General features: G+C 41.4%; 1 protein-coding gene across 4 annotated transcripts; it reads right to left on the bottom strand.

Moving 5' to 3' along the window:
• Positions 1–34,674: 34,674 nt before the first annotated feature.
• Positions 34,675–142,991, bottom strand: VGLL3 (vestigial like family member 3). 4 transcript variants are annotated; one of them, XM_068425484.1, is made up of 5 exons: positions 142,202–142,455; positions 133,295–133,547; positions 127,511–128,011; positions 75,394–75,460; positions 34,675–34,697 (listed from the first exon to the last, which is right to left on the bottom strand). In XM_068425484.1, exons 1-4 carry the CDS (start codon positions 142,430–142,432, stop codon positions 75,435–75,437), a joined length of 1,011 nt encoding a protein of 336 aa, XP_068281585.1. In that variant the 5' UTR covers positions 142,433–142,455; the 3' UTR covers positions 34,675–34,697; positions 75,394–75,434. The 4 variants fall into 4 exon arrangements, with proteins under 4 accessions (XP_068281585.1, XP_068281586.1, XP_068281587.1 ...); XM_068425485.1 differs by lacking the exons at positions 34,675–34,697; positions 75,394–75,460; positions 142,202–142,455 and adding exons at positions 117,133–120,609; positions 142,747–142,991 and having other exon boundaries at positions 133,295–133,550; XM_068425486.1 differs by lacking the exons at positions 34,675–34,697; positions 75,394–75,460; positions 142,202–142,455 and adding exons at positions 117,133–120,609; positions 142,747–142,991.
• Positions 142,992–144,179: the final 1,188 nt, after the last annotated feature.

Below are 144,179 nucleotides of genomic sequence, written 5' to 3'. Positions count from 1 at the left end.
ATGTCCTCCAAAAACCCTACAGATCAGCCCTCGTTTGGAGGAAGGTTGTGTTTCTAGGTCCCAGATGACATGAACTTTGCTATGAGCCATTGAGAAATGGAGTAGTTCTTCATATACCTCCAGGGACATGAGAAAGTTGCACGTTGTGTTTGAGTACCTCCAAAATAAAGATATTAATACGTGGGGTGTTCCAGGGTTGCAGCAGTGGTTTTGGATATGGCTTTGGATCCCATCCCTGAGCCTGCAGGTAGGCAGGAGTTTTGCGACAGAGCTCTCCTCGACATTTCTCACTGCAGGAACCTTCAGCCTTTACCACAGAATCTCAGCTTTCTTCTTTTTTTCTTTTACATGTATCTGAAAGTGTCTTAAAAACATATGCTTTCAATCTCCTTTGAGTCATCAAAGAGCCTAAAACAACACTTATGAAACCTGGGCACAGAATTGATGCTCTCCCACCATGAAATTTGACATCTCGATAAGGTACCACACGAGTCAGTGTTTTACTGCAGATTGAAATATTTTGCTGCTATCAGAAGACTACATGTATTTTAATTTTTGAGGGCTGGTTTCTTAGTGAAACTGGACATAGCTGCATCTTGTTCTGCATTCTTCCTCGCGAAAGAGGAATTCATTGATCGCAGTGGAGGTAGGAGAACCAAAGCTATATCACTTAGTCTAGAAAAAAAGGTGAAAGCATAGAAAAAAAAATGGCTTTCTATTAACCATATTTGCCTGTCAGTGAGAGAGATGATAGCATAAAGTAGGGTGATGAAATTCTTTATATAAGGATACAAAGCCTGACAAGCAGAGGAGAACATACTCCTTAGCATCTGCTATGACTGCAGGAAAGTGAGAACAAAGGAAAAACCTGTATAACCTTTCCCATTACCCTGTATGCCCATATCCATACAACACTTGGGTTCTATTACAGCTCTTTCTTCACTGCACACAGACTTTGTTCCTTTGATCTTGGTGTAGTTCTGTTCTTTGGATGTATTTTTCCTTGGGTGATAAAAGGTCCAGGTGTTTCTGAGAGCAAGATTTCATGCATGCCACCAGGTGCTAAATAATGTTTATTAACCTGAGAAGTGAAGTCGATCATGATAAAGGCATGAATAGGAAAAATGACCTTAAAGATATGCCCAGGAATATATAGGGGTTAGATCTGCAGCCAGTTGAAAACTGTGTGGGTAACATGGACTTCTGTTAAAATGCACTGGTGTTCATCACCTGTGGATCCACAGAATCACAGAATCAATCAGGTTGGAAGAGACCTCTGGGATCATAGAGTCCAGCCATTGCCCTGACACCATCCTGTCAACTAGACCATGACACTAAGTGCCATGTCCAGTCTTTTCTTAAACACATCCAGAGATGGTGACTCCACCACATCCCTGGGCAGCCCATTCCAATGTCTAATAACCCTTTCTGAAAAGAAATTCTTCCTAATGTCCAACCTGAACCTCCCCTGGCGAAGCTTGAGGCTGTGTCCTCTTGTCCTATCGCTAGTTGCCCGGGAGAAGAGGCCGACTCCCACTTCACTACAACCTCCCTTCAGGTAGTTGTAGACTGCAATAAGGTCACCTCTGAGCCTCCTCTTCTCCAGGCTAAACAACCCCAGCTCCCTCAGCCGTTCCTCGTAGGTCAGACCCTCCAGACCTTCCACCAGCTTGGTCGCCCTTCTCTGGACTCGCTCCAACACCTCAACATCTTTCTTGAAGTGCAGGGTCAAGGTCAGGATGGAAGAATCAGGGCAATAATTATACATTCTGTTTTGCAATTAGAAACCACAGATGAAGTAATGAAAAGCTTTCCAGAACATCACTTACTATGTTATTGGGTGGTTTTTTTTTTTTAATTGTTTCTTAAAATTAATTCTGCTTAAGTGACTAACTAGACAGACACTATTGAGCTTGGGAAGTGCAGACAGGCTAGGGTAACCAAAACAAACAGGTCTGAATTGATTTTCCTATTAATAGGAGAGTTCATTCTAGAGAGAAAAGGTTAATTTGCTTTTCAGTGAGTTTATGAAGGGAGTGCTCATGGCTAGGGCGATAATTTATAGCTAAATCATATGTTTAAAGGCAAAAGTGATTACAGAAAAGCTAGGGACAACACTCGCAGTATTATGCAACAGAGCTGTCAACAATATTCTCTGTGCTTTCTTCTTCCCCCAAGCACAAGGATTTGAGAAACAAGCCAGCATGACAGCACTGTCAGCTGTGGTCTTATTTTTTCTCTACACAGCAGATACCTTAACAAATGCAGAACCAGAGACAATGTTGTCCCACTCAGCTTTAATGCGGCTTGTTTTGACAGTCTGAGAGTACTCCTCAAGTACTCATGCCTTTTGCTAGGCTTGGCTTCCTCACAAGTGTGCTGTCTGCAGGTACTGAATTTTCACCTGGCTAGCATATTAATTCTTGAGATTTGTGGCTTTTCAGAGATGCAAGGAAAGTAATTTATGCCTGAGATGATGACTGGACATGGATAAAATCATTGTGAATATAGGTTGATTTTCTTTATTTGTATTTTATTTTAACCAAGAAGAAAATGTGATATTTGTGCAACAGAATATGAGATGGGCTAACTTGTTTCTTTGATACATGTAGGTTTAGTAGTTAAAATTTTGGCTAGCAACCTGCGAGCTTATGTTGCAAGAACAGTGGCAACTGTGCTATGGAGTTAAGAAGTGCTGTGATAAATGTGACTTGATGCAGATCTGTGAATGGCATAGTGACTTAAAAGGAGATGCTAATATAATAAGGAAATATTTGTGATGGCTTTGTACTGTTGTGGGTGAGGAGCACTGACAGCAGCTTGCCCATCCTACCTTTAATGTTATATTAAAGGCTTAAGCAAACATGCAAACCTAGACAAGATCAACAAACAAATACCTAGCAAGGTTTGCCCTTTGGAATATTTTGAAATAAAAAATGCTAACACGTCACCTTTAGAATTGTGATTTTTGCTACACCTGACATAGTTTGGTTGGTGGTGAAGTGAGAAACCCAAATCAGATTGACATCTGAAAGGCCACACTTTAAAATCCTACCCCTTTTTGCGTGAGTGTCTGAACTTGCAGATTTCTAAGGGAAAATCCTCAAGAAAGTAAGAGATTCACTCAAAATGTATCATTTAGCAGTACCTGAAATAATTAACCAAGCACTAATATTAACACTGGCTTTCTTGTTCCACTAAATACTATTAAATAACTCAAAAATCCAATTTGTTTTTTTAAGTTAGATGGAAACTTTCTTCACTGTGAAAAGTGTTATGGTCACAAAGCAGTGGTGTACGTCAATTGATATCAATGATATCATTTCATGGTCAAATGAAGCCTATTTGAATTTAAAGTAACTGCTCAGGTTCCATGTGGTTTTTATTGTTTCACGTTGTATTAGCTGTCACTTTAATCAGAAACATCTTCAATATTCATTCTTTCAACGTACTGCTGTTTTCCCTTTGTCCATAGTTGCCCAAAGGATTTAGATAAATGACTGCAATCACTGTCAATGAAAGTTACCCGTGCACTTCAAGGCCTCAGTCCTACCAACACGAGCAGTCCCATTGCAGTGAACGAGCCTTTTTACATGCAGGAAGTTTTGCAGGCAGAGAGGTGCTGGAAAGATCAAACCCTAATATACCACGTTCATTCAGAGGAGAGTGCATACCTACATTGCCTAGCTTATGCAAAAGGAAAATGATGTGCAACGCACCTATTTAATCAGTGGGGTTTATTTGGTTAGTTGTCATCAGAGGGCATTTTTTGCAAGACAGAAGTGGATCAGTAGGACAGGAGTTTGCAACACTGACCATCACAGTCTTAACCAAGATGATGATATATAGGAAAAGCAATAGGCAGTACAACAATGACATGCTGGATTTGTCCAGCTCTAGTAGGATACGTTTGGCATTCAACCAGAAGGGAAACCATGGAAGATGGATAACACGTGTTTGAACATCGTTTCGCTCACAGCTCAGAGCTGAATCAAATTGCTGGCAACTTGCATGATTGTTGCGTCGTTTTGTCCAAATAGAGAGACCCTGGTACCTCTTTTGTTCCTGCCAAATTATCACTATTTTCACTGTGAAGACGGTAAAACTCTATGCCTGATATAACAAAAGAATAGGAGACAGCTTATAGCTAAAAAGAAAACCAGCAACCTCTTTTTAGCATTGTGGCAGGACTGGAAGGTATTTGAGGAAGCAGAAATAATTGAGCCAGCGTACAACACTGCAGAGGCAGGTTTTTCAAAGGATTTTTTTTATACCTGTTATTAGCTTAGTTTTAGTGCAGTAGTGTCCATGAGCTTCAGTCATGGACCAGGATAACACAGAACAAAAACAACACAAAGCCTACTTCCAAGTAGTTTGAAATTGCACCAGTTAACCCTCTTTCTGTGCAGAACAACAGATCTGCACAAAAGGGGCATCCGTTTTTAACACTGAGAGCAAATTCTTAAGGAAAAGGAACAGGTGGTATACCTGTAGGGGCTTTTGCAAAACCTGATAGTAAAAACTAACTGGCTTTTGAGTAGTCGGTGCTATTCCCCAAAAGAACCTTCACTTTTCTTTATGCCAATAGCCCAGTTTTGCAGTTCAAGGCTGAACCTTGCAAAATATCACAGCTTGTCTCCAGGATAATGTCTGAACTTCACAAAACTGGAGAAGACAACTAAACCGTTCTCAATCCTAATCGGCTCTTGACACCTCTGAGAAGGAAAGGCATGTATCAGGAGGTGATCTGAGGCAGGTTTATACAGGGATGCTTCAGACGAGAACTGTTTTAGACTCATCTTCTAGTACAGAAAGGTCCCTGATGCTCCTGAAGCAATGGGGCAAAAAAAAAAGTAGTGCACATTATAAACACCCTTGGCTGACATGTACAGAACTACATATAGGTATTTTCACAGGCTATAAACTAGGAGTTCAAATTGACCAAGAAATAGATAAAACCTGTAATCTTCAGGATACTATCTGCAGTAAAGATTATGTATTGCAGATCACAAACTGTTTAAAAAAGTATCTTCTTTGCTATGGCAAAGAACAGTTGCACCTTCCACATTTCGAAGCTCACATGTGGGCATGATAAAATCTTAACAACATGCCATTAAATATGCCTTTACAACATCCCTTCATCTGCAGCTAGATATATCCGTGAATCCTCCCTTTGCAGTGGAGATTAAATAAACTCCCTGGACAGCTGAGAAGAATTAAAGTGTGATCTGATAGTTCCTCTGCTTGACAATAATATTGTCTGTTGGTTTGTGCTGTATCCAAGATACTGGTCTCTGATCCATGCTCAGAAAACAGATATTGATGGTTTTAGCTGATTAGCATCTGTATACCGTTTGGCATTTCAGTCTCAAAACATATTTTACAAAATGTTGCAGCAGGTGGTTTCTAGACTGTGCACATTGGTGCTCAATGCAAATATTTCCCTGAATCACCTAGCTAATGTCTTGAAACTTTTTTTTCCGCCTTAAACAAACAGAAGTGCTGTTGAGTTTGGCCAGTGCAGTCCAACCTTTTGACTGAGACACGGTTTGCACCTCATATGAAGGTATGGGAAAGTTGTCTGACCATTCCCATCCTCCATTATAGGGTCATTAGACATTGGAATGGGCTGCCTAGGGAGGTGGTGGAGTCACCATCTCTGGATGTGTTTAAGAAAAGACTGGACATGGCACTTAGTGCCATGATCTTGTTGACATGGTGGTGTCAGAGCAATGGTTGGACTTGATGATCCCAGAGGTCTCTTCCAACCTGATTGATTCTGTGATTCTGTGACAGGACACCAGCTGCTAGCTGGTCAAAATGCAGGTACTCCTACACCACAAATGCATCCAGTAATTTTGGGTAAGGCATCTGGACAGGTGACAACACAGGGAAAGAACTCGCTGTTACATGCTGTGAAGTATGTGACCACATTCTCACCTGTCATGCAACTGAAATATCCAAATTTTAGTCAAGCAGCAGATGCACATCAGGTTACATGAGAAGGGAGAGGTTGTGAGGGTGCCTCAGGGAAAGGGCAGTAGAGAACAGGACACAAGGTTACTCATATGGGCTGCAGCCTGATCCCTGCCCTGAGATGCTTGTAAGAAAATGTTTGTAAATTTAGTGTTTATTTAGTATCCCTGCCCTGAGATGCCTTTAAGAAAATGTTTTCTTGCCCACTTCAGACCTTTCATTCATTTAAGCTTTCCATCAAAATTCCCTGGAATTCCTTTAAACACGGAGTATTTTGGCAGTAAGTGACAAGAGCAGATAACTGTGATGTAATTCACAGAAACCATCACTCATATTCAAGGCTTGTGTGGAGAGAGGGTGGACCAAAGCAGAGGAAACAAAGCAGCTTCCAAGAAAAGATCCCAGTTTACTTGTCTTTAACTTCCATTACCTTTCTTGTTATAAACAGATGTCCCAGTCCCAAAAATTAGGAAGTGCAGCAGTTTTCAGAATCAGGAATAGAATCTTTGTGCAAAAAGGAAAATTTACTCTTCTCGTGAAAAGCTGTGGAGAAGAAAACTAATGAGACCATCCTCAGAGACTTTCCCTCCTCAACCAGTCCATGGAAAATAAAAAGAAATTTCTGGAAAAACCTCTCAGTCAACAGCAATGGTTCAACTCCCTCCAGACCCCCGGATGTAATGGAGCTGAAGCTGCGACTCATCCACTGATATGTTTTCAGACTGGCTCTGTGGAGGTGAGCACCATCAAGCCAGGGATGGGTGGCACCAACATGAGCTGCCCGGGTCCCGTACTGACTGCAGGGCAGCTGGGGAGAGATTTAGGCACCACTGAGCCCCCACACCCTGCCACCCCTTGGCTCCAGGCCTCACAGAATCAATCAGGTTGGAAGAGACCTCTGGGATCATCGAGTCCAACCATTGCCCTGACACCACCATGGCAACTAGACCATGGCACTAAGTGCCATGTCCAGGCTTTTCTTAAACACATCCAGAGATGGTGACTCCACCACGTCTCTGGGCAGCCCATTCCAATGTCTAATAACCCTTTCTGAAAAGAAGTTCTTCTTAATGTCCAACCTGAACCTCCCCTGGCGAAGCTTGAGGCTATGTCCTCTTGTCCTATCACTAGTTGCCTGGGAGAAGAGGCCAATTCCCACTTCACTACAACCTCCCTTCAGATAGTTGTAGACTGCAATAAGGTCATCTCTGAGACTCCTCCAGGCTAAACACCCCCAGCTCCCTCAGCCTCATAGGTCAGACCCTCCAGACCCTTCACCAGCTTGGTCACCCTCCTCTGGACTCGCTCCAACACCTCAACATCTTTCTTGAAGTGCGGGGCCCACAACTGGACACAGGATTCAAGGTGTGGCCTCACCAGTGCCGAGTACAGAGGGACGATCCCTTCCCCAGACCGGCTGGCTACACTATTCCTAATAGAGGCCAGGATGCCATTGGCCTTCTTGGCCACCTGGGCACACTGCCGGCTCATGTTTAGCTGGCTGTCGATCAGCACCCCCAGGTCTCTTTCCGCCGGGCCGCTTTCTAACCACTCTTCCCCCAGCCTGTAGTGCTGCATGGGGTTGTTGTGGCCAAAGTGTAAGACCCGGCACTTGTTCTTGTTGAACCTCATGCCGTTGGTCTCGGCCCATCTATCTAACCTGTCCAGATCCCTCTGTAGGGCCTTCCTACCCTCCAGCAGATCGACACTCCCACCCAGCTTGGTGTCATCTGCAAATTTGCTGAGGGTGCACTCAATCCCTGCATCTAGATCATCTATAAAGATATTGAACAGCATTGGCCCCAAAACTGAGCCCTGGGGAACACCGCTAGTGACTGGCCACCAGTTCCTCTTAGCAGGGAGTCACCTATAACAATTACTTTTCTTTTCTCCTTTTTGGAGCTGGTTGCAACCCTCCTACTTGGTTGCTTCTCTTTACGTAGCCCCTTAGAAGGTCCTTCACCTAGGTTCGTGTCTTCCTGACGCTCAGGAAGACACTCAGGCTCCAGCACCTCATACCTATTCTGCACGGGGACGCAGGGAGGGGAGGAGGGTCGGGATGGGATTCGCCTACTACCCCGAGCAGGGACCTGTCTCCATTCCCCCCCATCCCCTAGGTCTCCTCCTGCTCCTTATGGAGGAAGAATAGGATCCTCCACTACCTGGGGAGCATTAGGCCGGTCTGTTTTCCTCAGGGCAGGCAGGGAACAGCACTGCCCGCCAACCTCTTCCTGAGATGCTCTTGTGCTCCTTAACCTTTCCACCTCCTCCCTGAGTCATGCCACTAAGGAGATCAGGTCATCAACCTGTTCACACCTCACACAGGCGAGGTCTCCGTTACCCTCGAGTGCCAGGGCCAGGCTCTGGCACTCCCTGCAGCTGCCGCCTGCACCTCCACAGGCTTCCGTGGCAGGTCCGTTTGGGTTGCCATGTCCTTTCTGGCACCCGCAGAGGACTTAGTGCCCCGCCAAGTGGAAACCATACCTACCTTCCTGCCCGCCTACCCTGCTCGCCCGTCCAACGCAAACTGCCGCGCTCCGGGCCACTCGTGCTCCCCAGGGGCCCTTCAAACCTCCCGCGGTGCCTCCGGCTCCGCCCCCTCCTCTCCTGATTCATTGCGGGGAACTTCTGGGTCCAGACGGAACCCGCCCGGTACAGCCCGATCTCGCCCTCGCCTCGGACTCACCTCAGTCGCTGCTGCCGCTGCTGCCGCCTGACTGTTTGTTATGGTTTTACCACGTTTAAATCTCCCGCGGTGCCTCCGGCTCCGCCCCCTCCTCTCCTGATTCGCTGCCGGGAACTTCCGGGTCCAGACGGGTCCGAGGCTGCTGCTTGGGTGGGCCTGGGTACAGACCGATCTCACCCTCGCCCCGCACTCACCTCAGTCGCTGCCGCTGCTGCTGCTGCTGCTGCCAACAAGAGAGACCCAGGGCAAAGGGTGAGAGAGGAGACAGCTGTGATGTTTTGGCTCCTGCTTGTTTTCAGTTTATGACCAAGATGTCCTGTTCCAGCTTCAGGTCACAGAGCACGAGCCTGCCATGCCATGGAGATGGCATCTGTGTGGAAAGCAGTGAAAAGAGGATAAATTAGTCAGAAAGTGTATGGTGGCATAACAAGGATGATAAAGTACAATCATGGTTGCATAAGAATAGTGTATGTTCCAGTAGGTATAACAATGAATTAAGGCATCAGGAAAATACATAAACTCTCCTTTTTCTTTTTCTTTTTTTATTTTTTTTCATTTTCATTAACTTCTGCTGGCTTGGGACCCATTCCTGTGCACACTTCCAAATTCCATAAAGTGATTTATGGACCACTGGAAACGATTTTAGATATTCAGGCCCATGTTGCAACAAACTTCAAGCTGATGGCTGAACTATAGCTTTGGAATCCAATTTAAATTGGCCATTTTAGCACAAAGCTGCATACATTTTTTTTATTGCAAATTGATAGAGGAGACATTCTCCATTGTAAAACAAATTGTATTTTGTTTATCTAGCATTTAAATGTCCAGTGCTAAAGCAATAAAAAAAAAGAGCTGAAGTAATGACTAAGACAAATTCCAACTCAGTTTGACACTTTCCTCCAGCATGGTGATTTTCAACCTTTTTTTCTCCATTTTCAGACACCTGCTAGCCTTTCATTGCAAACTGCTCCCATTTGAATTCATCTTTCTTAGATATGGCTGATTAAAACTGGAGACAGTATTGCAGATGAGGTCTCAGCAGTACCTTGTAAAATGGCATGAACTCTCCCTCATCTCTACTGAAAAAATCCTGTCAGAGGCATTTTTGGATTGCCATTGCCTTTTCACAGCGCTGGTGGCTCTCAGTTGTCCCATGGCCAATACACCCGGATCCTTCTCAGCGTCAGTCATCCCTAGCTAATGAGCTCCCAGTATAAAGCAAAAAAGTCATAATAATCCCCAAGTCCATTTACACTCTGTACTATAAAATTTAATTCCACTTCTATTACTTTTTCCCCTGGGGTCATCTAGTTCTCCCTCCGTGACAGCCTGATGCTCTTTACACTGGTGCCTCCTCATGGTGTCATCAGCAAATTTCATTTGTGCCCTTTGTGTTACATTGCATCATTCTCATGCCAACATCACTAAAATAAATATTAACTAAAACCAGTCATGTTCTCTATCTCATTGCTCTGAAAACACTCGTGAAACTAAAGTGAGCCCATTCCTTTAACAAGGGCACAGATGTACAGCTATAAAAGTGCTCAGCCAAGTACAGGCATCCCCATAAGGGCTCCCCCCACGCCGTTACAGCTCCATCCACATTAAGGACCTCATCATAGAGCTGCTTTGGAGGCACACTCCAGGAGGGTTACACACTGTGCAGCCAAATGTATGGATGTGCCAGGCAGGAGCCAAAGCATTCAGAAGAGCCATAGGACATGGATATGTGCCGTTGGGGTGAGCGTGGGCCTCCTTGCTGCACCAGGGCTGCTGAGTCCCCCCCAGCCTGGGGGCCATGACGGACCCTCGCGTGCAGCAGCCACCAGGGCAACATCACCACTGCTGGGGACCCCGGCAGCATCGGCCTCACCAGGCTGCCAAGAGCAGGGCCAAACCACAGCAGCCACAGGGCATATGAGAGCAATAAGAGAAAGAAATAGAGACGGGGCGTAGGCCCTCCAGGTGGTGAATACAGCAGATAGCTCAAAATTTCATTTTGATAATCTTCAACTCGTCTTGCCACTGGCTTTAAGTGCCCGTGTGCAGGTGTCACATCTTTGTCCTCCAGCTCTCTCCCTGGCCATGTAATACACACACTTTTATTTGAAGGAAGCCGAAGTAAGTGAAACTCTGCGGCCTTGACTTTTATTCTCAGCACCCCGTGCGGGTTTTCTGAAAAGCACTGTTATAAAGATTTTTCAAAGAAATTGGGGTCACCTGCTGCAGTGAACTGAACATAATTGGGAAGTTCTGTAGATATCCTCTGTTTGGAAATGCATTGCGTGTGGATGATGGCTAGTTCAGTTTTGTATGAGTTTCTGGCTTCACATGCTTTTTTTACGAGCTGTAAATGGAGCAGGTCCTGCCCCCCTCTCCTTCCACCCTCTCCTCCTACTCACTGTTTTCTCATCTTATATTAAATTGGGTACAAATACTGTAACAAATAATTTTCTCTCTACGCTATAAGAAGATAGGCATAGACAGAAGTTCAGACACATACAGCATGCAGCATCTTTACAAGATAAGAACAACAGAGTGGCTTTCTGTCACAGGGTTTGCCTTTAAAAATTGCAATCATCAGCTTAGCATGTTTATCATTCTGTAAGAGGGGTACCCCTACCACTGCCTATGAAGAGAGATGGCTGTGATAAAAGATTGCCTTTGTGTTTATCAGAACCTTTTAATTGCCCACAGCATGCGTCCCTTGAGGATCTAAACTGCGGTCCTTACAAGCATTTGCATTAAGAAAGAACAGTGTCACTATCATTTGAAAAGATGTTCTCAGAGCCGTGTCTTAAAATGGATTCATCTCCTTCAGCCCAAATTTAAAAGGGGAATGGAGAGGTTGCTGGTTCCCCCAGCTTCCTTTGCCCTCATAGGAGAGAGGAGCTAGAAAGCAAACATCCCTTCCCTGCTGGCTGTTGCTGTTTTCTGCTGTTTGCACTACCGAGGTGAGTGGAGCAGCCTTTGCTGCTTCATTTGTTTTGCTTGAATCAGGAGACCGACAACAGTAAAAGAAGACTGCCCTCCTGTCTCCCCCAGCCTTTCCATGACTGCCGGCCCCAGAACTGTTCGTAGAAGCAGATAGTTACAACTTGCTGATTCAGTCCAAGTTCAAGCTTTTTTAACTTGCTCCAGGTATTGACTGTTTTATAGAGTCAGATGCCAGCTGGAAATGGGATGCCCCAAACCCCACAAGTAACTGTTCTCCTTGTGCTGTTTCAAACAGCAAAAAGCACAGCACAAGAGATCCACCTTTGAAGTGAAGAGAGTAGCTCAGGGTGTCTTCAGAGCACCAGTTCAACACACAGGTTGAGATGATTGAGTATTATTGCTGCAAATCAGACCTTCCAAACAGCTGTCATTTTTTTATAGCTCTTCCCTGAATTCTTGCCACTTTATCTTTCTTCTGTCACAGGTCTCAGAACCGTTTCCCCACTTGGCCCAAGCAGTCAAGCAAAAGATGCAGAGTCTTACTGTTTGTTTCGTCAAGGAGGAGAACTTGATGAGGACACCAGGTAACTTGTACATAATTGTGCTCCTCAAGAAGGCAAAGTCTCCCTTTTCACCACTTCACGAGGAATTGAAAAACATACACTTGTTCCATTGCTGTCAGAATCAAATCTTTCTGAAAGGGCATCCCAGGGCCTTTCCTTGGGCTAGACTTACCTTACATACTTGGGTTCTGCTGGAACAATCATCACTGTCTGCCTAGAGTGTGTATTTGTGTGTCACCTAGATACTCCAGCTCAACACGGTATTGAAGTGAAAGTCCATTGTTCTGACCAGTGGGGTTCCAATTGCACACATCTTTGGATTGAACAGACAGAAGGACTATTTTCTGGGGTTTGGAGATGACTATTAATTCAGCTGTCTGCTTTCAGGAGCTCTAGAACTTCTTGCAGCCAACCTGAAGGACTATGATTTTTCCCCAAAGTCTGACCCAATCTGCAACAGCATCTTTGGTGCATCGACCCAAAGCCACGTGGCAAGGGAATAGTAATCCCTGGCTCTGTAACATGACTCTTTTCCATACCGCAGCCAGCTTGCAACCCACGCTTTTAGCAATTTTGCTGCCTACTGTGCTTCTTCTAAAACGTAGACTGATTCTAGGCAACAAGGAGATAATTCTGGATCTAACCCATTTATTTGCTCTTTTCCTGAGCAATAATTGAACAATTCAACACAAAGGCTCTTGCTGAAATCCCATGCCAATCACTGCAAAAGTGCTCTTAGGAAAAAGCTAATCCTTTGCTGCTTCTCACACGTACTGTGTATGTACTCATCATCTATTGGCCTTCAGTGGTTGGCATCAGTTACTATATCAGCCCAGCAAAATACAGGTGGAACTACAGCAGATGGTGGCATATCCCTGCATGGTTAATCTAACAGAAGTAACATTACGGGCACCTTCTTCAGGAAAAGCAGGTTTTTGCTCAAGGAGTAGAATATTAAAATGTCCAGATACCCAATGTTAGGAATCCAGCAACTACATAGCTCCCCTGATAATGACAATGGTTTCAATATTTTTTATTTGAATAGATCTGCCTGCATTATCAGTATCTACAGTGTTGTTTGGTAACTATTTTCTGATACCAGGAGACTGAAAAACACTTTTTCAAAACTAAATTCCAATTCTGATATTGTCTTGCATTTTAGTGGTTTCAGTCTGTCCTCTGTATTGCTGTCCAGATACAGCCATATCCTGGGTAACATTCTTATGTGGCACATACATTTTTTTACTTTCTTTCCTTTCCTGGAGGATGACAAGTGAGTTTACAAGTAAATATTTTATACTCTTTCCTTGGAAATATGTTGTTGTTGTAAGAAGAGTCAGTGAAATTGTGAAGTGAGAATGCAAGTGATCTCAGACACCAGTTGCATAATTCAGGATGAGTTTAATGACGTAAGTAGAAAGCAATTCTAAATTATCAGTGGACAGAAATAAAATTACCACGTAAGTCAAAAAGAAAATTATATTAAAGTGTGGCATGGAACAGAAGTGAATATGTTTAAATATTAGTCACGCTTACGTGTATATATATTGCTGGTGGTGCAGTGCCAGCATTCACTTATTTTCCAGAAACTGCGTTGTGTGGTCATGAAGATAAAGGAACAGGATAATAGTAACAACAACAATAATAAATATAACACTGTTGATAGGATCATAATTCAGTAATGAATAAAGTACCACAATGCTCTACTAAATTACTTGTTAAAATTTAACTCAGACAATAAAAAGGATAATTAAAAAGAGAAAGGAACAAAACCCCACTGCGCTGTAGTTTTAAAAGTGTATCTGCTTATTTCCTCACGCTTTGCAGATTTCTGTTACAAAGCCATTTCTTTCCAATTTTATGATGATTAACAAGTTCACTTCTGCCTTCTATGCTAACATCAACAGCTCTACAGAAGGTGGTAGGATGCTTGTAAATGCCATGGTTTTGTTGATTTGTGGATACTTCTATGACTAAAGAAATGTAGCAGTTGTGTGAGACAGCCCCTAAAATCTTCTTGCTCTCTGACTATGCCACATTGTGCAGGAAGCTGCCTAGGGAGATGTGTTCAAAGATGGAATTCCCACCTCCCCAAATATATGGGCAGTGACTTTCTGAAACATGACTGGTTTTCACAACAAGTATCTACTGTTTGTTGATTTGCTTTCTAAATGCCCTCTTTTGACTGAAGGCATGAAACTGGCAGTTCAGAACTGTGAGAGCAGAAGAAGATCAGAAGAAAGCATATAACATTTATTTAACACCTATCGGTGGTAGCAAAATTTTAGCTGATAAGTGGGTAAGTGATTACGTCGCTTCTATTCCGTAACTCTTACAAAAGAAGACAGAGCCTTAAAAATTATTTTAGAACACCCTTTCCCTGGCTTTGAAGGAACAGAAAAGTCTGCACGGTAGATAATGGAGAAGTTTTGATTCCCACAAAAGTCCACAGTCACTGAACGCATTTCCTAAAAAAAATCCTTCTCAAAGTACGTCCAACCAGACAATTTGGTGGAGCCTGGGAGTTTCAACAGTGGCAAGGCTGTAAAATGTAGAAATGGACAACATCTGTAGTAAAAGCAGCCGTCTAAAACTTCCCACAGCTCACCAGGTGAAAACTGTCTTCTCATGTTTTAAAAAAAGAAATGGAAGGATTGCTTTGTAGCACTGGCCTTAATATGTTCTCCTGGGCCCAACTGTGTTCTAGGTGCTACCTTTCTAGGGAGGCTCTGGAGCCTCCAGCACTGGAAGTCTTTAAAACACAGGTTAGACAGAGCTATCTGGAGTGACATAGGCACTAAGTGACTAGGTAGCTAAGCTTGCTGTAGGTCAAGTGAACAGCCCAGAGGTCACTCACCTCAGGAGGTCTCACTCCCATCATTTTATTTCTAATATTATTAATAGCATTCAGTAATAATTGCACTAACAGACTTGTCCTTTTTCTGCAATCACTGGAAGTACTTCAGTCAAGACCAGATATCTTTCAGAAGGAATGCTGTGCTTCAGATATGCTGGGCTCCAAGAAGAGATGAATGGGGAGATTTTTGCTCTGTGCTACGGAAAATGTCAAGCCTGATGGCTGCAATGATCCCCAAAAAGTCTAAATTCACAGAATATAGCACAGCATTTTTTTCTTCACTGTTTTAGTACAGAAGTACTTAATATTGCCTAAAACCATACTTAAGGGGGAGGGGCATATTCTTCACTCCACCTCCCTCTAACCCAGAAATACAACATTTGTGATTCTTCAAATTGCTGTGGTGGGTGGTTCATTCAACCACATGGAAAATTACTGAGACAATAAGGGCAGAATGTGGTCTTCATGGCACTACCATCCCCAAATACTCAGAATCATGAACTCCATGCCAAGAAACAATGGTTGATAAATTGTTGGTTCTCTTTATTTGTTTTTTGCGGGGGTTGAACTTCTAGGAGTCGCATCAACTTTTTTGTCAAAACCATGAAGCTCTCCTGAGATCGTATGACTCAGCCTGGTGGAGCTTTTCAAATAGCAGTATCCTAGATTGGGCAATGCTGCTGACAAATTAAAAAATAAAAATAGATTATCTTCTTGCTGAGAGGAAAAAGGATATGTTGTTGGGTGGTTTGGCATTTCATCGGTGTGATATGCTAAGAATTCAAAACTCCTCCCGAGCTCTGGGAATTTAACATCTCAAGGCATCAAGCCATGCAGAAGCAGAAATTACTGTTGCTATTACTTTGGTGATCTTTTACTCTTAGACATTTTCCTCATGTGTTTTGATGCTTTTGATCACTAATATTACACTGTTTATTTCTCTCCTTTTATTACTGTCAAGGCTAAAATAATATGTGGGGGAGAAATGCACTCAGAAAAGACAGATCCTAGCTTTATTCCCACACCTACACTGCAAAATACATTATGCAATAATTCTGCAAGTGAATCTGGATTCGTGACTTATGTAGGCCATTAATATTTAATATATGCAGTACCTACTCTTTTGCAGGTTTGTCCATATCCTATTCTAATGTCTTGTAAACAGGCTCCAGATAATTTCTGACACCTCTGGAACAGGAAATTGCTATGTATACAAAACTTAAACTATGCTGAAGATGAGAAATGATGGCAGAAATAAGTGTTAGAGCCCTTTGATCCCCCCTTCCTCTCTGCAGAAGTAAATATATTCAGAAAGGCAGAGCTGTAGATTTATAAATGTTAGCACTCTGAATGAAGTCAAACTAATTTACTCTATAAACTTGTCTGACATTATGAAAACTTTACAAAGAGATCATTGCATGTGAAGTATTAAAATACCATAATTTTAACTTTAAAACCCCACTCAGCAGACATTTAAGTGCCTTCCTGTATATCTTCTGTGTTTAGAAGTGTTTTAAGAATAAGTGGGAACACCATAAAGATGGCAAAATAAATTATGCCCCTTGAAGTTTAGGAATAACACCAACATAAAATAAAATGGCATGAATCCATTTTTCATAGATCCAGACTCAAGCTGCCCAAGCAGCTAGGGAGAAGAAGTACAGAAGGAGCTTGTTCTGAATGAATCAATCGTGACAAGGGAGATAACAGTGCCACTGGAAATGTCTAAAACACGGTTACAGACGGGTTGAGCACAGATACCTTGTGGGGCTGGCCTTGCCTCTCAGGTGATAAGCTAATGCACCATTTGTCCTGAGGGAAAACTATTTGATTGGTGTAAATTCAGGACTCAACTAGTTGCAAAGCTGAGAGTGGCTGTATGAGGTGTATGGACATCTCATCGTGAGCACTGGACCAGACCGTTTGGAAGACAGATGGCTTGAAGCTGTAAGTTACAGCACTTTGCCACACTGCTCCAGTCTGGAAGGCGTGCACTCAGCACCTCTGCCTGCAGAGGCAGAGCAGCCTATACAGCAGTATAAACTGCAGTTGCGTTTTCAGACCTTTTCCTCTGCTTATACTCCATGTTGAGGGCTGGAACAAAGGAAAAAATCCCAAAAGGAAACAAAGCCTGGAGGCTGGATAAGTTCTTCATTGCATCTGAGCAGATGATCGCGTCTGTCAAGAAAGAGGATAAATACCAGATGGAGGAGTACTTTTCCTCCTGCTGTGAAGCTCTCTCTTAGCAGCAATTGTAGGTACCACTTTCATAGCATCTTTAACAGGCTAGGAAAACCTTGACACCTAAATTAGTTCAGAACAGTGCTCTATATCTCTTTGGCTGCAACAGACCCTTAAGACTTTTGTTCCACTCTCTACACTGATTTTCCATAGATTTTAAAATACTGTCCTACCTTTTCATTCTCACCTGAGCGCATGCCTCAGCAGCCCACTGTGACTCTGAGGTAAAGGTCATACATGATACATTATTCTGGCATTTAGCTGGGGGACCTAACCTCTCCTGGGTACTGGTCAGATGGTGGTTCTCACCACTTTCCAATCCTAAAGGAAGTAATCTAGTGCAATCCTAAACAGCAACGTATATCTGCTTTATATAGCTCACAAAAGTGGCTATCCAAATTTCAGCACCCAAGTTAGACTGCTGAGAGCTAGCTTAGATAGTTTTCTTCACAGCACCATCTAGTGCTACTTACGCAAGCCACAATTTTCTTTGATCTTGCCTTCTTTCACATAAACACATAATCACATATACATTTTAAAATAAATACAGAATTAACCCAAGTCCTTTACAAAAACAGTAGTTGAATAAATACTGGGTGTTTTCCTGTGGAAATAATGAGAGGAAAAAAAATCACAAATAAAATAAAATAGAATGTTGATTGTTTAAAACTATGTGATTTGTCTGGACTAAGAAAGTGCTTGTGATTAGGTGGGTTTGCTAAGATGGACTCCCTTGCCTTTAATACGCCTTGCCCGCTTTTTCTAACTTCAGACAAAGCCTTTTGCCTGACATTGTTAAAACATGTTTAACTTCACTGACTAATGAATGCTGAAGATAAAGACTGTACTTGCCAATATCTCAACAACCACCGTCAATTACAGTGTGAGTTCTTACAGTAAACATTCCCTGATCCTCCATGATGGTTATTGCCACGAGAGTCAAAGACCCTACATGACCTCTACCCCAAAACTTGATTTGTCCTGTGGTAAGGGCAAAAAAAAAAAAAAAAAGGAACAGAGCCAAAAAAAAAAAAAGGAAAGGGAAAGGGGAAAAGGGAAAAAATGAAAGGAAAGAGGGAAAAAGTAAAGGAAAAAGGAAAAGATAACAAGGGAAAGAGGGAAGAGGGAAAAGAATAAAGGGAAAGAGGGAAAAAGGGGAAAAAGAAAAAAGGAGGAAAGAAAGGGAAATGGAAGGAGAAGGGGAAGTGAAGAGGAAAGGGAAAGAGAAGAAAGGTAAACACAACCTAGCAAGTAAAATGCTTCTTTTATTTTATTTTTTAAAATCCTAATTATAAATAAATAATAAAACTTTTCCAGTCATCCTGAAAATTGCCAACATATGGAGGAGGAAGCTGTGACAGCAGCCAGAGGTTTGCCCAGGGATTTTTCATATGATCTTTTTGTACTGTTGCAATAAATTCTTACAGAGTTTTCTGGAGATCACAGTGGGAACCAACTGCCATGTAGACAAAGCAGAGACACGGAGAGCTGTAGTGAATACCAGAACACCATATATTGATACGATTTAGATGTACAAGTATTCACCCTCCACAAAATAATGTCTAGTCTAGTCTCATATTCATTGATTGTAACTTTGTAATTTGACTTTGACAGCTTGTAACTTTTCAGGACACTATTCTTAAAAGGAATTCTGGCAGGTTATGCTTTCAAATTACTGGTTTCATGGTTGGACTTTACAGGGAAAGGTACATATTTTAAATAGCTTTTGTGTAAAATCCCACAGGGTATGCCAACGGCAAACTAATGACCACTGGTGAAGCCACAAATGGAATTGGGTAATATATTGATATGAGCAGTAAACAGTATTCGATTTTAACAGCAACTAGTATGGAATAACATGTCTAATTTAATTTATGAATCTAATTTCAATGTTGGAGAGACTTGACACAGAAAAACTAGTTGCTATGTTGTTTCTGTATTTTTATTTGTCGCCCATCAGAAAATGGGAAGGACATTATAGCGCTTGATGTTAATTTGTTCATCTGCTTATGCTGTTGGCATTTCTTGCCTTCTCGTGGCATTTTTGCAAGTAATTCTAGCTGTTCTTAATCCTGATTCAAACAAGCAATTGATTTTCTTGTTATGATTTATTATCATTGATCAGTCTATGAATAACACATTTTTGCTTTTGGCACATTGTACTGCCACAGCTAAGGTTACCAACCTTTTTCTGTTTCTCTCTGCAGGGAAGAAGTAACTATGGCTCCAGACATGCAAATGCTCTTTCTTTGTGAGCAGCTCTGCCCATATGAGTAAATATCAGTGAAGTCACTGGGATAATTCACGTGCACAAGACTGTGCCACCCGGGATCGTGACACTTGTGTACAGCTCAGCTGGGAAGACTCTTACTCTTCTTTTCTTAATGGCATACATTTTTAAAGACTTCCAAACCGTTTATATCAACAATTGTGAAAGCTGAGGATTTGAGCCTGCCTGAATTGTAGTTCTAGTATAACCCTGAGAGACAGCAAGGGTTCTTTATGAAGAAACAAAAAAATCCAGCTTTGTTTTTTGGGTATTTGAATGCTGATCTTATGAAGTATATTGAAATGAAAGAAAGAAGCTTGCTGCTAAGCTTTTTGTACAAAATAAAATAAGCATTACTAATTTCTATCTTTGTCTCATTTTCAGGACGAATAGGCCTGTCTTGTTTCACTTGTACCTTCACTAAATAAAAAATTACCGTTATATTGTTGTAAAACATCATAACTAAAAGGGGAAGATTTCACTCTGGCAACCTCTGAAAGACAAAATGAACCACGAAACATATATATATGCTCTAGAAGATATCTTTTACTAACTAATAAGAAAAAACTTTTTGACCTTCACAAGGAGAATTATATTTATGCTTTTTAATATTCCCTTGTACTGGTGAATAGCATGGCTTTCACTTGACTTTTGGCATCAAACTTTTGCAAGAACTCTCCATCCTCTACAAGAGCAGATTTCCCCCAGTCACTGAAGGTGAAAGGGAGGAACAGTCTGACCTTCTGTGAACCCCCAAACAGGGGATTAGTCAGGTTTTCTACTTTTCAAGAGTGGCCCCTTCCTCCAGGTGATTTGTTGAAATCATGGGTGTGGGTCAAGACGATGTTAATAAAGAAAGCAGCACTGCAACACAATCTCAGCACTGCATCACCTACACCTGTTACATCTTTGGTGTGAAACATTTTTCTCAATGGGGCTCTTTTTGTGTATGGCTGGATATCTGCAAAGCAAGGCATAGCAGTGCGTTGCAAAGCAATGACACGGTGTTTCTGACCTTTAGCAAGGTTGCTTTTAATAAGACATTTTCAGCAAAAGGTAGGTTTGCTGAAATCAGAAATGGATGACCAACATCTTGATGACTGACTGGTTTTAGTCATAGCAGGATCTGGCACAGCAATAGGAATTCTCCTGCAAGGGTTATTTTGCAGGATCAGAGCTTCCTGACAAAAAAAACCCCACAACTTAGATTGGGGAAATTATTTTATAGCTCACCTGGTTTTGTTTTCCAAACTGTGCTCAACAAGAAAAGAAAGATGTCCATTATTCCCATTCTGAAAACAGGAACTTGTGACACTAAGAGTCTTTTACCTTCACGAATTTACACTCTGTGAATAAGTATCCAACTAATGTTTCAAGTACACTGTCTGAGAAAAAACTTCAAACCACAGGTACTGCAGGCTTAGTAGGAGTAAAAAAAAAAAATAATCCATTTTTCTTATTTTTACTCTAAATCATCAATAGCTAAATAGCTGAAAGTAGAAATTCTTTATGTACGTGCAAATGAAAAATAAATATGGAGTGGAAACTTTTTTGGCAAGTATGAGTCTAACAGTATTTGAAGTTGATGAGATATTGATCCCTAAAATAAATAAATAAATACAAATGCCCAAACCTTTTAAACTTCAAATACCTGCAAAGTCAACAACCTCACATTCAGAAAACAAACAAACAAAAAAATCCCTTTCTATAAAATTGCCAATAAACAGGACTTCTCTCACCTTTCCTTTCTGAGGACAACAGCATGCCCTTATTTGCACATGGCATGAGGAAAAGTGCACTACTTCAGGAGTGGTTCCTGGACTTTGTGGTCCAGGCCAATCCAAATTGATACACAAAGATGTCAATAAAATACAGTCAGTGTCCAGACTGGCTATTAAAATAGCAACCACAGCAAAAAATCCCAACCCTCCAGCAAACTTCATTCAGGTTTGGAGCTCCATCTTTTTCCCTGGCCTGTTCTTGGAAAATGAATACTCTTACTCTGATAGCATGCACTTAACCAGAGCCACAAGGAGATGTCTTCAGACTAATAGCAGGTCTAAACAGTGCTGCACAGTCCCAGTTCTCCAGGTGTGAATCAGCTCCAGTCTACAAACCACATGAATATTGCTCCAAGCCCTAAGCCAGTGTACCTTGCCTTTCAGTCGCACTTTGTATCTTATATGAAGTTCTACATTCTCCGGTTGTGAGGCTCAAAAGGAGCTGTTACCATCCAGCTGCCCTGGCTTGTGGCAGCAGTATTTTTATTAGCTTTTTTATTATTCCCCAGTAAGGTCCTACTGTTCATGTGGAGGCCACCCCTTTTGCGTCCAATAGCTCTGCTTGCAGCTGAGCAGTGATTTGAAATCAGGAGCAGCACTGATTTGCAACTCATGAGCCAACAGTCCTGTAGGTCATAGCTGGCCCCAGCTCTGCAAGGTAGAGTATTGCTTCCTACCTCCTCTGAAGGGCTTGGGCAAACTCTGAGCACATCTGCAGAAAGGTCTCCAGATATGTGCCAGTTTTCAGATAAGAGTTGAGAGCTGGGATGAAAAAAGAAAGTGAAAGAAACAGCACATAATGCTCAGTAATGTGAGCGGGACATATCACGTAGCTGAGTCAAAAGGGTAAACCAATTCTCCCAAGTTTATTTCATTAAAAGGCTGCAGGAGTATTTCAGCAACAGCAAGAGCAAGCACTGGATGGGAACTCATCTCTTCTTACATTGGCTCCTGCAAAGGTCTCTGCTGCCCAGCACTAGCGATGCAACAGCACAAAATGTTCAACCTGCCTTTCTGGGGCAGAGGTGGCTCCTGCTACAGCCTTGGGTCTCAGCTATTTTTCAGTGGTGTCAAGCAAAGCACCTCCTAACTCATGACTCACATATGCTGTCTGTCCAGCTCTCCTCAGGCTGGATCAGAAGTTCAGGTCCTGCTTGCTTGCTTTTTCATTTGTGAATATCAGGAGTCTCACACATTTTTCAAGCTTGCCTCCCAAATGGTCACAAATTTCCTTTTAAAAAAAAAAAAAGTCTGAGAAAATGTTATCTTTATAAGTGGGTTGAATACAAACACAAAGCATCTCAAAACAGAAGATAAAATTTCAGAGTTGGAAGCATAGGAATATTATTTTGGTCCATATTTTGAATAAAATAGAGTATGTCACTAATTTATCTCCCAACGAGGAAGCAGCTCACTTTGGGGTCATAAGTCTTCCTTATATGTTGACACTGAAAATGGTTGTGGAAAGAAAACTTAGACTTACAATCAAGATCCACTGAATCAGAATTTTTTTGTTGTTATTTTTTAACTTTAATCCTATGTTATAAAAGTAAATTTGGTATTGATGGAATTAGTTTATCTGTAACACGTAAGTTTTATAGAGATTAGGCTGTCCAGTTCATTTAGTTAGTGAACCTGAACATGATATACAATGAAAGAGAAAGCAGTCCTGTAACTACATGCAAGTACAAGATGTCACAGAAAGACAAGCAGTTATTATGAAGAGGTATATCTGCATGCAAATACAGTGCAGGTTTTATGAAAGACAAGAATATATCAAATAAAATCCCCTTTAAAGATAAACTGTCACTGCATTCCAGCTGGGAAGGTGGGTGGAGGAGGGTGGGTGGAGGAGGGTGGGGGGGAGGGGGAAGAGAGTTAAAATCTGAACAACCTCTAAATTCTTCCTTGCAGCCTGCAGCCCACTCCTCCACCTCTTACTGGTACCTGGTATTGATTTCCCAATCGTAATAGACCATTATGGTTGAAGCACTGCTGCACTCTGACATGCTTATTGGTAGGAATGTGCAGTGGCTTGTGAACAGTTATTTGAAATTTTGCTACCAGATGGCTGAAGCTTTGCAAACCACCTGCCGCAAGACTGAACCGTTCTGGCCCTGGTTTGAGCAGTAACTGCTGCAGCCCCAGCTTCGCCTTCTGACTGCACCAAGAGAGCGTGAGATTGCAGATAAAGGTGGAAGGGTGGAGGACATGAAGTAGCATCTCCAGCAGGGACATGTCTTGGAATATCTGCATTCTCTGCAACCAGCATCTTACTGGGCTTGGGCAGCGGGGGGAGGAACACACCATCAGCAGGGGGGTACAGATGAAGTTATAGCATGACAAGTCTCAAAGTAACAGATAGCATACACCTCTAAAATCTGATTTGTTTATAAGAAACCCCTCTCAAGTACAAAAATCAGTATAAAATCACTGACCTCACTGCACTCTATTCTCTACATTTAGTGTATTCTTTACTGACCATGTCTGTCTAATCTAGATTTCATCTGTCTTATCTGTAGAATAGATACAATAGATGAAATTATTTACCTCAACATTCTGACTACTTATAATTTACATTTCTCTATAATAATCCAGAAGTAATCAAAACATTTTACTCTCTACCACTTCCCCCCTTAAATTCCGTGTTAGTGACTTTTGGATATAGCTTATCAATGGAATAGCAGTGTTTCGCCATATCCAGAGACTTCTTTAAATTGTGTATAATGAATGTGTAAAAAATTGAATTTACATTTACAAATTTGGGTAGAACAAATTTAATAAGTGGAGGCTCAAAAGGTGCTACAGAGCCCTGTGAGGGTTCTCTGGCCAAGGTGAAAAGTTCAGAGTCCACAATTACATGCTTAATGATCAGCAAAGTCAAGCAAATGGTAAGGTACCTGATGAATCATGCCCTTAGGATATAAAAGCTTTCTGTTGACATTTTTTTCTTCATCTTCAAAAATTGAAATCCTTGTATCTCAATTTCTGAAATGTGGTCTTCCCAGAAATACATTTTCCCAAAAAGAGAATTAAAGCAGGCAGGCATTTCAGCTATTCTTATTCAACAGTCTCTTCTGAAATACTACAATTTTTCTGTCATCAACTCACTCTAAAGCAACCTGGAATGTCAACTCCAGACTTATTGTAGCCAGTAAGCCTCAAGGATACATTCATATTGAATAGTGAAAAATGAAATGGAAATTAAAAAGGAAAAATATCCATTCAAAACACATCAGAAGCTCCTCTTCACCATATGAGTGCTGCTGTGTGACAGATTGTGATTTACACCGAGTGGGCTGCTAAATGGTATGTGTATGTAGATTAAAATGTAGATTATATGAATGTAAAATAGGTGATCCAAAATGTGCAGCAAGTAGTATGGGGTTTTTTTTTACATGTGAATTAGAGGGACTGAAAAAAGAGAAATGTGACATATTTAGATTTGCTAAAGTTTCAGTTTTCTTGAAGAGTTAGATTCTATCTCCCTGGCTTGTTACCTACTTGTTGCTACAGTGTATAATTTTTTAATTACACGGTTGCTTTGCCAGCACTCTTATTTCAAAAGGTTTTTACCTTTGAGATGTTGGTATTCAGCATCAAATCCACTAGATGTCACTCAATAGTCATAATAATTTCCAGCATTGACAAACACAAAAAAAAACCCCACCATAAAAAAGGCAACATATGGTTTTTTCTTCAGACTCAGAATTATGTTCTTTCAAAAATTTGGATAGTCACTGTTTAAAGTTAAGATGCAATGTCTGAAAGGTTGTCATCATCACCTTAAAAATTATAACTTTAAGCTTGCATGCTGATCACATTTAGAAGCCCTTGTTGCCATCTGGAAGTTATGTGTTTCTTTAATAATTCTGGTTCTTTAAAAGAAACAAAAAAGAGCATTTGGAGGGTGATGGACTTGGTGCTAACGGGTAATTGTGCCTCTGGATCGGGAACATGCTGTTCGACGTTTTGATCTGCATGATGCCTAATGACATTGACCTTCAGTGAAGATGTTTTCTAGCTTATATGTTCATGCCCTCTGGGTTTTTGCCATTAAGAGATGTTTTGAATCCACAATCCTCCAAAACCATCCATTCACCAGGATGGCTGGAGTCTCTGTTATGCTGCTTGCCATGGTGTGTTCCTACCTGGATATTCTCTATCTCCCACTTCCAGGCACTTGTTCTTATATGGCTTTCAGGTGCTGTAACCACATCACAATGTAGTTGGCTTTTCTTGGGAAAGTAAACAAAGAAATTTTTCTCTAGCCTTCAAATTATTTTGTGGCTTCTTCCCTATTCCCTCTGCCTTCCAAACAGCCTCTTCAAAACATGGGTACTAAAACTGTTCCCAGTACTGTAACACTGGAAACATTGTATATGGGGAGAAAACAGCTTCACACACCTTCTTCTTACTGGTTTCTATTATTTTCATTCAGAAAAAGGCCTATAACATTGCTATGATATATTTGGTTCTTAAATTATTTCAGGGATACCTTGCTGTAATTTTGTATTTTCCCTGATGTGGCTAGCCTCCCTCATGAATTCATATATTCATATATTGACAGTTCACTTATTCCCCCAAATCCCGAAGGAATCCTCTGTCTCTGAGGAAGCCATAAACCTTTATCATCTTTTACTCTAATCACCAGCTACAGTGACATTTTTAAATATGTATTGCAAAGACATGCAACAAATTCTGCTGCTTCGTATTCAACCCTAGTGCTCAGAACAAGGAATGCTAAAAATATTTATTTACTATTCTGTGCAAATTACTCCTCACATGCAAATTAAACTTGCTATATAATTTGCATAACGAGCCTTTGTGAAAGGATGAGCTCACTGTCACTCTGAAATGAGCTGACAGGTTCATAAGAAAACAAGCTCTCTCAGCTTCTGAAGAAAGCCTCTTCCTACATTTGATAAGACAGTCATAGCCTAACAACCTGTTCCCTGGACAGCTGCGCCTCAAAGACAGGCGTTGTTGCTGTAGCTAGAGACACAGGTCACACCTAAAGGTCACAGCCAGGTGGGCTCCACCCTGCCAGGCCCCTTCAAGCATACAACGAATGGTACTTCTGGGTCAATTCACCTCATCTTTTAGCAACGGACATTGGCTTACTCACAAACATCAAAACTGGGTTGATCTTGGTTCATCACAAAACTTGCAGTGGTTATAAAGCCCACAGTCTCCCTTTTATTTCCTTCCCACAGGCTTAGAAGATAACATTTTAATCTCAATAGGCTTCTCTTTTCAAATGCATTTAGAAGCCTTGATGGATCTAGACCCATACCATGAGATGGAGTCTAGAAGTTATGAAATGCTCTTCCTGATTTAAAAGGGCCCCAAAATTACCTGTCCTTTCTCAAACTCTTTTCCAATGGCCAAATAGAGCTATATTTTTTATTTTATTTGCAATGAGAATCCTGCTGAGGGGAGGTAGGCCATATTTCTGTAGTAAAAAAATAACCCTATTATATACGGAGATTTTAATTTTAAAGCTTATTTTCTACCATTTGTCTAGTGCTGTGTTGGAGAAACTTTTTTATGCGACCTGCATCTAACCTCTGCTTTGCTATGTTCGGCTATAGAGATGGGCCAAAGGAGTCAAAGGTGTTTGTGTGATCTTGGTTTTGGACAACCTTTAATTCTTGCATTGATCTGGGGTTCCAAGAGCAAAGACTTTAGCCTCCTAAACCACATGGAAAACAATCACAGAAGAATAGTTTTCATAACGGATTATTACAAGGGCAGGACAAAAAAACAAACAAAAGAAGGGAAAGCACATGGAAGTTACAGAATTAAATAAAATTTTCTTTTTTTTTCAGCCTCTGTTATTCCCTTTCTCTTTTGCCACCAGCGTTTTAACACACAAAGCATGCTGTTTGGCAAATCTATCAGAGGGTGCTAACAGGGTAAATAATGGGCCTTTTGATGGCAAAGAAAAACAGAGGCTGAAGTGAGCTGGAATTATTGTTGCCACTGCTGTTTCTGTTGTAGCTTGATCCTCTTTCCTCAAAGACAAAGCAAACTTGAAAAAGGCAAAAAATAAAAAGAACTACGGAGATTAAAAAAATTCAGCTTCTGTTTCTAAGGCTGCCTCCCACTTGCTATCAGAGAGTGGCAAGTCCTCAACACAACGTCTTACCTATTGTGCTTAGATCTGACAAACCTCTACAAGACAGGTTATTTAAAACTTTGCTTGAGCAGCCTTTGTGATCACAGGCTCTCTGGCATGCTACAAAACAATCCTAGCTACCAAAGCCCAACTCTTGAACAAAAGTAAAAGGAGAGGAATGGAAGAAATACACAATACACTGAGAAATTGGGGGGGGGGGGGGAGGGGGGGGGAAGTGGGGGGGAAGTGAGAGCAGGACTTCAGGTCTCGTAGTCTGGCACTGACTAGGATTTTGCTGAAGCCAATGGAAATGGTGATGACACATGGGTCCCTTTCAGCTACCCAGTGTGACAAGGACATAGTTCAAGAGGAGGATGTTGTCCCCAGTGATGCTGTATTTCTGATGTAAGCGCTCTCTGTCCCCTGGCACTCTCCAGAAGCACTGTTGCTTTCTGGACATGAAGAAGGCATGATGGACAGAATAGCTTAAACTTTCATTATTCTGGTTACTATTTAAGTGAATGCCCAGCACAGCAAAATTACTCCATTGACTTTTATCCACGTGCCAGTTACTTACCCACCTTGATATCACCACATTTGGTTAGCCAATTTTGACTAGATTAATTCACATTCACCTTTGTTGACTTGCAGCCCGTAGGCTGAACTGAAGCATTTATTGCTTTAGAAGGCTTAGAGTAGTAGTTTCCAAGGAAACACCTCCTGAGGCCACATGATATGACTACTGGAATCACGCATCATTTTAATCCAGACTACAGGACTGCACTTGCTATCAGACGAAGCTATTCACGCCTGTGGAAATCGGAAGGAAACAGGTGGGAGCTGCATTGCTTCACAGCTTTGTTTTTAAAAGAGACATATTTTAAGTTACCTGGAGATTCCAAGCAAAACAGAGGTTGTACAAACAAGTACAGAAATTACTTCTCCTCCACAGAGTTGATACAGTACAGAAGTAGGCACACAGTCAAGAAGCACAAGGAGAAAGAATCCAAGTTGTCCAAGGTCAACGAGCCATTTGATAGATTTCTGACTTCCACTTCAACGCTTTATCCATCCCATACCGATAGGAAATTAGTATTGCGGGCAATCTTACCACTCTTTGAAATAATGGAGATGTGCTTTTCTAGCAGTCCATTCAATGCAAAATCTGTTTTCTGAACAGCAGTAGATGTGTCATCTGGCTTACCTGGATGATGTGTTTGATCAGATACTTACATTGTCCTAAGAAAGATACAGTACACATCTCAGCATGGCAGGGGAAATTACTGCACTTACAAGAAAAGCATGTGTATAGCAAGGAAAGAGTAAAAAACAATGACTTGACGTTACTATAATTCCTTTGTCACTACTGTGCAAGGTTGGGAAGAACAGTCGATGATGTGAAAGTCGGCATGTAAAAATAAGTATCAAATGAGTCCAAGTTCTGAGATGAAGGAAATAACAGTGAAAACTCTTTCCAGTTAAGCAGCTGTTAATTGTGCTCATCAGTCTAGTGAATGTAGAGGAAAATGAAATGAACTCCCAAACGACTGCTCTTTGGAGAATTTTTTTCTTCCACTCTCATTCACCGTGCCAGTTCCAGGTGCTTGCACTGAAATGGCACGCTTGTTGCAGGCTCTCAGCCATTAATACTATCACTACCTTTTGGACCTGTATAAACTTTTCAACATTTCTTCTCCGCAGGATTTGGGATAAAGGAAAAAAATCCAGCACCAAGACATAAGCGCCCTGTGTCTTAAAAGTAATGCCTCATGCCTTCCCTAAGAGCACAGAGAACACTCCAGGGGCTGAGACCAACACAACTCAGAGAGTCTCCGGGCTTGTGCTGAAGGAAATAACTCAGTTTCCTACTCTTGCCTGTCTCTATTCAAAGTGAAGACAGTACAAAAGAGACACACAGCTAGTTTAAGAAGTGTTCAGAAGGAGTTATGTTTTGTGGTAAACCCCATGCCCCAGATGCTATTATCCTTTTCTTCAAAAAAATATTTCCCCTCAGCAATATTCCTCTATTGCTGTTTCTGGTGTGTTGTTCCTTTGCAAAAGTTTTCTTTCTTTCCTTCTTTTTCTTGTTTTTTTTTTTCCTACTCTTTTTTATTTCTCTTTAATCTTCCTAGTATAAGGACTTTATAATCTTTTCCTAATCATATCAAGATTGGCCCTGTTTCCCTTATAAACAGCACCGATGTGAAGATATCCATTTTGAGAATAAGAAAATCTGAAACCAAGTTATATCTTCATTTTTAACAGTCTTCATGATTGCTAAAAGCCTTCCCTCAAGACCAGACCCAACTACCATCACCAGGGGACCCTAAAAGCTCACACCTGAATTCAACCAGGGTGCTCCCTATGCAGTGTGTGAGGCCCATACATCCCAACTCTCCTGACCAGGTAACACCACCAGGCACACTCAAGAAAGCTCTCCACAGGCAGTTATAAACTGTCCAAGGACACCAAAGGGCGAAGGCATTGCATGAAATACTTGCAGATGCAGTTGCTAGGGTCACTTTTTTTCCCCACCCCCACCTCCAGAGCAGTGTGGCACAACCACTCTGTGTGAAATAAGCGTTTGACAATAGAAAGTATCTCAGACCAGAGAGACAGCTTAAACTGTGATTAGTTTAGGTAGCTAATCTTAAAGGCTATACAAGCAAAGCATCAAAACTCCATTTGTTTTCACTGAAGTCAGAGAGGAAAAAAATAAAAAAAACACAAGACCCTTAAACATACAACTGATCTTAAAAAGTTTACATAAGAGAAAGGCAGTCAGCCTCTAAATAAACTCAAAGCCCTACAACAGTTATGTGAAAGAGACTAGAGTGTTTTGAACTGTCTTCTTAAGAATTGCAAAATTAACTATAAAGGAGATGCTGTCAAAAGGACAAGTGTATTAAAGGTAAGTCTTTCTTTTGAAAGGCAAGAGGTTGGCAACTACAAAGACAAAGGAGCTTTTGAGGAGCGCTCTGAAACTCTTACACCACTGAGCTTTGTACAAAGACAACAGAGGTTCACGCAATAGGGCGCACTTGGTGCTAACTGAAGTATTCAAATGACAGTTTCAGAATTTAGATTTGCAGATGATTTCATTAGTTGCTCACTGGGCAAGGTATACAGTAGATTTTAAAAGGCTCTTTGTACTAGAACTACAAAAGAAAATCTCTTCATGGTTCTTTAGGTTAGGCAAATGTGTATCTTTTCTGTACTCTGCATCTCTGCAGCAGTAAGTGGTAAGGGTAATTAAGTAGTAGTTAGGAATCTGCTGAGTGTTGCATGTCCTTAATGTGCTTTAAGGAAATTCTAGCATTACAGATGCATGGCATTCCTATTACTTGATAATTGCATTTTAAAGTTTGGCATTTTAATTATGCTAATATGCATGGGGTTACACTTTAAATTTAGTACCTTATTTTATGGACCGAGTGCTATAAGTTCTTGCTCCTCGATTAGTAAAATTTTATGGAAATCTGGACTGTAATAGTCCATCACTTTATCCTCATATTCTAATTAAATGCTGACATTTTTTAAATGAGTTAAATCGAGTATGTTGTTTTTGTGTGTGTATTGCCAATTCAAAACAAATTTAAATTAAGAGCCTTTATGAGAGTTTCATGCTCCTTCTGGCATGTTGCATTATTATATCATAATAGACTTAATTTAGAAGATTATGTCACTTCCTAATTCATTCTCCCAGTTGTTTAGGAGATAAGTTTGGGCTCATGAATTTGGGTTGAATAGTTTGTCACCTGCCTTAGCTGTGTAAGTAACCAAGTAACTCTTAGTGAGTCACTTCTGAAATTTGAACAGGACAACTGCAGGATGCTGTGGTTGGGCCTGTATTTTTAAAAGGGACTGGTGATCCAAACACAAATTCAATTTTTGCGACACTTGCCTTAAGACACACGTAAACAAGCCCCATTTTCAGCATAGAGGTGCTTCACATTTTCTAGAAAATCACAGTCCTTAGGTTTCTCAAGTCTGGCAGCCAAAATAATTAGCTGTTTTGAAAGCTTAGGCTAAAAAGTAATTAAAACAGAAATTCTCAGAACTGATTATCCTTCTTAAAATGGCTTACATACTTAAAAGCACTGGCTCTACGCTGAACTCTATTACCTATATTTAAAGTCTGTCTATAACCTACAGCTGAATAAATAAGTAGGAACAATTGGTTGTGTCCTGTCTATTTTAATTTTGCAACTGCATCAAAACAGCTGAATGGATGTGCATTAAACATGATTTGGCTACAAGACTATGGCACCACTCCAGTGTATCAGAATCTTCAAAAGAGAGAGGAAGTGCAAGAGAAGGGGAGCTTACTCTCTTATATTAATGTAAGAAAAGCAAAATACTATAAATCTGAGGTAGTTTTAATAACACCAAAAAAAATGATTAGGCCATCTGGGCAGGAAGGAGTTGAGAGAAATTAAATGAAAGTACAAGGGAAAAGTGACTAGAAAGGGGGGATAGTGAAAATCAGAAAATATTCTGAATAGCAAAAATACCATCCATCAAAGTGACAGATGAAATGGAATATGATACCAAGTAGAAGAAAAAATACAGTAAAGCTATCCTGAGCTGAAGTAGATTTTGAAGTCTCAGGTACATTTTTACAAACTCATCATCAGCTCTCAAGACCATTTAGCATCTGAAAGACTGTACTGTATATGAGATTCAATTAGGATGATTAAGATACACTGTTGCTTAAAACAGTTTGTATATATTTACTTGTAACTTTTGTTTCTCCAAACGTTTACTCTTGCCTTTGTTTCACTATAAGGTTACCTAGCATTAGGGGAACGCAGTGAAAAGATGTAAAACTAAGAGGGTGCACTACCAGCAGGTAGACTTCAAATGAACATGCAGTCCAGCACAGCCGTAGCTTCCAGTCCCACACATATCTTAGAAGGTGGGAAACCAAACTGGCAGACTACAAAGTGTTGCTGTGGGGACTACAGTCTTGTTCCTTGGTTGGGGGTGAGGTGGCAGGTGGGACAGCAAAGGATAGTAAAGGAGAAGACAGGAGGGAGACACCTGATGGCTATGAGTAAATCAAAGCAAAGTCCCTAAGGGGAGATGCTGACTTGTATACAAATAGGCTAGAAAACACCTGCTTCATGAATAAGCTTGAAAGGTATTGCACCTGATAACCCACTGTGCTTCCCCTCCGGTAATCAAAAGGTAATCACTATGCTTCCAGCGTGATTAGGATTATTTTTAAATTCTATTTGCAGTTGCTTGTCTACAAGATGAATGTTTAAGCAAATTAAGGCAAATCAACTGCTGGCATCAAGTCAATGTCTGCATTCCAAGATCATCTCCTGATTTCTCATCCTTTTTACTGACCTGATCCCTATTACTGGAATTAGAGGAACCAGGGGGAAAAAATGAAAATTTCAAAATGTTCAGTACTAAGACACTTTTAATTCCCACATGCACAGGATCTCAGCTATGCCTCAGGAATTTTCCTTCTGTCCAGCAAAAGAGTTGAAAAGAGGAACCCATAGTCTTCCTCAAACCTGAAAAAGTAGAGGAACAATGATTTCTGAACCAGTTTCTTGGTTTTTAGAAGTATCTGACTCAAATTTTTGAATTATTATATATTTACCTTTGTGTTTAGGGCATATTTCCTGTTCTCCACACTGCCAGTGCCTCCAAGCATGGCTCTCTAAGAGGCTTCCTCCTGCCATCTCAGATTTAATACTGGTGGGGAGAATGCAGAACCAGGAATGTTTGTGCATCTTCATCACAGAATTTCTCACCAAGAACCTTAAGAAGGAGAACTGAGAATAGGAACATTTAGGAGCATAAAGTCATATTACTTTTCCTCATCACAATGAAGGAACTGCAACCAAAGTTATGATGCTTTTATAGAAACAGAGCTGAGCTTTTTCCTCCACCTGACCACCTGGTAAGCCAGGGGATGGTCAGCACAGCACAGAACAGAGCCATTCACCTCCTTCCTGCTCTGAATAAGGAGATGCCGGCATCTGATTTCCTGAAAGAGCTGATACCTCTGCTCCCATTACAGCAAATCAGTCTGGACAGTCAAGAGAGACTTGCACTACCTGGATTCGAAAGCAATTAATCCTAGTGACCAGTTTTTACCTGTTAGTCTTCTCCCACTAGGCAACAACCCGTTCAAACCCAGACCATCCTATGTGCCTGTGAAAAAGATTGCATATACTCATATAATTAATGCATGCCAGGCAGGACAAAGTGTAACAAATTAAAATGCCCAAAGCACACTTAATTCTAGCATTTCCTACTTTTTGAATATTTGACAAACATCAACCAGTATGTGATGGTAAACATTACAAATGGTATGTTAGAAATACCTGCCTCCTAAGCTCCTGGGAAAATGTGGTCTGGACTCCACTGATGGCTGCCATTTGTGCAGGAGGTCTAAGCTCCCAGTCACTTTTGTGGTCATTTTGTCCCTGCGGATACAAAGAGCATGCCTCCACACATTAATGATGTCAAGAGATGCATTACTTGTCACATGGCCCTACTGGGGATAGAAAAAACCTTCTACACTTTCCTTCTCTTACATAGCCACACCAAGGCCAGCTGTGCTGTGGCCTTCTGTGAGTCAAGTTGAAATTGTATTCTATTTCAGACTCCATAAGCAGTGAAACTGTCTAGTTTTCTATGTCTGTGCATACCAACATGTATCCATCTTGCCTAATGCAGCTACTAAATTAAAAGATCCTACTGGTTCTAATTGGTCTTCCTGAGTTAAAATGTTTTATCTATTCCACTTTAGGTAAAGCTCCATAGAGAGTCTATTTATAAATTTTGCCAACATGTGGTTAATGCTTTTGACCTTTGATGGTAAGCAATTCTAATGGTTGTGTAACACAGCAGCAACATTTTTCGTTACCATTCTGGATGTTCTTGTTTGGGAACAGTCTGATGGACTCTATTACCTGCTCTCTGTCTTTCTCTCTCTGTTTTTCAGTCTGCCAAATAAAAGGAATTATTTGCTCAGAGTGCAGATCAACTGAGTTTTACAGCAGCTCATGAGCAACAGTCCACAGAACAGTGCACACGTCAGCTTCTGAGAAAGATATTGACATCAACCCCATCAAAACGCACAGTCCTTGTGCCATATTTTTGCCGTATCAGAGCCAAAATGAACATGAGGGGAGGAGGTACCTGCACTTGTGTTCACAGGATAAAGTATCTTCAGTTGCATCTTCCTCATATGAACAATTCCTCATATGCAATTACGTCCTGGATTCTGAGTTAGGGCAGCTGAGGGGAAATTAAGGAGGGCCAACTTAAAATACTAAAATTAAGCAATTGCTTAAATTATAGAGGAGAGCTGGGTCTACTTTAAAGAAATCACAAATCAAACTTTGAAAAAGTTATGAAATTGTTACTTTTTGTTTTCATCAGCCCTTGTATTTATTTTAATTCACTGCTTTAGATGTGTCCTACAACTCTACCCTAGTTATGTTTATTTAATGTGTGATGGACAGACTGGTACATACATGATTTCAGAGTGATAGGAAGTAATAGTGACAGGTCCTAAATCTGACTGTTTGGAGATGTTTCCTTAAATGTCAGCTGTTGCTGTTATGGGAGGTATTTGTCTTCAAGCACTTACCTTCACAGCCCAGCTGCATGCTTCCACCCAGACAGTTCCTGGGTAGCTAACTATGGGGAGGCTACTTGAACCATAGTGTCAGCATCTCCAGACAAATGGAGATATCGTACCACATATGTTTGTGTATAGCTGAGTTGCTTGTACTCCAGGTTTTTCTAGTAAACAATAAACTAGAGGAAGCTAGCCAATGTTGACCCCACACTTCCTAATCCAGACATAGGATAAGGAGCAAAGGAGCACAGGGCTGGTAAACAACAGCTGCTGCAGGTGAAGGAGGCAGATGGGGCATGATACTGGAGCTTGCATATGTATCTGGGTAGGGAAGCCTTGGACTGTGGAGGTGAAGAGTTTGGCTTGATAAAGTCAGAGAGTTTTAATCCCACTCAGGTAGGTAAGCACAGGAGGGATGTGTTGCAGGAGAGCTGTGGACAAGGGGATAGAGGATTCCTCCTCCTACATTTATAGACAGTACAGCACAGAGTAATTGCCTTCAGTGCCCTCTGCAGTAACAAGAAAACTGAGTTCCTGGTCTCCTACTTTCCTGAATTGCTGGTTTAAGATTTTTCTGGTTTAGCTGTGTAAGAATTAGATTTAAACCTTTGGTTTGCAATGCAGGAGAGGGAATCTGCAATGGAAGAAATATTGGCAGTGTTCCTTCATCATTTTTTGAGCTGTTGGAGTGAAGCAGGATATGCCTTCCTAATTGTTGAGTTCTCAGCAAAGAAACAGGATTCCCAGCATGCATTCAGGTCTGGGAAAAGGCCAGAGCCAGTAGTACCACACCAACCCAATGTCATCACTTACTGGCAACCTGCCACAACAGAAACTGCACAGTTGAAAACCATTTGGTTACACCAGTGGTTCAGTTTTTCTTGCTGGAAGGATGCTTGTCTCCTATATTGAACTTTAAGAAAAGCATAACTAACTCTAGCATAACTAATTCTATTTCTATATTTCTCCCACACAGCTCCTGGGATCCTGGAAAGGAGAACACGAGAATACCGTTGTGTGTACACTTTATAGACAAGTGAACCAAAGCACGAAGAAAGTAAGGACTACATCCCAGAGAGGCACTGCAAATGCCATTTATGGCAAGAAATGCCAGTGTGAAATCCAGACATGCAGTTTAAATGCTCAAGGACCTAGGATACTATAAGAACCTTCAAGCACTACTGTAGTCATGCAGCCATCTTATCTCCTACCCAGGGAATACTGTCTGATGGGCACACTTTGCTTCTTTTGAAATGATTCCCACTTCTGGTACTTTAGTTCACATTCTGGACTGGTCACAGCACATGTGTGCACACACACACACACGATGGCCTTCAGGTGAATCTGTCCCAAAAGATGAGGACCAGGTGTGCACCTGATGCTATCCAACCGCTAATGAGCTCTCTGCAGACAGGCCCAGACTAGTGCTAGTCCAGAGGAAAACCCCTCGAACACCTGCACTGTGACTGCTGGCTCCTCTGCACCAACGGTTTTGCTCTGCAAATCTGCTCCTCCTGAGCTATAACTTGCTGAGAGCCCCTAAAACATGACGACACAGCAGCTACAGGCATCTGCCTGTTAAAAAGAAATGCTCAGAAGCAGTGCAGGCCCCACCTCTTGCGATCCTGAATTCTCTGCCATCCTCAGCCCGAGGCATCTTCACAGCTGTGCCAGCTGCCTAAGGGCTTAGCCACAAGTTCTCCTGAAGTGCTGGTCCTTTAAGGAGCTGAAATATTCACCGAGTGGATAGCCAGGAGTATATGTGGTAGCCAAGTGACAAAGGCACTTCCCTGAGGAGAGGCTCTGCTCTCTGCCTGGAGGTAACTTTTCATATGGATCACACAGCAGGAGATATCAACCTCCTTGGTGTTAGAAACCAAACCCAGGATTCCCCAGCACTGGCACCCACAGGCCACCAGCCTGAGATGCTGTTTGGGCTGCACATCCTGGGACTCTAATGAAAATAAATCCATAAGCAGACACTGCACAAGGGCCGTGTTTTCTGCAGCCACAGACTACACAGCTGGACCCTCCTGCATCTCCCGTGGGCTGTCTGAAGTGTGTCCTCCAGTTAGCTTTTGGGGCACGTACCTCCCTTCATGCACTGTGCAGACAGTTTCAGCACCCTACAAGTTTGTGAATTCCACTCCTGGAAGCAGCTGCCTAAAAATTAAGTGTAGCAATGCTCAGTACAACTACTGTCACACTCACTGGTGGATCTGGGTCAACATGACAGGTCTGGGGCCAGAGCCAAAACTAGGAGTGGAGAACTTGGGCATTTCTTTTGCAGATTTTGTCTGTCTAAATTACATTCTCAGATACACAAGTCACAGACCAAGATGAGTGCAATAGACACACACTATCTCCCTTTCATTGGCATAAAAAAGGTATTTTTAGACTATAATTTGATTGCTCTTATTGTTTTTCGTCACCACAATGACAGCCTTTAATTCAGTGCTAATTTGAGTCAACAAGAGATTTCCTATGCCAGCAAAGGAGTACAGATTGTGATAGTTATTCTTGACACACTGCTTGTAATATATAGCCTCCAAGGACTCTTCTATCCAATGTCTTTTAACCTTCTTCAGTTGTGAATTACAGTCTAGGAATTTCATTACATATTTATCTGTAAGGTCACATACGGCAGAGTGACTTACTCCACATGCCCCAGAAATAGGACTGGGAGAGTAATTAGGTTAATGTGTTAACGTATGGCCCTTGGAGGACTCGCCTGACAAAAAAAAAAAAAATGAAAGGGGGGGAAAAAAAGAAGAGAGACTCATGGAAAAAGAAGTAATTGACAACATTTCTTCACACCCCTAGCCAGACAACATCTGTTCAAATTAGACTTTGTGAATTTGACACTATCTGAACAGCAGGCCTAGTCCAAAAGCCACCAATAACTCTTTTTCCCTCCTTCTCCCTTTTCGACAGAAATAATCAGATCTAAAACAGATTCCTTGGAAAGGGATATGTGCAAATGGATTTTTTTATGCCGAACAGAACCTTATTAACATCAGTGAAATCAACATGGGTGTAAGAGATTGCTCATTAAAAGGTGGAATCTCCATATTCTGCTTTTCCAAGAACTGAGATATTTTAAAGACAAACATATTTCTTATTCATCTTTTCTCCCTGGTGACAAGTTGCTATTGGACACCTTATTTAATAGCTTTGCAGACACTCTGTGCAAAGAAGAGTGAGAAAATTTGTCTCATCTGAAAATGGATTTTCTTTGAGTGGGAAAATCCACAGATCCAGCTCACTTGGCATGAGGATTACCATTCTGAGATAAGCTTAAAATGTCACATCCGTCCAAACACTTTTTTTTTTTGTTGTTTTTGGCCAGAATGTTTAGAAATAGAAGGGGAAGGGGTATGCTATATTTAAAGCCTCCTTAAGAACTGTAATTCTTCTGCTAGGTGTATTGGATCTATGGAGATGGCTACTAAAAGAAAGGAAATTGAAAGCAAGAAAAATCTCTATATTTAATTTTACTACTAGAATTCACTAAATGCAACTTTCAATGTCCCATGCAGAAGAATTCCTGCAGACAAAACTGTAAAATCTTATGCATGAGTATTTGAATCAGAAATGCTGGCACATTTATCTGACCACTGTATAATGCACAGCGTTCACAGCCGTACAAGAATCGTAGAACAGTCATACCAGGCCAGATCAAAGATCCATCCACTCAGCATGCAGTTTCTGATAGCCACAAGTAGTGGATAGCTACAGATAACATGGAGAGAGACCCTTCCCCTGAATTGTCTTTAGAAAAATCAGTTAACTAAAGGCAGCTAAAATAATTCATGAACTTCATCAGATGTGGCTGAAAGCAAAACTAAATTAAGCTGTGATCTGGCTATTTGCATTCTACAAGCAGAAAAATAAAATCCAAAATTAGCCATTACTCATCCTAAATTATTTGGTCACATCTAAAACTATTTCAACATATGAAATTATTCACAGATTTTTTTTTTTCTTTAGCTAATAATTACACTTCACACAAAGGAAATTGTTTAATGTTTAGCTACAAGTTAGAACACTTCTAGGACATCTGTAATATTAGATCAACCTTTAAAGACAAGGATGGATGAATTTCAACAACAGGAATTATTTTCTCTTTTAGTCTGATCCAAAACAGCAAATCAATACCACAAAGGTTATGTTATGCCTCCTTTTGCTCCAGAACAGCAAGCTGTTGATGTTTTGCTTTTTGTAAATGGCTCATTATATTAGTAGAGAAGTTGTGCATTGTCTGTCTCTGAAATCACTATGCCTTTAGGATTTTTCTCCCTTAATAAGTAAAGTGGCTCTTGAAGCTAGCAGCACTTAGAAGAAAGTTTGCTTTATGGAAAAAAAAACCTGAAAATTTACACATGATTTCATATACATGGCATCTTTGTCATGTTAGGATTGAAAACACTCCCTCACAGCTACCGATGAGAGTTCTCAGCTTTTTTAATGCTGTTCAGTTTTTCATTTTTTATGCTAAGTAAGGAATGTCATATAACAATAAAATTTAGCTGCTTACAGGAAATGTTCAATAATCCATCCTCACTCAAGATAGCTAATGAAAACTGAGATTCATCAAATTCTGCTGATATAAGAGACTAACTGCAGCCAGAACACATTTATCTAACATTCTGGCAACAGAGAAATATATAGTCTCTCTTTTAACTAGAAAATCTGTCTCCCTCAGTTTGATTCTACGAGGCATAAGCACGAATAAAATGAAGCTGCATGCTGCATGTACTGACTTACAAGTTCACTAAACAGAAAGGACACTTCCAAAATCATTTTAGTTGGCAAACAAGGCATCTGTGCTACAACCCATGCAAATGGGGGATCCCTAACCAAGTGTATACTTAAAAGGGCAAAGCAGTGTGACTTCTCTCTCTGCTGGTCACTATACAAACAACGCCCCAGAAAGAGGCATGCACTTCAAGGGGATTTCAGAAATGTAGGTGTAAAGTCAACCTGTTGCAAAAGAAGGCGGCAACAGTGAGGATAACAGCTGCACTGCAGGTGAAAGGCTTGAAAAGGAGAGGTAGAGTCGTCATTAGAAGGGCCAAAGCCCAACTAGAACTTAATCTGGCCACTGCCATAAAAAGCAATAAAAAATGTTTCTATAAATACCTTAGCCACAAGACGAGGGCCAAGGAGAAGCTCCATCCTTTATTTGATGCCAGGACAAACATAGTAACAAAGGATGAGGAAAAGGCTGAGGTGCTTAATGCCTTCTTTGCCTCAGTCTTTAGTAGTAAGGCGAGTTGTTCTCCAGGTACCCAGCCCCCTGAGCTGGAAGACAGGGACGGGGAGCAGAATGAAGCCCCCATAATCCAAGGGGAAATGGTTAGCGACCTGCTATGCCACTTAGACACACACACGTCTATGGGGCCAGATGGTATCCACCCAAGAGTACTGAGGGAGCTGGCGGAAGTGCTCACCAAGCCAGTTTACATCATTTATCAGCAGTCCTGGCTAACTGGGGAAGTCCCAGGTGACTGGAAATTAGCAAATGTGACACCCATGTACAAGAAAGGCTGGAAGGAGGATTCGGGGAACTACAGGGTTGTCAGTCTGAACTCAGTGCCAGGGAAGATTATGGAGCAGATCATCTTGAGTGCTATCATGTGGCACATACAGGACAACCAGGTGATCAGGCCCAGTCAGCATGGGTTTATGAAAGGCAGATCCTGCTTGACTAACCTGTTCTCCTTCTATGACAAGATGACCCACTTACTAGATGAGGGAAAGGCTATGGATGTTGTCTACCTAGACTTTAGTAAAGCCTTTAACACCATCTCCCACGGCACTCTCCTGGAGAAACTGGCTGCTCGTGGCTTGGATGGGCATACACTTCTCTGGGTAAAAAACTGTCTGTATGTCCGGGCCTAAAGAGTTGAGGTGAATGGAGTTAAATCCAGTTGGTGGCCGGTCACAAGTCGTGTTCCCCAGGGCCCAATATGGGGGCCAGTTCTCTTTAATATCTTTATCAATGATCTCGAGGAGGGGATCGAATGCACCCTCAGCAAGTTTGCAGAAAACACCAAGTTGGGTGAGTGTCTGCAGAAGGATCTAGACAGGCTGGATTGATGGGCTGAAGACAATGTATGAGGTTCAACAAGGCCAAGGTCCTGCACTTGAGTCACAACAACCCTGTGCACTGGTACAGGCTTGGGGAAGAGTGGCTGGAAAGCTGCCTGGTGGAAAAGGACGTGGGGGTGTTGATCAATGACTGGATGAATAAGAGCCAGCAGTGTGCCCAGGTGGCCAACAAGGCCAACAGCATCCTGGCTTGTATCAGAAATAGTGTGGCCAGCAGAATAAGGGAAGCGATCATCTCCCTGTGCTTGGCACTGGTAGGCTGCACCTTAAATACTGTGTTCAGTTTTGGGCCCCTCACTACAAGAAGACTCTGAGGTGCTGGAGTGTGTCCAAAGAAGGGTAACGAAGCTGGTGAAGGGTCTGGAGAACAAGTCTTATGAGGAGCAGCTGAGGGAACTGGGGTTGTTTAGTTTGGAGAAAAGGAGGCTGAGGGGAGACCTTATTGCTCTCTACAAGTATCTGAAAGGAGGTTGTAGCGAGGCAGGTGTTGGTCTCTTCTCCCAAGTAAGAAATGACAGAATGAGAGGAAACGGCCTCAGGTTGCACCAGGGGAGATTTAGATTAGATGTCAGGGAAAATTTCTTCACTGAAAGAATTATCAAACATTGGAACAGGCTGCCCAGGGAAGTGGTGGAGTCACCATCCGTGGAGGTATTTAAAAGATGTGTAGATGTGGTGCTTAGGGCCATGGTCTAGTGGTGGACTTGGCAGTGTTAGGTTAACGGTTGGACTCAATGATCTTAAAGATCCTTTCCAACGAAAACAATTCTGTGATTCTCTCATTTAGAAACGCACAGAGATGGGAAAGGGTTTCCTGCTACTATGGCCTGCAATGGAGTCAGCAATGAAAGAGAAAGTGACAGCTGGATCACCCTGTAGCCCAAAAATGAAGCACAGGGTCTATGCAAGAGCATTTGGCTATTTAACCTGCAACTGCTAAGGGGGCACGGTGTTGCTGCCCCTCCACTTCTGCTTGCTGCATTGCTTTGTCTGGCTGTCAGGGAAAAATATGGGAGTTGGATGTAGGTAGGCTCTTATCCTCTGACTCTTCTCTCCCTTTTCCTGTCTCTCTGCATTTATCTCTCCTTCCCTCCCTCTTCTGCACCTGTAAGTTTTATTTCTTGGCTCTATCCATAATACACTGAGAATATTTTTCATTAAACTCTACTGAAAAGGCAGGATATTTGTATTGCTCAGGCTCAGGTGGGGATGAAAGAATAAATGAAGCTGGAGGCCATCTGCTCGACAACTTGATAGTTTCTATTATAGAACTTATTGTTAGGAACAATAAAGAGAAACTCTTTTTGTCCTTAATGAAAAAAAAAAAAAAAAAGGAAGTTGGAAGCATATTATACTTTAAATTTGCAGCAAGCAGACTAGGAAAAATAAACATTCAAGCAAATGATGAAAAACAAACAAAATTTGGTTTTGCTCTTCCACCATCCATGGCAAACCAAGCCCAAGTCTTTTTTATGTTTACAGACCTCAGAAAAAACATACTTCAATTAAAAGACAAGTTATTATACAAAAAGAATTGACCAAATTACCATCAGAACACAGGCAGAACTGCAGTGACAAGCCAGGCTGGGTCAGGGCTGGTCACCAGGGTCAGCCACAGCCCAGCCATTCCCTGGCACCACTGCAGGCCCTGGGCCCAGCCGGGAAGACAGTCCCTGGGCCGGGCCAGGGCCTAGGGATCCATCTTAAAAGCAGTTAACCTCTTCTTGCCATCTCCTCCCACCCCTCTGAACATGCTTTGGTTTTCACAGTGCCTGCCTGGAAGAACCATGGACCAGGTTTTTAGTTCTCCACTTGCACTGCTGAGTCTGCAGGACACAGAGTACGTGGCAGCCCCTCATGGCTGCAGCCCCCGAGGGCCGGCCAGTACACCTTAGGAGAGCAGACATGGGCCTGACGGCTGAAGAACAACATTTTAGCGCACACCATGCTAGACCAGCGTTTCAAAACCAAATCTAACTCTCTTTACCGCCTTTCATTCAACACTGTTCTTTTTTGTTTCCCTCAGAAACACCCACTGGAGGCACATGTTTATAGCTAGGTTTTGAAGCTACCTTTGCCAGTTTCTGCCAGGATGAGGGCTGTTGCTTTAGCATGGCTGACAAGGGCAGGGAGATGAACCCGATGGCAGGGGAGGGAAAAGTAGAAACAGTCTTGTCTCACATGCCTGGCTGAGGCTGAGACTAAGCCAATGCTGGGGCTGCAGCAGGTACCTGAACCACTTTGGTGGTGCCCAGATAAATTGTGTTTGACAACACCTGATCTAGACAACTTCCGGAAAAGAAGCAGTAAAATGTAGCCAGTATATTAAGAGCAATAGAAATAAACTTAATATTTTTGGCTTTCACGAGTCTCTTCCTTCTATTCATGTCAGAGGAGTTTTTTGAATGGGGAGTTTTTGTGCACCCATACGTGCACTTCCCCAAAAGCTTCCTCCAGCAAAAGGGCCTCTTTTCAAGCTGTCTCCTCAACAGGAGCTTGTACACTTACTAATATAGAGGGAGGAAAAGTGTAGCGTGGTTTGAGCTTGTACTCATCTTTCCTTTCAGGTGGGATGCTTTTTCTCTTTCCCGTCCATTGATCCTCTTTGTGAAGAAAACATTCAGCTTCATTGTAGCTACTCTTCTAATGATCTTTAGGCAAAGGTGTAAGAGATTTGTGTATGTCCCTTGCATCCAGTGGGGTCTGACGGCCAAGATATTCTAGACCTTATTCTCACATAAAATTTATACTATTTTAACTACACTAAAGCAATACAGACCCTATAATGTTGTTAGCCTGATATGAATGCATTTATCAGTACATCTCTGTCCCCTACAGGAAAGCAGTAACAACAATGATAAAAGGCATTTCTAGAATGGTATAATTAAAAAGCCCTTTGACATTGCACAGGTTTAGCTGTATTAGTAAAAACAAAAAAAAAACACAAACAACCCTGTAACTGACTGACAGCACTAATCCACACACAAACTCCTTTGAAATTCTTCTAAACAAAGCTGTACGCTTTGGTAACAAATACAACATACCGTATTAGCACAGGAAATGTGCAAATATACTGTTTGCTGACCTATGGAAAGATTTATTTCCATATATTTTCTTGCCGGTGACGCACACAGAACGTTACAAATATATTCGTACAACAGAAGAGGGAAGCAGATGTAGACAATACTAGTCAAGGTATATTTAAATGGAAATCTGCAGTAATTTTTTTCTTTTTTTTTTTTAAATTGCTTTAAGCAACTGTAGATAGCAATCTAGTATTCACAAAGTAAGCCCTAATTTGGACTGCTGTCTCATTTGAACTTTAAGCGGGGTTTTTTTTGATTCACATGGCAGAGTGTTTTAAAAGAAACACATCTTGGTTTCTACGTTTTCAACATCAATGAAGAGTTGCAAATCTCACTTCACATATTATAACACTCATTTCAAGTGGCTCTTGCTAGGAGACAATGCTTCTAAACCTGTCCAATAAAATATCTGAAATACTTGACTAATATAACATTTTCCCTATTTGCCTCTTTAATGACTAATACATATTTTGTGTAGTGACAGAATAATGCCACGAACACCACGGAGTTATGCCACATGCTAAAAGAGTGCACGTGCTCTCTCACTACACTTGAGCACTGCACCTGTAGGGTTTTGAGATGTAAACCACCAAATCAATAAATTTCATCTGAGCTGAGAAAACTTAAATTCTGGAAGATGGAAGTGAGTAAGGATGTCAGCCTCAGCAGAAACGGGAATCAGTTTTCAAATCCAGATTCCTTAAACGCAGCTCAATAACTTAAGTTTTAAGCATGAAGCTTGCAGATACTCAGACTGCAGACTCAGAGGAAGAGCCAGGCACAGTGGTGGTGTGTGCCATTTTCATATCACGTCTGTGTAGACTGGCAGGGAGCCAGCAAAAATTATTTTTACCAAAGAGAAAAGCAACTTTCACTTGATAAAAATTTTAACAACCTTCAAGCTGAGAACTCTTCAGTTTATTTCCTTCTTGCTCCAAGTTTTTGTCACTCAAAAATGTCCAGTAACCTAGCATGTTTCAAATATCTGGTCTATTTATTTATGTATTACTGCTACAAAAGGCTTAACATAATCACAGAATCAACCAGGTTGGAAGAGACCTCTGGGATCATCAAGTCTAACCGTTGCCCTGACACCACCATGTCAACTAGACCATGGCACTAAGTGCCATGTCCAGTCTTTTCTTAAACACATCCAGAGATGGTGACTCCACCACCTTCCTGGGCAGCCTATTCCAATGTCTAATGACCCTTTCTGAAAAGAAATTCTTCCTAATGTAAACAGAACATAAAACAAGACAAACTCTTGTGCACAATGTAAAACCAGTTTCTTACAGAAATACAATTATTATATCTTACAGAGGGGAAAAAAAAAAAGCATCTTTAAAACGAACTGCAAAGAATTCAAGGTGTCTCTCAGCCCCTCAGGTGCATTTCTGGCCCCGTAACTCCACAGTCTGACAAGGGCTCCTAAGAACATGCTCGATTCCAAAATACTGTTAAGTCCTCACGTTCATTTGGCATTAATCCCTTACAATGATATTACAACTCAACCTCAGCGTATTCATGTAGGGAGAATTATAGATTTCAAATCTACAATTCAAATCTTGAATTACAGAATTGAAGATTTCTCAGCAGTGTGCTTGCGAGCTAAAAGCCCTATCAAAGCCAGAAAAGGACCTTTTCTCTTGTCTATGTCAAGGTTGGGTTCACACAAATGCTAATCTTAGAAAGAAGAAAAGCTCATTAAAGAATGTTGTGGCAAGGTACGTGCTATAACACTGTATTTAAGGTTTCTCATGACAGATAGGAAGGTCCTGATGCTGAACCATGAGGCCAGAAATCAAGATCTGATATTGGTTTTCAGCTCGGTCAGACTCCTTTCTGATTTTGTGACAGCTAGTAGTTTTTCTATGCCTTTGTTCTGCCACACTACCCATCTCTCTCTCTTGATGAGAAAAACAGACTCGATACTTCCGTTTTGTGTTTCCAAATTGTTTTTCTTTTAGAAGTGCTTTATAAAGAGGGTAGTTTCTGTTCAGCACATCTCCTCACATGTGTTCCCCCAAGTACATTTTCATTAAGTGAGCTATAAAACTATGGGCCAAACTCTCTCTTTTAAGAGAGTCTTTGACACCAAAGCTTGTTAACCAATCCATTGAGGCATAAGAAGTGGAATGTTACATGAAGTAGTATTTCTGAAACTGCAAAATACCTCCCAGTTGGCTGATCATGCAGGTGACTGTTGTTCCACATGTACAACTGTTACATGCTACAGAAACTGGAAAAATGTGAAGTCACATCCCTAAAGAGGAATATATGAAAAACAGGTTATTTCCCTCCTCTGCTTACTGAAAGAGAAATTAAAATTTTAGGTTAATTCAAAACCAGACACAGTTTAGTTCTAGCTCTTTAAAAATCTTTGAGAAGAGTTGTAACATTTCATTTTGGCAATATCACATAAAGATAATTTCTGCCTTTTCTTTAGCATTGAACTGTTTACCAAGTTTAGTCTGAGTAGACATAGTACTTAATTCCTCCAAGAGCAGCAATTTTAGGAGGCAAATCTACCATTTCTATGTACTTCAGTTTCTACATTGAACTAAAAGTGAGTTAACTGCTCTATCAGTAACTCCGAAGCAAAGCTAATCTATCACTGGGACACAGGACCAAGGAAAGCTACATACTCATTTCTGGCTATTTTTCTTCTAGATAGAGTACAGTTCAAATATAAATTACAAGCTTGAGGAAGGAATTACAAGATAAGATGTTATGGCCCGAGTTATACAGGAGATAAAACACAATTATATTGGTTTCTTTGAGTGCTTCCATTTCAAAGTTTCTGTTAATTGAGTCTTTCACAAAAGAGAATGCCATAAACAATGAAAATGAAGAATACCCAAGCCAGGGAAATATTCCAAAAGATAAGAAAGCCACTGTTATCTTTTCACTAGCTAGCAGAAGGCAAGTACTAGAAAGTATGATTTTTAAACTACATGGCAAAGTACTGGCAAATATGAAACTTCTTTGGCAGGTATGAAACAATACGTTGTCTTTCTGGAATATAGTAGCACTAGAGATACACGCCAAGAGAATTCAATCGAACTAAACCATCATAATTTTAACATATATTATATATATATAGTAATCCAAGGAGATAAATTCATTAGAGTAGATTCAAAACAACAATAAGATCAATGCACTCAGAAGGTATGTGGTATAGTGCTTACTTATTTACTGTTGTGACTTCAGAATAGAGAGCATCTCTGATGATGTTAGTTGCAAATAATGTCAGCAGAAGTGTTTACAGCCACTCAGGATGCTTAGGAGGGAAATTAAGTTGCTTTTTACCACTGGCAGAGTACTACAAACATTATTCTTGAATGCTGCTTCAGGAGTCAGCATTTAAACATGGTGATCAGATTTAGAACAGAAAGCATCTCTGCATCTGAGTGCATGCAAGTGCCACAAAACGCAAGGCTAGGTCTGTAATGACTGCCATTAAATCCACACCACCATTTACTCCTCTGCAGCATTTTCTGTTTACTTTAGGGCAATTTACCGTAAAACTTAGCCATTAAAAACAGCTATGCCTAGTGTCAGGACAAGGATGCCCCATGATGTGCTCCAAAATCTAAGCATCCACACATTTAAGATTTTTATTACAAAGGCTGTTCAAAATCTATGTTACTGTTCTCTTACTCTGGCATCAGTGAAAGGTAGCGCTATCTCAGCTAGATAATTTGCTACTTAGGATTTGAAAGCTTTGTGCTGAGGGATTCTACTTTCACTTGAATTAAAATATTTAATTTTATTCTTTGGTGTTTAACTCTGGGGTTTGAGAGAAGCTTCCTGGGGAAAAATTTAACTTAAGACATCCTACTTATAGGTATATATTGAAAAGTTGCTAGCAGGGAGGCTAAGATATTTCACAAGTCATTTACTAGAGTGGGAAAAGCTATTTCTGAAGTTGTCCACGAGGTGTCAGGAAAAGCTAAGTAAAGCTTCAGTGGTCCCTTCGCGTCAAGTTGTAAAGCAGGAGCAGGAACTGCTTCCACTAATTAATAAACCCATGATGAGCTAGGGAGCACAAGAGCTACCAGAAATAGAGGTGATGAAGTCTGGACCACACATGGGTTACTGAAAAATAGAAAAACCTCTCCCTGAACACTTGTTTTTTGGAACTAATGTCTGTGTTTGTAATACATGCAGTATTTAATACACTCCATTTTTAAGGAAATCCAATCTGCAACAGCATTCCAGCATTGTAATTAATATCTAGAGTCCAATTTCATTTTTATTCCAACTTCATTTCAGCTTCCTTTTATAGAAAGTAGTTTTGCAATACTCAATTTATCCAAAAGGCAACAATTTAAAGGAATCCAGTGACAAAAAAAAAAAGAAATAAAATAAAAACCAGTGACCCAACTGAAAACCACCCACCACTGATGTTCACACTTTGTAACTAGAACATTGGAATACCAAGTATTTTTACTGAGAAATCTCATTAGTACTTTCATATTTATCCATATTGCAACAACAAGAGAGCCTAGGCCACAATACTAGATTTTTTACAGAAAAAGTCAGTGCCTAATTTGAGTTAAAAATAAAAAGAATGAGTAATGAAAAAATCAGCCTCTGCCCATAGTTCCTAGAATTGGCGCTTTGTTCATCCTCTTTTAATTATCTCAAACTCTATTTGTCACTCTACATTTTCCTTTTCTTTCACAACCGCTGTACACTGGAAAAAGGATCAGTCTCTCGGGAGTTACGTACTGGTTAGGCAACAGTCATTAATTAAAATGAATCAAAACTCTCTGGCTTTGTAAAAATTATTAAATGGTATTCACTTAATTTTTCTTCAGTAGAACATGAAATAAGTTTTGAGAAATTATTCAAATTTGGCCAAAATATGAGCCTCGAGAAAAAATATCCAGAAAATTGTTTTGCATAAGTTGGTAATTCATGTAAATGGACAGCCTGGGGAGAGAATGCCTCATACCGTTCCTTATTCAGATGTTTAAGTGATAATTTTTTGTTTCTAGAAGCACAAGTACCACAGTATGCAAGTTACATCTGGAGAAAAGGTATGAAGTAAACATGTTCTCTTTTGTTATACTCAGGACAGAAAATAGCTACTCCAAACATGCAGTGAGCAGTTTAGAAAGCCAAAGAACTTAGCAAGTATCAAGCTTCTACAACAGCAGATCAAACCATGCTACAGGCAACCTGTGACAGAGCTCTGCTGCAGATTCATGTGTGCTCTGCTAATAGGAAACTTCTAAACTTGCAGTCTACAACTACCTGAAGGGAGGTTGTAGTGAAGCGGGAGTCAGCCTCTTTTCCCAGACAACTAGTGATAGGACAAGAGGACACAGCCTCAAGCTTCGCCAGGGGAGGTTCAGGTTGGACATTAGGAAGAATTTCTTCTCAGAAAGGGTCATTAGACATTGGAAGGGGCTGCCCAGGGAGGTGGTGGAGTCACCATCTCTGGAGGTGTTTAAGAAAAGCCTGGACATGGCACTTAGTGCCATGGTCTAGTTGACATGGTGGTGTCAGGGCAATGGTTGGACTCGATGATCCCAGAGATCTCTTCCAACCTGATTGATTCTGTGTGATTCTTAGATAATGGTGTCTTAGTAATTAGGAACCTTCACCCAAGTTAAACAACAGTGCTAAGTACAATGGAGAATTAGTCTGCACTGCATTTTCTCAAATTTTTCCCTCGCTTTTTCCATTTGCGGGAGGTGTGGGGGGAAAGGCATTTTCAGTAGAAATGTAAGATTTTGTAGGGAAGACCTCAGGACTTTTCTGGCTGATCTGGGTTCTCTTTAGTGTAGTTTCCCAAACTTGCTGAATCCTCCATTACCCTGTTAAATGAACAGTCATATTTGTCATTGCAGAATGACTGTAAGATGGCATGCAATGTTACAGACCATATCAATATAAGTGGCTGCACAAAGTCAGTTTTCTCCATAAAACAACAGAAAGCCAGTAGGCAAAATGCAGCTTCAACAACATCAAGGCAGCAGTGGACACAACAGCCCTGAGATCAGACTTTATCTCATTCAATATTGACACTTCATATTGGGATTAGGAGAAAAGACCTGCTGGGTCAAGATCATCATATATGCATACATGGGCAGAGGCATTGAGTGTGACAAGGTCATGAGGGCAGGAGGCACAAGTCCAATGAAAGCAGAGCACCCAGACATCTTCCCCATTCCTCAACTCTGTGAATGTTTCACAGCCAGGGAGAAAACTCAGTGCTGAGCATGTGTGAGAGCAAAAAAACAGCAGAGGTAGGGAAGCCAGAGATGGTGGCAAGTCTCACACCCAGAGCACAAGACGTGACTGTTTCCTTCCCTAGCCCACCCCCATCTTCAGATCATCAGATGCTGACCAGCATTTTATTACATCATTTGTGCTTTGCTTCTAATCACATGGATTTAATTCTCTCATTAGCACTACTGCAACGAGCGCTGCTACAAAGCATTGGAAGTGCCGGATTCGCAGTTACGGAGCAATGCACAAAGATGTGTTTGCCATTTACTGATTGCTCACAGCGTGGGCCTTTGATCCTAACCAAAGACAAACCCATCCGTTCTGTAAATGTAAGGATCTTGAGTTTTTCCCTTTCATGGATTTACTGAAGATCCTTAGGAAGGCCAGAGCTCAGCCTTACTTTGTTCACCTAAGGACACCAATAGGCTAAATTCAGTTCCAAAGAGAAGGAAGGTCATGAAATATTAACATTTTAATTCTGTTTTTGAAAAATAAGTTTGTCTTTTCAAGATTTTCTTCACTTGCGTCAGAATTGAATAAAGGCTAAACTGTTTTGCTTTGCCATTAACTTTAAGAGCATGCAACTTTAGTATTCCACCACAGCAGAGAGGCTATAAATTAGCCTGTCTTCAGCAGAGGAGTGATGGCCTCATCTGAAGTTCTCCTGGCTCCTGTGTTTATTAGTGATGTCTCTGCAGGTGCTCCTTGGATGAGTACAGAACAAACTGTATCAACCCCATCTAATTTCCCTCTCAGAAAGGGTAACAAGCCTTGGGACTAAGAGAGAAGTAAACTTTGTATCTTGATGTTAGTAAGACATGGTGCTGTCCTGAATCACATTCTTATTAGGAAGGAGGGCTGTGTGGCAGGTTCAAAATTGTATATTTAAAAAAAAAAAAAAAACAAACCCACACTTAAAAGAGTTATCAGTGATTTGTTTTCTAACTGGAAAGGAAAGGGGGAGGGTTGTGCAGGGCACTGGTTTGGATTTGGTACTGTTACAAGTTTTCTACAGAGACCTGAATGAGGTGGGACAGTGTCCTTAGCTTAGAAATGGGACCACCTTGGCAAGGACTATGCAAAAAGATACAAGTAACACTAAGAAGCAGTCTGGAAAAAAATAAGCTTCAAGATACAGTGCAAAAATTCCGTCAAATGACAAGCACAGGGCTTTGTGTTTGGGCAAGGACAAGCAAGTGCACAAAACAGGATGGGAAACTGGTCAGGAAGTAACTGCTGAAGATGTCCTGGGATTAGAGCAGATTACCTAATAAAACTAAACAATACCAAAACCAAAACAAACCAAACAAACCCTGGGATATGTAAACAGGAAGCCTAGTAGTCTCATACAGTAACCCTTCCAATTTCATTCTGAACTGGTAAAGCCTGTGTTGGAATATGTAGTTTTCAGCATCCCACTTTAAAAATAATGGAGGTATCATAAAGAAGAGGTCTGACAATTATTACAGGTACAGAATACATGAGTTATGAAGAAAGATTGTCACTTTTCCTTACTTCTCCCCTTATGAGCAGCTAATTAAATCTTCAGATACAGAAGGGTTTTAGCAATGTTATTTTGCCACACTGAGGCATTCTGGGAACAAGGAATCAGAAAAGTATGGATCCCTTATGCTAGGTCAGAAATGCATTAGACGTCTAAGACAACATAGGTAAGGGTCTATTACAGACTTCCCCCATAATTAGGTGAACTTCAGAGACAGTAATTAAAATTCCATTATTAAAAGACATTAGCTTCATCTATGCAGAATGGAGAGTGAAGGTAAGTAATAAAATGCTCAGAAGCACTTGAATGTAATCGAAAGTTATCTTTGGATATTCACTAAGGCCACAGTGGTTTAGGTTAAGATAATGCTATTTTAGACACAATTTTGAAAGGTAGCATGGACCTTAGAGATAAACATCACAAAAATGATCGTGAACAGAGCTAACACAAGTTTATAACATAAGAGATCTGCAGATCAAGCTTATGATTTCAAAAAGGCAAATCTAGAAAGTCAGGGAGTTCACCTGGACTGAAAACTCAAACATCTGAATTGGAATTTAACCAAGGCAGAGATAGTACACCCTGAGGCAGGAGATAAGTAATGTTGCCATGTCCTCATATGAAGATAATACAGGATCAAACATACCTCCAAAAAGAGAAAAGGATTAAGACAGTAGAAATAAGGACATAGCTACAAAGACTGGCAAAGGGACTAATGACTAGGGAGAGCTTCATATTATTGGTCATCAAGCGTGGGAACAAACAAGCGTTGCAAGATGCGGAGTCAGAACTTATGGAGTAAATTAATAGAAATAACAAACTTTTCAGTAGGCATACACTGGGGAAAAAACCCAACATAAAAAGAATAGAAGTTAGTTTATCATATAGAAGGGGTGTATTTAAGATAAAAATTAATCCATTCAAATTCTAAGGCTAGATTAATGTTCTGCCTCGGTTTTCAAGAAAGTAATTTTGAATGCAGAATGAAGGATAAGTAGCTAACGAGATGAGGAGTCATTACATGTAGTATAGAAGCACTTTGCCAAAAATTTACACCCAATAACTTCAAATCAGAAGAGTTGGGTCTTTTCTTTCCCAGAATGATGACAAACTTTATACTTGAAATCACAGGTCCTATAAAAAGGGTTAGATGTGTTGGTGGTGGTTTATTTTTTTTCTTTAAAAGATGTCAAACTAAGGTAACTGAAGAATGGCCGGGACCTATAATACCTGTACATAAAAAGGAGAGAAGAGATACTCATTAATTAGCATTCAGTAATATCCAAGAGCTATGAACAAGTTTTGGAGGAGGTAATTAGAAACAGACATAAACAGGAAAAATTAAGAAAATGCAGCATGCTTTCACTGAAGATATCTTAGATAAAGCCACTTCTTTTTTATTAAGATAGCAGCTTCCCCAGGAAAGGGGTTGCTTTAATCCAGAATATGCTTAGCACATTTGATCTGGTCTAACATGCACAAGATGTATTTATTATCCCTACCATTTATTAAAACGGAAAGGCTAGAAACGAGTAGAAAAATTGTAAAGCAGGTTAAGAACTGGCTAAGGGAAAAATGAGAATGGCATTTGCTGGCAGGGAAATTACTGGCGTGGAGGAAAGTTATGAGTGAAACTCCACGAACATGGGTGCTAAATATTTAATTAAAGCTGGTGACATAAAAATGCAACAATATACTGAATAAATGCTATGGATGAAGGCTCACAAATCAAAATAGGCCGAGAAGAAGGAAGATATGGTTGCCCTACAGAATGGTGAATCCACCAGTGATGTATCACTGTGAAAGGACAAATGTGATATATCAGGCTACGTTTTCCACAGAAAAGTACAAAACACTGGTGAGCTCTTCACTGGAGATACACACTTGAACCATGAGTAAATGCATCCAAAAACAACCACAGCTGTAAACCACACAGACCACTAGTATGACAATCAGAAAATCTGTAGAAAAGAGTGATTCACAGGCCTACTAAGATGAAATTATTGCTGTCTATCCTGATGAAGTAAAAACACCAGGGAAGCAGACACTGATTTAAGCTAAGGGACAACATCACCCAATGAACTTAAGCAGATCATCAATAAATTTTGACTAGAAATTTGAAAATGGTCAAACACAAGAAAAGTGATGTTCTGGAGTAGGTAGTTATCAAAAGCAGCCGGGATGAGAAATCTCAGTAGTATAGTTCAGAAAAGAGATAAACAACATGAATACTCACGGCAGCAAAAACTAGACCTCTTCACCTAGGTGGTCATTTGGGGTACACACTCCAGACTGGAATAAGAACCTGTGCACTTTTGTACTAAGAGCAGCCAGCATAGTTGTGAAAGATTGTCTGGATGAATCCAAGTTTTATAGGTTAATTTCGATTTGGGAGTTGGGTCAGTCTTCTGGTCAGAGTTGTTTTTCTTCTCCATCTTAAATATGATTCACTTATTGCTAACATGTGCTGTGTCTGAGTAGCAGGAGGAAACAGTTCTGCCTCTGAAGCACAGGATAAAAAAAAAGTGCAGCTGGCTTGTGTATACACTTGAAAAAAAATAGTCTTGCCGTTTTTACTCCTTTAGAAGTGTTGGGCAGCTTGTACTATTAATGCCATATCATTCTTTGAAGGCAGATTCTGATATCTGTGCCAGGAGAAGAAATAACTTTCATCTTTTAAAAGAATTAGTTGCTGGTGCAAGAGGTCATTACAACATTTTCCTGTGAATCACGGCCTGGATAATAAAGCCAATAGTCTAACAAGACTTTGCATCCCACTATTGCCCTGGGACTCTGAAGAATGCACATTGAAAAAATCAAATGCAAATTATCTGTGACTGCACGCCACACAATTGCTATTGTTAAAATAAAACAATCAATCAGTAAAATTCCAGAGATAGATAGAAATCCTTATCACATTAGTGAGTCATGCACAAAAAGAAACTGACAGGATAGTAGAATTACGTTTTTTTAAATTAATTTTTTTTTTATAACTGGATATGATCAGAAGTATTTATATCACATTATCTTGATAGCCTGCAAAGTCACAATGGAGCTGTCTTGGACCCTAGGAACTGTATGTTAGAAGGTTTACCTATTCATGCAAACGCTCAACTACACATCATCATATTCACCACATGGTCTGCCCTCTAGTCAAAAATTCTGAGCTATCTCCACATGATTCAAATGATAGGCCCCAGCAGAAGAGGGAGTCCAGCTCAGGGCTGAAGCTGAAGCTGTAGTAAAGCATATTTGTGAGGCACAAGGTCAATTGTTAATTAGTCCATATTTTGGAGATGGCATAACTAAGATGTAAAAATCAAGAAGTCATCAAAATAGTAAGTAACGAACCTGAATTTTTTAAAAAAGCAAGTGTACAAACAACACCCCTTCACACCCTATCTTCATGTTTCTTTGTGTTCTGCACATACAGACCTAGACTGTGTTGAAGTCAACAAGGTTGATTAAACACAGGAATAGGTTACCCACAGATATGGAGGGATTTCCAGCACTGAAGATATTCACAGCCCACCTGGTCAAGACACTGAGTGATCTGAACTCACCTTAAAGTTAGATGCAGACAAATCAGCATAAAGCCTGGAGCCATGCTCAAGGTTTTACTAGGGTCACTCAGCATTGCCATTTGAGGAACATCCCTGCCATGGGGCATGCCAGGAATGCACCCAGCTCTGCTACACAGTAGAACACAACTGCCTGTCTCAGCAAGTACAAGGACTGCTTTCCTAGATTTCTCCAGAAGCTCTCACTTCCCTTTCCTACACCCCTGCAAATTAACCTTTGTTTGTGACTTTATCACAGGTGCCTAGAATCCCTTAATCCAAAGTGTTAAGCAGCTGACTAAAACCACAAAGTCTGCCTTGCAAAAAACTCAGAAATGTGGCCACGTATACACTGTAGAAGAATTCTGGATAGGAGTCAGAGGTGAGGTCAGCCCGTCCTTCTCTCTTCTGATTATGACCAGTTGTATCAAGAGTCAACCTACGCTACATCACTCAGCATTTTTTTCTAAGAGTAAAAATACTTGGAAAAATTCTTTGCATGTGAGCCATTAGAAACTGGATCACCATAGAGGAAAATAGGAACATCAGTTGATCTTCCTCTGTGGTTAAAAAATGATTTTTTAATTTAAATTCGACCTCTGCTTCTCCTTTCTAAATGACTTTTTAATGTTGAAAATATTTCCATCATTTCAGCCATTTTTTCAGTCATTTTCTTTACTTACAGGAAAAGTTATCAAATTACTAAATATCCTACCATAACATGGCAAACCCTCTTAAAAATTCTTAGCAATTAATTGGGAATTTTTAAAAAGCCTACATCCCAGGCAGCAGCAATTTCCAAAGTCAAGGCCCAAGCTGATATATTTGGAGTTTCCATACATTATTACTAAATTCTTACACAAAGGTTACTGGTTTAATGATGCATACACTGTATCACAGGCAAAGAGATATCTCCATACTGTGTTTGAACATAGCCATGAAAATCAATTTTCAGTTAAATATGGCCTGATATACCTAAATGGGTGAAAGTCAATTTAGAGAGGTCCAACAGTAAAATCATTATTAACTTATAGAGAGAGATATATATGTAAATATACACATTAAAGAAGCCACACATATATAAAGCAGGATATCTCTTCACGCGTGAGACTCCAATCTGCCACCAGTGAGAGAGGGTTTTCTCATGGTGCACGTCTGAGGTTACCCAGAAAGATTTGCAATATCTCCATTTGCCATAGGCTGAGTCCTCACAGACAGTGCCAACAGAGCTTTATCCCCATGTAGAACTGTAATTTTAGCCACCATTTTTTTGCAGTTATTCCATTTCCATAAATCCTGTCTTTCCCCTCTTAGTTCACAACAGCTTTGTGAGAGGTGCCTCACTATTGCTTCAAAAACACAGGAATAGCAGAAAAAGGGCCATCTCTTCTCAAAGCAAAGAGAGAGAGCAAGAGTGCATGTTTCTGTTAACTTAGAATAACTGCCCTGAAGGATAAAGGAGTCCTCTCCTATTCAAGATCAGAAGATAAGCCAGCACATCTAGCTCTCAGGGCATTTTCCTACTGTTACAGTCCAAATGAGTACTGAGCACTGTGGCACACTGTCACCACAGAGAAGACAGTGCCCCAGATTTGCAAGTTTTTTTTTTTCTCTCATAACAGTAAACTTTGTTTTAGTGGATTTGATAAGATCTCGAAAGAAATAATTTTTTTAAAGCTAGTGCTTAAATTATGAATTATTGATCTTTCTTTCTGTATGTTCCTGCTCAGGTAGCCAAGTAGATGAGAAAACAGTGATTCTAGCCCAAACCACGCTTTATCTTGAGGAAAACGAAATCTGAAAAATGGAATTCTTCCTTATATGGAATTATGAATCCAGGGCCAGCTCTCATAGTTTCATCCTCTTTGCAAGCACCATACTTGTAACGGTGCAAAGTACTGAGACGCAGCTCCTTCTAGGCAGAACATCACAACATCACAAGCTTTGCTGACTGATATTTCCATCACTTCTGCCTTTGATACAGATGCCTCGCTGAATAACATTTTCATTTTGTCTAGAACTATGGCAACCTGGGCAGCTGCCAGAAGGCAGCTTTGGTTGACAACTCAAAAGAGTGATTCTCAGGCAAAACAATTAGTGGTAACTGCTCTTTTCCAGGGAGGCAGACTTTTTGGCAAATTGCACAACTAAGTCAGAAAATTCAGACAAGGAGAAATCCAGCCTGCTTTGCCCAAAGGAAGGAATGCAGGTTTTTACAGCGTGGAAGGAGGAATTCTTTTGGTCTCTCACTGTAGCTCCAAATACCAAAGCTGTCTGTGGCAAGGGCCTGCCCTGAAGGGTGCTCCACAGTGGCACGGTAGGCACCATCCCGCCTGGGCTATTCGGGGTGTCACACCATCACAAGCTACCCACAGAAGCAGCAGCACTGGAGCTTTCCTGCGGATGCATTAGCCTTGCAGCAACAGACTTGTCACTTCCCCAGCCCCGTGCTGCCCACCCAAGCACACCGGCTCACTGGGTTGGGTGATGCACCCCTCCACTACGCTGCAGACAAACACCAGCAGTACCCTGCACAGCATCCCCTGCCACAAAGGTCAAGTTCATCCTTCAGGCTTCTGTTTTTGGGGCAGAGCCCATCACAAATCCCACCCAGCAGGGGGCTCAGAGCAAGCACTGCCGTTAACAAGCTCTAACCTCCCTTAGACTTCTACACAGAGTCTTTCCAACAATCTCACTCTCACTCCTTAGTCTGTATTATTAAACAGCCTCTCTAGGCACCGGCCTCTCATTCCCCCAGTGCTGCCAGGCAGCACTGCCCACACCTAGGAAAACTGCTTTACTCATTAGCAGCATAGTGGCAATTGCAAGGTGAAATCCTTCCAAAGAATTTGCTTAAATCATGCCTGGAGAGTGGCTAAAATTAGTTGTGAATTGCTGAGCTTAAGCCCAGGCTTTCCTTACTTCCCTGTGCTTGATTTGCAGCTTGCTTTTTGGTCTTACTTTCCCCTCCTCACATGTCCTCTGTATGTTCATGAGAAATTTGCAGCTTTTTCCATTAACAAGCACTGAGAGTCAGTGACCATTTGTAAGCACCTCCCTGTTCGATATGTAATCCAACAGACTTGCTGAAGATACCTACGTGTCAAATTAAATTTTTTTAATCTGATTGTTGCCTTTTGAAATATTTCAAACCTATAGTTTTTTTTATTGATATATTTTATTAGATACCTGTTAGTTAGATGTTCTGTACCCACTCTCTCTACCAACAGTTTACAAGTACAGTCCAAAATTACAGGCCAGTTTAAACAAGCTGTAAGGCAAAACAATTAAGAAGATTCTGTCCCCGAGGAGTCTGCAGTCTAATTCATATACAAACAGTGTTGGTTTCTTCCTAGCTAAGAGTCAGAAATCTAATGCTCTTTAATAAGACATGCACACGCAGAGAAACTTGTTGCTGACAAAATGCTCATTCAAATTACCCTTTTTAGACACGGGAGAATGTTATTTCCCTTCCTATATTTTTAATTTAACGGTTTGCATAATTTTGCTTCCATAATACCCAGTGACAGCTAATACTATTATTTGCTTTCCATTTGTTTTTGCTTCCTGCTGTTGAATGAACAACCAGTGTTTACAGATCAGCAGCAGTTGTAAAGTGCCCTGACTTTCTCTTCCATTTCAAAGTTATGAGCGAGAAGCACATTATATTGGTTGCTCTGGCATTTCTGGAGTAGCTTAGGCATTCCCAGTGCAAACCACTGTTATTCATACTGTTATAATTCCTCTGCAGTTAAGTCATTACTAGCAATCAGAGCAGGCTTGTAGTACAATTCCTTATTTGGGAATGTCATGTGAGATGCCCAGAGCAGTATGAAAAAATAAAGGCCAACTTGTCTGGCTGTGGAGGGATTTATAGCAGGGCCACTGGCAGAGATCTGCTGGGAAGTATTAAGAGCTCCTGCTTAGCTGATCGTATAAACACCCAGGCCAGCAGGTGCATTACATTTGTACACTATCTTTTTCCTTCAGGTGCAGTATTAAAACTCCTGTCATCACAGCATGTTTACAGAAACTTGAATTATAATGGCCTTTTCCTGCAGATGGTTGAGCTGAAGGTTTTCTTTAGGTAAATGTGAGATTCGTGTAAAATCACTAAATATTTTTGTTCTGTTTCTGAACAAATGGCAATATTGCTAAGAAAAACTCTACTTCAGACAACATTTTTCTTTTAGTAAGAAAGAAGCCTCTCTTATAGCAGAACTATCTGATTATTAGTCACTAAAAATAACATCTGAGGGTGTTTACTTCCAAACAGCTGGACTCAAACCAGACTCCCTCCTTCCCAAAATACAGATATCTCACCCAAATGTGAAACTTTGGATAAGCAGCTTTAAACTTGACTCAAACCCATAACTTTTATTATTTGTAGATGTCAATTTTTTTAATGTACAGAACATTTGATTAGATTAAAAATTTATCTACTTACTAATAACCATACCCTAGGGAAAACCAAGACTGAAGTTAATGAATGAAATCGTATCTGATTAAGGGCACAGTAATAATTAAATTATTAGGAACAACTTGCAATTTTCTATTTTACATGAGAAAAACCCACCCACTCTGTGTTAATGCAATCATCTGCTTGGATGGTCAAAGAATTACAGTCAGGAAACGGATAAATTAATGTTTTATATGTAATTTTAGCTTAGCTCTCCATCTCAAGTGCTTTAATACACAGACTAATTGCACAATCACATTCTTTCCTGCTTTCCATAGCAGCCCTGTGTGATACATAACTATTTTCTACTGTAACGCTTGATGAGTCATTACTGTAGAAGAAACGGAGCATGTTTGCGAGCGTGTGTATTTAATGGCACTATAATCGAGTCAAGAAAATTCTCTCTTCCTGTAGTCTCCTTTTATGGAATTCAGGACAATAAAAACAGAACAAAAGTTTAGGAGAGGGTGCAAGGATGATCCCATATGTCTGGTGTCATTCTCATCCCTGAAGACTTGAATTCTGTCTAAAATCCAGTCTATTCAGCCACTGGTGCCCTGCTGTACACCTGAGCTAAGGCACTTCAGGTGAAGTTTTACCACATGGATGCTTTCTTTTTACTTTTCAATGAGTGGCAGTATTACTAAGAAAAGGTCAGCTTCAGAAAATAAGTATCTCTTATTAAGTAAAGAACCTCCTTTTGTAATAGAAATAGCCCCACTTCATGAATGTTTTTTTGCTTCAAGATGCAGCCACCTCTCTTGCCCTCATCCTGGCTATTTTTTGAACCCTCTAGATTGGCAGAAAATTAATCAGCAAGCAAGAAGAATAGGTTCCTATCAGTTTAGAGAGCAGAACCTCCTGCTCTCATCAGGGTGTGAGATGAATGCCAGTGCTAACCCAAAGGAAGTGGGGAGATGATCTTTTGGCAGCAGCAAGTTACCAGATGACCAGATGTTGTACCCCATTTTGACTCTCTATGCCTCATGTCACCCCCTGTCAATATAAGTATGACAGCATTCATTACTTCATGGGGATGCTATGAGGGCAAACATGCCAAGGGTTACAAGGCACTCATTACAAATACAAGGGTCTTATATAAGCAATGGGCAAATCTGTTTACTGCAGCAATAACCTCTTATTCTACAGAGGGAGAATTTGTACATAAGTGTCTTAAAATGGAAACTCACTTCTTTGGTAAAATACCTTATTGTGACATAGCTGGTGTTCTGTCTCCGTGCAGTTTTGCTAGGAAGATCCAGAAGAGTTACCATTCATAACAAGGGAGAGGTTTGCATGTGCAGTGCTGCTTTGGGTTTAATTTTCAGAGATGATGAGCACCTCTGACTAAAGAATTTAGTGCAAAGCAAGTCTGTGTCAAATAGTATGCATTGTGCTGGAGACCTCCTCACCTAGCACCACCTTAAGTATACCCTCCCTCCTTCCCACAAAAGTCATCCTGGCATTTAGCATTTGCAGTACAGCAAAACAGACACTTTCCTGCTCTGTAACCTCATATGTTACGCTGATTGCTCTCATCTGTGATCTGCTCACCAGCTGCTCCTGGTGCAGGAGGGCCCTAGGGAGGAGGTACAGGGCTCTGCAGCATGTCTATGGCATGGGCTGTGCCAAGGCCTGGCCTTCTTCATATCGAGTGAGATCCCGCACTCCAATGCAGCTGGAAGCACCCCCAGCATGCTCTAGTACCCGGGGTATCAATTGCAGAGGGGCAAAATAGCTAACAGCTCTGCACAGACCATGACAAACCAGACAGAAATAACTCAATACATGCCAGTGTGAGTCCCGGTGTCAGTGCCAGGCTGAGCAGTGATTTTGATGACAGTAGGAGCCCTGCACATGGTGATTACTAGCTGCCAACAGGACCTTGTATCTGCAAATGCTCTAATACTCCAACCTAAGGGATTTGAAATGTGTAGAGGAATTGAGTGGGAATACAGGACTGGTGAGTGTTTATGAGTTTGAGAAGTTTCTCTGTAAGAGCTGATTCCCCTTACCCAAGCCATTTGCTGGTGTGAGGATAGTGTTGTGTGACCCCAGCCTGTTCCTCTCTCACAGACCTCGTATGACAAGTCAGGCCAACAGGGTTTAGTGACCTGGTAGGCATGCTGGACCTTTAATCAGCTGTCTCTATATCACATCTGCTAGAAATTGTCAAACGTGATCTATATTGTCAGACCTGATCTTTTCCTGGCAGAAAAGGCCTGGGAGGTGGTGGTTGAGAGCTGACTGAATAAGAGCCAGTAGTGTGCCCAGGTGGCCAACAAGGCCAATAGCATCTGGCATCAGAAATAGTGTGACCAGCAGGACTAGGGAAGCGATCGTCCCCCTGTACTCGGCACTGATGAGACCGCACCTTGAATACTGTGTCCAGTTCTGGGCCCCTCACTACGAGAAAGACATTGAGGTGCTGGAGAGAGTCCAGAGAAGGGCAACAAAGCTGGTGAAGGGTCTAGATCAGAAGTCTTACAAGGGGCAGCTGAAGGAACTGGGGTTGTTTAGTCTGGAGAAAAGGAGGCTGAGGGGAGACCTTATTGCTCTCTATAAGTATCTGAAAGGAGGTTGTAGCCAGGTGGGTGTGGGTCTCATCTCCCAAGTAACAAATGATAGGATAAGAGGAAATGGCCTCAAATTGCACCAGCGGATGTTTAGATTGGATATTAGGAACAATTTCTTCACTGAAAGGGTTATCAAGCATTGGAAGAAGCTGCCCAGGGAAGTGGTGGAGTCACCATCCCTGGAGGTATTTAAAAGATGTGTAGATGTGGTGCTTAGGGATATTGTTTAGTGGTGGACTTGGCAGTGCTAGGTTTACAATTGAACTCGATGACCTTAAGGGTCTTTTCCAACCTAAATGATTCTATGATTCTATAATTCTATATTATTGGCAAGAGAATAGATATGTGGGAGAGCAGAAGAAGGATATGAGGGATATAATGGCAAAATCTGCACAGGAAGGGTATGTTTGCAAGGTTAGGATGAACTGAATTCAAGTTGGCCTAGAAGATAAAGGAGGAACTGAGCATGGCTTTCCTCATGGCAAAGGGAATATAGAATAAGACAGTAAAGCTTTCCTTGACAGCAAAAGAGAAGACCAAAAGTTTTTTCCTCTCTAGGATAAATTGACGACTGTTTGACTCCAGCCAACAGGAGTGATTCCTAGGTCTTGTTGTTGGGAAGCAAGAACTAAGACTGGATGAATCAGGGACAGTTCCTTTCCTACTAGTCAGTGGCTAGAATTGCCATCCTTTTTTGGACTATTTTGCTTATTGTGCTGGTTCAGGAAAGTCTTTCTCCTATTTTCCAATTACTTTAAATCAGCATCACCTCACCCTGTGCCTGAAGTATGTACTATACTTGTCCTAAGTGTTAGATTACAGAAATTTCTTTATTTGAAAGGGATTCCATTTTTTTCCTTTCATTCAATATATGAAATTTATGTCATGAAGTGACAACTGATAACATTTTGGCCACATAAGACTTTTAAATATTTTAAAAGAATTTTTACTCTTCAGCAAAAACTCTGATTATACCCTGGAGAGTTTAAAGTATACTGATCATGTTGAAATAATCTTAAAAAAAAAACAACTAACCAACCTAAAGAATAAGGATATTTAAACTATTTTTAGTCTGAAAAAAAACTTGCTTTCTCCCCATAGATAAAATATGCAAAATTAATTCTGTGAATTGGAATGTTCTGCACTTCACTCTGTAGTGCCTTTACTGGCACTTATGGAGAGCTTTACAAATGCATAGTCTCTCTGCTCTGCTTGTTGTACTATCATTACCAATTAGCAGTCGTTAGGACTCCAGCAACCTTTTAGTTACAGAGCAAATGGTTGGTGTGGGAACAGCCATACCCTGGAAGATTTTCACAGTTTGTTTGGAGTTCAGCCTCCACAAGGCACCACAAATTTTGCATACTGCATTCTGTTTCACTGAAGTTAAACTGCAGGCTCTAGGCTTTCGTTAGTTATTTTTCAGTTTAATGATGAAAATATGGGACTGATGATGGTGGCTGAGCGTGGATGGAGTCTCTGTAAACTTCCCTTTGGAGCTCAGCTGAGGTTCCTCTCCCGACCCATATTAGCCTCAGCGTTGCACAACTTGGGGTCTCCTGAGGAAAAATTGCAGATTGTGCCAAACTGCAGAGAGTATAATGGCAAGGTGGGGAAATACTAATTAGGTGTCAGGTTGAGACCACCAATCTTATTTAACTGTGAGGTCAAGCGGACTGAAACCTTGTCTCCAAGCTAGATATGGACAAACTGTTTTGTGAGCAACATTTCTGATAGTCGTCTTTTTCTTCTGTTTATACACAGGAAGCGGACTAAAACTCCGAGAAATGTGTTCTTCGGTTGTTCATTGAACCATTTTTGTTTGTGACCACAGAGGCATGAGTAAGGCCTGGACTGTCTCTTTTGCTTTGTACTGTCAGCCCTCAAAACGTGATCAGATCCAAAAGTTAATGCATGCTTTCTCTGTCGTTTTAGACTCACTTAAAAAAAAAAAAAAAAAAAGAGGCATTTAGAGAGCATTTGTATCCATCCAGACATTACAGGGCATTTTGATCTTAACTCTTTGGCAGGAGTAAATTGCAGTATGGGCTTACAAACACACTGTACCAACCTCTACGGCCCAGGAAAAAGCCTGTCAAGGCCTGCCAGTTCCTGGTGGCATATTTTTTGCTTCTTGGGCATAGCCCTGAAGGGTCTAATACTGTGCTCCTCCACTCTGACTGCAGCCTTTGAAGAACAAAAATTTGTTCTGAGGGAGTTTGTTTCCCCCCCGTGACAGAACCTCTCCTGCAGCTACTGTGGGGATGGGTTTCTCGTTAAACACAGCTACCTCATGTAATGTAGCCCACAAAGACCACTAGAGACGACATCCAATTAGAAGCCCTATATGCCCAAAGAAACATACTTCTTTGCATAATGGAAGTGCCAGGGGGAATGCACAAGGCCATAAATTTGAAAAGTCAAAGAAGAAGAATATTGTTTTATTATGCTCTCTCTTTTTTAAAGACTTTCTCTCAAGGGGATGGGAAACCAGTTTAATTCCAATGATATAATACTGCCTAAACTGGCTGTGGTTCAGCTCCTAGTAGTGACAGCACTGTAATGTTATGCCTTTTTTCTGAGCTAAGCTTGTCTGACTTAAGCTTTCACTTCAAAGATAGGGAATGTTTAAAAGGGAATCAAATGATGTCGTTTTCATTTGACAAGTGCACTAATGTTCTAATCAGAGAAAGAACATTCATGTTAACCTCTGAGAAGGTAATGGATTACTTGTCTTTCATAATGTGTGAAACCTTGATACAAGAAGGAAGAGAGACTGCACCTATTAGTAACTTGTGACACCACAGAGGCCTTGAAAGATTCCTTCCTTCCAGAAGAATGAAGAAATCCTTAAGCAGTTATTTTTCTGTCTTAAGTCCAAATGTTAACTCAATTCAAAATTTAAAAAGTTACCAAATAGTCTGACTTAGAGTGTGTATGTCTGCCATTTGAGAAATGGGACTATCTCATAACAGAGATGAGCAGTTGTTTTCCTCATGAAATAGCCACAGGAGGAAAACTTAAGGCTATTTTGCAGATCTTGTCAACAAATTAATTTTCATTAAAAATAAAAATGTATTCAAACTCAATTATTGTTTTTTCTGAGCACGTCACAGGGAATAAACAAAGATTGCTTGATTAGCTTTGTCATATACAGGTAGAAGGGATCTCAACCTTGGTGCATTTTCCCTGACTTTGCTTCTTTTCAGTTTCAACCAATGAGTGTCAATTGCATCTGTGAAGTAGAACCAATTTTACTAAAGCAACAAAAGGCAAGGAAACGTGGGGTTTTTTTTTCGTTTTCATCTAGTTATATGTTTACCATATATTTGTCAGCATGTATTAGAAAACTGTTACAGGACAATTAGTAAAAGCTAGTTGGATGGCGCTCTCCTTAGATTTCCATGCAAATAAGCTGTCCAAACTTATAAAACAAAATTAATTGAAAAGCCCATGCCCATAGAGAAAGGTAAATTATTCTATGAAGCGTCACCTACGTAGATGTCTACTTATAGTGCACTGTAAGCTTCTATCACCATCATTTATATGCCCTTTAGACTAGATTGTCTGATCCAGTAGCATAACTGCTGGTTTATGGCCATAAAACGATGCTTTGTGTTTTCGTTGTCTCTCTCTCAGGCTCACTTTCTACATATGTATTTAACGGTGGTGATGTTTCCTGCTTCCATTTGGAAATCCTGAGTGGTTAGGTGTTTTTTTTTTATTTTTAGCTTTGGTAGAAAAGTCCAATGTTTAAAATGAATGATCTAGCATATGATTGTTTGAAAAAGGAATAAAAAACACTTTCCAAAATACAGACATTATAGTTTTCATTTTATTTTATTTTCTACTCTGCTCAGTCATATTTTCTTTACTAGAATGATTCTGCTTCTCAAAAGAGGAAGAAAAATTACTCTGTTGACACCTAAACAAAGGTGTGCTATCTATTTGTCATTTTAGAGTCGTAATAAAAAAATCTTGAAGTTTATGGGTTTAGAATTGCAAACAGATTATGAAATATGCCCTGCCCTCTGCTAAGATAATTCACGTCAAATTCAACACTGAAAAGAACACATTAAAAAAAGAGAGAACCCTAATTTATTCTTGTGTTTGCAGCTTGTAGAGGAGCAATATTATTCCCCAGACTATGTACCTTGCTTTCTAAAACAGCTGTACTCGTGATCACAAAACCAGAGAAACTAGTTAGAATTTCTTCCCCAGATAAAAAGAGATCAGGAAAAAATATGTAAATTTCTGCTTTTTTATTTCTTTCACTTTTTGGCTGGAAAAGATATGGACCTCTGGTTTTTCACTAAACGCTAGTATTTTTCTATGGTAAGCAAGTGGAAGCTTTCTGTGAATGCTTGTTGAATGAAAAATGGAGAAATCATTTTCACTGGAAATCTGAAAATTTATGACCAGTTATGTACCAACTTTTACCATGACACATGCATCCTCTTTGACTTAGAAACTCCCTCCTGACAGAATGGTAACTCAGCATCTTTTTAGCTACGCTGTATCCTCCCAGCTACTGTACACCATATTTTACATTGCTTAGGTTCACCAGGTCTCCATACACCACTACCCTTAGTCAATGAAGAAGGATTCTTGGGATTGGTCTTAGGACAGTGGCATTTGGGGGAATCTCAGTTATGCAGGGCATTCACAAATGTATGTAGTGCCACTCACTGACTGCTACAAAGGGCCTATTTTTTAAACTGTCAAAGAAACACTTGTGGCATTGCGGAAACCAGAGAAAAGCTGTCAATTCTATTACTAAATTGACATTCCACACATGCTACTTTCTGATGACAGTCCATAATAAAGTTGCCCTATTTCTTTGCCCTCTATTCATGTCACCACCTAAAGTTTTCCCTTGCATCTCCCTCAGACACTGACTGATAGAGCATCAGACAAGTAAGCTCAACAAGAGGTCATCATTGTGGTGCAGTGACAGACATTTACAACACCTGAAAAAAAAAAAGAGGGGATGAAGGTTCTAAAGCACCCTTGGTACCCTAGGCTATTACAATGCATGGAGCAAGGACAGTGACATCTCCCAGGGTATTGTCAATCAAGGAGTACCGAGACAAAGACAGACAACAGGGACCATTGTAATCCCATTGAAGGGAAAAGGAAAAAAAAAGAGCATAACAAGGCTTTGTCTTGATTTTCAGAACACAGACAGATCTGTGTGTTTCTCTAACTACTGCAGGCTAATAGGATAACATGGGTTGATCTGAGCCTAACGGGAATTGATACAAATTGGATGCTAATTCCATTGTGTCTAGTTCTCCAGTAAGGCCATCCATGTCAAGTGGCCTTCCCAGGAAAAGGAGCTCTCACTTTCCATGCTTGTTTGTTTTTAGACTTATCTAAAAGATAGGGGTTGCAGAAGCCTGGATTTCCCAGGTAAACTGTCCCACCATGCTTCCTGCTGGGAAGTTTCTGTGAAGACAAGATGACAACAGAGTAGCTAGTGGTCTCCCTCAGGGGTGTCTTGTTTAGTAAGAGCCTGTGATTGACAGCTGTTAAGAAGAATGACAAGATATTTTACATCTGTTTAGTGCCTTGACTGTCACCCATTCCTTCCCACACTGGCTATTGTCATTCTTCCTGTATCCAGGAATCCTACTGCTGCCAATGCAAATGTCAGACTACTGTGGAGCTATAGTGCCATGCAGCATACATTATACAAGAAAGGAAAAGTGGATCAGCGTCATCGCATAGGGGAATGCAATGATTCCAAAGTATGTTCATTATTCCAGAACTAAGATTTTGGACCAATAATCGGACCACCATATCAAATCTGAGAGTAAATAGAACACACGTGGAGGGTTTTTTATATTTTTTTTCTTTTCCTTGCAATTTACTTATTATTTACCTTGCAGCAAATCTCAAGCCTTCCTCCAGTGATGTTGCATGAATAATGCAGCACATCTACAGCACTTACCATGCATGGAAAACTCATATTTCTCCATTCTTATAGCATTCACAGAAGAATCATTAGGGGCTTTGGATTTTCATGGTTTCTTCATTCACATCAAATTTCTAACTGTTAAGCAGTGCTTTTTGTAGCCTGAGAGAAACAGCGTATAAAATAAGGTATAAAGAAAATCATACACTCATTTTGGAGAAACCAGATAATTTTATCATATGACTTCAAATACCAGTTACGACAGATGAAACTGAAGTACATACTGCAAAGAGAACGTTTTATCCAATTCATAAGGGCAATGTTTTTTGCTCTAAGTCTAGCCCAACAACCGCCAATAAAGAAAAGGAATAAAGCTTACAATGCAAAACCATAAATGACCTGCCCAATGAAGACTATCCAAACTAGAAGAGATGTATAACTGCTTAAAATAAACAACAATTATAATGAACCCATTCAATCTTCATCACTCTTCAACCCACTCCAAGTCAAAAGACTGTGTAAATTATGAGGTCTGCAGCATGCCTGGAATGTTAACAAATCTGGGCTCTGGAGCAGTGGTGGCAAGTGAACTTCAGAGTGAAGGATCCTTCACAGGATTTTAGTCAGCCTCAGAAGTATCATCATCCTTCAGCTAAAAACATCTCAAGCCATTTTAAGCAATCTAAATTCAGCACACCATTTTTCCACAGGCAGAGCAAACTACAGAGCACTAGTGTGCTACATTCTTGGTGCAAAACTCTAATGCATAAGAGGAGCACAGCACTTCCAAATTGTCCTTGGGTCACATACATCCTCTAAGCTCAAGCTAGAAATGGTCTGGATAACACCTCCAAGATGTTCCTGGTATCTTTTTAAACCCAGGGAGATATGTCAATATTGTTTATTTCAGGAGCTAATAACAGAATTACACATGACAAAGCCACTAGAATTCTGCATCCATGTTAGTCCACTATGGGAGACTAATATGGACTAATCAAACGAGACACAGTGTAGTTTCCTAGACTGAAGAACCGAAAAGTGTGTACCTGGCAATTAAAAGGGATGTAAAAGTCTTATAAGCGTAACTGAAATACAGCATCTTCAAAGAAGGAATTCAACTCAGGTCATGAATCTTGTATATCAGATACTATGTGTATCTGTGTATACCAGTCAGCAGAGAAAGGGACTTTTCTACTCATTTCAATCTCTTTTATTCTTTGTAAAGGGAAGAAAAATATGTAAATTTGTACACTTTCTTTTTCCTGTGGCTTGTAGTACTTGCTCTTCTATGTTTTCTTACTTTACTAACACCACTGGGACAGCTGGTGAAAACAAAGCCCTCAAGCACATGTGCAATGGGCACTCAATAGGTCGCTTGGTCCACATATTCTTAGAACTGCTACTGAAGACCCATTTCAGATAAGCCACTAAAAACCAATAATCCAGGCTCCAATTACTGGTTGGAGCTCCATTCCATAATGAAAATCTGCAATAACCAAATCTACTTATTTGATACGAAAAATTCAGTGTAACTGCTACAACAGCTGCAGCCTAGTCATTTCTCAACATAAACAGTACTGTACAGACTAACAGTCCTAATATATTCTCATTGCTGTACCTCTTAAGTAAGTTGAAGGAGAAGACAAGTTCTTCCAAATATACTTCTACAATATAATGTTGGAAAAGTAGTGAAAGGAGGCAGGTTTTGCATTTTGCTCTCTAACCCCTGAGGTCCACAGAGAAAACTTTGGCTCTGGTTTTATTTCTCCGCCAGACAGCTTTATTATTCCTGTAGAACATAGCTGTTGGCATAACAGAGGAACAGGAGGCTGGCAAAATGGCATGAAACAAATAGCCTAGATCTTTTCCAAGCTGTTCCTGCTGCCACTACATAACTAAGAGCTTAATAAAATGTGCTACCAAGATGCAAACATCTTGCACGCCTTCAAGCATTTTCTTTATTAACTTAAGTGATAAACCTGCCCATTCAATGCACATGTTCAAGTACTAGCAATCTTGACCATCTGAGCCAAAATCTAATATAAAAAAAACAAGGTGATTTTCAGATGATGATGATAACGTCCAACATATTCTTTCCCTAGTTCAAAAATAAGAAGATGGAACAAGATTCCTACAATCTGCTGGTTCACAAGAGAGAAGAAACTATTGTGTGGGTTTGAACTCTGGTGTGTTGCCTTTAAGCATTTGGTGGTACTCACTACTGCTTAAGAAGATATTTAGAATTCCAACATGAAAGGTCTGTTTCATATTTTAAGCCCAATAAATCTCGATCACAGCTCTAAATTGAGACAGCAGTCTGGCAAAACTACATGGACAGCAGACACTTTACTGTGGCTCTTTCTCCCCACTCAGCCTCTCCCTCCCCCACCTCCCCCAAACTTAAGTTTATTGTTGCCAGAAAAAACAAGAAACAGCATATCTGAAATTTAATCTTCCTTAAATTTGCAGAGCAAGCCTACAGAGATGATTAACCATATAAGCTGGGCATATTTTATTATTCCTCTCAGGACACGCGTCATGCTTTTCCCCCACACAGTGTTTTCTGTTGTTATTGATTATTGAGTTTCACCCCTCAGAAAATCCAGTCTTGGCAAAGGTAGGACTGCTTTTTGGTGTGTGGTTTTTTTTTTTTCTTTCTCCTTTTCAATACACCTTTGCCATGAAAATAATATCAGTTTGATGCAGCTGCTGCTGGGGAGATATTGTTGACAGATGAATACACTGGGACCAAACAGCAACCTATTTGATGCCTAATTAAAACGTATTAGTCACAGTGCAGTCAACAGGGGGTGTTAAGAAGCACATCTTTTCAGTATACTTTAGAAAATTATCTTACTATGGTGCTTTCAATTGGTCTAAGAAGCCCTAAGAGAAGGGCAATGTCCCTCTCCTTGCCCACCAGTACTCACCTGACAAGGGTATTGCTATAGCTAGCTGAAGAATAGCTGGGTGTTGCAGTACAGTTTTTACTGGTATTAATCTTTTTGAGACCAAAGCCTACTTAGGCATGATCTAGAGCCTGACGAAGCCTGTGGAAACCCTCTGGTAGCCTCAGAGGGTTTTGGGTAAGGGGTAGATCTATGGGCTATGTTTAATGTTATTACTTATCAGTACTTGATTATCTTCCTGGTGATTATCACTTAGGACTTAAACAGAGAGGATGTGAGTATACTCTGTGAGGTATTGATGTTCTCTTGTTCTCACTGGAGGAGTCTTCCTCAGCAGAGCTGTCAGTGTGATTACAAGCAAAATGTGACAGCAGAGTATGCCAGCAGATGGATGAAGATGTTTCATTTCTAACAACAGAATGTTAGCATTTAGTTATGCAGATGTCTACAGCTCTTAGGCAGGGAAAATGCAAAGACTGACACATCTAAAACATAAGTGTAAATGAGTTTGCTTGCAGACAAAGTTGAAACCAGAATTGAAGCCAGACTGAATACTCAATAATATTACTGTTCATAGATTCACTGCTGCTGAATTGAGAAAGAACAACAGTGATCATCATATACTTTGAATAACAAGTTTGCATCACCTAATTCCTAAATCAACCCTATAACCACCTCTGTAGGCAAGCCTTAGTTTCAGTACCCTCAAGGACTAATTATCTAACAGAGATAAGGTATTACTACAATGGGGGCCCTAAACTAAAAGCAGTAACATCTTGTATAAGCATGCGTATGACTGAACAGTTTTAATTTTGGCAGAAAAAATGGCACAATTATTACCACTTTAATTTTTGGCTCTGCTTCACTGTACTCATGGCATATGTGAGAACACATGTAAGTCCAAAAGAATAGGAAGAAAAGAAAACCTAAATCCAAGCAAGCAAGCTTGATCCAGTTTGTGGTCCAAACTTCCTACAGATCTGGATGTAGGACTTCAGTTTTACTTGCACAACTGGTTTAACAGTATAGTATGTGACAAAAACTCATGACACCCATAATTTTGGCAATTTTATAAGGCAATCTATTTGTGCTTAGAGAATAATTACAGAGGCTGTTTAGAAAGTCTGTTCTGAATGTTAAAGGAAGGCCCTTTTTCTGGAAAAAGGCCCTATTCATAACAGCTCTTTAGTTCATGCTTATGTCACACTGAAGCTAATGCACTGAAGAGCAATTCTCATAGTAAAAGAGACTTGAGCATTAGACTTCACCCAGAAATTATACCTGGAATATTAATAGAGATGTAGAAACAGGAACACTGGAAGTATTTTGAAGAAAGAGGAACTAGTTGATACCAAGATCTTGGCCCCTACACAGCTCCATCTGGACGGTTCCAGTGCCATGAAGGGGTTATAGAGACAGCTCAGCTCACCACCTGAAGGTTAATTTTGTAACACACAAAGGAGTTACACAAAGGAGTAATTCTGTATGCAAAGTATGAAGAAGTGATCTGTCTTCCTCCTGGCCTGATTCTTCATGTTCTTCAAGTATTCCGAGAAGAGAAACTTGGGAGGAGGTGAAGAGAGGAGAAATTACACATAAATTGGGTAAAATCCCAAAACAGATTATGATGTTCAGCTTTCTTCCCATCAATGACTAAAAGAACCCTTTTGTCTTATTTGGGATTGGGTTTTTTTGTTCTGATTTGTTTTTACTTGAATATGTTGTTCTCCGTTTTGTAGTACCACACACAAGAACTTCCAGCCCTTTCACTTTATGGCAAATGTCACTACAGGCCAATGCAAGGGTGAAATCTTCCAAATTCACTGTCTCTCCTCCATCCCTGCCATGACTCCGTGCAATTTTATATTAAAAGTAATGCAAGGCCACATTTCATGCAGAATCCTTTTTCTTCATGGAGAATTGCTTTAATCACGTTGTGTTAGTGGGATTTTCCTTTTCAGGCAGAAGAGAAGGGGGGAAGAATATGGAAATGGTAGTTTTTCCATTAGTAGTTTTAATGGAAATAGTCTACTCCTACATACCTTGGTTTGCAACACAATTTTTCTTTTAAACGATCTGATAAAAAGAAGGGGGGCACTCCACAAGAAAAAAAACCCCAAACAACTTTATTTTCTAAGCAGCAGCATTCAGAAGTCTCTCAAATGACATTCTTTATAAAGCTGTTACTGTATCACAGGCCAGATTAAAGTGAATGTACTAAGTCCTAGTTCTCCTTAGATCTAAATCTGTCTTTGGATGACCTTCCTGATTTAATCCAGATCGTGAGCATGCTCGACATCTTTTCCTATATATTTTGGTAGAAGTGACTGAAATGGAATGCAGTATCAGAGCTGCCCTTATTAGTAATTTCTCTGGGAGGTGTTCCTATAAATGATAAGCACAGTTCTCCCTTTTTTTCTTATGCTTTTATGAAAGGATCATCTAACCCATTGATATCCTGAATAGGTGTTCCATTATAAAGGACATGGTTTTTTGTTATTGTAATACTGTGGATTTTTTTCTGCAAAGGGTAATAAGTTTTTGAACTTAAAACTACTAAGTGAAAAAAAAGAGAAAACTCAAAGAACTAAAAATAAAGAGAAAGAGCTCTTTTCCTGGGTTTGTTTTTCTTTTTTAATGGAAACATCTATGTTTAGATGCCATTAGTCAAAATACACTCTTTATTTCTAGACCTCACCTAGCTTAAATTTTAATGCCATTAGTGCCTTGTCCTCCAAATCTGAGGGTCAAGCAAGCAAGACCTGGAGAAATATAGTGTTAAGACATGACAAACAGTATTGTTATGCTACTGCACTATTTCCACTATCTGAAAGAGATTTGCTAGGTCTTCTTCCAGTATCTAGACCTTGCAGGCTGAAAATTCTTCAGAAAACAAAAGTTTCTTTGTATCCTTTAATTCAGTATTCCATCACATTTAAGACTCCATGGCAACAAAGTGGGGATTTCAAAAGATATAGAAGAAACAAGACTTAAAAAGAACAGGATCAACTCAAAGCAGACATTGCTAAGAACAGAATCCTGCATGTGATGTCCTTAAAGTTCAGCCTTTAAGAAATATGCTGTTTACAGATTTGTTACCAGTACTATTGCTAAGTTTTTTCCACAACCTGACATCATAGAATTAAGCCTTCCCAAATGAAGACCAATAATGATCCACATCCCAGAAGATGATGAAAAGTTGTGTAGCAAGTACAACCCAACTTAGAAACGACCTATAACAACAGACAGAAGGATATGACTTCGCAGACCAGTTTGAATGCTTAATGCCCACTAATGCATTTAAACATATGTTCTAATCAAGGACAATCATAACGATTTTTCCCAGACTGCACGTCATTTTCTGTCGTTATAATAATGGTCTGGATGTCTTTGTATTGGATTAAAAGAATATCTCCACTTAAGCTTGTGTTTAAATGTCTGTTGGAAGAGTAATTCTCAGGTGGCAGACTACAACACCAAAGCTAACATTTGTTGAGCACTGTATTTGAACTCTGCTATGAACTAGTTGAGCAAGAGTTTCTAACATACAGTTTAGCTCAGGTAGTTTTCAGAAAGACAGTCCTTGTCCTTGCTGAATATGAAAGGCAAAGCCAAATTTTCCTACCAAGACCCATTCTGCAACTGGAGAGCTGCAGCATCTTCTTGATTCTGAGTGTCTAGAAACCCCTGGGAATGGCTTATAGAAAAAGATTTATTGCTTTCAGCTGGGAAAACCAAGCAAGGAGTTATTCCTTATATAATTTTCTATATTGTGTGCAGCTGAGATATTAAGTATATCCATGATAGACAGACAACACCAAATATAAGTGTCCCCACTTACAATGAGATATAATATTTCCACTTACATCCAATGATTATTCATGAAGAAGAATAAGGTGCACGTTGTACAAGAGAAAAACAAGTGTATTACTGATGGCAGGAGCTCTGTGACCCGACCTTCAGATCTGAACATACAGCTTACCTTGACACCATAAGCATGCTTGGAGCAGGCAGCAGCTGTGCCTAAATAACTGCAATTTGCTGCAACACTGGAAGACAGAAAATATGAAAAGCTCTTCAGAAAACATCCCTAGTACTATGTCATTAAAATTGTTTATCTGTTAGTGAGTCAAGAAATTAGGGCACTAAAAAGATGGCTGTGGTGGAGGACCGGAGAACACAAGTCTATTACTGAAGCCCAGGAACACATTTTCCTTTAAGCATGTGACCTTGTTTTATCCCTCTCCTTTCTAGCTGTAGTTTACTTCCTAGCTGAAGAATAACCTTCTTTCTCAGCAGATCTAACCTTGTCCCAGTGTCTGCCCTCATTTTTTCTGATCCTTACACACCAGTTTCATCTCCTTCTCTTCAGCTTGTATCTGCCTCTGGCTGTGTGGCACACCAAAAGCTACGTTCACTTGGTGGTTTTGTTCCAAAGTGAGGGACAGAGAGAGCCCGTTCACTAGGAGGGCTCACAACAGAGCTGCAATGTCCTGTATTAACTTTCTATACTTAGCACAATTGTGTAGATGGTCACATTTTTTTAATCAAAATATTTTTCAGCAAAAGAAGGAAAAGGCCTCTTCTGAAATGGATACTTTTGGAGACATTGTGTTTTGTTCAGGTTTTTCTTTTTTGTCTATAGCTAAGTGAGCCCAAAATATTTCATCTGTGTTTCTAAAAGCCAAGATTTTATCAAAACATTTCAAAAAATTGGAAAATAAAGCTGGACTTCTGGGTGCTCAGCTGTTTTAGTTGTATCTTTCCGTTAATATTTTTAAACAAAACATTTCTTGAGTTTTTCTGTTACGTGGAAAATGCTTACCACTTTCTAATCAACCCCAGTTATAATAGCTATGGCTTTGGGCTGAGTCGTTGAGGTATCTTCTGGAGGAAGAGAGCTAGAAAAGGCCTAGTTGTCTCAGAGGCTGGTCAAAGACCTTTGCTTTCTCATAGATACCTCATCACCTCAGCCTACTGTTCCTCCAAACCCAGCATTTACTACTTCTCCTTCATAGCAAGCATGCAGACAACATAAAAAGAGGCTTTCAGCAGGCTGGTTTTAAATTTGGTTTCCATGTAGACAGGAAGAAGACATATAGCTCTTTATTTTACAACACTGAGAGCCTCAGAGGGGATTTTCTTAAAGAACCACTTCAAGTACTGAGAGTTGTTGAAATTATCCAAGGCTTTCTAGCTGCTAAAATATTCCCTCCCATATGCTGAGTGTCCACTTTGAAAACCTTGCTCATTCTTTCCTGCATCTGGCATAGATTTCCAGGGGGGTGGGGCAGGCTCTGCGGTCGGCATGAGAGGAGCCCGACTTCACAGCTGCCGTTTCCTTCCTCTGACAACACAAAAAATATCTTCAAGGAGGGAAATCCCATTTAACATGCAAGTGGTAATGCCGAAGATGCTTTAGCTTCTCATCCTCTTTGTGACAGTGTCCTGAAACAAAACAGTGCAGCTAATAATAGCCTGTAGGCTCCCCCCCACCTCAAGTCTTCATCCCTTTTCTTATCCCCTGTCGTGACTGAGCTCAACGTAAATACCATAAAATCAAAACGTAGTTTAGTTGTTTACAGCGAACAATTTCTTTGATGAGCTTCATCCCCTTTCAGTTATTTTTTCCAGCCAGCTTTCATTTTTACACATCAGTTCGCATTCAGTTGTTATGTGCCAAGTAGAATACCAGTCACAGACTATTTTTTCCCTATTTTTAATAGCATTTCTGCGTCCTGGCAAAACTGGGTACGTAGGATGTTTTGCAATAAAGAAATCATACCATGGCAGGGTATTGTCCATACATATAATGGAAATACTAAGTGTAATGATCTAAACAGAAAAGGCAGAGGCACCACAGATGTTAAAGTTTAATCAGAATCCCATAGTGAGCTTATGCAGCCAAAACTGAAATACAGTATGAGGACATTTAGCTGTAGCAGTTGGAACCAGCAGAGACCTCAGCCTTGTCTCATTCTATATAGAAAGGGATTTGCTTATTTAATTAAAATATAATCAACATACAGCTTGCGTTTAGCTGCAGGTAGGCAAGCATTTTTGTGAACTTTAACCACAACCATATTATGCCTAAAGAGGGATTTTTCCTACCCCTTGGCCTACCTCTTGCTTCCACAGTCACATTACTGGGTAGTAACAACAAGTCACAACTCTCCAGCACATCTGTGGAAACTGGTGGTGTGGGCTCTCTCGCTCTGTAGGCAGAGGTCATTTTAGGTAGCCGTGGATCAACAACATGGTTACTAGCACCCTACATGTATCGGGGTGCCCTGTTCTTAGAGGCAACCCCATGTGCGGGCCATGTTGGAGCAGGGTAGCCCAGAGTCCCTACTAGGGGCTGGGAGTTGCAGTGATAAAACCTGGTGCTCAGCCTGCTGAAGGGGGTTGTCGGCTATACAGTGTTGATTACCACCAGAAGTGCTATAATCACATCCCAGAGCAGGGTAAATACAATTTGACTTTGATCCTCTTAAAAATTTCACTGAGATGTTGCTGAGATTAGGTAGAATAAGCTAGTGAGCCAAAAAAAAAGAAAAAAACACCCAAATAAAAAGAGGAGGAAAAAAAAGGAGGAAAAGAGAAAGAGAAAAAAGAGAAAAAGAGAGAGAAAAAAGAAAAAATTAAGCGAATTTTAGACATGGGCTAAGAGATGGCAGTTCAGTTTCTCCAGTCCACACATAACATGGCTTATCCTGACTTTAATGGAGAAAAAGCTGCTGAAATTGGTCACTTTTAGCTGGTGGGTGTGAACTCTGCTCAGCCTAACTTCAGTTAGATCTCCCTGACAAGATTAGTCCTTGAGCCGAGACACTTCTCTGGACATGTCAACAGAACCACAAAGTGGCAGCCACAGCAAATCTGGGCACTTCAGGAGGGGGCTTAGGGCAGGCTCAGGGATCAGCAAGAAGTGGTGGGCACTGCGGCTCAGCAGGTAAGTAGAAGCTGCGTAGCAGTGTCCTTAGCTCCTGCCTGACCCACTTTCTTCCCTGCCCATTCCTCTGCATGGCCCTGGGCAGTGGGGAAAGCACATGCCACAGCCAGGTCTGACATCTGTCCCAGGACACAGGAGGGAGCAGTGTAGCTTTTCCCTGCTCGCACACCCACAGCCCAGCTGGGCCCAGCTGGCCCTACACCCTCACAGGGCTGGGAAAACACATGAGTTACAGTCACTTAGACTACCTGAATTAAGCACTGAAGCTTTAAGTGCTTTAGAAGAGTTTTGCCTATAGAGGGGTTTTCTCTGCATGCTTTATTTCTCAGTAAGAATACAGAAATGTTTTTGATCCAACTGCTGGTCCAGCTTATTTAACATGAGGCTATAATTTTCAGTGCCTTTCCGTCAGCGCCGTGCTTGTTATCTATTTAGATGGGAATGCCCATTCTTCTTTTTCAAACGATGCAAACCATACAAGCAAGTGGATCTTAGGTCACAACCAAAAAGCTAGTACAAATGATGCATAAAACCTTAAGCTACCCTTGTGCATCAAGTAGTCAACATTCATCAGATATAATGCTTTTGTGTTCTCTGCATCTGAATTCTGGCCAGTGGAAGTATTGCCATGGCTGACTGTTGTTTAAGTGATGAGTGACCGTCTCCAGAAAAAAAAGAAATCTTTATACGGCAATGATCAAACCCATTCAGTGCAAGGAATTATTATCTGCCTGTAAATTGTTCAGCCTGGAGGGATCTCAATGAGTCCTGGGTGACTCAAGATAAACGTATTAATATCTCTGTTTGTCTCCACTGCAATAGATTATCCATGGATAATTTTTACAAAGGTTTTCCCTCTTTGCCCCTTCCCAAGTTGTTTGTTCTTAGTTCTATGGGAATCTACCTCCTGCTATTATGAACCTGGAGTACTTTGATTTCAAATCTGCTAATTAGTGTGTGCAATTTCCTTATGCCTGTGCTTAAGCAAAATTAAAATACTATATCTTCATTAATCTCTGTGATAGGGTTCATATGGTCAGCAGAGTTTCACTCAAAACACCATGCAGCTGAAGCAAAAATGAGTCTTCACACAGTGAAATAAATACATTAAGAGGAGGATTAAGGATGACTGAAGTTTTGTGGTTTTGTTTTGTTGTTTTCGGGGTTTTTTGGTTAGGGGTTTTTTGGGTTTTTTTTAGGTTATTGGGTATTGAAATCCAAAGCGAAACACATATATTCCTCCCTTTTACGCTCTTCTTCCTAACAACAGTCAGACCATTTCAAGGGGGAGAAAAAGTAGTAAACAAAGAATATTGCTTGTTGATGGGTCAGTCGCAATTTTATGTAGGCTGAAAAGTAGATTGTAATCCTGTGAAATGGCAGCATACTTTTGTTCCTCCCTCCCTGCCCCCATCCTGAAAACACACATGGCTTGACAAAATGCCACTAGAACGTGCTTGAAAACAGTGATCTCATTGTGAAGGCTGAAAACTTAGGGCTCAGTATAGTTGGATGATTGAGAAGCACAACATGCTCAACAGATGTAAAAACTGTATAATTCATGACTTTCTCAAGTGGGGAATGAGCTTCCACAGCCAGTTACTAAACCGCTGCAAGAGGTGTAAAATATCCAGCGATTTCCTATGCGAGTGTACCAACTATTTCAGATATGCACATACTACTTGTGAGTTTTGGCTAGTGGTCACTGGGGTTATTTCTCTCCACTCTGTTCTGTACTTGTTTTGGGGTATTTTAATAAGAGAGGAGAGACTTAACATTTTATCCTTGGTTTTCATATTAAATGGCTGGGAGGTGGGGGGAAGGGAACAAGCAAACAAACTCTAAGCAACTTAAGTCCAGAGAAAACTTAAAAGGAGATTCCAAACCTTGGACTTCCCACTTGTCTTAGTGAGCTGGCAGCAAAGCCAGTTTAAGCCAACTGGGTTTGCTGCTCCCTTGGGTCTGCAATCTCGCATAGACCTCCCTGGCAGACTCTGAAATTTTGGAAAGCTAAACCGAGGCTTGCATGATCCCTTTTCCTTTTTTACAAAGGGTTTCCAGCTCTTGCTTTCTTCTGAACCTCAAAACCCAAAGCAATTCATTTCTGAAACTTTTCTAAAAATTCCCAGATTTTATTCCTTTAAAGTTAAGCAGCGCTCTCTGCTACTGCACATAGTTTCTGCAGAGCCTCATAGGGAAAGGCTGTTGATGTTTCTTGCTTCCAGATCCAGCAGGCAGCTGGAAGACATTTTACCTTCCCATACTACAGGTTAGAAGAGTGTCAAGGCTGTTCTGATTTGTTCCCAGAGGGCTTCTTGCTCACTGAGGACTGTCATTCCCATCCTGGCTGCACCTTCTCTGGTTCCATACATATTCTCCAAAATGAGAGCAGCTATCCTTGCCTTTGTAAAACTTCTTCAAACCAATACTGTTAATAATGTACCAGAAAAATAAATAAAATAAAATCAGTGCATGGGTACAATTGTGCTGGGTGTCATATTGCCAGCATCTGATCAGAGAATAGAGAGCTAACCTGCGGAACAGAAAAATCAGCCTTGGCCTGTTAGGTGTGTCTCAATAGTGGCTGACACACCGGAAGGCTGCGCAGCCATTCAGAGAGATCTGGACAGGCTGGAGAGTTGGGCAGGGAGAAATTTAATGAAATATAACAAGGGCAAGTGTAGAGTCCTGCATCTGGGCAAGAACAACCCCATGTACCAGTACAAGTTGGGGGCAGACCTGTTGGAGAGCAGCACAGGGGAAAGGGACCTGGGGGTCCTAGTGGACAGCAGGATGACCATGAGCCAGCAGTGTGCCCTTGTGGCCAAGAAGGCCAATGGCATCCTGGGGTGTATTAGAAGGGGTGTGGTCAGCAGGTCAAGAGAGGTTCTCCTCCCCCTCTACTCTGCCCTGGTGAGGCCGCATCTGGAATATTGTGTCCAGTTCTGGGCCCCTCAGTTCAAGAAGGGCAGGGAACTGCTAGAGAGAGTCCAGCGCAGAGCCACGAAGATGATTAAGGGAGTGGAACATCTCCCTTATGAGGAGAGGCTGAGGGAGCTGGGTCTCTTTAGCTTGGAGAAGAGGAGACTGAGGGGTGACCTCATTAATGTTTATAAATATGTAAAGGGCAAGTGTCAAGAGGATGGAGCCAGGCTCTTCTCAGTGACATCCCTTGACAGGACAAGGGGCAATGGGTGCAAGCTGGAACACAGGAGGTTCCACATAAATTTGAGGAAAAACTTCTTTACGGTGAGGGTGACTGAACACTGGAACAGGCTGCCCAGAGAGGTTGTGGAGTCTCCTTCTCTGGAGACATTCAAAACCCGCCTGGACGCATTCCTGTGTGATATGGTCTAGGTAATCCTGCCCCGGCAGGGGGATTGGACTAGATGATCTTTCGAGGTCCCTTCCAATCCCTAACATTCTGTGAATATACGTATGTTTTGAAAGTGGATCTCTTCACAAGAGCACGAATGAGGCAGAATTGTGACATATCCACCACCTACTAGAGGTTTGAAGAAGTCTTCCCAAATTAACATGTCTCTTTAATTTAGACTGCACTGAGCCTTCTAGGCAGCTCGCCAGCCTTCACAGCTGTTGGCAGGTAAAAGAAGATGGAGCAGGAGATAAGAGCAGAAGAGGGAATATTCCTTTCAGGAATATGAAGTCTCTGAAGGCAGATGTTGATTTAGAGATTTCATTTGGCACCTGTCAGAGGTTACTGTGATGTTCATAATTGCTGTCCATTAGCAGTAGTTTATCACTGCTGCCATGCAGTAGTTATTTGTGACAGTATTTTCATGCAAAGCCTCATTTAAAAAGACTTGTAGCTTCGCCTCCCTCTTTACTGTTTTGAGTAAAAATTTCTCATACTCATTGAATGTCCAAGCTGCATTATTATTTCTGGACACTTTTGAGGCTGTCCATGTGTAAAAACTAATCGGTTGTCCAGCTGTTACATACGGTCAAATTCTTTATTGAGCTGGAATAAATCAGCTCCCATTCTTTCCTCCTCTCTCTCTCTTTAAGGCTTCATATTTGGCAGGTACCTGCTCCTGAATGCTGAACTCATGCCTTGCCCCAGCTGAAAAATTTTGATTTCACAGAGCACAGGAATAGCGAAAATTAAGTATGCAATTAGTTTTTCTTTTTTCCTGGACCTTATGGAAACAGAGCAAGGTGCATATCTCCAAGTGGATACAGGCTTACGACAGACAAATGATCTCACTAGCTGGCAAAGAAAATCTTTCTATCCCTGTCCCAGGAGAGTGAGGTTTTTTCCCCCTCCTCCAACTCATCTTCCCGATGCAGTTAAAAACACCCTTGCCTTTCCCCTGTTTTGGTCTCCTTCCTCCACCTCAAGAAAGAGTCCCACATTCATGGACATAATGAACCAAGAAAAAAAAAAAAGAAAGCTAGGTGAAGATGCTCATGTCTAGGTTTATATTACATAGCTATAAAAATAGACTACCTCCCCTGCCAACTTCGCATGCATGAACATGCCACATTGCTATAGGTGATGGTAGGGTGAAAAAGTTTTAGTAGTATGTAACAAGGTTGCAGAGCCTTGGCTTTACAGAATCACAGAATGTTAGGGATTGGAAGGGACCTCGAAAGATCATCCAGTCCAAACCCCCTGCCGGAGCAGGATTTCCTAGATCATAGATCAGACTTCACAAGTCAAACTGGCTGCTTTGGCATTTGGAGAAATTTTGGCAAAAACTAAGTGCGCATTTTGTCCCAAGTTTGCTTTAGTTGTACTTCAGTTTATAAACAACGAAATTTCATTTTGCATTAGCTTTTTTACCTCAATTCAGCCTCTTAATCCATTTTCTGAGTGTCTAATTCTTATATTCCAAGACCAGGAATACACATCAGAAAACCACCGTTTTTATCAAAGCTTCTCAGCTTCGTCAGGGCATTGAGAAAACCCAGGAGCATGAATGCTTCCACTTCTGCAAAATCCAGTAGACTTGTGGTAATTGAGTACCAGATTTTAGAGAAACAGCAAAAGAGTCCAAAAAAATGTATCTAAAACTCTGAGCTTAATAAACCCGTTTCGATTGTCACAAGTGACACAAAAGACTGTCTCACTGGCAATGGTATGAGATGACTTATACTATGCACCCATTGCTGTCCAAAATGATGCCCACTCCACATGCAATGATAAAAACTCTTCATGACTTATCTGGTTCAGAAAGGTAGAGGACACTTCCTAAGAATCACAGAATCAATCAGGTTGGAAGAGCCCTCTGAGATCATCGAGTCCAACCATTGCCCTGACACCACCATGTCAACTAGACCATGGCACTAAGTGCCATGTCCAGGCTTTTCTTAAACACATCCAGAGATGGTGACTCCACCACCTCCCTGGGCAGCCCCTTCCAATGTCTAATAACCCTTTCTGAAAATAAATTCTTCCTAATGCCCAACCTGAACCTCCCCTGGCAAAGCTTGAGGCTGTGTCCTCTTGTCCTATCGCTAGTTGCCTGGGAGAAGAGGCCGACTCCCACTTCACTACAACCTCCCTTCAGGTAGTTGTAGACTGCAATAAGGTCACCTCTGAGCCTCCTCTTCTCCAGGCTAAACAACCCCAGCTCCCTCAACAACCAACATTGCTCCCTACACACTCCAAGAGACCCAGAATCAAAAGACTAACTATAATGCACAACTTCATTTCATTCAGCTGACAGTCAGCAAGGATATTTTTGCTATGCATTATTACTGAATAGCAACAATAAGTGTACTAATACGTAGCAAGTCAACTACTGAGGAAGTGAGTGTAACACTATGATTTCAGTGCTGCTACAACTGAGAGGGCTTTCACAGCCCAGTCACAGCTTATCCAGCTTAACTCAAATAGGTTTTATTATTGTTTGCTTGAGGTCTAAGACACACTAGGGCAACATTTATTTTTGTCCTCTGGTTCATTGTAAGAAATCCCCTCGGTTGCAGTTTGGGCAAAACCTGGCTGCTCTGATGCCAGTAGAGTTTGCCCACTCTGATTAAGTCAATGCCATTGACTTCATCAGAGCCAAACATTGTAAATTTCACGAAAAGACAGACATACAAAGTTAGTCCTTAGCTGTAACTTCAGAATTATGGAAAACAAACTTTGTCAGAATTGGATTATCACCAATGTGATCTCTTGACTTTGTCTCAAGCGCAGGGCATCTCTCTTTTATTAAGTAAAAAATACGTTGATCAAAGTTACTGTGCATTTTCATTTGTGTTCCTCCCTCTCCAGAAGAGTTGTAGTTAAAAAAAAAAAAGAGAAGCCAGATCATACATCTCCATGGAAACTGGGAGAAAAAGTCAGTGCTGAAGGATATATTTCATATGGCTTACATCAAGTAGTTCACACTGAGGGTGGTGCTTCATACTGAAGGCTGTTGCACCTTCTAACTTTGTTACCTGAGCATTGGCTCTCTCCTATTACAAAAGGAAGATGTAACCTCCCAGTACAGATGCTTCAAGTCACATCTGCAGGAGTCTTCTCTCCTAAACACACAGGAAGGCAGGGTTGACGCAGACAGGAATTCTAGGGGACAAAGGCATACTCTGAACATTCTATTTGCCAGTTCTGCTTTCCATGACCTGTGTGGTCTGAAACTTAGTAGCCTCTGAAATTATCTTTGAGTTACTGCTACAGTTCAAACCGGCAGGACTACTAATGCTATCAGGCTCACAGCTGCAGAGGGGGGGCTGGTGAGGGTGATGTTTCCATTCAGGGTCACCCACTACTCATCCCCTTCACAGACATCTCAGGCCCACACCAAAAACTTTCAAGGAACCCTGTAAAACAACTTTACCTGCTGAAAGTCCTGGTAAGGAGAAAACCGTATGGAACAACTACTGGAAGACATTTGTCTTGCTAGTTGCTTATGTTTTTGAAGCTGGCTTAATCTGAAAGGCTTTGTCATTATTTATATTTTTCCTGTATTTATAATCATCTGTGTAAGTATCTGGTGTTTGGGGACAGGCACTTTTAAAGTATAAAGTAAACATTGGCTCAATCTGTATTCAAAAATATTCTAAATAGCAAAGTCCTTCTGAAAGCATATTGGTGACCTTGCTTGGCATTGCTGCAGCATGATTACCCTCTGTTCTCTCACAAGGAGAGGGGAAAGTTGGATACTTCAATCAAAATAAGCAGATTGGCTTGCCTAAAGGCCTACTTACTTACTAAAGTAAACCCAAAATAATGAACTAACTTTGATTCTTAAATAAACATCTTTGAGATTGTTATTTTAACACATCTGGTAACATGAAATGACCTATTCTGAGTCGCACAAGCATGCATGTATACGAGTCCCAGCTCCTCACTGGCACAAAAGAAGCCATTCCAAATTCTAATTTTCCTGTTCGTCTTCTGGTTTGAATCATTTTAACCAAAATTGTCACTGAACCTACCATACTTTTTAAGTAGGTGATGGAAGAGAATATAAGTATAAAGGAGAAACATAAAATCAAGCTCTGTAGATTATGAATGAGAGAATAATTGCTGGAGTCTGCAAGATACTTCCATTTCATGGGCAAAATCAACAATAAATCAATTATTTATATTCCAAGAGCCATTCCAATCCACAGCACCCACTTCCTGCACTGGGCTGCTGGCAAGTTTCACTACTGACACCCAGGTCTGGCAAGCAGATAAGAACTGTTATCAAGGAACTCTTGTACTCAGGGAAACTCTTGCAAGTACTGAAGAAACAGTCCAAGAGCAATATCAGTGCATGATGTGGTCCTACTGGTTGAAGGAAAAAGAAGGAGGGGAAAAGAAAAAAAAAAAAAATATTTCGAACACTATGAGGGTACCTAATACAAATTTCTTATAACACTTCAATTGACTGAATAAATATGGTATTCTAATAGTTCTTCTGATCTGAGACTAACATATATATATATGAATGTTTATCTTAAAACTTTCTAAAGGTTAAATTTGTTTTAAGTAAGATAATTAAAGAATATTGTGTAGAAATCTTGGGTGAATAAAAACTACAGAGCTCCCATTTGTCAAGAAACAATATATCAAATTATGGAGAATTATGTTCTTCTAAGAAGGTCCTTGTATACAGTAATACTATATACTATACTATTGTTCTACCTCTAAGCTTCCTGTATATGTAATTTGGTGGCATTACAGAACTATGAATTCCTCATATGTCTTTAGCTGTCTTCCAGAGAAGTTTCTACAGCTTCTGGCTTCTGTAACTCTCAGCAATGATGTAATCAAAACTAATCCTGAGGTCAGAAAATCAGTTGTTAATATATCGATGTGATTCAAAAATGCCTTTTAGGATAATAATTTTTAAAAGGACATATCAAAATATATATATACACACATATATACCCGTCCCACATTAATCCTAAACATGCATTCACTGACAAAAATCTCCAAGCATCACTTTCTCAATTTTCTTTATACATATCTGCAGGCACTTTATAAACAAAAGCAATATTTAATCTTGATGTTACTTTCACAGAATATTAAAGTGATAGTAAAATCTTTATAATTCCATGAAGTAAGCCTTTTTTTCCTGAAAAACCCAAAATTTCACATGATCTTATAAATCCTATATTAAATCAGTAGATTTGTGGTCTGGAATAATATGAATGGTTTCTAGGTAAAACCTTTGTTTCGTTGAACTGTTGTAATGAGCTTTACTAGCCTCAAAACTTAGAATCGCTTTTTTAGTCAATACTATTTCTATGCAGCTGAGGAAGGACCTGTTATCAAAGTGCAAGTGTATACTATATCCTGAAGACTTTCAGACACTCTTTCCATTATTACTAAATATTCCCCAGAGGGTATTTATCTTAGTTATCTTAAATCACTCAAAAAAGGGGAAGTCATTGCAAAAGTCTTTTTCACTTATCCAGTGGAGCTGATATACAGATAAATTCTGCAGTTCATTCAGACAGATGTCTGGTTTGCCAAAATGTATCAGACTTTGGATCTAGTCAAAGCAGTTTTTGGTCTGTGTGGTGTATCACTAATACCACTGTGGTCTTTTCTTACGCCGTAGATGAAAGATGGGTAATTTGTTCAAGATGGCACTATCAGAACCTCGAACCATCTTTCTGCCTGTGTGGTTACAGTGAATCAGAGAAGAAAAAAAAGAAGTTCTTCTTTGATGAACCTACCAAGGACTGGCTGCTAGTAAAACAAGTTGTTTCTATTAAGCAGGATTTGTGAGTTGTACCAGGTGGTTCAGCCTAGAAATATCAAGATTTACAAGGGATTCATTATCATTGAAATATGAATATTTTACTGTAATTTATGAATATTTAACATATCCCTGAATAAGAAGCAATGTCATCCAAGAATATCAGTATAAAAATCAGCATCCAGGAGCTAACACAGTAAAGGCAGAACCACCTCCTGCCTGTTGCTTCCTGCTCTGTGGATATAATTTCCATAATTCCCATCAAACCAGTCCAGGGAAAGCTGCTAGTCCTCTGTAATCCCAGGGAAAGTTAATGGCTTGCTTTAAACTGCAGTCATTGATAAACATGCTTTTCGTTTTAATGAAAGCAAGTATTTTCTACACTTTTCTGGGATACAGAGAACACCAGAAGCCAAATCTCTTATGTAGATTACTGTGAATATACAGCCAGGCCTGTTTTTCATGAATTTCCTCGTCCTGAGTAGTTCCTATGTATTAGAAAGTATGAGTCAACATGAGCGAAGGTGGCAGAGACTGGCTCCTAGGGCTGGCTTAATCTCTGCAGCAGCAGGGTTGCCATCTAAATTTAGACTAGAATTTGGGCAGCCAACTGAGTAATTAATCACTGGAACAAACTACCAAGGGTGATGATAGTGACTGCCACCAAAATGTTTAAACCAAGCGGCAGTTTTGAGCTGTTCTGGTGTCCCTACACTACACCACACCTGCACCACTGAGGATGGCAGAGTATTGCATAGACAATGTTGCTCCCTTGGCAGAAGGAGAAGACAGATGGTTGTACATCTACCCTACTCTGGTTCAGCTTCACAAAAGAGCAATGCAATGAAACCTCCAGCCCTTCTTGGTTTCCTCAGCTACTTTACTGCGCTCTCAGGGGAAATGGGAGAAAAGGTTGAATGGTGATTCAAGGATATTACTGGAATTCTTTGGTAACTTGGGTCAGAGTTTAATCACCATTACCCATGGGTGCCAGGTTGAGCTCATCACACAGCACAGAAACTGTTGGCCAGAATTAAACCCAGACTAGAAGAGTTATGATTGCAAGCAAAAGAAAGTATCATTTCTGGGAGGCAGTTGCTGCAGAGCTGTCTCCAATGGTTAAGGGCGTTCACCAAGAGATCCTCAAGGAGAAACCACAAGTTCGAGACCTTTGTTCCTCACTGACTCGCAGGCAGCACTGCCTGTAACAGACCACGGCAGGTCAGAGACTCCATCAGCTCCTCACTGCCAATGTTCTGATTCTAATTACACCAGTTCTTGTCCTTTCCATACAAGATTACAGATCTGGAATTAATCTGAATTAGAAATAGGCAAATTCAATAAAAAATGCAAAACTTGAGATTCTCTCAAGTTGCTTCTCCAGGAATCCTGAAGTTTAAGTCTGCCCCTCAGTAACAGACTTCAAGGTTGAATGCATAGGTAAACCCAAGCTTAAGTCTTGCACTGTGTTCTCGTTTGTTATCATTAGCTCTATTCAGCACTGATATCTATCTCTTGAATATAGTTGCTTGACCTTTCTGAGTTTCAGGCCAAAACCCATGCGATTTGATATCAGGTGAACCCAGATTGAGAACAACCCTAAGGCACTCAAACTTTCGGTGTTCTGTACAGATGCACACTTAGAACTTAAAAACCAAGCGATCAGTTAAATAACTACCTCAGTAACTTTTCTCTGGAAAGAAAGGTAACAAAATTTATTGACTATATTGACTAACAGAATTCTTCTGGTTCATTTCTAGCTATGGAGAGCACTCAGATGATACCACAATAAAGACAAGACACTGCACAGAACAGGATTTTTAACAGCTTCAGGTGCTTGACTGTCAGGTTGAATTACATTTTTTGTTAAACACCAAATAGTTGTTCTGAGGAAGTTAAAGCCCATAATAAGTGGAGGAAGGAATCTAGGACTTCCATGCTTAACTTGATGCATACTCTCTTTCTGAGATTTAAGAGCACAAAGGAACCGCCAAGGAAAGCCAGACTTGCCAGACAAAGTGATGAATGTTGTATGCAGTAAAGGTGTATGTAGTCTTTTATAATGTGTGTGAAATAAGAAAATAATATATAGTGTTAACATAGGTTTTGCTCCTACCCTAAAGCGCAGGCCTCAGGAAGATAAGAATACATGTTAACTATGTACTCTGGATGCTTCCAGGAAAGAGTTTCCTTGTCACCCTAAGTGTTTCTGTTTGTAAATTTGAAAGATGAATATCCCATTCCCAATGGACTGCTTTTGTAAATATGACTGCTAAGGAAACAACAACAAAAAGCAATGAGCTCCAAGTCTACACTTCAAGAAACTTAACTGTGAATGGCTAAATTCAGTATGAAAATTAAATCCAAAATTAATTACAAACAATGAATTATGCACTACTTTTTCCTGTAAAAGCTGAGCTAATGAGAATGCGTATAGATAGACCAAGTAAGGGAGTGACTGACCTAAGAGTAAACCAGTCCCGCTATAACCAAATACCATTTTGAGGTGCCTGTGTAGTTGTATTATAGCACAGCTCATTTCTGAGCTGGCACTTCAGAGGGGGCATTTTCTTATGTGTTTTTTTTCTATATTGCTCTCTGGAAGCAGTGGGACACCAGAAAGGCCTGTTTGTGAGGTTTCTGGGTGGACGTGGAATCTGCCACAGAGCAAGTAGTACAGTGGCTTCCTGGTAGTGTGCAGATGAACTCCTCCTGCTCCAAAGAAATCTCAGTGTGATGCCTTTCCTCAATACATGACCCCTCAGAGGAAGAAGCATTTTGGACATTTAGTTCTTGCCTCTGTTCCCTGCAATCCTCGCATGTTTGCAGAGAAAGGAGGACAGGAGGAGGAGATGGGCTGCAGAGCTTGTTTCTAATTCACAGAGCAGCATGAGGGCCGGCAAGTTATTTACACTGTTAGTGATAACCCTCACTTCAAATGTGATTTTAAAGTGCATGGGAAAGGGCGTGGTTACTTTTAAACCCTTTTCCTGGATATAAAGGCCACTGCCACCACATATGCTCTTCCCCAGGGGAATATGTTTGGAGTCAGTTTAAAGTAGAGATAAATTTACCTTCTTTACTCATTTTTGAGTCTCATCCTACTCCTCAAATAGAGCCATGAAGGGCAAAACACAGAGGGAGTAATGGAGGCAGACCCAGGGTCAAACCAGAAATGCTGATACTCAGACATCACACGGGAGCCAGGGCCACAGTCACTGGGCTACAGCCCAGGACAGGATAGCTCCATTTTTTGCTGTAATCTGCTATTGCTCTGAGGAAACTGTGTCCTAGTCGTAGCTTTACCACAGGACACCACATGGTTTTTGTTGCTCGGTCTTGCACTTCATTGACAATGCAGTTTTGCAGCACAGCCTTCCCAAGAAACAAGATGCAGGAGATCAGAAAGCAGTATAGCAGTTGTAGGATGGCCTGAAACACCACCTTTCCAGGACCATGTCCATCCCTAAGTTCACCTGTGCTCCAGGCTGGACAGGAGTGCATCTTTTGAGTGCTCCTCGTCAAAGCTGCGGGAGCCAAATATTGTCATGGCAACACCTGCATGTGGAGGGTACCATTTACCTCAAACGTTGGGCTCTGCATAATCTCAGCTAGACTGTTGCCTCGGTTAAAGTTAGATCACCATGGCACCAGACAAATGACTTTCAGAGAAAAGTGTCTAGAAGCTGCCATGCATGTCAGTTCAACAGTTTTGACATTGGCCATTTGTGTGGATTTAGACTGTAAGAAATCTGATTTCTCATAAAAGGAAATTCTGACAATAATTCATCTGGCCTCAGCTTAAATACCTGGTTGGCCAAAACAAGGTCCACTTTTACCTGAACTGTGACTATTTTTTCAAGTAGAGACAGATTTATAAAAGATAAGAGGAAAGAAGAAACCATGAAAATGTATTTTGGGAAGAGTATTTTAGTTTAAAAATACTATTAAAAAACAATGCCTCAAACTCATCTTCACTAAATGCTTTTATTTTGACAAATGACCGTTTTCTAGGGGAAGTTCAGCCATCAGCTTTGCCAGCATAAGGCAGAACACCATGTTCATGGGACCCACTGCTCAAAAACAATAGTTACATCAGTAGCTAGCACTGAAGTGAGCAAAAACCAGGAAATCAAAGGCGGCAAACTACTAAAGAGGAAACACTAGGTCAAGTAAAACTGCTGCAAACACACAGGTTCAAGTAGTCTGTGTCTTAGATCAGACAAACAGTAGTTTAAACTTCCAACTCACAAAAGTAGAGAGAGATTCACATAAGTAAGCCTTTATGCCTATGCAAAGTGCCATTGATTTCCGACTAGGGTAATGATTTTCTTTTGCACTGGAAGGGTTTAAAACAGAAAATCAGATTATGGAAGAAAAATAGCGCACCAGCAACAGTATCAGATACTTGTTTCCACTGGGACACAACAAGGAAGGACATTTCTAAAGGCACACACAAGCAACACAAAAAAACTGAATATAGGCGAGCTCCACAGATGCCTTTCAAAAATCTACAAGACTGGTAGAGGATGGTTTTACTTCTCAAGGAGAGCCAGAAGTTGTGCCCATCTTCATTAATCAGTCTCAGAATTGTTGCCGTCGCCATGCGCTATACATCCAACAGTCAGGCACGCTCTCGCCAACACAGACCCACTGACTCTAGAATTTAATGCAAAGCGTGCTTTCAACAGCAAGAGGCATGTTTTTGTGATCTTGAACAAAAGTTGCCTTCCTTCTGTTCTTAAAACAAATAGGATTGTTCCATATTTGCAGAATATCAGATATTTATTTCATAACAATGGTGTATTACAGTGATGTATGTTTACAATAAAAAAAAATGCCGAAGTGATGTATTTCCTAATTACATTCTCAAAGAATTCGCATCCAATACCAGAGTCCGAGCCACCTCCCAAAAGCAATAATAGGGGTCCTCTCCACTAGCCTGGGAGGTTAAATAAGCCCACAAGTCATAGAAAATCATATTTAAAATTCTTTCTAGAGGCTAAAGTGCCCTCTTAGGTGGCTTTTGAATAAATGGAAAGCAGCCCACTGGAACCCTGCTGTTAATTTTGACAGTCTTTGGATCTGTCCTTATTGTTTCGTTAAAAACTGGAAATAAGTCTTGTCTGCTCACATAATTTGAAACATACTGTAGCTATGCAAGTATAATTCACTGCAGTCCAATCCTCCTATTGGGAGAGAGGCATAAATTCATATTATGTGAAAGGGACATAATCCATAAGTGCATCCACAAGATGGCTCTGACCAGTATAATATTATTGATCAGAAAACCACCTGCCTTCCCCCTCCCCAACACGATCATGCACATGGCACAACAGCTGTTCGTCAGGGGGCTTCTTTCCCACAGCCTTTCTAATTTGTGCCTATCACCCACGAGCATGCACACAGAGCTCTTTGGCTTGCATTTGCTAGGTCTCTCTGCTAATCCAGAAAGCCAGGACATTAAGAGAGCTATTAAATACATGAGCAAAAAAATGGCAAGTGGCCAAAATATTTCACATAGACTTGAACTGCTGCTGATGCTTCTGGATACGCACTGCATACTTTGCAATGGGCATCTCAGACAGATTCCCTAGAAGTAAGCAAGTGTTTGAGTGCACAACAGAAGGACACATTTTAAAAAACGAAAACAACCAATGAAAAAAACCTTGGCCAGCTGACTTCTGATCAAAGTTTGATTCCCAGCTGCTTGCCACCTCCAACCCCATTCTGACACTAAGAGCATTTCACCCTTTTTAGTTGCGCAGAGACTTAAAGCAGGTATAAATGTAAAGTTACCCACTCTTACAGGTGTTCCCTTTGCTTTGAAACAGTGGATGTATTTTCACAGAATCAACTAGATTGGAAGAGACCTCTGGGATCATCGAGTCCAACCTTTGACCTAACACCACTCTGTCAACTAGACCATGGCACTAAGTGCCACGTCTAGTCTTCTCTTAAACACCTCCAGGGACGGTGACTCCACCACCTCCCTGGGTAGCCCATTCCAATGCCTAATAACCCTTTCTGTGAAGAATTTTTTCCTAATGTCTAACCTGAACCTCCCCTGGTGCAGCTTGAGGCTATGTCCTCTAGTCCTGTTGCTAGTTGCCTGGGAGAAGAGGCCAACCCCCACCTCACTACAACCTCCTTTCAGGTAGTTGTAGAGAGCAACAAGGTCTCCCCTCAGCCTCCGTTTCTCCAGGCTAAACAATCCTAGTTCCCCCAGCCGCTCCTCATAGGACATACCCTCCAGACCCTTCACCACCTTTGTTGCCCTCCCTTTAATAAGGTTTAAGCCCTCCATCTAAGTACTTATACCCATGAAACTAGAGTATAAATCGCTTCCCCCCACCCCCCGCTTTTCTGGACAGAGAGAAATGCATGCACTGAGTACAAGAAGAGACACTCATTACCCCTGTTCTCTACCTGCCAAGGCAGTCAAACACACACACCATCCCTCTCACATCACATGATTTATGTCAAATTTGTTTTCAAACTAAGGGAAGTTTTGGAAATGGGTAATAACTGCTCGATATACACTATGATTAGGTGAGATGGATAATCATATCCATGTGCAGAAGTGTCAGCATTGTTTCCTAGTAACAGGAGAGGAAGACAGGCTGCGAAAGAGCATGGAGCCAGGATTGCCAAGACAGCCTTGCTCATCGAGAAGGTCACTTCTGTCTCTCAGTCCATGCAGCAGCCTAAGGAAAAGGGTAAGCAATTCCAGGTGTTGAGCACTCATCCTCAGCAGCCTTGGGCTACAAGGGCTTGACTGCCTCCCTCCTACTGTCCACCCAATAGATGACACTAAATCAAAATTTTTACTGATGCCTCATGGAATAATTACAAGCCAAAAAGGATGTGAATCAGAAAACACTTTTTTACTGTGAGGGTGACTGAGCACTGGCACAGGTTACCCAGAGAGGTTGTGGAGTCTCCCACATTGGAGATATTCAAAAGCTGTCTGGACATAGTCCTGGGCAACCAGGTCTAGGTGCTACTGTTTGAGCAGGGGGGTTGGACCAGGTGACCTCCAGAGGTCCGTTCCAACCTCAACTATTCTGTGAAAAAGTGAAGTAGCGATGCTTCACACACACACCCCCCAAGTCTATATGGGTCTTCAGAGCTGAACTTAGGCATCCCTAATATTTTGAACAGAAATGTTAACTGGGCATGTACCATCATTATTTCCAAGTAAAGTCATTGTCTCCTCCTCTTTTCCCCACTAAAATTCATTCGCGTTCTATAAGCTTTAAAGGTTGTTTTGAAATAGCTAGCCAAAAATATACACGTTGTGCATAGTCCTAGAGGGCTTGCAGCAAAGCAAATTATAGTCTGGGGTGGATGAAGGAAGCCGAATCAAAACGTATCTCTGTACAAAATGCTTGTGGCTTAGCAGAAGTGGTCTTTTTCTTTCCTCTCATTGTTAAAATACATTGCGTTATAAGCCAGCCTCATGCTAAGAGGTACAGAGAAGAAACCATACTGGTCTTCTAAATAGGCAGTTGTGGGACCAAAGCTAATCCACAGAAAATTCCAGATACCTTTGGAATGGAAGAGTTGCCTCTCTTCAGAAGTCTGACAATGGCCTCATATTAGATTTTATCATCAAGATCATAACAGCATTTCAACAGCATTCAGAGACAGAGAGATGAGAAAATATCTCTGAATTCTGACTGGAGCACATACCAAGCAAAATTATAAGTTCAGGTTTTACTCCCAAACCAACTGTTACCCACCAATAAACAGGTGCAACTGCAGGTTGCACTGGGGCTAAACCTAACCAGATTACTTCCGGTACAAATATTTAAACAGCACAGAGCTCAACACAGGCCAAAACCCGCTTGTATTTTCCACCTGGCCCCAGTAATGCTAACCTGTGTGTTGGGTTCTCCAGTGCCCTGGCTACATTGTGATCAGCCTCCAGACAGGGACATTTTAATGCCTCAGGTGCATCTTCATGATCTAAACTCAATCTGTCTGGTTTCTCATCCAGACATAAAAGCAACTATCTTCCAGTAATATAAATGCTAAACAATTCATGTTGGTAAACAGCAAGTTCTATTACGAAAATGGCCCGGATATTATTAAGTTTCCAGGTGTCTTCCATAAGATAACGTGCCATCTAAACACAGCTAAGCACTCAGCAAGTTTAAATAACTTTTGTATCATTCACCAAGCTGGAAACAACTAGTTTCCCCTGAGGGTCAGGTATGCCACAAGCCACTTGCTTTATCACTCTCATATGTACAGGTCCTGTTTTGTAAGCTTCCTCACAAGGAGTCATTGAGCAGCTTAATTAAAGTAGTTGAGCAAATCACACGGCCTTATGCTTCTGTCTTGGCTTCTCACCTCCTTGCATTCAATTCATAGTGTCGGATAGCTGGTTATGATTTTCACTCCACTTCACACTAAAAGGTGCCAGAATACAACTCTAGAAGGAAGTGCTAGGGAGAACATACAGTCTGCTTATTTATAATAGGCAGATATTACACACTCCAAGTACTGTCCATCATGGACTTGTGCGGTACTGCATTTTCATGTCCTCAGAGTAAGGATTTTTTTTTTCTTTAAGAAATAAATAAAGTCTTGAATATCAAATCTTGTACTTCCCTGGTACCAACATCCTTCTAGTCCACTTGGAGAAACACCAGCTTCTCTCAGCAATCTACATGTTTTGCTTTAGATTTTTAATCCTTAATAACAAAACTCCATGCACAATGTATCTTCCGGCACAATTAAAAGAAGCCAAACCAAAATGACCACAGCTCAGCTTAAAGACTGATGTCAAAATAATTTAAGTGCTTCAATATTCAATGTGGCTTTCTCAAGATAAACACGGTTGAGGAGGGGGAGGCGCATTTGTTTTTGTTTGCTTTCTTTTTAATGGGTGTAATAGTAGAGCAGATAGATGAGAAAAAGCATTCTCGGAACATCTTATGTCTTGTGCTACACTGTATAGTGTGCTCACTTCAGAGTCAGCCAGCTGGTTTCAATCATCCCAGTAGGAGACCATCTTATTCCTAGCAGGGAAGCTTCAGCACAAAAAAAAAGTATTAAAAATGAGAGAAACATTGAGCTGGCAAAAGCACCATTATTCAGATAAAGTTCTACAGTGAGGTCCATCTATTTATCCATTGCCGAACACTGTCCTGCGGGAATCAAAGTTTACACAGAGAGACAACAAGGGTCACCTCAGCGTCCTTCCCAGCATCTCAGGAGAATGTTTTTGCTTGCTTAGGGCTGTGCATGAGCAATTGCTAAGCATAAAGTGACAGCTGTGTTTGTCTATATGGTCTCACTGCAGTACCACCATTAAGGAGATTGCTTTCGGCCAAACTACAGGTTAAAGGCATTCAGTTCACAGCTAAAATCCAGTAGCACATATATATATAAATATATATATATAAAAAAATATATATTTTCAGAGAGTTACCTTCATCTCCTAGGGCTCACGTGTCCAGTGTATTGGGAGAGTCTGTACTGCCCTGGCTCTGGCCACAGTCAGCCCCGCCATCTTCCCTCACTTCTGTCTCAGTGCAGTAAGAGTCAGACTTCTGATCCTGAAATGGTACCAAGATCACTGCATCACCCTCTTCTGGGGGTGAGGGAGGGTCAGGCCACAGCAAAGGAGTGCCATTGGGATAGCGGTGACCTGCAATACTAACTCGAGCACTCGTTAAGCTCCTCTGATTTATGCCAAAGGCTTGGTTGGCCTTGCAAAAGGAAGAGGATGACTTTAAAGTTCCCTTCAGCCTTCCCTTCATCAACTAAACCACACTTTCTGTTCTCTAATTCTGTTGGGTTTTTTTAAGTAGATTTTTTTCTCCAACACCGTTCACTGAAGGTGAAACAATTTCCCATCCTGGAAAGTATTATCTCCCTAGCATATCTATACAAGCTGCAGTGTAAATTTCTACACCTCATGCCTGCAGTAATCTTGTCTCTGTTGAAACATCTGAGGCCCAAATTTAGGCTTGAACATGTGCAATAGAGACAAAATTTGGCTCCTCAAGTGTGAAATAGCTCAGTTGTCCACTGACTCAACATCAAAAAAAAAAAAAGATCAGCCTGTTGGAAAGGATTCTTTTTCAAAACTTAAAGTAGTAAGAAGGTGAGGAGAGAGAAAAAAGGAGCAAAAAAAAAAAAAGGAAAAAGCACTTAATCTTCTATGCAGCTGAGTATCCATTCATAATGGTCTGTTAAAAACACTGACACACACGATAAACTTATTTTTCCCAAAAAATTAACCAGAATATTTTTCTGCTATCTTAAATTCCTCTTTCCTTTCAGCTTTGTTGCTAATATTTATAAAGCATTTGTTTATACAATCATCCTTAATTAGAATTTACAGGAAGTAATCCCCATCATACAATCTGAATTCAGGTACCTCTGAGAACAAGCAGGCACTACCTTCTGCAGTTGGCTAGGGCAGCAGAAGTTTTTATGCTTATTTTCATTACATATTTAAAAGGAGACTGGCCATAGCCTCACAATCCTTTAAAGCAAACCAAAACACAGAGCTCATTCAATGAGATTTTAATCTGCAGTTCAAGCAAAACCATAAACCGTTCAGGAGACCCTGCAGGACGCCCGGCTGACAGGGAGCAGCTGCACCTGCTGCATGTTTTCAGTATTTAAAGAGAATAAATCACCAAGACCCACAATCTTCTTATGCAGTAGAAAATGTATTGCTATGAACGATGGGAGTAGCAGGATTTGTACCCGACAAGCACTAAGTACACCCTTTTGTTACACTACCATGAGACACCGAGATGCCCCAGTGGCGGGCACAGCACGGGAACCTGATGATATACTGCAATACCAAGTCTGCTATTACCCTTGGCTTCACTCCTCCTTCAAGCGTCCCGCTGCACATTCCTCCCACCCATCATAAACACGGAAAGCAAAGCCCAGGGATTTCACTGAACAGAGGTCTGAGTGGAGGGGATAAAGCTATAGGACCTGATTCCCGGTTACATGAAAGCAAAAGATGCCAAAGTCTTAAAGTACTTTGGCAGAAAGCTAGCTCTGCATAACCAAGAATGCAAGCTCTGTGGTTAGTTTAATCCCTGGAATAGCTCTGCAGATTTCTGAGTAATATTGCACAGGGTGAGTTTGGCTGTAATTTTTTGATATCTTTAAATTACTTACTGCTGTATTTTCCTTTCTTGTCTTTTTTTTGGTCTCTTATATAAGCTTTCCTTTTGAAACGTACAGGAGAAGTGAGAAAAATAAGGATCTGTCTGAAAACAGACGGCAACTTCCACTGTAGAAAATCTGAATCCTGGGAGAGAAATTAGTTCCAGTAGCCGCCCAGGCAGTGATGTAGCCCCATCTAGAAAGGATACATCTGCTGCCTCAAGGAGTTTTGCAAGGAAAAGAGCATTCCAAAAATCTTTATTACTGTTATTACTCTTTTTATTGCCGCTAATTGAGTCTTAGGCTGCTGAAGCTGCACCAACCTATTTCTGTATTATTGTCGCTCATCTGTGCCCTGAGAAATAATGTCAGTAAAGAGATACAGGGGAATTGGAGTTGCATGAATGAGACAGAGGAGTTGGAGTTATTACAGAGTATTTCAGAAATATTATTTCTTTTCCCCCTTTCTTCAAACACAGGCTTAGCATCTGAATACAAAAGTCTAGCTTAGAAGAGAAAGGAGAGAGAAATGGCTTATGAGTCCCATATGTTTCGGTACATTTAAAATAAAGGCATGGTAATACTTAAATAGTATTAAGCTTCAAACAGCTGGTGCTGTGTTTGTTACTACAATCATCTGTCTAATTATATTGGAATGTGACAAAAAAGTAAAAAAGGGGCTTGCTTTGACAGCTCTGCACTCAGGGCTCCCAACAGGCCACCAATTAGAACCTGGAAAAAGGAAGGAACTTGTAAAAACTAATGACTGCTCAGCAATGGGATATAGACCTATTTTTGTTGTAAAAGTACTTTTTTTTTTTCCACAAGAAATCCAGCCTCCTTTGGCTAGAGAAGCTTTCTTCAGGTCACATTCATGATATATAAACAAAATTAAAGATCTTTTTGTCAGTCACCATTTCTTTTCTTTTTTTTTTCAATTATATCCCTTGGTTTCTACAAACATGTAAAACCTGTCACGAATCTCAACGTGAATTCCTGATGATGAATGAGGATATTCTGATTTCTAGAAGCTCATGATTAGTCTGAAGGATTTAAGTCAGTGGCTCTATGTACATTTGCACGAAAGGATCTCATTCCCACAGCATTCAGAGAACAGGTTTTCAGTGCACTGATCCAAGCTCTATCCACTGGTGATGGATTTCTCCTTTCTCAGACTCAGTGACATCTCCCATGCTTATAAAAAAAAAAAACAACTAGACGAAATGCTGAGTACTACCAATGTTATTTAAAGCAGCATGCAGCTGAAAAAGCTTAACAACATACAGGATGAGATGTAGAATATGATCCCCTGAGCAAGTCAGTTATACAAGTTGAAGGCTTAATCCAGCTGCACAGAGGTTAATGGGGATCTTTCCCCTCACTCCAGTGCAATTGGATTTGGCCTAAACTATTTTCTCTGTAATGAAAAGAACTGAGCTTTTTGCCTCTGCTACATTTCTTTTACCACTGCACTGTAGCATCCATATCTTGTCTTTTCCACCACACTCTTGTTCACATTTTAAAACAGAACTACATTTCTACCGTTTAAACGTAAAAGTATGTGAATTCACATCTCATTTGGGTGAGTGCAAATAAAGTTTTTCAAATGTTTTTAGATTTCAGTTTTGGTGCTTGCCTGAGTCTATTCCACAATACTTAGCAATTCAATTTTCTGTTTTGAAATTGCACAGAATGTTTTTCCACAGACAAGACTTGCCTAGGCAGTTCAGTTCAAAGTCAAAGAAAGCCAAGTTGGCACAGGCATTTTTTATTTTTAGATCCCTGCATTGAGGTTATTTGTACCCAGAAGCTCTGCTCAATGACAGCTGCACAATCGGAGCCTCAGCTGGAGGAAGGGTTGTGCTTGGTATTACAAGTCTTTCATTTCAAAGTGAGATGGTTCAAGCAAGAACCATTTATCTGTGTTCACACATGGCATACAAGTCATTTTGGCTTCATATCCAAAGGATTCCTTTTAATTTAGCATTTACAAACATGACTATCAATAGAGGAGGTTCCTTTTCTTGGTTGGGCGGGTGGCTGTTTGTTGGTTCAGTAGCTTAACCCTACCTTAGTTAAGAGCAAAGATCCTGATTCAGCCAAGGACTTGTGCCTAAATACAACCACTTACATTAACTCTACACTTCCCCCAATGGGAAAGATGGGCTGAAGTTTAGATGATGGGCTGAAAAGATGTGAACTTGAAAAATAAGAATACTCTTATAGTTTATACTTAAATGCTTTTTGAAAAATATGGCTTATAGGAGTAACTGAATTGATCTTTCAATAAGATTTTTCTATTAACTTTTTCTGCTCATTGATTCTTTAGTGCTCTCACTTTCCACAGAATTTCCTTCTCCATTTTGTCTAGATATAACAACCACACATCTTTGAATGCCTTGTAATAAAAATTGAAAGTAATGTTCTTTTAAAGGTATACAAAGTCATTGTCAGTACTTTCATTACAAGCATTAAAAGAGAGAAAGTATACAAGAGATGAGAATGTCATCTTAAATACCTGCTACAATTTCTAATGTGCTGTAAAAGTTACATCAGTTGTATTATCAGTTGGATTGTCTCATTGGCCCATCAGTTATTAGCATGAAACTGATGTTCAGTTGCTCCATTTCTCCTCATGGCATTCCTTTGGTCACCAAAACTCCTGTATTTATTTCTGGTACTATAGTGATGGAACACATTTACTGAGAGAAGTCACAGAAATGTAAAACAGGTGTATGATATTCATTTTTAATGATTCAGAATATTTTCTTAACACCCTAGAAATAGGCATTTGGAGGATGCATCCTTGAAAACGCTCTAATTGGTATTTTCTATTATTTCCAATTTTGTAGCAGGAATTCAGAAGTCTTTTCAAGGATGTTAAAGCTTATCAAGATGCGTTCCTATACTATAACATTCTTCACGGTTCCTGATGTGAAGTCTAAGACTATCTTGTTTTGCAAGCCTAGTTTGTGAATGTAGTTAATTAGTTATTGTAGTTTTTCCATTAATGATTTCACCGGAACAGACTGAAATTGCTCTCAGAAACTAAACCTGTATTCTTCCATACTCTTCAGCTTCTTTTCTGCTCTCGTGTAGCACTGCAACAGTGATTCACATGATACAGTTTGCAGGGCACAAGTGTAAAACCCTTTTCTTCGCTAAAAGATATCTTGGTCTTATTAAGGACTTGATTGCAAAGGAAGCTGCACTGGGCTAGCTTCTAAAGTTTATATCCAAAATACATATCATTTCAATTTAAAAGTGACAGAGTGTAAACAGAAAAAGGTAAACCCACAACAGCTGCAAGGCAAGCTTACATAAAGCCACTGGGAGCCCCAGGGTGGAGCCCCATGGCCACCTAGATTTACAAGTTGCCACTTGCCGCTGCCTGCTTGGCCGTCACCAGATACGTGCTATGCGCCTCAGCCTGGTGTACCCACCGAGCCATACACATCAGCGTAACCGTGGTTACTTACTAACAAGTATTAATCTAGAACAATACACTTTTCTAATGACATACAACCTTTTTTAAGCTTCAGATCCAGCCCTTGTGTAAGAGGTTACTCTCTAACACGAACAAAACACAAGGGACAAAAAGAGACAGATATGCAAAAGGTACTTTTTCCTCTTTTCATACACATACATAAGACTATCTTTCCACTACACCTCCTGGAGATGGACTGATGCATCAGAGATTTCCATGAAACTGATTAAATCATGTTTTCTATCTGTTTCATACAGATGGAGCTCCACAAAAAAAAATAAAATGTCAGTGTCAGAGAGTGAATCTGGTCTCCTGACTTTTTCTAATAGTGCTGCAGCCATTCAAAAGAATCACAGAATCAATCAGATTGGAAGAGACCTCTGGGATCATCGAGTCCAACCATTGCCCTGACACCACCATGTCAACTAGACCATGACACTAAGTGCCATGTCCAGTCTTTTATTAAACACATCCAGAGATGGTGACTCCACCAGCTTCAAATAGGATCTTTCCAGCACAATAGAAGTTTTATACAGAAAAACCCAACAGCGACAAACAATGCTGCTTGCAGTAATTACAGTTTAGGAAGGGTTTGAATGCATTCAGTGAAACCTTCACCAGAAAAGGTTAACATCTCAGTGAACATTAGTGGGAGGAGATGGTGTCTGTGACCCACAGGCCCAAAATGATAGTACTGATGGCAACATCAGGCTGTGCTTTAGCCTTTGTCCTCAGCCCTGCCTCTGCTAGGAACCTTCCCCCAACAGCAGAGCTGGGAGGCTTTTGGTGGACAGCTGTGGACAGGTTGCTTACAGACATAACCCTTCCTCGTGCTTTAGGTCTAGCTTAGAGAAACTCTCCCATAGAGTAAGCCCTTTTCTTGCTTCAAAAGCTGTACAACTCCCATTCTTTTTCCTGTTCCATTCCCCTTCCTGCAAATGCATTCAATTTTTAACCAATGTAAAAACTTTCCTTTAAGGCCACATCTGAGACCACACTGTGTGCCTCTCTTGGCATATCAAGATGGTTATAATAGCACAAATTTATTCTGCAGTGGTAAAATGATCATGTTAAAAAAATAAAAATGAAAAGCAAACCAAACAGTACTGTAAAAGCAGGTACAGGTAAGGCACACAGTTTGCTTGAATGACCAATTTCATACTAAGTTACATCATTACCCATTTCACTTCCTGCTCAACAACTTTCCCCCCCACCTTGTTTCCCAGCTTGACTTCTTTAGATGAGATCAGCTGTTCATATCCAGTCCATAAACAGCTGGAGAAATTTACCCTGCTGTGAATGAGACTTTGTTTGTATAACTGGGGAAAATTAGCTTCTTAACGTCTCTGTTAAGGACAGAAAAGCAGCTTGCTGTAACAGTGCACCATGAAAGCTAAATACATATACAGGTGTCCTCAGAGTGGTTTATAAATATGAGAGCCTGTACACAGTCTCTTTAAGGGTAGATTTACAGTTTGAATCTCTCTTTAAAAAATGAGGACAAAACCTCTACAGGTGTATTCAGTCCAAAACATTTGCTTTCAGTGTGGTTCATACAGCTACTTTTCACATTAACAGTTCAGTGCCACTGAAAAAGCTACTGCCTCCAATACTAATTAGAGAGGTGCCGGTAGTGGTTTTCTAATTAAAGTTGATTTAACTTTTGTATGTTAATTAGTCTCAGTTAATATCAGTTAAATGAAGGAATAATGGGGTCATTTCACATTTAAATCACAGAAGCTTCAAGCATAAGCTGCCTTAGAGGAAATTAGCTTGCAATTAAACAGTGTTATTAATAATTGCTTGTAAATGGTAACAGCCAAGCTGTTGCACAGGCCATGCCTAGTGGTTACAATTATAACCAACCACACAAAAATTAACAGAGGTAAGTTTTGAATAATCCTTTTTCAGGATTTCAATCTGCTTGTTTTGTTTAAATCTCCTGCCTTCATAATTAATGTCATCCATCACTGTCTGTCAACAAGACACTTGTTTCACAGGGTACTATAATCTGCTGTTCCACAATACCCTCCCTGTCTGTATTCACCTGCCTCCTGACAGCAAGGGGACCTCCCTGTTCTCCCAGCTTCTCTCAGCTACACTTAGAGGCAGAAGGCAATTTTTCCAACATAAAGAACTGTATTTATAAGCAGCAGTTAACACAGAATGAGCCTCTGGTCATATTAGAACCCTTAATGTAAAACTACAATGTGAGAACATTAATAATATTGTCCACTGACATAGTTAAACCTCCTTTTGCCTGCACACTCTCTATATTAACAGTCTAAACACACAACAAAGCAACTAATACACGCTGTCCTCAGAAAATAGATATTTATCCTCATAACAAGCTTAAAGTCTTAAGTTATGTGTTTTTTTCCTGAAGGGGTGGACAGAATGCCCATGATTCTCACAATTAGATACAAGCAGTTGGGAAAGCAGACAAGAAAAAAAAAAAAGGAGGACCTTATCAAAGTCAATATCAAAGCACCCTCTACCTTCTGCTAGGCTATAATTCTACTCAAAGACTCCGACAACAGGAGATTTTGTGCTGTCATACCCATTCCCAGAAACACATCTATTATTGTGCATCCAGCACAATAAGGCTTAAAGAGTTCAATTTAAATGCAAGCTTCTCTAAAAATTCAACAGAGAAAAAAAATTTAAAAAAAAGGAGGGAAGAGAACCTCAAATCTAGAAGACTGCACGATTCCCTCAGTAAAGAAGTTAAATACATAAGTAATAACCATACCTCAAAACACAGGTAACACACCAATAGTAGCATTAAGCTATACCTCTAAGCTTCCTCCTTAAAACTCTTAGTCAGCTTAAGGTTTATTAAGTGAACAGTTGTAGGATAGTTATTGAGAAACCAAGTAGCTTCCTTGAATTCAGGAACAGAATCACAGAAAATACAAGAACCACTCAGATCAGCACCATTTGTGTAGCTCATTTCAGTGCTCCTGACCAATCTCTAAAAAAAAAAAAAAAAAAACAGAGAAGATAATTTTACTGGTGAAAAACAGATGACAACCTACCTGAGTTTTCATCTTTGTCAGCAATGGTCTGATGAAACACAACAAAATCTCTTGTCTCTTCCTTCAGCTTGGTCAGTAGTGTGCTCAGCGGAGCTGTGAATTTCTATGCTATTACCCTGACCTTTAATTAGTTAATCAAGCTACTTGCTTTATATTGGAATATACTGATCACAAAGTATAATGTTCATTACCATCCTGGAGGTGAAGTCTCCTTCCATGATGCCCATTCAGTGAACCACACCTATAAAAACAGAGCAGCATCCATCACACTGTGTTTTCTAATCAGTGTTTCCCCCCCACCCTCAAGACATTATATCACTGCTGCTACGAAGTCAGACCATATTCAGCTGTGTACTGAGAAAGGCAACACCTGCTATAGGACTCTGATGTGCACAAAGCAGCCAGAATCAATGGTGGTACTGCTTTTGGAAATCTTGGTATTAAAACGCTTCCATAATAGGACAGAAAGGACAAAGTGGAGGAATAGTTTTGCTGAACTTTTGGGCAATTGTCATAGACTGCTTCACCCTAGTAAGGCAGCTTGTAGGCAGAGGGGAAAAAAACATAATCTGAAAACCGTTTTCTTACTCCCATTTGAACTTCTAGAGACCATGGCTAGGGTAGCAGTATGGAGGTAAACATATATCACTAAGGAGCAAAGCTGCACCATTGAGAGAACTGCACACCTCTACGTCTGGCTATTTGCGGGGTGCATAAATCTGTGTCTTTTTCCTAAGAGGCAGAGCACTGTTTGTAGCAGCTACAAGTTGCCTTTGTATCCCACAACGCTTTCTCTACTACCTGCTTTTGGATGGCCTCGGGTTTTTCTCTCCTTAAAATGTCCCACAGATCAGTTCTGAGCTCAGTAAGTTAGCATCTCTTATGCTTTCTTTTTTAGTTTATCTCAGGAGCTCTTGTTAGCTGAGCCTGTTATCCTCCTTCTCTCAAGGAGGCATAGGGTTTGCTACAGATGCACCTGCTCAGAGGTCACAGTGAGGCACTTGCAACTGGACCTGCCATATGGGAATTAATCTTTTAAACCTGCAGACAGCAGAAAACCGTGTGAAACCATGTGAAAATGAATGGCTCTGAGAGACCAGGACAGCCTCATCTCCTTAAGACCATTTTGTATTCTCTCTTTTCCATTTACAAAGATAGCAATGGGCAGCAAAGGAATAAACATACATGTGAATATTAGCTTCTTTTTCCAGACTTTCAAAGAAAACAACGTAGAAACCAGACCTCCTGCAGCAGCAGGGCTACCAGGGGAGCAGAGGTGGGTTGGCTGGATGCAGCTCCTTCGCCTCACTCTCACACTGCTGGCTGCCGGAGATCCGACCCGCAGCAATGGCACGGCTTGTCCTGAGGAGTCTGGCTGAGCCAGGGACAGCAGGATGCTGGGGATGGTTTTCTGGCCACTTACATGCTCCTTGACAGCAGCGTTAAGTAGGTGCGAACGAGCATAACCAGTGCTGAAGGGGAACATTTCACACCCACTTTGTGCAGGTGTAAATAACTATGCAAAGTACAGAGCAGGGAACATGGCCCCTTACATCCTCCTGCTAAGGCTGTAAATAGTACATGTCCAAGCACTGTATGTCAAGCACAGAGGCAGGAGAAAATATTCCCTTCGTGAAAGTCAGTTTTGATGCACTTAATGATAAATCTCGTGACTCTTTCCAACAGGTTTATACTTGCTGGATTAATGAGAGTGACATGAATGGGATTGGGCCTCTAGTCTATGTGATCTACCTTTTCTGGGCTCCCTGTGGTGATATTGCCAAAAGATCTCTGATTTCTTGGTTTTCTTGTTAAAGTTAGGATTCTGGTTCCCTGAACAGGTGAAATAAAGGAACTGAAACATCTTCAGGGCTTTCCCTTCCTCAACAGACTAGCCAAATTATAACAACTGCAGCAGCATGGTCCCATCTTACCTTGATCCAAGATCGGTGTGGAGCTGGGTCTTCTGGGATATTTCAGAAGACCAGCTATCTGATGAACTATTTCCAAAATTGCTTTCAGTTTGAGCTGTTGCACAACACATTCAGTAACCACAGAATAACAAGAGTGCAACTCAAAACTAGTGCACTGAAAGGGTTCAGATGACTTAATGATAGATAATAGCCCACAGTTTATGAATGTCTTTTTCTCTTAGTTTTAGCTTAGCTCAAGCACATTCTGTCTACAGATGTATATGGACAAATTATTTGGGGGCAAAAATACAACATGAATAAATACCAACACGACAGTGTCAGCCCTGGGAGATGGAAATGATACAATTGTCACTTTACAGCAGAAAAATACACCTCCCAATGTCTTCATAGGATTACCACTCTCAAAACTCATGATGAAAAGGACAAAAATTTTATTGTTAACTGTCTTAGCACACATTGCTGATGTTAATACTGAAGTAGTTAAAAAAAAACAAACCAAAACACACAAAACCACAGTAAAAGTCTGCCACTAAATGGAAAAAAAATTACATCAGGCCTTGCAGTTATAAACTTCACATTGCCAATGAAAAAAATCACACTTCTACAGGCAAAGCCACCTGCAAGTGCATAAGAAGATTTGAGTTTTACTCCATTTTGGAAACTCATTTTTGTTTCTTGAAGATGCCTAGCTTGGTGCAAGCAGAAGAAACAGTTACTCTTACAAACCCTAACAACAAGAACACCAGCGGCAAGATGCATGAGCTCCCAGTGGTGGATCTGGCTTTCACACAGACCAAGCTCCAGTGGAAAGGCCTGCTTTGAAAAGACATGGTGTTGGTATCACCAAGGAGCCACTAGTGCTTGGACAAGAAGCAGTGAAGTAATCTTCTAGTCCTCATTGGGAGGGTTTGAGTCATAGCTCCTGGTGTCCCTCCTCGAAAGCTCTGCTTTAAGGCCTTTTTCATTGGCTGCAGTTGTTAACGATGGGCCCATAAATTAAACTGAATTATAAAAGCAATACATCATGACAGGTACTGGAAGCGATGGCTGCAGCCTCTGCATGTGGTAGCTCAGTCACTAAGCAGTGGTCTATATGATATATTGTGATTATCACTTAGAGAGTCACCCCTCTTGCGCTGAAATCAACGGGGTCTCACTGAGGCCCAGGAAAAGCAGTACATAATTCAGCAAAGAATTCTCTCTGAAAAGCCCTTGAGTATGGCTAAGTAATGACCTTGTTTACCTCATTTAGCCCCAAGTTGTCCAAGTAAGAGCTGGCCATGAAGAGTTTTTATGCTCTCTGATATCCAGCCGGGACAATGTGTCCTGTCTTTGTTTTCAGCCATCAGGCTTGTGTCAAACACACCCTGACAGCTGCAAATTTTTTGGTGAAAACAATAATTCCACTTTTCCTTTCCATCTGCCTGCAGATGGTTTAAATTTGATCCATCAAAAGGAGAAGAAAAAAAAAAAAAGGGGGAAAATAATATTCCAGCTGAGATGAAATTATAATGATTGCTGATTTCATATAAAGAAAATAGCAGGTTTGAGATTTGCAGAAGAGTCCTTGCAATGATGAATTAAACGTGCATGGGAGAACTGGAGGTTTTACCAGTTGATCTGGGTTCCCTATTCTTCTTCTCAGACCTTTTCAAATCAGCAGCCACATGAAAAATAATCAGCAATGTCTGTCATTGATGGCAGCTACTTTTTCTCCTGTACTAAGGAGAACCTTTGTTAAGAATCACTGAAATACAGTCCAAAAAACTAGAAGGGAATAATTTCTGAAGGGGTAGATTTGAAGCTTGAGGATCCTACTTAGTTTCAGTGTTCCTCTAAGCTTCTTTAAGTTTCAAATCCAAATAAAAAAAATTATGTCATTCCCTGTTTGTTAGCCACCCCCTGCATTGCAAATGCTGCTTTGCAATGAAGAATGAAATGGCATCTCTTGTGCTGGTCTCTTCAGGACAACACACAGACATTGCAGTGAGGGGGAAAGTGGGAAGTTCAGTGCCCTGTTCTTGAGTTGTTTCTGCCTCTGAGTCTCCGCTTGGCTCACCCATGTTTGGGGCTCTCTGCACAAGTAGGGTGCTCTGGTCTTTTGGTGCCTATTTTCATACAAAAAGCAACTATTTCTCCATCACAGAAAACAACAGAAAATTAACCAAGCTATATATGAGCCACAAAACAGTAATTTTTTTTCAAGTCATGGGCTTTGGCAGTGGCCTCAAAGACTTTAATGCATCATCCAGGCTGGTAGCAATTTCCAGTTACTGCAAGGGGAAACTGGTGGTAGAATATACGCCATCACTGGAAGATGTCACCTGGAACGAGAGCTGAGGAAATGAGAGTTAAGGAACCTGTCACTTTTTAAACTAGGAGAATACAGCATTAAGGCATTGTAAAATGCTATAGATTGCCAGAGTGTCCTGTCCTCATGGTGGTGTTTTTTTGCATTAGGACACAGGTAAGGTGGGGATGAGGTTCCTAACAGTACTAGATCTCATAAAGATCCCCTCAGGCCTGTTCATTCACACAGAAATGTCATTGATAGCATGGCAAAAAGGCCAGCTAGGCTAACTGGGAGCAAGGAGAAAAAGCAGCAGCAGGTCTCTGTAGGATGCACTTAAGCCATTTCACTTGCCAGAGTAAGTGCGGCTTTTTCTGAGGGAGCCAGAATGTCTCCTGGGATCCTGCTGAACGACGCTCCACTTCCCCTTTGCCCTTTACCCAGGGCTGTTGCTCCTGCCAAGCACTTCCATTTGCTGTGACTGAAACCACCAAACAAACAAATGGAGCTCGTACTTGTATCGCACCTTCTGACTTCCACAAGTCCAAGCATCACGGCTTATGGACAGGTCAAACTTGCCATGCACTGTGTGACACAGTCGCTGTGCTGTGTCCCTGGACAGCTGTATTGCCAGACAGCTAGGAGTTTGGAAGACTGCCCTTAAAGCAGTGGAACTGGAAAACAAGAGCAAGGATAAGGGTGGAAAAAAAATCATTAAAAAAAAACAGGTGGCTAAGTCACACAAAATATCCTGTAGAATTCAGAAGCAATGCAGAGACTTCTTGTGCATAGAGGATGAATTATCCTCTCTGAAAGGATGTCTAAAAAGCAGCATGCTGTTTAATTTAAAAAAAAAAAATATGTGAAGAGCCCAGTAGTGCTATGGACTGAGCTTGTTCTGGGTAACTTTTCTTCTTACTGCAGTTCTCCCAAAGTCGTCAGTAGGATCACATGCGTACGTAGGCTTCAGCTCTCCCTGGCTAAATAAAGGACTTGAGGCTGCAAAACTGTCACCCTTTCCTAAGCAACAGATTCAGTTCGGGAAATTAAGACTCATACACCAGTGACTAATGCTTTTGTCAGGCTAGTTACGAAGCACCCGAGGATGGGCGCAAATGCTGTGTGCTACCATGTTGTGTCTTGCATTACTGTTCTTGAAAGGCCAAGCTCAATCAGACCTAGGCACCATCCCACCTCTAATGGACAGCAATTGCTGTGTGCTGCCCTCAGGGTATGTGCTCCTGTGCTCTCTGGAAAGCAGGTTTCACCATACAGTAGGAGGTCCTTCATAGAAGTTCAGGCAGACTTTAGGACATCACATAGGCCCATTCAGCCTCCTCCCTCTTTGTCCAGTGGGAATCACAGAGAAGTGATTATCTTGGAACAGACACAGATGCTTAAAAAAAGAGATGATGGAAAAAAACCATTACACAAAGCCTCCTCACGTGAGCAATGAGTACACCCCACAGCTGTTAGCTTTGTTTTGCATATTTTACATATTTACATACACAAAATATTTCCAAACATCCCTGTGTTTATTTAAAACTCCATCAGTAACATGTCTGGCAGAACAGATCCAGTGCAAATATATTCACTGGATGACACTTCCCTGCATTGTTTTTAAAATGCATCAGGGGTCCAAGGCTGCTTCTACTGAAGTCAACAAAAAAACATCCCAGGTTTCGAAAGGAGGAAGAACTAACTCTATAATCCTGAAGTATTCACCTTACAGCAAAGGCCTTCAGCCAAGCACTCTGAAAATGAATGAGGCAACACTTCTGAAACAAGGACAGCCGGTACATTAAAGAAAGGGATTTTTTTTCTCACATATCACAGATACCAGTTGCTTATGAGTGGGTGGTGGGGGTGGGTTGGAATGGGAATAAATCCTTCTAAGGAAAGGCTAAATAGCCTTCCTCAGATGGTGTAGAGCAGTCAAAGAAACTGCTCAAGATGAGAAAGAGGTGGAGGGGCAGGGGGATGTTGCCTCCAGCTTAAAAACAGCTGTTCATATTCCAGCTTAAAAACAGGTAGAGTGACACCCATGGACATGCTCATCTTCAAATGGCATTAGCTCCAATTCAGAAAAGGTCAAATGATTACCTGAGAAAGCATTTGGCCACAAACATTTCTGGTTTTTATTTGTGAAACAACCCTTTTCTTCCAGCCCAACCAGCCAGGCAGGGAACTAGGCAGCCCCACTGTCCCTGGTCACCCTCTGTGGGCACTGCACAACTCGAAAGTCTGGCCCTGGGAAAGAGCAAAGGGCTGGCTTCCCGTGTACTCCCCTGGTGAGAAAATCAAGGAGGAAGGGAGTGTGGGGCAATGCTGCTGCTCCACACCGCCTCATCGAGCTTACTTGCTGGGTGGAGCAGGGGTCTGTCCATCAGGGCCAAGGAATTAACTTCACAAAAGCAAACCAGAAAGAAAAGGGTGAAGAAAAAGCAGGGGTAATTGTGCCACTCATGGAGTTCCCATTCAGCATTGGCTCTGTTGCTCAGAAGACAGACAAAGCAGGGCAGAAAAGGCACACCAGTGAGTGGGGAAGATTTATCCAGACTGCCACCCCAAGTGCTTTACTGATGGCGCTCTACAGAAGTGCCCCCATTGGCTTCTACATAGAGGCCAAAAAATAAGTGCATACCTTTTATGCTGGGCATTCAGGAGAGACTAGGGAGTTTCCCACTGAGAAACTGGCTTCCTTAAGGTTGAATTCTCTCTTTATCCATCTCCATCAGAAAAGAATAGAGTGTTATTTCTTAAAAGGAAACAGATTTTTTGGTTTTGGCCAGATATAGAAATCTTTGTTGCTATATTTGGCTTCCAATGTAGGACTCTCTGCTTGCTGGTGGGAGGAGGAAATTAGAGCTGGTGTTATTCATAACTAAATGGGCATGAAAAACAAACCACCTCCCTTTGAACCTTGGTGCTACTATGGGCATTCACATAACAAATCATTTTCAAAGCCTGTGATACCTCTGTACATGCAACAGCCAACATCAAAACTTTATTACCCGCTCATTTTCCCATAGTGATAAATTGTTGCAGATGTACATTTATTGTCAAGGCAAAGACATTGGTGTAGTTCCTGGTGTTGGTTTGTTGTTTTGGTTTTTTTAAATATCATTTCTCACTTGTCTTCAAAGAAAGCAAAAGTGATACTCTGAAGGAGAGACAATTACTGGAAGGCTGTGGCATCCAGTCTCCCTCCTCCTCCCCACAACCCCAAAAAAGAAATCAGCTAAATTAATCGGCATCCCAGCCCAACGCACAGCTCAGCCGTGAGGAATTCTCACCAGATGTCTTGGTCCCCACCCGGCCTCCCACGTCATGCAGGCAGCATAACCCCTTGGAGTCTGAGGTCCTGCCGGGATGACTGGCCTCACCACGCCTGGGGTCTCCATGAAGGACTGATGGTAACCCTGTCCCACTGGGGCCAGCCAGCCCCAGCCCCAGCAGCTGGCCCCCAGCCATGCTCGCCCCCCTCACCAGCACGGAGGGTGCCAGCCCCACTCGTCACATTTTCTGTGGCATTTCCCCCACGTCAGGTGGGCTGAGCACTGCTGAGGTCACCCGGCTGGATCCTGGCTCTGAGGGAAGCACACCCCCCAGGCACCAGGCTGGACCCAGTTTCCAGCTGATAACACCCAAAATGAGACTTATCCAGATGTAACTGATGAGATTCTTGATGGGCGTTAAGGGCACTAAAGTCAACTGACACATTAAACGGAGGACATGGATCATCACGAATAAAATCAGCCACAAAACCATGCTTACTCTTGAGCATCACTTCCCCTGCTCTCATTTCTTGACACAGAGAGAGCACATAAAAATAATCCCCATGAGCACCTGGAAACTCAGGTGTGGGACAACACAGCTGGAGCCCTACTCTGGTGAGAGCAGTAGAAGTTACAGGGAGAAGAAAAATCACTTCAGCTAGCTCATCCCCTGGCTTAACCCACTCTTGCTTCCTAAAATACAATTGCTTCAGTGGGGATAATTGTGATTGTCTCAAAAAAACAGGCTCCCACATCTTTTCTCACAGGCTAAACCACAGTGTACACAGCTCACTTCAAAGAAAGAAATTTCCTGTAGTGTTTACCCTACGTTTTCCTTGACACTTAGTTTACACCAAATTTCTGAGTCCTCACATTATTCTGGTATTTTTTGATGGCTGTCACATCCCCCTCTATGTCTTTCATGTAATAGCCAAGCAACCGTTAGGCATTATTTGCTCATTTTTCAGTGGTCTGCATCCCATCTTCATCTCCACTGTCCATGGAGACTGCTTCTCTCCCAGTAGCTCCCAACCCCATTTTCTCCTACAGGAAGCTTTTGAACCCAGTCTCCTCCTTTCCTGGCCTTCCTCTCCTTGAGTTTCTGTCTGGCAGGTCTCTCCATCTCTACTTCACAGCCTAGGAAAGAAGAACAAGGTGATTCCTTGCAGAGAAAAAGCACCCTGCTTGCTGTCTGGTCCTGGAAACAGGGCCTGGAGCAGGACGTATGGGGAAAATCCTGCTCATCTCCTGATGTGCTGAAACAGAGTACATCCCATATGGTCAGGATCTTCACAGGATTTTGCAACTAAACTCTTTAACAGCTCCCTGCTGATTGCATGCAAGTGGCAATTTTTCAAAAGCTCAGTGCTTGGCCAAAGTTTGGAGGTTTTTTTTCCCTCTCTATTGGAACAGCAAATGATGTATCTGTGACCAAAACACTAAACCATCAGCCCTTGAGCCAGAACATAGACATGCAAACATTTCTTAATTAAACAATTTAAAATAATTTTAGCAAGGGCAAATTTACCTCCTTAGTGGGAATCACTGAACTTTGCCAAAAAAAGTCAATTGGAGATAATAACCTGCATGGGAAGTCTCTACTTGATGACTCTCAAAACTGCCAGAAAATTACAAAATCAACAAGGGTCTTACACTAAGAAGTGGCAGGTAGTCATTCTACTAGGTCTGATGGTAAAAGAGCCTCTAGTGTTAATGGAACTTAAAAGAAGACATTGTAGCAGAAGCAATTGACAGTATCTGAAATGGAAATCTAGTGCCTTCATGAGAGCCCTGTTTGAAATCCCTTTGATCTAGGCTTCCACTCCATCCAATTTTAGCAGAGAACTGGTTTAGAACACTTGTTTTACAACGTTTTCAAGAGAAGACAAACCCTTGGCTCTAAAAATTAATCTCATGAAAAAAATAGAAACTCAGGATGTTGTAATTTACAAAGAGATTTATGAGTTCTTCAGTTGCATAAGAATGAAAAGAAAGCATTAGCTAATTGTTGAGAAATACAGACCAAACCAAAAATGCTACATAAAAAATATAACAAAATTCACATTAAATTATTTATTCAGTAATTAAAACAGTGACACTTTTCTTTATACAAAGCCCCCTCATCAGTTTTGATGAGAGGGGCAAAAAATTCAATGGACTTTTGAGGGAAATAGGGTTGGAAAACAGGTGGGGGGAGGAGAGGGACCCTGATTTGACTGACAGTTTTAAACAACAGCTACAAACAGCTAGCAGGGAAAGTGCAGCATAGTTCTGCAGATACTTTACTAGATTACTGTAAACCTCAACTGCTATAAATACCAGTTGTCTATAGGTACTAGTCACCTGAGCCCAAGCTCACCAGAACCAATGCTGATTCCAAGTGATGTCCACCAATGTTGGAGCAAACCCTAGGCCACCACGCTCTGCCAGCCAGTGCTGGACTGCAATTTAGGCATTCAAGGCTGGTCCCAATGATCTCAATGCCATTGAAGATTTCCAAAGACACCAAGCGAAGGAAGCAGTATTCGGGCTCCTGTACACAAACGGCCATCATCAATGATGCACAGCTGATCCATCTAGAAGGCTTGAGCCTTTGAGCAGGTGTATGAGATAACTGTGATGTTTTAATTACCCCCATCCCTAAACTATCTTTATTGGGAGGTAAAAACATCCTGCATTTCACAGATAACTCCAGCCCAGCTTTCACAGGTCCCATCGTGGAAAACTGCAGAGCAAGAACAGGGAGAGGCTCATGGGCACTGTGCAGACCAAGGGCAGCTAAAACACAGGTTTCCAGGGACATCTCTAATTCCCCTTGGCAACCAGTTCACCCCATAAGACAGGACAAGTGTAAACCTGCCACCACCACCACCTAATTTTAATATGCTGAGCAGTGGCTGCCCAACCACGTACATACAATGCTGGAGAGGATCATCTCTGCTCACAGCTCTACCAGCTCAACCTTTACAAGAAGATTGCTCCTGCCTCTCCCGTTACAGGGACTGGATTTTGACCTTGCTCAGGCAAGAGTCTCTTTGTCTTTAAGTGGACATCTTCCTGCATCACAACTGTCAGATTGTGCCCATAGGGCTAACATGTAAAAGCAGTATTTATTTTTAAATACCTTCCTACTTTACATGAGATTTCAGTTGCAAACAACATGCATCAACTTTTTTTAAAAATCCACACACAAACAATATTTATCATCCAAATACCCTTTAAAAGCTCAAAGGCTGACATATTAAAGCCAAGAAGTCAATTTTAAAAATATATATTTTTCTAAATCATTTATAAGAAATATACGTTGCTGGTCCATTGATATGGAGAAAAACTTGTACCTGAAAGTAATTAAAAGAATCATATTCAAAAAGATATGCTTGTGTGCTGAAAGGCAATATATTGCACCTCTCACATAACTCTGCTGACTTCATGGTCCTCTTTACAGATACAACAAAACAGGGTTTTGAAAGGTATTTTTTTCTGTTGGGTTTTTGTTGTTGTTTTTGGTTGTTTACAATACGGAAAAATTCCATTCACTCCTGAGGTTACAGAGAACGCAATAAAATGCCTACATTTTCTCAGTCTCAGATGAGATTTAGTGATGTCATTCACTTCATTTCCAAAGGATTGTGCATTTGAAGCATGAGGGTGGAATGGGGGGAATCAGGTATAGCTACGTGTGTGTATATACATATATATAAATATATACATATACATACACATAAGGAACTGTGGGAGGAGAGCAAGACATACACAACAGCCTGGAAACAAAGGCTGGGTACAGGCAAGTTGATCCTAAGCGCAGGTGGGGGGAAATGTGACACTCCCCTCCCACAACCTCTGCTCCCTCTGAAAGCTGTGATCAGAGATTCATCCTGGAAAGCACGTTTTGAGGCAAAGTAGATGACTGAGAGAAAACTGCCATTCACCGAAGATCTTCACACTACGAAGGAGGTAACTGATAAACTGGTAACTGAAGTTGTGTGTCTGGTGAGGAGAGGAATCAGAACAAAGTGCATTTTACCATTGCCAAGTGTAGCTTATCCAGCTCTCCAGAAATCAAATCTGCTGGGTGGTCAGTAGCTGCACTATTCTATCATCTTGTTGGGATCGAAATGCCCAGTTGAAACAAACTGGTACCTCCTTTTCAAAAACTAGTGGACAACTTGAACCCTCCTAGTCTTCAAATGAAGACACAAAAATTGACAGCAGATTTCTCAACATTAATAGGAATAAACTCAAATCCTGGACAACTTTAAGCAGTTTAGTATGCATATTTTCTTGAAATAAAACAATAATTCCCCTATGTTCTCCCAGAAATAGTACATCATGTTTTATAATTCCTCACAAAATGAATCATCCACTTTCTTGGGACAGCACCAGAACTCACCACACACAAAAAGAATGAAACAACTCCTTTAGTAATGCGTTAAGACACATAACTTGTCTGTGACCTGATTTTAAGGGCCTTTTTTTTTTTTTCTATCTGCGAAAACACAAGCAGTCTTAACATTTCTGTTTCTTTCTCATTGCCACGAACTCTCCATAACAGCAACGTCGTGAGCAAGCGCTCCCCTCCTCTTTCAAGAACAAAACCATTGTAGCATCTGCTTCTCATAAGCACATTTGTGCGTGTGTGTAAGTGTGCGGGGGGCGGGGGGGGGAGAGGGAAGTAAATCTGCTGAATTTAACTTAAAAGTTTGTCACAGGGAATGATTTTTTCTTTCCCATCCTTCAAATCATAGAAGTAAGGCTACTGCTATGCACTTGTGCTTTTACTTTGAACTCGCTTGTTAGTACGGGGGATGGTTAGTGACTGAGAAAAAAAAATAATTTATTTGACTTTCAAAGTCGATTGGCTGGTGCATGAATGGCTATAGACAACAGCAGGTTTTTACTGGCACTTGTCTCCCAGAGCCTGCAGAGCAACAGAAGTTCCTTAAGCACACTCACAGCTTCAGCAGTGGAAACTGGGCACATAACAGTAGTCCTCAAGGTGGAAGAGGCAATAGCTTCACCACATCTTAATCCCCACTACCCATCAACTCAATAAAACAATCCAGAAAGGGATTCCAGTGCAAACCGTGGGCCTGTTTTTTCCTGTCCCATTCTGCTTTGACATCTATAGGGAACAGGAGGAGGTCCCTCATCATCTGAACTTGCAAAGAGGAAGGCAATGAACTAACTGCTCTTGCTAGACTTTAAACTATTTCAGGAAGTCAAACACACTACACCTCAAAAAGAAATGTTGCCTTTTCTTTTGCTCCCCCTGACACCCAAACTCTCCAGCCCTGAAGTTCAAAGAGGATACATTGCCTCTTTGCCTTCCAGCTTTGTGAAGTCCAGAAAAAACTAAAAAAAAAAAATTTAAAAAAAGCTTGGATATTTTTCCTCCCAGTATTTCTAATACTGTCAGAATTCCTAAGTCAGGACTCTCATTCTTGAGACATTTTCTGAACTCTACTGTCCTGATAAGAAAGTGAACCATGGCAGCTATTACTGTGTTCCCTCCTATACAGTTTTCCCATTGCATCACAAATTCATTGACAAATTGAGGAGCTACCTCCATGAGAGCAGCAATAATATACAGAATTGTCATGAGAGTGAAATTTATTAAGAGGAAGTAATGCTGATGGACTATAAAGATGAGGAAAAACAACCCCATCACATTTAATTCAGCATCCCAACAGAGAAACTACAAACCTACTATTTTAAAGTAATATTTAAGCATAGTCCATTCAGCACTTTTATGTTGTCTCATACTTCAAATCATCGAGGTAGGCACTTAAGGGCCTTGCCAAATTGTGACATAATCCTAATGCCTCCAGTGCCAGCATGTCAAGCCCTCTCACGTGGCAAGAGAGAAAACTCAACACCTCATAGGAGCAAGTTCAAAAAGCCTGGAGAGAAGCAGCAGTGCAGAGAGGGAGGCCTGAACCTCACCATGGCATGCACATCCCAACACTCCCCCTCCCCTTTCACACGCAGATCCATGTGGTCTCCACCTGACAAACCTACATTTACAATGCTCGTTGCCTTAAAATTAAAGTGTTTCTTATCTCAGCCATGTGTTTATGTCTTGGTTTCCATTTAGCTGGTTTGTATTTCAGACAGGGATGTCTGAAAACAGTGGTAACAGAAATATAACAGGTTACAAGAGCCTTGGGAAACATTTCCGAGGGACCCTGGCTGCACAGAGCAGAAAGGCAACATCTCCAAGCAATAGCTAGGACCTGGCAACCCGGGCCCCAATCCTGTGCTCAGCCCCACCTAAGCACATGCTGACACTCACACTGGAGTCACTAGGGTTGGGCATGGGGGCTGACCCAGCTCCAGCCCATCACAGGACTGGGGCTGTCAAGGGTAATCTTGCAGCCCTTATTCAGGATTGCATCATGCTCACCTTGGCTTCAACTACAGTCCTGATTATGCAAGTCAGACCCAAGGCCCAGGCCAGAAATGAGGTTCCCCAAAAACATTGCAGAGCGCTGTGGCTAGACGTGGCCACATCGTTTCCAAGTTTAGATTCTTATCCAGACAGCAGCCAAGCATGAATTTGTGCAGGCTGAGCACGTGCAGCTTCTTACAAATTCAAGAGCTGCACCTGGGGTCTAGGAAGGCCCACAGCAAATCTCAGGTTAGACAAACAGATTGTGAAGTCAACAGGAGCTGAAAATTTCAGTGCTTTCCTTGAGGTGCTCAGCAGACAGATTAGGCTAGTTGAAAACATTTTGCTTCCACAAGTCACATGTTTTTATAAAACTGACATTTCTTTCCTGAATATTGATATTAAAAGTTACCACCCTTGAAATGGCTTAACTGAAAGTCCTGCCTCGTGAGTTAAAATAAGAGTATATTGATATTTATGAGCACTATGAGGGCCTGAAACATAACCCATAGGGGACTGTGTTCAACAGCTTCAATGAATGATGTATCAGGCCCAAACTCGTGTCTGATTTAAATCCATAAAAGAATTTGGTCCATTTTGAAAGAATGCTTGGGTTGGAAATGCAGTTCCTGTAACCCCAGGCTTTGTTCCACGCTAAAGGTGTTTGCAAGTTTCTGACAATCAGCACAGCACAAAGCCACCTTTAGATGCAAGAAAATAAAAACACACTTAGTACAATCTAACACCAGCAGGAAAAGTATTTGGCTGAAACTTTAGGTGCGAATTATACTTGCTTAAGCTAGAACAAAAGGACAAAAAAACCATCCAAATCTAGTAATGTGGGAACGAGGAGTGTTTAGCTCTTTAAAAAGAAAGATAGACATTTGAGGTAACAAAACAAAAAACCAAGATGCACAAACACATCACAGACATCTAAAAATAGCATTTTATACATTTTTTGCCAGTGCTTCTCTGAGAGCAAGTTCTTTAAACAGAACTTAACAATTTTACAATATTTTAAAAAAAATATGTCATCCTAAAATAGCCCATCAATCCTTACCCAAACTTTCTGTATTTCTACAAAAATAGATGCACAAAGAGCTACAAAATACTGTATTCCTGAAAGGAGGCGCACTGTAGTCAAGGGAGAGTCTTTTTCCTGACAATTGAGACTGTTCATAAAAATATCAAGCTGAACAAAACAAAACACTGTTAAAGGAGCAGAAAGGAGTTAGGTTGCCCAGCTGCAGCAGGCTCAGATGAGGAAAGAAAGAAAAGTTAGGGGTTTGTATTTTTTCCAACACTGTGGGACCCATAAATGGCCTTACAAACAAAAGGCTCATTAGCAAAACCAGAATGATTGGCTCTTCATGATGTCCTTTGCCCCATGCAGAAGGAGTCAACAACTGTTACATGGCCCGCCCAGCTGCGCTTACTCCAGCTCTAGCTGGTCTTAATTTAGCTGAACTTCAGAACCAAGAAGTTTCCTTGCTCTTGTCCTGATGCTGTAGACCTACATTTCAAGAAAAGAAAAAAAAAATATTAAAGTTTGATACAGCTTTTTCCTCCCCTTCCCCACGCAACTGAAATAAGAATAAACATTTTTGATTTAAAAAAAAAGAAAAAAAAAACCCACAATTTACCAACCTGGTGGGCTTGTTAGTTACATTGATATTGCCCACAATTTTATAGTTCATGTGGAATAAGCTTAAACCACATTTAAGTTTTAGACTGGCTCAAGCAGTTTGGGAATGCTGATAAAATCCTGTGTGCGCTTCCTCGCTTTGGCCTCGTCTGGAGCATGGCATGACATGAAAAACATCCTCCAGCAAGGCCTGCACAGACATACCTGTTGCACAAGGCATGCAACAGAATAATTTTTCCTGTTAGGGGCCAGCCACAGACTGTATCTCTTTTAGAAAAGGCCTGTGACACGTTAGGATCACAGTTTCTATGGTATTTCACCTTACAGAGGAGAGAGAGAAAATGTTCCTGCAGCAAGTAAAAAAAAACCCAAATAATTTCACCTACAGAGCGTCAGATTTTTAGCCAAGAATGGCTAGTGCTTCCACATGGGAAAAATTAATGATTTTCAGCTTGCATTTGTTATGAGTTCCTCTAACATTTTCCTTTATAAAAAGTGAGGACTATCTAATAAATGTGGTGCTATGTTGTGGCTTCAGCATTATAGACTTGGAACCTGTGTTACAATCTGGGATTTCTCTGCTCCAGAGGGATTCAATCTTCACTAGATTTACACCCAACAGGGTGTATACCTAAAATCCAGACAATAGAGGGGGAGGTGAGGATGAAACTTCCCAAAGAAGATACATTCTTGCTCCTTTGTAGGGAAAGTAGAAAGCAGAGAGGTGCAGGCACGTATTTTAAGAGGTAGTAAGGCACTTAGGACTCACTGATTTAAAACCTGCCCCTTGGCACTTTGAGCCAAGCAAATCACATTTTGTGAAATGAAGGTGCACTTCCCACTATAAATCATCACTGCTATATAGACAGCGATGCTCTGCTCTGTGTAATGCTATATATTGTCCTGCTACATAGTGTACCAAGTCCAATGCATCAGCTACCTGATATGCTAAGAATTTATGGCAAATTTCACTACTAATGTAAATAGGTGCAACTCCAGACCTCTATGATGTTGCAACCATTGAAGCTCCATGTTCATTTGATTGTCAACCTGTGAAAATTGACAGATCCATGTGCTAAACACGGATCTCTCTTTTCCAAATCTGATCACATAGTGACACACAAAGGAAGATCCTTATGTTTTCAGAAAGCCTAAGATGCATGATGGGTTCAGGTCTGACCACCACCTCCTTGGTTTAGGAGTACAAACAGTTAAATCTTTAATGATGATCAACATAATTTCAGAATTGAGCTACAAAGCAATTGACAGTCACATAAAATATGACAGCATATGGCTCTATCCATGTGAGGATTCCCAAGCAGTGTCCTACCACTTGCGTGTCCAGCAGTGAACAGATTGGGTAGCAGAGCACACAGGTATAGCATGCCAAACTCTGCTCAGTGCCTGTCAGCTCCATGTCACATGCACTTGCACCTCTTTCTTTAGATTGGAAAAACTGGGATATCCTCAACTAAAGCATGCCTATAAAAACATGTTCAGAAGCCCTTTACCCAATGAGGATGTCTCCTTGTTGCTTAAGAGTTACTTGCTTTCCTGGCAGCATCATTCACAGGCAGAGGCACCATAAACTGCTGTTAGTTTCCTTCAAAGCTCCCTCAAAGTTAGTGCTGACAATTTTGTGTTATCTTTCCCTGCTGTTTACAATTTTTTTAAACAAAGACAACAACAAAAAAAGTCAGAGAGCAGAAACCTTTCAGAACGTAAGCAAGTCACTTAAGTTCACCAGTGGGAGCACTAAAGGCCACCAGAGGCAATGGAAGCTGATGAGAAGAGAAACAGGTTATTTATATGGCTCCTAGCAGCTTAAAAAAAATTGATGCACACCTGTTTAAGAGGATGCCCACTTGATGGTAGCAACCAGCTGAACAGCCTCCTTCCTAGTTAGATGTCTTTGCAACAAACAGCAAGGAGGTTTAAGGTATAGCTATTAAGTCTAAACAGCCACAGAAAACAATCCAAAAAAACAAAGTTGCCTTAGTTACAGACTGAACATGGAACACTTTCCATGTCTTTTCCTCATTATATTCCCATCTCCTTCATGGCAAGGCTATCTGCAGTCCTTATATGTCATCCAAGTGCAACCCTGCTAGTAACAGAGAGCTTTCACCTGCAGCCTGCTGCAAGAACATTTTGCTCTTAGCAAAGACATCCTCGCTTGCGTTGCATGAGTCAGTATTGCCGCACCAGCACAACTCCCCGTCTCTGGGACACCAACATTATAGCTGATTGCCACACGAGCAGAATGCAGGTTCTGTGGGAACATCTAAACAAACTTAATGAGTTGTGCCAAACTCGTGGGGTGTGTGCGAACAGAGACAACTCTACAGAAGGCAGTAGACTGACCACTCAAGTTCCATATCACAGAATCACAGAATCAATCAGGCTGGAAGAGACCTCTGGGATCATCGAGTCCAACCGTTGCCCTGACACCACCATGTCAACTAGACCATGGCACTAAGTGCCATGTCCAGGCTTTTCTTAAACACCTCCAGAGATGGTGACTCCACCACCTCCCTGGGCAGCCCATTCCAATGTCTAATGACCCTTTCTGAGAAGAAAGGCTTCCTAATGTCCAACCTGAACCTCCCCTGGCGAAGCTTGAGGCTGTGTCTTCTTGTCCTATCGCTAGTTACCCGGGAGAAGAGGCCGACTCCCACTCCACTACAACCTCCCTTCAGGTAGTTGTAGACTGCATCTACCGTGGCACACTGACAATCAGCGTGACACACTGACATACAGGCATTTCCAAAAGTGGACTTTCCATAGTTAGCCAGGACTAGAGGATGTCGATTAATCCACCTAAATTTAAAGTTATGCACCTCAATGTGGATAACTTTGCATGATAAAGGATGTGCACCTCAATTTTAAGATAGACTTACAGCCCTCAGACATGCCAAAATCCTGCTCTGCTTTTAGTGTGCTGGGGCTACAGGAAGCCTCCTCCAGCACATCTGTCCAACAGCAGGACAGGATATCCTCCGAGGCTCTGCAGCAGCAGGGCAAGTTGCTCTGCTCTCCTCCCCGCAGGACTGCCTGCAGACCTGGCAGCTGTCAGCGCAGCCGGATCCCAATCACCACCCGAAGTGCCCGGTGTGCAGGACTGCCTAGAGCCCTGCTGCTGAGGAGAACACTGACCAGCTCCACTCCAATGCAGCAGTTCCCCTCCCCGCCTCCCTGGTCTTAAGTGCTCATCTCAGCTTGTGCACCCTTAACGTAAACACGAGGATTTAGCCCCTACACTGTGGTGTTACGGCTGCAGCAATGCCCTCTGTATGCCGTGAGCTGCTGTCAATGCTGTTAGGAGCTGACCTCGCTTTGCTTGACATCGGCGGGGCAGGGAACTGTGGTCTAAAGCACAAACATGTTGTGCTTATATCAATATGTCAATGCTTGATATAAAACATTCTTTTATATTGAGCATTATAGCTTGGGTACTTCAGCTTTGGAAAGACACTGCATACCAGCAGCCACAAACGTAACAGGTTTTAACAGGTTTTTTTGATGCAAACTAGCATTTTCTTTAATCCCACTTGTACCAATAAAGCAGCTTCCAAAAGGGTTAATTTGCAGCACACAATGTGAGGATTAAGCCACATTTAATGGGAATCAGGTAGCTAAATCCCTCTTCATCCTCTAAAACAGGACCATGTAAGTTCAAACAGATGTGCAAGACAGATCAATACTTTGTCAGCTCTATGAACAGCGATACGCTGATGTCCCACACAAGCTGTTCTGAAACATAAATTCCCAAACTATACCGTGCATGCAAGGGGAACCCTCTCTTAACCTTTGAAGTGATTCAGCATCATCCATTCATGAGATCGAATATTTGGCTTAGTGGGGCAGAGATGCAACAATGTAGCTGGAAGAGGGTAAGATTACAGCCAGCCTGCCCTGATCCCAACATTATCATTCCATGTAATTCAGCGTGAGGAATTTTGTAAATGTTTCTATAATCGCATGTGACAGTAGCACAAGAAATGGGACCCACAGTAAGCGAGGGGGGAAATCATTTTCATATCTGAAGGGCTCTGAAAAACAGTGTTTAGGTCTCTACCAAATGAGTTTTTTTATATAACTCATCTGAAGCTCTTGGAATCTGATATACTGACAGCTCCACAGGTTGATGTCTTTTATTCTCCAGGGACATATGAGCAAAGACTTCCAGAACTGAAGTTTTCGTGCCACTATGGCCTTAACCCTACTCTGGAGAAACACTTCTATGCTGCAGAAAGCCAGTACACTCTTCCAGGCCCTTCAGGTTTTAGCCTCTCTGTTGAGATTGCTGTCTCACATTAGAGTTAAATGTAATGAAATTCTGTGTGATGTGGGGACTTAACCAGTATAATCCTCCCCTGGAGGGGACATGGACCAAGAAAAGCTTCACCCATGCTGGTGAGAGCTGGGTGCAACTCAGTGTGGTGCTTCAGCAGCCCCCTCCTCTCCCCGCAGCACAACACACCTTCCCTGGGATGACACCATTTGAGATGCACACGAGATGCTGGGGTAATTAAGGTCCCTCTTTTCACCATGATCACACTCTGAATGCCTTTCACCAAAGTGTCTGTCTCAAATGTACAAGCTGAAAAGGAAGCTCAGAGCCTTCCTGCCCTTCCCAGCAAGCCTCTCCTTGGAGAGCACAGGAGAGATGAGTGTGCAGGGTAAGAGGGCAAATAATTGTAATGTCACAGGCTACCACTACCTGCTGTGTTTTGTTGCTTCCTCCCTTGTTTTCAAAGCCTTACGTGCCAAAGTGGGGCCACCTGATAAGGTTTTGCTGTTGTGTTTCAGTGCATTGCCATTTTGAATGGTTACAAACAAGGGAGACATTGGTCCACTGAGATCCCCCATTCCTGAAAACCAGTCACACATTTCCCCTCTTTCTTTTCCCCCACAGGAACTCATGGACTAAAACCCACACATCAGGAATGGGCCAGAAATTAACTGTTCAGGCCTTTACCCCTGCCTCCCACCCTGAGCATACAACAACAAGCCACTGTTAAGCACTGCCAAATAAGGATCCTAACAAAATTAGCATCCAACTGTACCCTTCCACGAGGACTTTCACAAGGACCAGGCAGTGCCAAGCAAAGGCTTTATTAGTCCTGCAAGGCAGTGCTAGAACCCATAGTCCCTTTCGAGGTAGTATGCTCTTACAGAAAAGAGAAAAAGCACCTGGTTTATTAGACGTCCTACTAAAGTAGCAGTAAGCAAACCAACTTGCCCAGCAGTGAAACTACTCACAGACTAGGCTGGATTTACACCTAAGCCAGCTAGTGGTTTCTCCTGACTAACAATCCCTTATGCAGTTCTCGGCTCCATCCCCAAAAGGTAAGTTAAATACCAGAACTCTTGAGCTGGACTGGCTGTTGGGGCTCCTGTCAGACCAGGGGACTCGACCCCTTTACCGGTGGCAGTGACAGTTTCCTCACGCTTCAGAGAAGGTAGCTCACTCCCATTATGGAATTTGTCAGAAAGGCAAAACTCGAGATCCCAGTCTTGTCAGATTATCATTGTATACCCAAAAGCACAAAATGTAATTCCTCTTGTATCACTGGCATGGCTGGAAATGTTATTAATAGATATAAAACTGTCCAGTGTCAAGAATCCTATTACGCTTTATCTTAATTTCTTGAGATAGCAAGTGACACGGTATTTAGAAGCGATTATTGGTTCCCAGTTGCTATTAAGGGAACGTAGAAATTTGTCTTAGGATAGCTCAGTTATGATTGCAGTTTAGGTTCATATTATCTCATATTTAAGAAATGGCATTTTTTCTCCACCAAGTCTTTGTTCCCCTGCATGCTGAGCAAAGCAAGGAAGTGCTGCTCACACATTGAATCAGTTAGCTAGAGCTATCAAGAAGACAGACAAACAGATACCTTAAGGAAAAAGGAAGAGAGAGATGCAAACCTAGCATTTCCTTAATAAATAACATAACGTGTTTAAGAAGTACTAATACACAAGGATTGCTGCTGGCCAGATAAATACCAAGCAGAAAATGGACACCTCAATAGGGCATATGAGCTCCAGGATGGATGCACTGGAAGCTGTTAGTCACCCATCACCTGGTCACATCGCAAGCAACTATGAACAGCGAGGGCTGCTAGGCTGCTGCTGAGATGGGAGCCTGCCAGCCCAAGCTTGCAGATGCAGATGTAGTTTATGGAGGCTGTCCTATGGCTACAGACCCTGCAGCAAAATGAACGTAATTCACAGACCTCTGCCTAGACCCTACAGAAAGTTTAGTTTGATAGCAAGCACAGCTCAGCCAGCATCTCTACTCTCTATGTGACACCTGGATAGTACACAGGAAGGAAACGCTGATCTGTTCCAATTCAGATGAGCAAGACGCAATCCTCATGTACTGACAAGTTATTAGTTTCGTCCTCATTGGAGCTATATTTTGGTGAATGCACATATGAACTAGCTGAACAAGCTGGAAGCTTCCACATGGAAGTTTAATTAACCATTTCCCACAAGATTTAAACCAAAAAACGCATATCATGTCACAACTCATTTGGCTTGAATGGGTCCAAGGCAGACAAAGGTCTCTCTGCAAAAGGCAGTGAGAGCTGGAGGTTTCGCAGCTCGTCTGCCCTGACAGCAATTTCAGGAGGGATTCCCACCTGGAAATATATTTGGAGAAGGCTCTGAGAACAAGCCCTGCTTCAGCTGCAGGGAGTCCACTCCTTTGCTCAAATTCTTCCTGCTAAAACAAGTCACAGACACAATTGAACCATCTTACCTGTGTCAAACCCAAAACTTGGCACAATGTCCACCGTTCCATGAAAGGCTCCAGCCCATGCTGAGGTAGCACTGGTGACAGCAGCGGGATCTGTCTTTGTCACGTCACACTGGGGAGCAGGAATCCTGGCTGCGCGGACTGAAGGCATCAGGAGGGACCCATAGCGGGGGTCGCGGTGCGAGCTGGGATGATGATGGTGCACGTGTGGATGAGGGTGATGGCGATGCATGTACACATCATGCATGTGTGCATACGAAGGGCTCACCTGAGATGCTAAAGGATAATGCCAGGATTCAGATGCAGCAGGGGGAGGAGGTGGGGCAGTCTGATGAAGGCCGTGTCCAGGCCAGCTGCTGGGATCTGGTGTTGGGAAGGTGCCAGGTGCAGTAACGGGGAAATCGGGGTGTACTCCACTTAAGCATGGTGGAGGGGGAGGCTGATAAGAGCTGGTCCAAAATGAAGTTGGGAAACTGCTCCTTTGGCTTGAAATTGTTGAGCTTTCTGGTAGAGAGGAGATAAATGAAGTATAACTGAAGCTGAATAACAAATCTAATGACAAAAACCCTACAATGATTTTCTGCTCTCTGAAATTTGTTAACACTGAACTCAAGCTTTCTCAGCAATTACAAAATCACAGGACAGTTGAAGTGGGAGGGCACCTCTTGAGATCATCTAGCCCAACTCCCCTGCTCAAGTGGGGTCACCTGGCGCAGGTTGTCCAGGACTGTGTCCAGTCAGATTTTGACTGAGATCCAAACTCCACAACCTCTCTGGGCAACCTGTTCCAGCGTTTAGCCACTCTCAGCAACTTCTTTAAAAAAAAAAAAAAAAAAAAAGAAACTTGTTTTCTTGTATTCAGATGGAATTTCCTGTTTTCTAATTCATGCCTATTGCTTCTTGTCCTATCAGCAACCATTGCTGAGGAGAGCCTGGCTCCCCCGTCTTCATTCCCTCCCATCAGGTATTTACGTATATTGATAAGATCCTCCCTGAGAAGACTTTTCTTCTTCAGGCTGAAGAGTCGCAGCTCTCTCAGGATCTTGGTACAGGAATTATGAGGAGAGGCTAACTCCTGACCAAAGCAGAACACATCACTTAGAAAGACAGCTGTTGTAGCTGTAAATGCTCCTGAGGACAGAGAACCGGGTCACACTGCAGAATAGAAGACATTTGGCTAAAAGAAGAATACCAGATCTTCTCAAACTAAGTGCACACTTGGACAGGATAAAGATCGTATCTAATGCATCTTATGTTAGTCCCTTATAGAATACAGCATGTTGCCCTGCACCCAGTAGGATCAGACAAGCAGAAACATCTATGTAACTGAAAGAAGTTTTCATGAGAAATAAAAGACTTGCTACTTCTTACAGCTAGGGCTCAACCTATATTTAAATGGATTCCAATACTTCTACCTTATGAAATCGCATTCTAAAAATTCCTCTTTTGAAGGGGCGGTTAAGTGTTTTTGATGTGTAGGAAAGTATTGGCATCTCCATTCTCGCAATCCTCGTGCCAGTTCATGTTTGAAAGTACTGCTTCATGCAATATGTCTCGCCTCAAATAGGGGTTTTTTTTGGTCGAAGATGGAAACATAAAAATACAGGACTTCAAGTCTGATGAAAGAACAGTCATAAAAATAGCCTACGGAGAAATAAAGCCAGGGAAGTTTAATATTTGATGAGGCGAGGAATCCTCTGTTCCTCATATAACATTTACAAAAATATTTATATATTCTTTTTAAATGACCTTTTGTTTTGCTTTGTTTAATAAGCAACTGGAATGAGTCTCGGGTGCAGACACCATTGAGAATGAACAGATTCTTCAAACGCTCCTGCTTCTGAACTTTGCTTACACAAAAATATTTTGGAAACAAAAACTGTAAAAGTGTTTTCTGACTGCATCACTAGGACACTCATGTATCTGTTTTAAAATCCATTAAAATCACAGAAATTTTTCCACACATCAGTTGGCTTTGATTTAGGCTCTTTATGGAGCCTGATTAACTTCCGATATTGGAAATAATCTTTGCAAATGCACTACGGACAAACGTATAGAACTTCTCTTTGTGCCAAATTGCTTCAGAGGCTGTAAGCTTATCTAGCAAACTGTACTCCAACATGGCTTTCTTCAAAAGGTTGCTTATTTTTAGCAATGTATTTCTATTGTAATTCATGCTAGAGGACTGGAGAGCTTCACGCGTATTACAGAAGTCTCAGCACCCTTCTGAAATTGGTGGTGTTCCTTGTTTGTAAATTGTTCCTTGTTACAAGGGATTAGGCTGAGACGGAGAGTGCACATGGCTTACAGCGTTGGCAGCAGGGCTGACAGAAAAAAAAAAAAAACAAAACCCACAAGCTTCTTCATGTCCAGCCTGTTGTTTTCCTCACTGCCTAACAGAGGAGCACAGCTTGACAATGCATTGCCAGTATTCTGGAAAATTAACCTCTGTAATCGAGAATTTTTGGAAACTAGCTGGCTGTTATCTGCATGGAAAAGCCCTGAATCCAAACCATCTCATTTCCAAAAAGCACAGAAAACCACAAAGTATCTGCAAGGACTTCAATACCAGTAGGGAGCACTTTAAACCACTGGATTTGCCAATATGAATTCATCGCAGACTGCATACCAGCTTGGCTTTACCAAGCATGCAGAAGGTCTAAGCCACAGAAAACATGTTTGGTCATCTCCATTTTTCAAACCTGCTCACGTTTCACAAAGCCATTACCACTGTCAGAAACTGTCCTGGATCAGCCCCCACCGAGACACCACTGAGTGTAATTGCAGAGGCCAACCTCACTGGTCAAGGTCCAGTCATGTCACTGGAGATACAGGGTCCATCCAGGTTATATGAACAGGCAAGAAAACTTCATCCACCTTGAGTGCTCACAGAGGATGCTATTAAGAAGTGTTCAGCAACCCCATCAACAGGAACCATCTCTGTGCTGAACCACAACCCTTGATCAACACACATTTCCACAGTGCTTGAAGGATCTCCTTTCCTCGTCACTTTTCAAACAGCGAGCACAACCACTTATCCTTACAGATACCATCATGTCAGATACCTGGCCTCTATGGGACCTGGCAATGGAGAAACAGCCATTTCAGCACTGTCCTTGAGAAAGAAAAAAAAATAAACTGAGTACCTTCTACGGGCTTTGAGGAGGGAAGAAGGAGGCATTAAACAAAACTGTCTGCCAAGAAAGATACTACAGTTACCACCATTTCCTACTCTAAGTACAGGGATGCAGGAAGATGGCAACAACAACCCAAGAAAGAAAAAAATCCCAACACTTTCAGCTAGGAAAAACATGTTGATAAAAATATCATTAAGGTAACATCAGTTTCAAGGTATCATTATTTTCATTAGCCCCTGCAAAAGATTTCAGGTAGCTACACCTACAATTGACTATTCAAAGTCCATGTTACCAGAGCCTGTTGTAGGGAACTATATTTTATAAAAAGTCAGTTTTAGCCTAAACTGATCAGTATTTTCAACATACAAAAGATGAAAACTTGCTCTTTTGAGGACAACAGGTTCTATTTTCTATACGCAAGTGAAATCCCTCCTTGAAACAAAAAAACGCCACAATATCACCTCAATGATGAAATTACAGTTTGCTCTTCCATCAGGACACTAAAAAAAAAAACCCACAAAATGAAAAAAAAAAAAAAAAGCATAACATTACTAATCCCTCCTTTCAGGTAAAGGAGAAATAACACAGTGAGCTGAGTAGCCAGTTCATGCCCACACACTTTCCATTTAAATCTGAACCTGCCAAAACAGCTACTGCAAACGCAAAAGCCTTTTTTTTTAATTTATCTTTGAGTAATTTATTGACAAAAATTCCCATCACCCATGAAGGTTATTTATAAAAGATCTTCAAGCTAATGATATTTTAAACTTCTTTAGGTAACGGGATACAAATTCACATCCATTTGCTGTAAATGAGCATCTTTGACAACTGTACATGAACCAGAAGACCAAGGTGTTAGCATCATTCCTTCCCCACTTTTTTCAAGCAGGCATGTTTCAAGAACTCATTTGGGCCTGATAAAACTCTTGTCAGCTTCTCTTCTCTGAAGAAGCAAATACCCTCAGCTTTCTCAGCATCCACAGCACAGAACCAAGCAGCCCTGCCAAGCAGCCTCCCCGGGGATTTTCATACCGCTTCAGCAGGTGCAGCGGCGGCAGAAGGCATATCCCCTTACTTTATTCCTGGAAGACCTTCAGGACACAGAGACCTCCATTCCCCATCAGTGGCACGGGGCACATGGGGTCAGGAGGCAGCATGGCTGAAGAACCCTTATGCCAGGCCACCCTGTCCCCTGCAGAGCCCGCTATAGAGGGTGTGCAACCATGGAGGGGAGCCAGGGAAAAAAGCAAGGTATGTCTAGGCCAAAGAGAAGACACACAACCCCACCCATAGCATGTCTTCAAGCTCAGTGAAGAGGGGCTTGCTGTAGGCATGGGGCCTCTGGGGACTGCCTTGATCCCATCTCTAAAACATTTATAGCCTGTCTGGTCCATTTATAAATGCTCCAGTCTCCTTTTTAGTAAACTTCAGTTCAATCCTGCTCTCAGTCGAGTCAACAGAAAATTTCCCATTAACATTAATGGTCCCGGCTCAAGCCATAAATTCCTCTAGCTCCCTAGCCACTTATGCTGACCTTTGCTTAAACTTCCTCGATTTGTCATCATCCTTCTGGAAAGCAAATCCTTCTGTGCTATTTTTCTCTTCACAGTGGTTTCCAAAAATCCCGTCTCTCTTTATTATCCGTGACTTTCATCAACACACTCTCACCTCAACATCGCTGATTATGAACACCACCACTCCTAGACGGTTCCTCACGGTATCTCTCCCACTCAATCTGATGAAAGGCCACTGCTCATGATACTTAATTCATGTCCCGTTGCCAGTCCACATAAGGACATGTTCAGAAATAACACAGCTGGGGATCTGAAAAACTACCCAGACCGCCACATTCAACAAAATGGAAATAGCATCTTATTGGCACGCTTTCTCCAGTCACCAATTTTGAAATCTTATTTATAAGGTCTACCTAGAATATCTGGCAAGATCTGCTCTTTGATGCTTATATGCGTAACAAGACATAAGTGTTATGGCAGTATGCAAATGCCTCGCTGTACCTGCCATGTTTCTACTCCCTGCTCTGAAGCAGAGTAAGGCCATCCCCATTTTGCACGTGGGAAGCCAGTAACGACAGCCATATCTCTCTTGTGGGCAGGTTGCAACGCACCACACCACACAGCTGCAGCCACAAGGGCCAGGGCTTGCACCTGAGCCTGTTCCAGCCTGTGCTGGCTCCTCCCTACCTGGAAAGCAGCTGTACACAAATCTTAATCGCCTGGCAAAGTCACCCGAGAAGGCTGCATGGGTCTCCTCACGTCCCAGGCCAGCATCCCAAACAGATTTGCTCTTGCCTCACAGGCCAAGTTTCATGCTTGGAGCTTAAAAATAAGCCTCCAACTTTGCAGTAGACGTTTGTGAAGCCATGTGAGCTCTGCCCCGTTCTTTCTAGGCCTCAGCGGAGCCACAGGCTATGGCACAAGAGGGAGATGCCTGCTTCTTCCATGCCTCTGGGGCCTCTTTTTCCCTTTAACGCTTCAGATCACTCAACCCCAAGCAGCAACTTGGTTCTCTGAAAATTTGAGGGGGATCTTTCCACCTCCACAGAGGAGCAAAATTTCAGCTGCAATGCAATATGTGTTACCACAACACAGACTAAGCCACACCACAGAGAGCAAGTTACTGCTCCTCTTACCTCTCCACAGAGGACTTAGTCCTGCCTTGCTCTTGGTAAGGGCAGTTTCTGGATTGAAGCTACTGGCTTGGCTCAAAGCTCTTGAGAAGTGTTCATCCACTACTGAACCGATGTCTCCCTGGAAGTAAGTGAAAAGGACGCAGCGAGAGTTAAGGTACTCCATCTCAGCAGGCTGGTCTTTCTCATCCTCCTCTTGCTTGCTGGGAAGGGTCACTTCCAGGGACTCCTGCATCTTGTTGTATACAGCTAACTTCTTCTGGGATTAAAAACAAAACAAACAAGAGATGTATCACTGATGGCATTCAGTGCAAGCTCAACATCTGGTTTCCTTAAAGAAAAATAACCAAATACATTGAATATTCATTTCATAATTACAGTTGGAATACAGGGATATTTCACACAGACATTTCACAAATAAGAAATTATCAGCGCCACTCATAGTTTTGATTCCTCACACACAGATGGACCTGCTTCTCAGGCACGTTTCACAACCACAGTTTAACGGCAACGGCTTTCACTCCATACCTTGAAAAGGAAACAGTCTCTAACAATTGACTCCTGACTTCCCACCTGGAAAGGATATTCCCATCAGTACAGGCTACAGAGGCAGAGTCCAGCCCTGTGGAAGGGTGGCCAGATACGCAACGTTCGCATTTCACCCGTCTAGCTGAACATATACTGGGTTTTGCCAGCCGCGCTCCCCTAGTTGAGGGTACAGGGCCCTCTGGACTCCCCATATCCACTTGTTGCTGAAGGTGTAAAGAAGGGAGAATTTGGTCCTTCCTGAAAAATTTTCCACTGTATTATCAAAGTCCACAAAATACATAAATCCTCAATGCCAAGAAAATTTTTGTCACAGGAAGCTATACCTTAGGGTGGTGAGTAAAGTTGGGGGTGGGTTGAGGGGGTTTTTTGTGTTCGGTTAGTTTGGGGTGGGTTTTTGCTGTTGTTTTGGGGTTGGAGTGAAGGGATTTTTTCCCCTTTTCCTTTTTTCTTTTTATTTTTTAATCATCAGCTTCTGGAAAAAAAGGACAAAAATTCAAGTCATAAAAATTTAAACATGTGATCTGGGGGAAGAGGGGGATTGACAAGTCTGCAAACACATGCAAAAAAATCCGCCCCAAACCAAAAACACAGAGAAGCATGTAAAAAATACAGCCCGCACACAAGCCATCTGTGAATGGCTATTTCAGAATCTTCCCTCTCTCTCAAATCAAACCTAAATGTCAAAATAAATGTGTGTGAAGATCCAGTTTGCATGGAACATATTTTTCAGATGTTCCACTTTACAACTGTTTTCACAGAAAAAAAAACTCCCCACAACAGTCAAGCTGTAGGAATCACAGCTTTTAGCTAGCGAGCCATTTCCACAGCTTTTACACACAGGCAGCTTCAGGAACCCAAAACCAACTACAGCACATGTGTAGAAGTATTTCATAGCTTTTCTATAGTATTTACAGTTTCACTTATCTTTTATGGTTTGCTTGGCAACACTTCAGTGCCATCAGAATCTCTTTAAGTTTATGGCTTTTTTCCCTTTTTCCAAAGTTGTTCTAAATAAAAAGTCAAACAACTACACGGTTTATAAAGTTCCATATATACAATAAATAGGCTTGTCCGATTTAGAAATAACTGAAAGCCATTTTCCAATCTTGTGTACCATTAATATATTTACATGCTTTCTAAAATCACAAAAGCTGATACAAATTCTCCCATTGTGATACAAAATAGATACTCTCAGGCTAATTCTTAATTATAAATAGTTATGAAAAAAAATTAATTGTAAGAAAGAGCTATTTGACAAGTGGAACTAACACCTATAATGCAAAAGCTCATAGAAATTAAGCAGTGTATCTGACACTACAGTAGGTTAACTGATAAACATAGAACAGCTCAGTAACACCTTTAATTCTGATGCTGTTACACAAACGGCAATGAGGGATGTAAGTAATTTTATTTTATAGTTTGGGATATCTAGACAATAGTCTGGAATTCAAGTAAATCTGTGCTTCACAAAGCGAGTTATACCATGGCGCTGCTTAGCACAATATTACTTATTTAGACATACAGTTTTATCCCAAAATCCTATAATACAGAAAGAAAAACTGTGGGATTCACTTTTAAAAAAGAACGAACCAAAGATGGAAACTGCAAATTAAAACAGTTTTACTAGAAACTAATTGCTAAAAGGAAACATAGTCTGAGGCTCTGAAACTAATTTTTTCAAATGCAGAATTTGGGGTGACCTATACTTTTGTAAATGCTTTGTGCCTTCTGTAAACAAAGAAAGTCTCCTAATATTTGTTCTTGAAATGCTTACTAAGGTATCACTCATAGTGAGCTTCATGGTTTTGCCTAAGTAATCACGGAACAACGAGACCTTAGTAAGACAGAAACGGTTACAACGATATTGCATATACAGGAGATACATGCATTAGAAATCTGTAACACATTTACCTCAGTGACTTGATTGTTTTTAAAGGTGCGCCATAACCCAGATCCTCTTAAAAATGCAAGACAAGTGGTTGGGGAGGGTGTTTTATTCATTTTTGGGTTTGGTTGGGTTTTGGTTTTTACGTAGAGACGAAGTATGAAAGAGATCCTTTATAGAAGTCTAAATAGATATTGATACATTGATACCTACATCTTAGGCATAGTGTATGTGCCAGAGCTTGAATACACAAAACACATTTAAAAGTTGACTTCTATCATTATGGGTACACTATTTGTATTTATACTGTGAGTATGTAAATACATATAGAAGCACGCAATTATATACAGAAACACATCGTTTAATATAGCCCCTGGCTTGACTTGGTTATCAGGAAGGAAGTCTTTCAATGTTCCTATATGGAGGCTGGGGCTCAGGAAATTAAAACTTATCTCCAGAGTAGCTTCTCTGTGCAGGAATGTTCCCCCTTCCACAGCCTAAGAATCTCATTCATTTTCCATTTCAACCCTCTTCCCTCCCCTCCAGTCCATGGGCAGTCATTACAAGGTATTCGGAGTGCTTGTTAGTTTTGAAAACACCAAATCTGACTTCTTTTTTTTTTAATGTAAAAAAACCATGGTAGTGCTGATGGACAAGTACAAGGCCTTGTGTATGGACTGAAGTTATTTATAGTGAAAAGTTGTGTTTTGTGGTGAGATTTTGCAAAGGATCAGAGTTCTAAATTAAAAGATTTTTCAGAACTGCATCAAGCCTGTGATCAGATACAGATCTACTTAATTTATATTTCAGGAAGAAATTATAGCCTGTAATTATAGGACTCTAAGTAAGAGACTACAGTGAGATAAAGTGACTCAAGAAGATTTCCTTGTATGCAACGTATATACATCCTTTCCATTGCATACATCTTTCAATAATGTGTTTTCTCCCCCTAACTCCCTTAAAATACCTTGCCTGCACACAAATTCTGTCTTACTTGTTCTGACCTTAACAGTAATCTTCTCAGCATTTCTGACTGCGCTTGTGTGAGTGGAAAAGTATGCAAGATCATTAACTGCTGAATGAATTTGTCCCACCATCATGGGGTGGAGGGGTGGGGGGAATAAAACAAAACAAAACAAAGAACAGGTTAGGTTTTTGATAACTAATCTGGGCTAGCCCAGTTCCACGTTTTTCATATGAACAGTTCTGGCATATACTTAAGCAGCCAACAGTACCTGCAAGGTCTTCACAAAGAGTATTTTCTGACCAAACACAATGTTATTTCTTCCCTATGTTCAGATCTCCAATACTTTCATATATTCATGAATTCTACCTCTCTCTCCCTTAAAAACTAGAGACTGAGATTAAGCAGGCTCTGAAAAACAAAACAAACACACAAAATCTCATCTTGGCCAAGACCCAGAATACAGAATCAAAAGTCAGTTTAGCGAACTGGGAAATAAGGAAATCCAATGTCTATAGCACCTGATGCCAGCTTAGATAACAGACCCAAGTTCATGGCTGAAGGATGAATGCTACAACCTCTGGGTAAATAATGCTGTACAGCATGGGCTGAATTCAGCTTAAACCAACATTATTTTTGTTATTTCATATATTCACAAACAGGCTCTTCCAAAGACAATTTAAATTCTTACTGCAAGTTGTCTAACAAATGGAAACTAAAGGTCAAGAGCAAATCACCACTAATACAGCAATATTAAAGAGAAGGTTTATGCTGGATAAGCATCATCCTGTCTTCTGGAGGAAGAATGACCACTTTCAGACCAATAAAGCATGTGGTCCAAAATCTCACCAAAAAAAAAAAAAACCTCTTGAAGATGTCTATTATTTTCTGAGACACCCTATCCAGAACCAAGCAATACAGTTCTCATGCAGTGCAATTCTGGCCACATAAAAGTCAAAGGCAAAAGTCCAAATGACTTCAAGGGTCCCGGATCTCACCCAGGGTATCTGGTAAAAATGTCAGAACATTCCTCTTCGCCAATTGAAAAAAATTCACTTCCAGCTGAAACCAGCTAGTAGGCAGCAAAACAGAAAAACAACCAAGCACAGTTGAGAACGGAGAAAGTTCTAGTTTAGCCAAGTTTGAACCGAAAATTCAGGCAAGCTCTTATTTTACATATAAGCTGGTTGCCTATTCCTACAACTTATCTCCATACATGCCATCGTACAGCATATGGTCCTTTATGTTCCCAAGCATGAAAGTCTGGTGTGCCTGTGGCCACCTGTTACAGATTTTCCATTATGAGAGAAAGAACAGGAACCAAAAATAAAGAATAACTACACTGAGGAAACACTATATGACCCTGTCCTGAGAAAAAGGCTGTCATCTGACATAAGCTTCTGAGAAGGAATTTCAGCAACAAACTCGAGGCAAATCACGGACAGTCCTCCATTTGTGGAGCTGTCTGCCAAGCAGGCTCCTATTGATAACACAGAAAGTATTCAAGGAAGAAGACAATTTCAAGCAATCGGGGCATGGAATGCTGGGCCTGAAAGCGGTATTTACTGCATGCCCTGGAAACATGAAATGCTAACTTCTCCGCTCGCAAACTGAGAGCAAAGCCACGCACTTGCTTTCAGGTGAGCCACTGGATCTGCAGCAGTAGATCCTGGAGCTCCCGTTGTGCTCTGCTGATGGAGGGAAGCGGCAGAAAAACAATGAATTTTTACATCTTTTGCAGTACATCTAAACAGAGGTGTACTATTAAAGTGTAAAGCTCTATTTTTATGTAGATGCAGGGAAGTCAAATGGAATTTGGTCCCAATCAGAACGACAAAATAAAGCAAGCCAATTTTTTTAAATCAGCAATGTCTCACAGGATTAAACAAAACAAAACAACACAATAGCCCCCATACAGGGCAAAACTTAATCCAGGTTTTACATCATGTAATTCTGAGAGTAGCCTTTAAAGGTGAGTTATATAGGTCTGCTTCAGTTTCCAGTGAAGTCAGCAGCAGGGCAACCACCAGGCTTCAGAACAAGCCCTGAGAAAGTATCCTAACTACAGAAACTAAATGTGAGGCTACCTTCTGCTGTTATCTGCTGTGTTAGATACTGCGGACTGCCACGCACACACAGCACGAGTAAGATAAGCCTGTCCTCAAAGTTGTGAACATGTGGTACAAAGAAGTCTACTGAAAAACTAAGTTACAGTATGTGAATTAGGGTTTAGCTACAGCCAGCTGACACAACGTGACTCGTCCTTGTCTGCAATGCTGTTAGTTTGGAAGGAAGAGTTGGGTTTGTGACCTAATTTTAATGGAGACAAGCCCTTATCTGGAAAAAGTCTGTCTACAGCACTGCCAGCAGTGAGTCTGACTTGAGCATATCACAGCTCCTTATGCAAGACTTGATTTAGCAAGGACGGCGTTGGCTTAGCTCTCTACATCTACATACCATGGAGAAATTCCAAAACTACCATTTACTGTAACTTCCCATTTCAAAGGTCTTAAACTCAGCTGCTAGTGAGCCAGGGTGAATCCTACCTTAGCTCAGCTCCGCAGCTTGCTGTACCTAGATTGACGGGGCACGGCAAGACGTCACGGCGTTTCTCGTGCGCCACGAACACAACAGGATTCTTCACCGATTATGTGTTTGCAGAGTCTCTTCGAATGAGCAGCTCTGTTACACCCATTCCTCACCCAGCCCATAGGAAAGACAAAACTTACTGCTACAGCTGCACAGCCCCGCAGGAAAGAGTACGATGAAGAAGGTTTTAATTTCGCCATTCTGCAGGGCTTCACCCTCACGCAGGCACAGCTCCTTACCATGCACAAGAACACGTTCATATTCTAACTCCGGCACATACCACATACTCGCGCTGTCTTTTGGCAAAGGAATACAGAAACCCCGATTAATCTGTAGAATTAGGGCCACACCTCATTTTCATCAGTTCCTTCTGGCATCGTATGATCATGTATATAGCCATACTCCACTTACTTCCCTCCAGCAAACACCCTGGACTTCAGCAATCTCAAAGATCTAAGGTGCTAAGCCTCCACTCCCATTAACATTCAATAGGAATTCAGGCTCCAGCCCATTAAGCGCTTTTTTAAAAAAAATCCCATCTAAATTAATTTGCCAGCAAGTCCTTTCTTGGCTACGGCTTGGTGAAAGCAAAGCTTCCAGAAATTCTGCGTTTCTGTGCAAGGCAAAAATCAGTTCTGCGCTTATTTTAAGGGAGTGAAAACTATAGAAACAGGGATGTGGGAATAACTCCAGAGTGGGGTAACTTTAAAGAGGCATGATGGCCCATCCCCTAAAAAAAATGCCACTTCTGCACAACTCAGGTGCATGCTAGTCCATCATTTAAAAGCAATCCAAGATATGCTATTAAAAAAAAAACCCACAACGAAGAAGTTGATGACCATTCAAACCCCTTTCACTGCAGAGCGGTGACACAATGCCAGCCGCTTGCTGGAGACACTTCTCCTGACCCATGTATGCAGCACGCGACCTATAGAAACACGATGAGGTTACCTCTCCAGAGAGACACCACAGCCCAGAACTTGTCCCCATACATCTGCAGTGGCAGCTCCACGGCTAAGGAGCTTGCTTTGCTCTTCAAAGGATACCAAACTGATACCAAAAGCTGGCATAACCAATTACATGTTTGTGACAGATTTATTACAAATACTTACGAAGCTGCACAAGCTTTAGTTAGAATAACACACCTACATCTCCTCACACTGATAAGGAAAGGAAAGCCAACAGGAGCAGAGCACGAAGGAACCTTCTCTCTCAGAAAATAAACTATTTTACTGGGTACTGAAAGACTCCAGAGTAGTACGACAACACTGAAAAATGCTTCAATGGAGTCCTCGGATATTTCAAGAGCGAGCTCCACTTTATCAGCTCCAATGCAGAGCTTTATTTTTAAGATATCCCACTAATTCATCTTCCCTCGTTATTTTTAAACCACAGTTTTAATTCCAGCAAAGAAGAACATTCTTTAAAATCATCACCATCCTCACGAAGAGCGCAGGAGAGTTTTATATATTTAACACGTGTAAGAAGAAACAAAAACCTGGCAGCAGATTCTTCATCCTTCTTTCTTATGGTCTTTACTAGTTGATTAAACGTCCCTGACAGGACAGTTCTGAAGAAACAGAGACTTCCAAAATGTCATACATTACCCAAACAATAAATCTTTCCACTGCAACTATAGATGCATGAGGCATTCATTCTATGTTTACTTTTTTTTTATTTAAAAAGCATTTGATTCAGAGAAAATACATTAAATCCTCTAAAGTTTGCAGCTGCTAGAATTAGATGGTGCAACATTCTTAGTTCAGCAACAACAGCTTGGTTTTCCAGTCTGACATTTGTGAAGACCCTCCATCTCCACATATTTCAGGAAAATTGGTGCAAGCAGGATTAACTAAAGCAAATTGTCAATAACCCGTAGGATAGCAAGGCTTAGAATACTTTTTGGTGGTAACGGGATATATTGTGTTAGCCACGACTCACGAGCTGTACTGGCTCAACAGAGCTATCCACATTTCTTGCCTTGCATGTCTACCTCCACTTTTCTTAAATAGCATAACCCCCAAGAACTCAGTTTATTTGAAATGAAATTTCAAGAAACTTTGGCGTTCATTAAGGTGCCTCTGGGACTTTTCATATATGGTACTGCTTACAGCTGACGGAGAAACTTCGTGATTCTGTTTAAAAATAAAAAGCAATTGCACTTGAGCGTGACACAGCTGCTAGTGATCGTTTAATACATTTTCATGTACTATGTGTTCAACCCTCCAGATCTGGAAGAGAAATACAGCCAATCACCTACAGAGTTAAATGCCAAAAAGTTCACCAAAGTTTAAATTGCCGTTTTCTACTCTAGGTCTCTTAGTCAAAGAGCCAAGTTATTAGAGATTATTTAATTTTTTTCCCTCCAAATCATGCAGGCTAACAACCAGAGCTCCAGATATCAAAGTTTGTAACTAAAATTACCGAGTGGATGGAAGGTTCTGTAAGCTGTGACCTAGATTAGAGAAGAAATAATAACAAAGGCATGCTGCAACAGACAAAAATCACAAGTTTTCCAGAGCCCGCATTTACAGTGAACAACGTGAGCAACCTGGAAAAGTTTGCTGAGGTATCATTTCTGCTAATGGGCTCTCTCTCCCAGCAATCAAGAAAAAAAAACGTTAACACGCGATAGGAATTTTAATGTTTTAGCCCATGTTCGTGTCTCCCAGGCAAGTTGATATTAGGGGTCACTTCCCATGTACGGAGAAAACAATCTTCATGGATAATAATGATAAAACCTTATGGAATGCAGCAACAACCAAAAAATGTATTCTCAGATGACTACATTAGGGCCAAGTCAATATTAGTCGCACTTCACCCACGCACTGCATAGTCTAAAAATGCTGTCAGCCTGATAAGAATTTCCTGATTTTTTTTAAAAAAAAATACATCTGATCACCAAATTCAGCTGGAAACTCACCGGAGCCAATCTTCCAGGAGAGCCGGGGTGAGCGCGTCCGCGGGGAGCAGCGCGGGTCCCCTCCCGCCGCCGGTTCCAGCCGTGTGCGCGGCCGCGGAGCGCACCGCACCAGCGGACGGCAAAGGCGCAGCTCCGACGAGCGGGGAGGCTCGTCAAGTAAGGAGAGACAGCGGAGGACGAGGTGGGGCGGGGGGGAAGAAGGCGAGAAATAACTTTCTCCCCCTTCCCCATTCCAGCCGAGGAAGCCAACACCCACCCCTCAAATACAAAAATTTGGGGAAAAAATATTTTTCTTTTTAAAAAAAGGTCTTACCAGGCTCCACTGCTCTGGGGCACCCTCCCCAGCTCCCCGCATCTCCAAATCAGGCCGGGGGCTGCAGAGCGCATCGCTGGCTGGCCGGGGCGGAGGTCTCCGCCCCGGCCAGCCAGCGATGCGCTCTGCAGCCCGCTAAGGCGGAGTGGGGGGGGGTGCTCCCCAAAAAGCTCCCCCAGCCTCACGACTTGCGCGGTCCCCCGGGCGCAACCCTCCCCTCCCCGCGGCTCACCTGCGGGCAGCCCGCCGCGGGCGCGGCCACATAGCGGGGCGCCCCGCACGCCGCCGGGGCCGGCTGCTGCATGGCCACGTCCGAGCAGCTCATGGCCGCGGCCGCTCCGCGCCGCCTCCCCCTTCTTCTTCTTCTTCTTCCTCCTTCGTCTCCCTCTCCTCCGCGCAGGGCGGCGGCGGGGGGCCGCGCAGCCCCGGCTGCCAGCGCATCTTCGGCGGCAGCCGCGCTCCGCGCCCGCTCTTATAGCGCGGCGGCGGCGGCAGCGCGGGGCGAGCCGGCGGCGGCGGCTGCAGCGGCCGCGGGGGCGGGGACCGCGCCCCGCCCGACTCCCCCGCAGCGGCTCCGCGGGCGCGCAGCACCTGCGCCTCCCCCCCAGCCCTTCACGTCCCGGCGGCTGCCCTTCGCTTTGGGGCAGGTTTGGCCCCCGTGAACGTGTGTTTCGTTCGCTTTTGGTGCCAGTCCCCGTCGCTTCTGGCCGGGAGAGAGAAGCGCCTCGGTGCCGGGTTTGGGTCCATGAGAAGCTCGGCCAAGCCTAAGCAGCGTGGACTCTCCATAGCCAAGCGTCACCTGCAGCAGCCACGCTTCACCTCCCTCGGGATTCATCCTGGAAAATCATCTGGGAGGAAGGAGGAACCCACTTGTCCTACAGGAGGTGGCAGGATGGATGTATTTTCAACTAGCCTGGGAAGCCTGTCTTCCCTTCCCACATTTGGTACACAAGGATTTAAAAAAAAGAAAAAAAAGAAACCCCCCCCAAACCAATTAAGTGCATTGCTCTACTTGAAAAATATGCGGAAAACCAGGATCTAGTTGTAATGGCTCCAGCCCTACTCAAATATATTCATGGCCTACCACCCTCTGTATGCACATTTTTGCCTGCAAGCCACCCTACTGCAGTCCCGCACTCGAAGGCTTTCGATACCATTCCTCACATGGAAAAGACTACACATATGGCTTGTTAGCATTACCCCAGCTTATGAACCTGGGAATGGCTGCGCTTGTTTGCTTCTCATTTGGCCTAAGATGAATTATTTCAAATTTCTTTTTAAAAAAATTTGTTTGGGAGTTTACGTACATTTAATAGTGGCCAAAAATTGAAGCCTTCAATCAAAAATTCTAAATTTATACTCTCTCTTCTCTCTGTATATATACACACACACACACACATCTCCTTGGCCAGAACGGTGAGATGAATACACAAGGTTAAAATAGCTCTGTCTGACCCCACTAGGATTCCCTGTTTATAGAAAGCATTTCTCTGAAACATTCAACTGCAATACTTTGAGAAAAGATCCAATTTCCTGCAGGCACATTAACTTTAAAAAAAAAAAAAAAAAAAGTTTTGAGCATACGGATTTTAAGGTAGCTATATACTTTTTTTAATAGCACTCTGGTAATTTGTTCCTGTTGTATTTTGTATATCTACCTAAATG

This window comes from Nyctibius grandis, chromosome 2 (assembly GCF_013368605.1).
Source record: "Nyctibius grandis isolate bNycGra1 chromosome 2, bNycGra1.pri, whole genome shotgun sequence".
Taxonomy (NCBI): Eukaryota; Metazoa; Chordata; class Aves; order Nyctibiiformes; family Nyctibiidae; genus Nyctibius; species Nyctibius grandis.
Note: the sequence above shows the minus strand (reverse complement) of the source record. Positions and strands in the feature narration are given on the sequence as shown.

Coding starts and splice junctions, on each gene's coding strand:
- VGLL3 (XM_068425483.1), bottom strand. CDS start 142,432: ATGGGGAAGGGGGAGAAAGTTATTTCTCGCCTTCTTCCCCCCCGCCCC. Junction 133,548..142,201: donor CTCCTGGAAGATTGGCTCCG/GTGAGTTTCCAG, acceptor TAATCCCAGAAG/AAGTTAGCTGTATACAACAA. Junction 128,012..133,294: donor ACTAAGTCCTCTGTGGAGAG/GTAAGAGGAGCA, acceptor CCTCTCTACCAG/AAAGCTCAACAATTTCAAGC.